At 40.8% G+C, this 144,179-nt stretch overlaps 1 protein-coding gene and 1 pseudogene across 2 annotated transcripts; one reads left to right on the forward strand and one right to left on the reverse strand.

Moving 5' to 3' along the window:
- Positions 1 to 21,983: 21,983 nt before the first annotated feature.
- PKP2 (plakophilin 2) lies at positions 21,984 to 104,330 on the reverse strand. The gene is made up of 13 exons (XM_079773416.1): positions 104,035 to 104,330; positions 89,610 to 89,722; positions 88,540 to 89,231; positions 80,316 to 80,451; positions 66,202 to 66,409; positions 58,684 to 58,861; positions 45,433 to 45,550; positions 44,411 to 44,575; positions 43,167 to 43,340; positions 37,711 to 37,864; positions 33,256 to 33,445; positions 25,171 to 25,258; positions 21,984 to 25,021 (listed from the first exon to the last, which is right to left on the reverse strand). The coding sequence occupies exons 1-13, from the start codon at positions 104,255 to 104,257 to the stop codon at positions 24,953 to 24,955; spliced, it is 2,508 nt and encodes an 835-aa protein (XP_079629542.1). The 5' UTR covers positions 104,258 to 104,330; the 3' UTR covers positions 21,984 to 24,952.
- LOC307100822 (large ribosomal subunit protein uL6-like) lies at positions 91,213 to 104,017 on the forward strand (annotated as a pseudogene). The gene has a single exon. The product of its transcript is annotated as a large ribosomal subunit protein uL6-like (transcript).
- Positions 104,331 to 144,179: the final 39,849 nt, after the last annotated feature.

The following is a 144,179-nucleotide window of genomic DNA, read 5'->3' on the forward strand; positions in this document are numbered from 1 at the left end:
AAAGAGATAATGGGGAAGCATTCCTTTTTCTGCTTTTCTTCTCTTCCAATGTGATAGGTACGTGGACTCTTCCTCTTCATGATCCTGAATAAAAAAGACGGAAGTGTTCTTAAGCCCCCTGTTGAGACAAGAGGGAGGTCTCCTATGGAAGTTCCAAGCCCAGGGCTCTTTTTAGTGCTAGGAATGGTTTTTAATGGGTGGGAAAACGCAGGCTTTCAGCATAGAGCTCACACAACCACATTCCTTACAGTTATCCTTGTATTTCATAATAGTGTAAGAGGGAAGCAGATTAGAAATTAATCTTTCACCAGGAATTTCCTTACGTTGAGAAAGCCAATAAACGTTAGTTAATATACAGACCAAGAAAACTCGAGAGGAGAAAATCAGACTGCTTTATGCAATAGGTTGGAAGGAAAATAGGTGCATTTGCAAACACCAAGCACTCAAAAGGGGAGTTTTCTTGTTCTGAAGAGAGATTCAGAATTATTTGTTACAGTTCTTTTGCAAAAACCTTTCAAGTCTGGAGGCCATTATTAAGTTTGCCTTTTGCCACTTCTTACCAAGCTAAGTGATTCTAATTTTTAAAAAGTTTTTAGATATTCTGTTTTTCAGTTATTTGATTCCACTTTGAAGTCTCCTTAAAAGCTCCATATTTTTAAGTGGAATAACCTAGAAATGATCACAGCTCTGCAGCGAGATTGAAACCACTGTTGAGTAGACCTGCAGTTATTTTGCCTGGTCCTTTATTACCTGGAAGACGAGAAATCCACATTCCTAATATACTGAAAACAATCTTGAATGTAATCTTTGATCTAGGAATACTCCTATCCAAAAGAAAGAGGTAGCGGTTTTGAGAGTTGCTGAAGGGCTCTAACTAGTTCTTGAGTATGTGTCTGTGGGGACTGGAGTTTAGAGAGGGGAGCCCTGGCCAGTGTGACAGTTGGTTGGGTGTCGTGCTGTTCACCAAAAGGTCGCGGGTTTGATTCCCAGTCAGGGCACATGTAGGCTCTATCACCAGTTGCAGGCTCTATCCCCAGTAGGGGGCGCGCAGGAGGCAGCAGATGGATGTTTCTTTCTCCTACTGATGTTTCTCTCTACCTCTCGCTCCTCTCTAGAGTCAATAAAACATATTTTTAAAAATAGAAATAAAGACAAAGTAAGTGACAGGAATGTCAATCAATGGCAAACCTAAAAGGCTGGTCATAAACAATGACAATCAGCACTTTTTCTCTTATTAATCTAAGAAAGGAACCAAGAGAAGAAATAACGGAACATGGGAGGCAACAAAATCACAGGATATTTTAGAATTTGGAGAAACTTGCTGATCTTCTGGTCTAAATGCTTTATTCCAAGGATGATGACCCAAGGCCATGATGCTAGGAATTGGAAGTACAACGCTATGACACAGGTATAATTTTAATGCCAATTTTAGGGATGATGAAACTGAAGGAGGCACCCAGTGTGAACGCCCAACATGACAGTTATCACTGATGTGATCTCAGGGATATTACTTTGAACATATAACTAAAGTTGCTGCCTTCTTCAAAACAACTCTATAGAGTAAACCCTTTGGCATAAGCTGGGCTCACCATGAACCATCTGTGTTGTATTTGGTGGGACTGTGTCTATGGACAGGTGAGGGACTGTAAATGGACTTCGGATAAATGCCTCCGTAGAAAATTAGGTTTCAGTGTTGGTTAATGCTATTGGTTGACCTAAGACCTCTACAGGTATTCATACTTCAGTTTTGTGGATGATGTTCGAGTCACCTGGAACAAGCCCTTCCAGTCCAAATGCTTCTTGCAGAGTCCTTGGGACAGTAGGATTAGCATTTTTTAATTTTGTAGCATTCTAGGTCAAAGAGAAAAGGAGTGGCTTTGCAGCTTTCTCGGGTTGGCCCATATGTGTGCATTCCGCTTCTCCAGCTCTGGTGCCAGGTTCTTCCGGTAGAAACAAGGATCAGTGCTGGGCCCATTTTAAAGGTTTAAGAGAGTTTTGCATTGAAATCATTTTAGACCAAAGAAAAGAAAATTCTACCTCTTATAATGGGTGAATCATAACTACGTGGAGCTTTTTGTCAATCAATGTTATATAGACACTGCCAATGCACAAGGAAGCCGCAGACCCTAGGGAAGTTCCACAAGGGCAGGGTCATCTTTACCTTGTTCATTATATCCTGAGTGCTAAGCACTGTATCTGACGCATAGTAGGCAGCAAGGACACATCTGTTGAATGAAGGAAGGAATGAGTGGTATTGAAAGGGGTTAGATATGCTCAAAGATGGCAGGGCCTTCACATAATCCAAGGGAAAGTTGGTAAATATTTGGGGAGACACTGACTTCATTATGTTGACATTGAGGTAACAACTGTCACACTATCCCATTAGAGATTCCTTGGTAGAATCCCTGAGCAGATGAAGTTCTTAGAAATTCCAGATGGGTAGTTTGTAGAGTTCACATCTAAATGGACATTGTTACACAACAAGACTGAAGGAAGGAATGAAAATGATAGGGTGGTTCTACATTCCTCCTCTAACATAAAACCCAGGAGCCTTCAGATCATTTCTCTCCTCTTTTCCATTTTCAGCCAAAATAAATTCCTTTTGCCTCTCTCCAAAGTCCCCATTCGTTGCATAATTTAGGAGGCCCCCTCAGGGCTTGCTTTGTTGTTCAGCAGAACTGAACAAAGTGCTGTTTTCTATTTAAGGCAGAGCTTGGATGTTACCGACTGATAATCAGACAAGACTCAAAGGCACATGCTGGTATCATGTTTTAGTCTCTGACTTTTAAATTCCTCACCACAGCCTTACACAGTAGCTCGGCGATAACTGAGGTGCGATCATTTGCATTGGAAATGCTAGTATTTATTTATATGGCAACATTTAGGCTTTTATATTTTGTTGTTATTACATTTAAGAAAGAATGCCTCACATCCACAAAAACAAAGAAAACGGGAAAGTCCATGTTATAGCACTTTTGTTACTGTACGAGGTTTCTGATGAAAAACACACCTCCACAAGGGGAAGAGATTCTGGATAGGATGCAGTTTTGATTAACATGTCATTTTAAGAGCAACATCTGTTTTCAGTGATATTTAACTGGCACTTTTTTCTCAATAACCTCAAATTTTTCTAATATTTCGCATAATTATTTAGAGCATGTTTATGTCATCACATTTAAATCCTATGAGAGGCAAAGGGCCTAACCTTTATAATCTTAATATATATATATTTTTATTGATTTCAGAGAGGAAGAGGGAAAGAGAGAGAGAGACATCAATGATGAGAGAGAGTCATTAATCCGCTGCCTCCTGCACACCCCACACTGGGGATTGAGCCTGCAACCCAGGCATGTGCCCTTGACCGGAATCGAACCCGGGACCCTTCAGTCCACAGGCTGATGCTCTATCCACTGAGCCACACCGGTGAGGGCAACCTTTATAATCTTGATTTAGTCTGTGGATATGGGCTTTCCCTGGGAAGGGGGCATGACCTTGGGTTTATCCAAATTGTCAGAGAGGAACTCAGCTGAGATGATGGTTGCCACACTCCCAGGAGCGGGGTGTGTGTGCTTCAGACCTGAGTAGAGGATCTGGGTGTGCACCATGGCCTCTACTAGAGATGGGGATGGGACAAGTGTGTGCGACTCTGCCCAGAATTCGGGCTTCTTCCGTTTTTAAGCATAGCAGTACACCTTTAATTTTGAAATTAGTTTCAAACTTTTAAATCATGACATATATCATGCTAGAGAACTCATAATATAGAGTGTCCCCAAAAATGTACACACATACTGTGAATAATTATCAAGGCAGTGTTTGTTAAAATATATTTCATTATCAAAATTGAGCTATTAGCTGTTAAAGTGTGTATACATTTTTGGGGGACAACCTGTATGTATAACAAATATACCATTTCCAAAACCTTGGAAGCCACTACATAAATCTCCCTAATTGTATTCTTCTGTTCAGAGGTAACTGCTGACCTGTTTTGGGGTTCATCATTTACTGACTATGTTTTATAGCTTTTGTTTATTTATTTATTTATTTAAAAAATATTTCTTTATTGATTTCAGAGAGTAAGGGAGAAGGAGAGAGAGAGAGAAACATCAGTGATGAGAGAGAATCATTGGTAAGCCACCTCCTGCATGCCCCCTACTGGGGATCAAGCCCACAACCCAGGCATGTGCCCTTGGCTGGAATCGAACCTGGGACCCTTCTCTCCGAAGGCTGACACTCTATCCACTGAGCCAAGCCGGCTAGGGCAGCTTTTGTTTTTTTAAATAAGGACACCAGTTGGCTTGGGTTAGGGGACACAATTCAGCCTATAAGATTTCTTTCCTCTTACAAACACTTTTCTTTCTTTCTTTTTTAAAAAAATATATTTTATTGATTTTTTACAGAGAGGAAGAGAGAGGGATAGAGAGTTAGAAACATCGATCAGCTGCCTCTTGCACACCCCCTGCTGGGGATGTGCCCGCAACCAAGGTACATGCCCTTGACCGGAATCGAACCTGGGACCCTTAAGTCCGCAGGCTGATGCTCTATCCACTGAGCCAAACCGGTTTCAGCTTACAAACACTTTTCTTACAAGTGTTCCTCAACACTTCTCTCCATGCATTACAGAATGTCTGTGACATCCATTCACTGACTTGGCCCTGTTCTCATGGCCAACAATACTCTCACAAACATCTTTTGTACATGTGTTCTTAAACACTTCTCTACATGCATTTTTATAGCTTGTCAAAGCCACATAAATATCTATTCCCAATCAATATGATTTTTAGTTTAGTTTTTGAACTTCATTTAAATGGAATCACCCCACTTTCTATTCTCTGTAGATAGTCTTTTTTTTCCTGCTTAACAAGATCTAATTGCAGTTTACTTTCATTGGTATTTGTAGCTGTAGCTCATTTGTTTTCTTTACTATTATTCCATTGTGTGATGGTTTATTAGGAAATGCTACTGCTTTGTTTTATATGGTCTCTTGTAGTTGGTTGGACTTTTGGTGTTAACTTGTCTATGAGAGTTGGTATTTAAAAGAGATTTTATATTTAACCAGAGCCTCAATCTCTAATTGTGGAATGCCAGGCACTGTGACAGGCAGATATAAATATCTTTGTCAAGTAGGAACTTTTTTTTATACAAATGTTTTTTTCTTATATCACATAATCAGACTCCACTGACCCATAAAGGGCTGTTGGTTTTTGTCAGATCATAATTAATGTTTTAAAAATTAACATTTTATAATTGGTAAACCATGACTCTACAGTTGAAAGACTAAATAAGGGAATACCGTCTTTTAAAAAATGAGGTCAAAAGGATAAGCAAGAAGAAAAGAATAACTGGTATATGGAAACAAATTATGTGTACGGGCACCTCATGAATAACCCCGACCATCATGTCTGAGCTTTACTGCTGTGATTACCAAACACGGCGTTTCAGCCCAGAACATACCTTTTCAAAATAATGAATCTTGGGCAGTGAGTCAAGAAATGTTGAACTTCAGCCCACAACTCTAAGAATGAGGAATTTGGCTACTTGCTTGGGTTTTTATATTATATGAATGTTGTGAGTAGTCTTGCAAAAAGATTAATTTGACAAGCATAGCATTGTGGGAAATGGCCTTTCTCTAATGGTTTTCCTGATGCGGAAGAAATTCCTACAAGAAACCTTGGCTTTCAGGATAATTTCCAGTGGCTTAACACAGAACAAATCAATGGTTTTAACTATCTGCTCACCGAAATTTAAACTAAAACTCCGGAAAGCAAAAGCCCCAGTAGGCACTTGCTCAAAAATGATTTTAAAACTGCTAAGTATTCTTGATCCAGGAAAGTTTCTTTGAAGTAGGATATAAATTGAAGACCTGGAAGTGTCTTTCATTTCCCATGAACTAAATCTATTAAGCTCTCAGGAACAATGGTTGTATCCCAAGAGATTAAAAACAAAAAGTTTTTTTCTTTTTCTTTTCAAAGGAATACTGCTCTCCAATTTTTAATTATTTTAGACTTTTTGTATCAGGGCCCAAAGTCAGCAATGTCCATATAATGTTTTTGTTAAAAATGATGACTGATGAGATAGGTAATAAAGCAAAGCATAAAAACATTAATTACTATGTGTACGTGGGTTTGCAGAATTCGATTAACTGCTATTAGGCAGCAAAGAGCTTAATTGCAATTTGCTTGGTGTATGTGATTGTATGTGTATGTGTATGTGTATGTGTATGTGTATGTGTATGTGTATGAGTAGGGAATTCACCTCACCTAAGTAAGATAATAAAATGTTGCTAGAGGTTGGGTAAGGGGACAAGGTAGCAAGAAAAAGCATGTACTTCAAAAGTCTTATTCTTCTAAGAAGGGTAATCAGTGAGAAAGGACAGAGGGAGGTCATCTGTGGTTCAAGTGGCTTAGGTAGAATCAAATGGAACTCAGAACCCTGGTCCAGGTCTGGAATCTGACTGTAACCAGTCTGAGTTTGGGCCTGGATTACCTGTCAAATGGACACAGCTATCCTGAGATGGTAACTCTGCTTCCCTTAGTTCCATCAGTGACTTTATAACCCGGCAGAGATGGAGAAATTACCATAGAAATGATGACATAAATAAAATAAAAAATCTTTATACTTCTGTGTACACCTAGAGGCAAGTTTTAAAATTATTACAATCTGCCTGTATTTTTTATTTAATACACTTAAGAGAATTTGACATTTTGTACTTATGATTTAATTTCAAATGTTTAATACTAGTCTTGTAATTTTTATGAGAAAGGTATTTGATTTATTTGGTTTATATGGTAAATAGTATTTGAATGTTTAAAGGAATCAGGTAATTTTAAAACCTCTCTGTTCAGGTTTCTCAGCACCATTTAACTGCTTAGGAAAGTTTAGTTTTCTAAATATCTGGGTCTACCCTGTTAGATGCATCTAAGCATTGAGATACACTGAAATTATGTGATTACAGCTTAACTGAATATAATTAATTAAGGTGTTAATTATTTGGGGTAAATTAGTCAAATTTATTAGCTCTTGGAATGTTAATCACAGGTCCAGTAAAAGTTTTATAGAAAAACAACTAGATTTATTGAAAATGGCCAGATATCTCATTTGAGCTTAATGTTTGAGAAATACATACAAGTCATTATCAAATACCAAAAATTCCTTTTAACATTAAAAATCTCAGTGAACAGCCCTAGCGGGTTTGGCTCAGTGGACAGAGTGTTGGCCTGCGGACTGGAGTCCCAGGTTTGATTTCGGTCAAGGCACATGCCTGGGTTGCGGGCTTGATCCCCAGTAGGGGGTGTGCAAGAGGCAGCTGATCAATGATTTTTTTTCCCCATCATTGAGTGTTTCTATCTCTCTCCCTCTCCCTTCCTCTCTGAAATCAATAAAAATATATTTAAAAAACATCTCAGTGAACAAAATTAAGTTCTTCTGTGAAGCTAATTTCCCCAATTACTAGAAAATAAAAGTGTTTGGAATACTGTCTGCGAGTTCAGTGCAGAAAACAGAATTCACTTTAGATCTCTGAGTAGGAAGGGCTTACTATAGGAATGTGGTGCTCACACACTGTGGAAGAGTTGGTGGGTCAGAAGTCAGGGGCAGCTGCTGCTGTTACCGCCTTCACATCTGCTACTATCATGGCTGCCAGCACTCACAGGCTGGTGACTGGACACTGGTACACTTACATCTTTTGGGATTTGCTTTCCCAGCACAACAGCAGCTGGAAAATGGCCCCCATCTTCCTACCCAACTGCGTGATACTGGCAGACCATAAGCTGCATCCAAAACCCTAGTTGGAAGAGTCTGGAAAATGTAGTTTTTTGCCTTCTAGCCCTTAGGATACAATAGGAGGGAATTCAGAAGAGGTGAGACTGTGGACACTGAGTGCCCAAAGACAAGCTCCATGATGCAAATTCCACCAATCCTTATAGGGCTATTTATTATGACTTGGTAAGGTTTCTTAAACACAGGTCAGAAATCGGATGCCTTTTGTCAAACAGAGCCCCGGTGGATACATTGTGTTAGTGCAACTGTAGATGGTTTTCCAGTAGATCTTTAAAAAATGTTTGTGACCTACATTAGCTGTCTACTTAATGACTGTTTTCATTGTATAGAAACTTTCCTCTTGACATTTGTCAGCCAGTCCATGGTAGAAAACAGGCTTTGCTGGTCACATAGTTTTATGAACTGTGTTTCAGGTATTACTCACCTCCTCCCCAAGCAATATGCCCAGAGCATGCTTCTGAGAGGAAACCTGATACCATATGGTCAAGCCTGCACCTTCCAGTTCCCTGTTGGAATGGTATTTATTTTTCCATTGAGTAGAACCAATTTCACAACATGGCCGAACACTGCTTTGTAAAGAGCTTTATCAACAGGATAAAGGGATCTGAAGTCCTAAGTTAACTGACTGAATTACCTTCTCATTCTCTGTATTCTTACTAGCAATTTAATCTTTTTAAAAAATATATATTTTATTAATTTTTTTACAGAGAGGAAGGGAGAAGGATAGAGAGCTAGAAACATTGATCAGCTGCCTCCTGCATACCTCCCACCGGGGATGTGCCTACAACCAGGGTACATGCCCTTGACTGGAACTGAACCTGGGACCCTTGAGTCCGCAGGCCGATGCTCTATCCACTGAGCCAAACCAGTTAGGGCCAATTTAATCTTATAGTTGACATTTCGGTCTAGAATAGAGGTTTGGAAATTTCTTCTTTTAACTTGATTTTGCTCCAGACAATGGTGTCAAGAAGTAACAGAATTAAGTTTGATTGTGAGTTATGAAAACCAACATAATAATAGCTTACACCTCCCAAGATTTTATTTCTCGCTCACGTGTGCAGTATCTGAGGGTGAGTGGTCCAGAGCTTGTGTGACGAGGTTCCTCTCACGTCATTGTCCTGCCACACTGGAGTGTGGCCTTCACTTTTGTGGTCCAGTATGTAGCATCAGCATTCTAGTCAGAATGGATCAAGAGTACAAAAGAGGGCAAAGGGCACTTGCCCACTGTCTCTTAAGGAAGGTTTTGAGAAGCTACAGGATTATACTTCACTTACATCCCACTGGTCAGCATTGAATCATATGCCTTCACTCAGCTGCAAGTAAGGCAGGGAAATGTAGTCTTTATTCTGGACACCTGTCCTGTTAAAAATTCTACGGGATTAGGAAAAGGTGAGAAAGGGTGTCCTTGGGGTGATGTGTAGACCATGCCACACCCAACTTCCATACAAATATAAAACATTAACTGGTTCAGAATATTCTTCCAAAAAAACCTAATCTTTTTTACTGTATAGCTGACCTGACACATTATTTACTCTTAACTTTTTAAATAGAAAAAGTATTTCCACCTGAGTTAACAAAGCACATGGTCTCCTGCTGCAACCCCGGCAGCCAGAAGGGGAGTCCGATCACGTTTGCCCTTGGGAGGGTCACCTGATTGGAGTTCTTCAGGAGGATGGAGTTTGGTGTTCAAATGCGCAGGACAAGGGCCCGTGGGTTGTGGATTACAGGTCAGCAGAAGAAAAGTGAGGGAAACCTGGAGGCACGGGGAGGGGCTCGAGGGGGCGAGGAGGTTCTGCGGGTAAGTTCTCCCTCATCTCTTATCGCCACTGTTTCCTGGAGTTTGATTTCTGCTCTAAGGTGATCCTCGGGACACAGTGAAAAGCAGGGGAATACAACTGGAGAGCCCTGGGTGGCAGCCAGATCTACAAGAGGGAGGAAGCAATCGCTACCTTTTCTTGAGTACTGAGGTGCCAGGCATTTTGAAAACATCTTATTTTATTCCCTAAAAAAATCCTATGATTTTACCAATGAGGTAAAACCTTCAGAAATTTAAAACAATGCTCCAGAGTCATAGAGCTAGCGAGAGGTGAAGTCAGAATTCAGGAAAAAACTTCTAGTCAAGATGGTGCAGCAATGGCCTGGCTGGATAGCTCAGTTGGTTAGAGTGCTGTTCCAATATGTCAAGGTTGCGGTTCAATCCCTGGTCATGGCACATGCAATAATTAACCAATGAATGCATAAATGAGTGGAACAACAAATTGATGTCTCTTTTTCTCCCTTGCGTGCTTTCTCTCTCTCTCTCTCTCTCTCTCTCTCTCTCTCTCTCTCTCAAAACAAAAAGATAAATTAAGTAAAGGCTGTGCTCACCTCCTCATGCCCACATCAAAATCACAACTAAATTAGAGAAACGTCATTGAGAACCATCTGAAGACTGCTGAACAGAAGTCCTTTAACTAATGACATAAAGAAGCCCCATTGAGACTGGTAGGAGGGCTGGAGATGAGAAATGGAGATGCAATATGGGCTGGTCCCACACCCACGTGTAGTGGTTAAGAACTTGGAGGGATATCTAGCTGCAGAGGTCCCCTCTGCGGAGCCAGGGGTCCCAGCCCACACTGGGCTCCCCAGCCGTGGGCACCAGGGCCAGGAAGAGAAGTCCCCATACCTTCTGGCTGTGAAAACCGCAGGGATTGCATCTGAGTGAGAAGGAGGGCTGCTGGAGTCCTCGATGTTCCTCCTGAGGGGCCCACTCATGGACTCGCCAGCTCACAAACTCACTCGCCCAAGCTCCAGCACAGGGGAGGCAGTTCAGTTCCAAAAGTGCCAGGGACATACAAGGAGGAACTGAATTGACTAGCTTCAGGGTGGGGGCGGGAAGGGCAGGGTTAGGGTAGCTCTCTCCAGGGATGGAGGTACTGGCAGGCACCACCGCTCCTTTGTTGAGCTCTCCCTCAACCCAGATGGCAGGCACCAAATCTGAGCTCTCCATTAACCTGGTTAACATCACTGGTGATTCCCTAGGGGAGCACACCCAACTCAAACACCTGGGCCACTTCAAGCAGCTTGCCTCGGCTCGAGTTGTGGACTTTCCTAAAACCTCTGAAAGACCCACAAACCCCAGCAGCTGGCCTTGACATGCCCTGTACCTCATGCTAAGTAGCCCCAAGCTCAACACAAGTGGCAACTGATCTCAGCCTGCATTGTAACTCCCATCAGGTCACTCCAAACCTGTCATATGCTGCGGCTTGTGTTGGCTGGGAATGTAGCTTTAATTAAGCAACCACAAACCTTGCACAAGTGGTAGCTGGCCTCAGCCTGCACTATAGTGCCCATGCTCTTAGAGTCCCAGGCTGGTACCAGTGGAAGCCAGCCTTGCTTGCAGCTTAGCTTCTCCCAGGTGCCTCCAAGCCCAGCACAGGTAGTTGCCAAATGCAGATTATTTTGTAGCTCCTACCAGGAAGCCCCAATCCAGGCACAAATGGCAGCTGACTGTGGCCTGCATCAGAGCCCCTCCCAAGAGGCTATAGAACCAACACACCCAGTGGCCAAGTTCAGGCCACACCAGAGCATCACCCAACCAGCTCTACAAACGAACCACCTAAAGGACAAAGGTAGATGGCACCAGAGCCCTGCTAAAGCAACCCTGCTCTGTAGGGTAAGCTCCCATACAAAAGCATATCCACTGTAGTCATGACCAGTCCTCAAAGCCTCTCAGCCTGAGGGTCAATCCTACTCAAGGCTCAATACAACAGGAGGGCACATACGACTCACTCAGGGCACACCTGGAACACCTGGCTCAGATGAACAGGCAGACGGTGCCAATGGGCCTCACAGGACACCTACTACATAAAGCCACTCTGCCACAGAAAATATAGAAGATCTGCTCAATACATAGAAATAAACACAGGAATCAAACAAAATGGGAAGACAAAAATCAAAACAAAAAACAAGTCCCAAATGAAAGGACAGAACAAAATTCCAAAAGAAGAAGTAAATGAAATGGAGACAAGCTGATACAGAGTTCAAAACACTGGTTATAAAGATGCTCAATGAACTTAGGGGAAGAACAGATGAGAACTGCAACAAAGACATAGAAACCATAAAATAGAATCAGTCAAAACTGAAGAATACAATAACTAAAATGAAGAATACATTAGAGGGAACCACCAGAACATTAGATGAAGCAGAGGATCAAATCAGCGATCTGGAAGAAAAGGTAGTGGAAAACACCCAAAGAGACAGCAAAAAGAAAAAAGAATTAAAAAAAATTGAGGGTAGTTTAAGCATCAAGCATACCACATTTGCATCATAGGGGTACCAGAAGGAGGAGAGAACAAGAGATTTAAAACTTATTTGAGGAAATAATGACTGAAAACTTCCCTAATCAGGCAAAGAAATAGATATACATACAAGTCCAGGAAGTGCAGAGAATACCAAACAAGATGAACCCAAAGAGGTCCATATCAAGACACATCACACGAAAATGCCAAAGGTTAAAGATAAAGAATCTTAAAAGTAGAAAGAAAAAAGCAGTTAGTTATGTACAAGTTGAGTTCCCATAAGGTATCTGATTTTTCAACAGAAACTTTGCAGGCCAGAAGGGAATAGCATGAAATCTTCAAAGTGATGAAGATGAAAGACCTACAACCAAGATTTCTCTAACCAGCAAGGCTACCACATAGAATCAAAGGAGAGATAAAGAGTTTCCCAGATAAGAATAACCTAAAGGAGTTTATCACCACTAAGTCAGTATAGAAAGTAATGTTAAAGGGACTTCTTAAAGTAGAAAAGAAAAGACTAAGAATAAATATGATTAAGAAAATACAGGAAAGAAAAAAAATTCTCACTAACAAAGGCAAACATTTAGTAAAAGCAGTGGTTCAACCAACTATACAGCTAGTGCAAAGGTTAAAATGCAAAAGTAGGCAGATCATGTGTAATTACAGTAAAATTAAGGGAGATAACCAAACACACACACAAAAGCAAAAAATAATGACAAAAACATAAACATGGAAGTGTGAATAAAAATTGTAGTTACTTTAGAATGTGTTCAAACTTAAGCAACCATCAACTTAAAATAGACTGCTATAAATGTAGCTTGGTATATAGAAAGGACATGGTAACCACAAAACAAAAATTTGTAAGAGATATAAAAAGAAATAAAAAGAAAGGAATCCAAACACAACACTATAGAAAGTCACCAACATACAGAGAAGAGAGCAACTCCAAAAACAATCAGAAAGCAATTAATAAAATGACAATAACTACATACCTAGCAATAACTACTTTAAATGTAAATGGACTAAATGCTCCAATCAAAAGACACAGGGTTGCTGAGTGGATAAAAAAACAAGACCTGTACATATGCTGCATACAAGAGACCAATGTCAAATTGAAAGACACACACAGACTGAAAGCAAAGGGATAGAAAAAGGTATTTCATGTAAATGGAAATGAAAAAAAAATCTGGTTAGCAATATTTATATGACTAAATAGAATTTAAAACAAGGCTGTAACAAGAGACAAAAAAGGACATTTTAAAATGATTAAGGAATCAATCCAACAAGAGGATACAACTCTCATAAACATGTACACACCAAATGTAGGAACACCTAATTATATAAAGCAAATATTGATAGACATAAAGGGAAAAGATAAACAAAATTTACAAACCTTTAGCCATAAAAGAAGAGAGAGGACCCAAATAAATAAAATCAGATATGAAAGAGGAGAAGTGACAACTGACACCACAGAAATACAATCAGGAAACACTACAAATAACTATATGACAACGAGATACCCTAGAAGAAATGGATACGTTTCTAGAAGCATACACTCTTCCAAGGCCGAGTCAGGAAGAAACAGAAAATCTGAACAGATCAATAACTACTAATGAAATTGAATCGGTAAAATAACAACAACAAAATAAAACTCCTAACAAACAAAAGCTCTGGACCAGATGACTTTACAGGTGAATTTCTCCAAACATTCAAAAAACAAAAACCAAAAAACCCCAAAAAACCTATCTTTCTTAAACTATTCCAAAAATTTGAAGAGGAAGGAAGCTCCCAAACTCGTTTTACAAAGCCAGCATCACCCTGACCAAAATCAAAGATATTATAAAAAAATTATAGGACATATTCCTAATGAACACAGATGCAAAAATTCTCAACAAAATACTAGTAAACCAAATTCAACAATACATGAAAATGATCATATACCATAATCAACTGGGATTTATTCCTAGGATGCAAATCTTATTTAATATCTAGAAATCAATTAAAATGATACAACTAATAAACAAAATGAAGGATAAAAATCATAAGATCATATCAATAGATTCAATAAAAGCATTTGACAAAATTTCAGCATCCATTCCTGATAAAAACTTTCAGCAAAGTGGAGATAGAGGGAACCTATCTCAACATAATAAAGGCCATATATGACAAACCCACAGCTAAAATCATACTCAATGGTGAAAAGCTGAAAGTTCTTTATATATTTTAAATTTTATTTTTAATTGAATTTAATGGGATGACATTGGTTAAAATTATATAGGTTTTAGGTATACAATTATACAATACATCATATATATATATATTGTGTTGTGTGTTTACCGCTCCAAGTCAAGTCTCCTTCCATCACCATTTATTCTCCCTTTACCCTCTTCTACCTCCCCCTACTCCCCTTCCCTCTGGCAATCACTATTCTGTTGTGTGTCCAAGGTCTTTCTTTTTTTCTTTACTTAATCCCTTCACCCTTCTCACAAAACCCCCAACCCCCTCCCCTCTGACATGTCAGTCTGTTTTCTGTATCCATGTGTCTGCCTCCACTTAGTTTATTTTGTTCATTACATTCCACATGTAAGATCAGCAACAGACAAGGAAGTCCACTTTCATCACTTTGTTCAACATAGTATTAAGAGTCCTAGCCACAAAAATCAGAGACAAAAAAAATTAGATGGCATCTAAATAGAAAAAAAGTAAAACTGTCATTATTTGCAGATAACACGATATTATATATATATAAAGATAAAGAATTTACAAAGAAACTATTAGAATAAATGAATTCATTGAAATAGGTGGATATATTAAAAATATATTGTATTTTTATAAACCAATAATGAGCTGCCAGAAAGAGAAATTAAGAAAACAATCCTATTCACAATTGCATTAAAAAGAATAAAATACCTAGATAAATAAATTTAAATAAGGAGGTAAAATACCTGCACTTGGAAATCTATTAAGACACCAAAGAAAAAAATTAAAAAAGATACAAATAAATGGAAGGATATACCATTCTCAAGGATAGATAGGAAGAATTAACTTTGTTAAAATGTCCATACTACCCAAAGCAATTGACAGATTCAATGCAATCCCTATCAAATACCAACAATATTTTTCACAGATCTAGAACAATCCAAAACGGTATATGGAACCACAAATGACCCTGAATAGCCAAAGCAATCTTGAGAAAGAAGAACAAAGTTGGAGGTATCATGCCACCTGATATCAAACTAGTACTATAAGGCTATAGTAATCAAAACAGCATGGTACCGACATAAAAACATACATATAGTTCAACGGAACAGAAGAGAGAACCCCAAATAAACCCACACCTATATGATAAATTAATATATGGCAAAGGAGGCAATGTGATAAAGACAGTTTCTTCAATAAATGGTGTTAGGAAAACTGGACAGATACATGCAAATGAATGAAACTGGATTACTTTCTTACACCATATACAAGAATAAACTTTAAGTGGGTTAAAGACTGAAATGTAAGAGCTGAAATCATAAATTTCCTAGAAGAATACATAGGCAGTAAACTCTTTGATATTGCTTAGTAATATTTTTTGGAACTGTCTTCTCAGGCAAGGGCAACAAAAGAAAATAAACAAATGGGACTATATCAAAATAAAGAGTTTTCGTACAGCAAAGGAAACAATCAACAAAACAAAAAAACCGACCGCATAGGAGAAGATATTTGCTAGTGATACATCTGATAAGGGGGTAATATCCAAAATATATAAGAAACTCATAATACAATTTAACATAAAAAACCCACCCCCAAACAATCCAATTAAAAAATGGGCCGAGGATTCTCCAAAATGGACATACAGATGTCCTGAATAGACAATTCTCCAAAATGGACATACAGATGGCCAACAGATATATGAAAAGATGCTCAATATCACTAATCTTTAGGGAAATGCAAATCAAAATCATAATGAGATATCACCTCACACCTGTCAGAATGGCTGTCATCAATACATCAACAAACAAGTTTTGGTGAGGATGTGGAGAAAAGGGAACCCTCATGCACAGTGGGTGGATTGTGAATTGGTGTAATCACTATGGAAAAGAGTATGGAGGTTCCACAAAAAATTAAAAATAGAACCATATGATCCAGCAATCCTACGTCTGGGTATTTATCCGAAGAAATACAAAACACCAATTTGAAGAGACATACACCCTATGTTCACTGCAGCATTATTTACAATAGCCAAGCTATGAAGCAACCTAAGTGTCCATCAATAGACGAATGGACAAGGAAAATGTACATATATACAATAGAGTATTAGCAATAAAAAAGAATGAAATCTTGCCATTTGTGACACCATGGATGTACCTAGAGGGTATTATGCTAAATGAAATAAGTCAGACAAAGACAAATCTTATATAATAAAAGGCTAATATGAAAATTGACCAAAAGGCGAAACAACCAGTCGCTATGATGTGCACTGAGCACTAAGGATGTCTGACTGATGGCTTAGGCCCACTCCCCTCGGGGCTCCCAGACTGCAGGTCGGGCTGAGGGGACCCCTCCCCGTGCATGAATTCCGTGCACCGGGCCTCTAGTACTATATAATTTCACTTATATGTGGAATCTAAAAAAAAAATAAGATAAATTAACAAACAAAACAGAAACAAACTTGGAGATGAACAAAGTGATGGTTGCCAGATGGGAGGGAGGTTCCATAATTCGTGGTTGGATTCCGTAATTCATAGTTAAAGGTAAGGAATGGTAGATATCAAGAAAAGGAGAGAATGAACAAGAGGCACAAAAGCTTCTAAAATTATTTTATTCCATTCTTGTCATTCGGAAGACACCAGTTTTACCATCTTCTTTCATTATTCTCCTTGAAATCATGAGTATTAGGTTTATTTATCTGCAGTTCTTTGCTCTCCCATTGTTCTTTATCCACAAACTTTCACGGACTTTGTCCTAAATGCAATGCAACAACAGCCATAGCAGAAAACCTGCACCCTTTTAAAGAACCCAGTTATCTTATAGGCCAGAATTCAGTTTGCTAGAAAATATTAAATTCTTTCTTTGAGTATCTCTACTCAGGGCAGGCGACGTTGGTTGACTCCTCTGCAGCCCTTTTCCCTTGCTCAGTAAAAACCTGACTTTAAGTACGCACCATCAATGAGGCCCAGCCTTGAGGGAAATAGAATTGGTTTAAGAAAGGAACACTAGTTTCATTTTTCTCATCAGAAATTGATTTAGGAAGGGATGTATGATGTAATTCCAGGCAATATGAAATGAGAGATGTCTGATAAAGGCTTTTGGGAAAAATTTCTCTACTTATTAAAAAAACAGATGCAAGAAAGGACTGTATTACTTTCTAGTCTGTGGAAATGGAATGTTTGGAGCTGTTACAACCATTCTGTCAATAGGAAAATACAACAAGTACACAAAAGGTACAGGTTGACAACGACAGAGCAGAAAGGTGGAAGGAATCTGGGTTCTTGATGACTTTAATGAGCTGCTGAAATAACCCAGCCTGTGCCCAAAGCTGGTCTTCCTCTTACACAAACCTTTATGTCTTTGTGACAATGAAAATATTTATCACTTAAGCCATTTTGAGTTGAACATTTTTGATATTCAAATGCAAATAAAGCATCTTAAGTGATAAACTAGAGCAGAAGAAAGAGAACACGAGATGATGTACTACCTAGTATGTTCAGGCATCCTACCTAATAAAAGGATAACATGCTAATTGACTGTACCTTCGCTATGCCCACAGCCAATCAGGGCTCTATGCAAATTAACCAAGATGGCGGCCCCCACGCGCTGCCCCGTCCCCCATCGCTGAGCGGCTGACGGAACCAGGCCAGCGGGTGGTGCCAAGCCCCGACCCTGAAAGAAGGCGGAAGACGGTGGCCAGAGCCAAGGCCTGGGTCCGCCCCCCCCACCCCCCCCCCTCGCCCCCGCCCCGGTGCCGGCGGAAAACTGGTGCAGGCAGCCAGGTGAATGAATGTCTTGCACGAATCTTCATGCAAACAGGCTTCTAGTAATTCTTATAAAGAGATACTTAGGCAATACACAAAAATCGATACGTCTTTTTTTTTTTTTTAATTAGGAACTGAGAAAATATCCAATTACGGCAAGGGGTAAAAGAAATAAATTCTTAAGAAAAATTTTTTTGATCACTTTTTTAAATATTAAAATTTTCATGCACTCTTATTACAAGTTGTCAATTCTGACAACTCATGGTTAAAAAAATGAAGATACCTTCTTAATGATTCTCCACCTCTTACTCTAACCATTTCTTGTTTTATGAGAGAGACACATTCCAGCAGATCCTTATGTGCCCAGAGCTCCTTAACCCTCACCATACAGTTGGTGATTTTTCATTTCCCAGGTGAAGCAAAGTATACTGTAAATTGTGACACCGTGCATCATAATAAAGCCAGTTTCACTGAGATCCACCAGCAGTTTCTCAGAAACGTGCCTCTCACTGGTCCTCTGCTCCAGCAATGAATTACCACCACAGGTATGTTGAAAGGATTAAAAACGTAAAACCTTTTTTTCTAAAACAAACACCCAAAGGATTAGTTGTTCTTGGGAGGAATATCCTATTACCGCTGTAAGAAAATCTGCAACATTTTGGACTTGTTTCCCATTGGTTGCCAGGTGTATTGTGCGTTAGCGGCGCCCAGGTGAAAATCCGGCTTCTTAGGGATTGAACTGCTTCTTGATGTGAGATTTATGAGGGGGTCTGATCAGCCAGATGTAGGGATGTCTGTTATGCCTCCACCTGCTTCTCTGGGCTAATGACTAGGAGGCATCATCCTGTCTGCAGATTAGGAGCACTCCAGGTGGGAATGAAAACCACATGCTCAGGAACTAGACCTCAATCTACTGAAATCACTGATTTTCCTAATAGACGGTCCATGATTAACTCCAGGCTATCTTAAGAGGAACTGGGGTACTGTGAACCACATAAATAGATTCTGTCCTCCTGTTTATGGTTCTGATCACTGTTGAGTCAAAGTGTTTACTACAGAAGAAGCACAGCCTCTTCAAGAGTCATCTAAGAAAAAAAAGACTATTGATTCAAACAAAAGGTTTGTGACATGCAGCACACCACTCTCTCTCTTCCTTGAGATTTCACAGTGCACATGGCATGTCAGGGACTCTGAGACGTTTTATAATCAAGATTTATAATCCAGGTCTCTCTCTCTCTCTCTCTCTCTCTCTCTCTCTCTCTCTCTCTCTCCTCTCTCTCTCTTTTAAATTAAGTTCTTTATTGTTTAATGTATTACATAAGTCTCCCTTTCCCCCCATTGACCTCTCCCCAGCCGGCCCCAACCCCCAGCACATGCCCTCAACCCCCTACCCCTCGTCTGTGTCCATATGCATGCATACAAGTCCTTTGGTTGATCTCTTACCCCCCACCCCCACCCCCTTCCCTCATAGGTTGGACAGTCTGTTCGATGCTTCTATGACTCTGGGTCTGTTTCTCTTCATCAGTTTATGTTGTTCATTATAGTCCACAAATAAGTGAGATCATGTGATACTTATCTTTCTCTGACTGGCTTATTTCACTTAGCATAATGCTCTCCAGTTCCATCCATGCTGTTGCAAATGGTAAGAATTCCTTCGTTTTTACAGCAGCATAGTATTCCATTGTGTAGATGTACCATAGTTTTCCAATCCACTCATCTGCTGATTAATCCAGGTCTTTTTGATCTTTGTGTAACTTGACCCTTTGCAATTTATTGAAGTATGTGGTATTTCTTTTCACATTAACATTCATAAATACCCCGAAAGAATTTGTGTTCTGAGGAATCAACATTCAGAATCACTTGTCTGAGCCATATTTGCTTTCCTCATTTCTGCCTGGCTTTCTAAGGGGTGTGTGTGTGTGTGTGTGTGTGTGTGTGTGTATGTGTAAAATGGGTAGATGAGGGAAAGGTTGGGACTTTTAACTGAACTGAAAAAAAGAAATTCAAAAGAGATGGACTAAAAAATAAAAGCAAAGACCTCCCAAACCAGGAATGCCACAAAATTTAGTTAGCATTTACTGAGGACATAGTATCAGGTACTGTTTTAAGTGCTTTACAATTATGAAAACATTTAATCCTCAAAACAACCCCATGAGGTAACTACTACTTTCATTCACATGTAATAGATAAGGAAAGCTGAGGCTCGGAGAGAGTAAGTGGAGAAGGCAGTGGAGAACTCACAATTTGAGCTCAGGCTAGCTGGTTTTAGAATCAGTCCTCAATCAATCAACATTCTGTCCTCTGAACTCTCAAAAGAGAGACAAGCCAGAGACCCCAAATTTCCCCAGCATGGAGACATGAGTCTGTCATTATTGGTTCCCACAGGAGCCCTGGTCAGCCCTAGCCCTGTTCATATAACCCCTCTGCACTCTCCAGCTATGTGACTTTGGAATGTGACTTAACCTCTCTCTCTTCAGGTTATTTTCATATCCTACATAATAAAAAGGTAATATGCAAATTGCATCACTCCACTATGCCCACGATTGGGCCGGCTGGAGGCAGGGGGGGCGGGACTCAGGGTGGCTGATTGGCTGGCGGTAGGAGAGGGGGGCGGGGACTCGCGAGTCCCCGCCCTCCGCTCCTCCCACTGGCCTAAACGGCTGGCGCTGCGGGAGGACCCATGGGGCCAGCGGAAGACGCCGGTGGCGGAACTCGGGGTGGCCGATTGCGTGGCTGCCAGCACCAGTTTTCCGCCAGCACCAGTTTTCCTCTGGCCACAACGCCCCCCCCCCCCCCCATCAGAGCGCCTCCCGAGTCCCACCCTCAGCCTTCGGGAGGCGCTCCGATCGGCGGGTGGCCAGAGGAAAACTGGTGCTGGCGGAAAACTGGTGCTGGCAGCCAGGTGAAGGAAAGTCTATTGCATGAAACTTCGTGCAATGGGCTTCTAGTATAAACATGAAAGAAAAAGAAAAAAAATATATACACACTTCAGAGGATGCTATAGGGCATACACAATATGTCTACTATTGTTGAGGGTGTCTCACAAGTCTCTACTCTGTCAGACTAACATAGCACTGCTCTCCAGCTAAATATTGCAGATTCTTTAACTGTATTTCCCAAACTATGGCCTTCAGAATGCTTTCTCTTCTATTTTAAACAGCTCTTATGCCAATAGGTGGCATTTTGAATGCTCTTTCTTGAATAAATCACAAAAAGAGCTTTTTTCCCCCTTATAGTCCTAAAAAGGCTACATTTAATTTCAGAAGAGATTAAATGGTCAATACCAGTATAAACTAAAATGTTAGACCTATTAGTAAAAAAGAACTTTATTTTGAAAAGTTTGTTTCTCGCCATCTGACAGGCTCAGTGGTTGAGTGTCTACCTATGAACCAGGAAATCACGGTTTGATTCTGGTCAGGGCACATGTCAGGGTTGCAGGCTTGATCTCCAGTAGGGGGCATGCAGGAGGCAGCCAATCAATGATTCTCTCTCATCATTGATGTTTCTATCTTCCTCTCCTTCCCTCTCTCTGAAATCAATTTAAAAAAAGTAAAGTGTTTGTTGTGGGAAGGAATCCTACATAATAAAAGACTAATAGGCAAATGGATGGAACAATGGAATGACCGGGTGGGCCGGTGGGCAGCGCCAAGCCAGTCAAGGCAGGTGCCAGCAGGCAGAGGGAGGTGATGGCGATGGGCCTGAAGGGGCAGTGGCAGTAGGGCGATGGGGGGTGGGGCTGGACACTCGATGGCTAGCGCCATCCCCCGATAGGCCCGTGGGTCGCCTTCCACAGAGAGAGGCCAGACTGCGGCTTAGGCCCGCTCCCTCTGGGAGTTGGACATCCCCCTAGGGCTCCTGGTCTGCGAGAGGGCGCAGGCTGGGCTGAGGGACCCCCCTCCCCCAAGTGCACAAATTTTCCTGCCCCAGGCCTCTAGTAAGTATAGATAAAAAAGGAAACAAATTTAAAAAAAAATATTTTTATTGATTTTAGAGAGGAAGGGAGAGTTAGAAACATCAATGATGATAGAGAATCATCGATCAGCTGCCTCCTGCATGCCTTCTACTGGGGATGGAGCCTGCAACCTGAGCATGTGCCCTGACTGGAAATGAAGGCACGACTTCCTGGTTCATGGGTCGATGCTCATCCTCTGAGCCACACAACAAACACTTTAATGCAACAGTTAGTGAGTCTTAAGTTGGGCTAGTTACAGGATCATGTTGGGCATTAGTTGAATGAATGCTGGCATATTTTTCTTCTGTCACTTCAATTAGAACGGAGTCTTTTCTGAAGAAGATACTTTAAGGAGGACATGACCAGATGCCCTCTAAATTCTCTCTTAATCCTCAGATTCTGTGACTGAGGCTTCTTCAATTTTGCATAAAGTACACATATATTGAAGTCCTTGTCATTCCAATGCAGTAAGTTCATCACACATGTTATTTAAAGGAAATTTCATTTATAACTATAATACGCGCGCACACACACACACACACACACACACACACACACAAATATTTCCCATTTCCCTTTTCTTCTAGGAAATTGCTTCTTCAGAGGGTGATTATATTGGTTTTAAAGTGGTTTATCTACTCATGCTGTTTATTTTCCCATCTGACATGTTAATCCCCTCTCTATTTTGTCAGATAATCCTTTAGTTATTCCCATCGGTATAAACAAATGTTTCCAGTTATAGAAATGGTAGCAATATCCCATATTCCCGAAGACCACTCAGAATTCCTGACAAGGCACAGCCCTTTGGAACTCTTAGCACGAATAAATGCAAAGGCCCGCTCAGCTGGTCAGTTCCTTTGGTGACATGGGCACAGTCTGGGTACCTGGGAAATAAAAGAGCTTTGTGTGTGGACCAGTGATCAAAACTGATAATCAAACAATGACCTCCCTCAGAGATGCCCACAGATACAAAGTATGAAGTTTTTGTAAGCAGAGTGACAAAGCAAAACACAGGGATCAAACATAGTCTATCTTTCGTGGTCACAGACTCACTTCTTACTAAAATTTAACAATAGCTAATGCACTTGTATGTCTCTCCATTCTAACATGTTTTAGTCACTAGCTGGTCCTATTTTTCTTACAGGAAGAGTTAGTTGGTAAAGGATTTAGGACTTTAGTTATGGAAGAATTACAAAGTATTAAACTCTTAGTAATTAGATTAAAGTTTATAAGGTCAAATCCTCAAATGTCACATCAATCATATCACATATACTAAGATACACATAAATTAGATGCCCAGATACTAATGCAGGCAACGTTATTTTTGCCTAACTTTGTGCTGAACTTTACTAAACGCTGCACTAGTGCCTTAAAAAATACAGAAACTTCTTGAACAGAAATCAGTTACCTGGAGAAATAAAGATACTCCAAATGCTTATTGTCAAAACTCTGGAAAAAGAGAATTTCTATCTTCAGTATTTTAAAAATGGGTATCAAATAATTTCAGATTAAACTAGGTTAGTAACTTCAATCTTCTCCATTGAGCTATTAAAATGGAAAAAAAATGCAAGTTCTAAATATAATAAAGACTTACGCACACATTCAAATAGAAAATGGCAATTTATTTTCTATTACGCTTTTCTGGACAAAAGGAGATGCATTTTTTCCTTCTTATTTTCTTATAACAAACACTGTCAGATTTCTTTTAAAAAGCATAATAAAACAGAACTGTAGTTGAGAAGACTACTTCTTTATGAATGGCATAAACCATAGTCCAGTTAAAATAACCCTTAATACAGATTCGCCCTAATAGACGATGTTGTCAACTTTTACATATCAGTACTTCTCATATCACTTCTGGGTGGCCTAGACCCCTGTATCCTCAACATAACGTCTTCATTTTTCTTCTCTAGAGGTTTCCTTTACTTAAAATAATGGCTTGAGGAATATTATGAGACTTAGTGGCTTTGTGCTCTTTTCTAAATGTTGGGCAAAGTTGGGCTGGCTGATAAAGTAACTCATTAAAATGAACTGTGTTTTCAGAGCCTTGGGCTGGCCCTGCAGTTTGAGAGACTTTGGTTCCTTTTGTAGCTAAATATAGAGTCCATGCTTCCACCGGCCACTGCAGAGGCTGAGAAAGTCCGGGAAATAGATTACATTGAGTGCTACTGTTCAGAAGAGATTTGCATTTAATGCTGTTGTTATAGGTAAAGTATTTGCTTAAGCAAAAATCTCATTTACTCAATGGTTAGAGGAAACACTGAATTTCATAGCCCAAGTTACTTTTTCTGTAGAAAAGATTTTAAATCTGCTTGATCACTACCTTTCAATTCTTTTTCTTATAGTCATGCATGCTCCATGATTTAAATTTCTTAAGTTCATTTAAAGTCAGAGAAAAAATTCAAGAGGATAAGAACAAGCACAAAGTAATAAAAAACAAACAAAAAACAGTTTTGCCATTAAATTTTTTCCTGGATAACTTAGCAAATATTTGTCCTTTCCATTCTGTTTCAACACTGCAGAGACAATATACTCATGGCCCTCTGGTGAAGCAATGTGCATATAAGTGACAAAACATGGAAACCAGAACATGAAAATGTAGATAAAACTTTTAAAATCCTAGTAATACTACAACAGCTTCTTTCCTTATTTATTCTGTCAACGTCCATTCCACATGAATTCACATTTTGGTTCCAGGAGGCCATGAACTGTAAGCCCTGATCCCAAAGCCCAATAGAGCCTGATGCCAGTATCTTCTGGTGGCAAACTTGTGAAAATCTTCTGGAAGACTAATAAAATCACATTCTGATTATTTGTCTTCTGGATTCGGGGGACCATGGAAATAGAAAAGGATAAAAACAAGGCATGCTTTATTTTTGAGGTTTCTTGGACTGGGAAGTAGAAAAATAGGTGTTTTCCTTTGGGGTTTTCTTGTGGCCGAGAATGGTGAGGTTGGTATTTCTGAGAGCACTTTTTCACTTTCCTCAGTCTTTAAGGGAGTGGTAGGCTTTGGCAGTCCGGCTGTTGACAAAATCTGTCTTCTTAAACTGAGCCTTCGGAATAAGCAAACAAAAATATGAACGGTAACAACATTTTCACACACAAAGTTGCAGTTCTTAGTGATTTCCCACCAGAGACAGACAAGTGGGCCATTAGGACCTGGCTCTGCTAACTAGGACACATGCCTTTTGAGTGCTCTTACCTTCTTGTAGGCATTGTGGAGCTCCGTGTGTGTCCACAGGGCATATAAGAGAACAGAAGCGGCTTTGGTTGCTTTGTTGGAGGCACAGCTGAAAGAAGAAAAGGACATTCCGAGATCAGTGAGAATGAGTCCGAGGCTCCTGGAGGTGGCCGTTGGACGGTCTGTAAATCTTCTTTAACTGCCATTGCTCAGTAGCCATCCATTAAGTCAGGTTATTCACAATGACAAGAAAATCAAGTGGTAAGCTTCAGGCCAGGAGCCACTTTTTAGAAAGTATCATTATTTTTTAAATTTTTATTGATTTCAGAGGGGAAGGAAGAGGAGAGAGAGATAGAAACATCAATGATGAGAGAGAATCATTGATCGCCTGCATCCTGCACGTCCCCCACTAGGGATCTTGACCACAACCCGGGCATGTACCCTAACCAGGAATCAAACCATGACCTCCTGGTTCAAAGGTTGATGCTTAACCACTGAAGCATGCTGGCCAGGCTAGAAATTATTTTGAAAAAAATCTTTTAAATATGTTTTGTATTGATTTTCAGGGAGAGGAAGGGAGAGAGAGAGAAACATTGATGAGAGAGAGCAACATCGTTGATTGGCTGCCTCCTACATGCCCCCTATTGGGGATCGAGCCCGCAACCTGGGCATGTGCCCAGACTGGGAATCAAACTGTGACCTCCTGATTCATAGATTGACACTCAATCACTGTGCCACACCAGCCAGGCAAAAAAATCTTTTAAAACCACTAACAGTGCTAACAAATAAATAGTTTATAGAGCAAATTTTTGCTATTTATAAGCAATATGTTATAAATCCTTAAAATTATTTATAGAAAACAATTTATATTTGTATATTTATATTGTTATTTATAGAACAAATATATTTGTATGTTTATAATGTGTGTGCATGTATTTTTTTTATCATATACGTATATCCTATATAATAAAAGTGTAGTATGCAAACTGTCCCCTTGATCGGGAGTTCATCCAGGAGTTCGACCAGGGGGCAGGGCCGGCTGGGGGAAGGGAGTACCCAGCTGGTAGCCACTAGGGACCCTACCAGTGCACGAATTTCATGCACTGGGCCTCTAGCATATATTTATCTATATCTGATATATATAATGCAAATGCAGGAAAGTGTGACTGAAAAATATATATCCTTCTCTTAGACTGAGTGACCCTATAGGTAGGAATAATTTTTTCAAGTTAATCAAATAAATTCTTGTTGGAGCATTTGTTAAAATAGGTTCAAAATGTCTTTGTTCTTGTGTAGAGCAAATGTCAAATGTGTTCCTGTTTTAAATCCAAGTCACTACTGCATTTGACATTGTATTTAGTTTTTGATGTTCTGCTTTTAAATTTGTCCTAAATTTCCTGTTTCTGGCTGAGGAAAAAATGCTTTCTTTGATCTTTTCCTCTTCTATCACCTGAACTTTCTTTTAACAAAGAAACATATCTTTTATCTTTCCTATCATAGGAGTTTGTAAACATGCAACCGAGAATAGAGAATGCAAAGCTGTACGGAGAAGCGCATGCTGGGCTCCTTCTTCAGCGAAAAGCCTTTCTCTTCCACACCAAACTGGCAGAGGGTAAGGCAGATCGGCACCCTACAGAATTTAGTGACCTCATGGGTTTCTCAGACTAGCTTGTTTATAACCGAGACACTAAATAATCCATGAAAGCTATGCGTCTCTAATATTTAAAACTGGAAAGAGTTCAACAGCAAGTGAAGGGGAACTGAATTTACCACCCCAAAATATGCCTCTCTGGCACGGGATTATTTTAGGCTGATTACCTTTAAGAAACAGCAGACATAGAGAAAGCTCTGAAAACTGAGTGAAGTTACCCTTGAAAGAGACATTTATAAGGAAAATCTCCATTTGTAAGGAGTATCTGTACCAGAAAGTGAGGGATGACAAAATCTTTAGAAAGTTTGATCAATGGAGAAGGCAAGGACTTAAATCTGCCTAACAACCCTTGTTTACTGTGCTTTTCCTGGGAATCCCCCTAAACTGGCCTCCCCTCTTCCCCAGCATCTTTTGTTGGAGGCTTGGGCCATTTCTAGGAGTTACTCAGTTTTCCTGGGTCTCTCCCAAGGATACAGAAGGTCTACACGTTATCAAACTTCTTTTGTTTTTCTCTTGTTAACCTGTCTTTTTTATTGCAGGGGTGTCTCAGCCAAGAACCTAGTGATACCGTTGTAATTAACCTAGTTATTACTAACAGGAAAGGAGCAAAGGGAAGGCCAAATATTATAGACATGTCACTTAGGCAGTTTCACCAGGAAGTGAAAGCTTTACACTCCCCAGGGAGCTGCCAGTCTATTCCCTACAGATTGCTGGAGGAAGGCACTGAACAGGGGGCGACAGATACATGATCCGTGAAGTTTGGGTGACATTGGAAAGGTACTTGTTTGTCAGTCACACCTGGGAAAGAGTCATTGGCCAGAATGGGCGTGGCCACTGAGAGCACAGGAAAATTTAATCCCCTAAACAAAAGAGTTAGCTCTCTTGTTTTTTCTTGGTTCCTCTTATGCTCTTAGTGTGCTGTGCTCTTGGTTGACTCCTGGTTTCGGGGCTCTCACACTCCTGCTTCCTGCATTTACTCACATGACCACCCCTACACACAATGGACTAATGGACTGTATAACTAGCCTGCTGCTGAACTGGACCGAGCTGCAATGTGGGATGGAAACTGTGGACGCTGACTCTGCTTTTAGCTCTACTGAAGCCCCAGCTGCACTTCTTCAAGAACAGGATTCAGGGAAATGGGACTTTGGAAACCTAGGGATATAATTCATCGCAAATAAAAATCACTCATCCTCTCATGTGAGTCTCAAAAAATTCTTTTTCTTGAGATATCATAAGGACTCCACCCCCAATACCTCAATTCCCCCGATAACACTAGAAGGGTAGAGAAAATAGTATTTTTCCTACCCTTCACAAGGGTGTTATATGTATAAAATTTGTTTATAAGTTGGCTGTTGACACTTGGGAACTCATTTATTCAAAGATAAAATGATATAAATGATAATTGGTCCCCAGGCTAGCCCACGTGAAAGGATTTCAACCTAGAATGAAACCAGAGGATATGAAATAGAGAACGTCATGCATGCCCCCTCAGAAGAAGAGAACTTATGAACTGAGAGACTGACTGCCTGTAAATGTCTGATTAAAGAAGACTGAGACTCCCCGGTAGCTTGCTGCAGCATGGGTTACCAGCATTGTTATTTCTCTGCTATTCCTGAATGAACTCAAAATTCTGGCTTGCCTCAGTTAATATCTTCATTTAAGTTGATGCCATAAATTACAGGTCAGTTGTACAACACTTTAGCAAGCAAGGAGCATCAGGCACAGACAGTAGAAATTCTTTGCTGACTTTTTCTCTTTTCTTTTTTTAGACAGGGCATGTGAGGACTGGCTCACAAATGGACACTTGGGGCAACAAAGAAATAACAGATTAGCTCATCCATATGTTGCTAAGCTACAAGAGGTTCCCAAAAGTGATGGTGCTAAGCAGAGGTAGTTAGCTAGTTATTAAGAAAGAGAGGGAGACCAAAGGGATTCAGACATCGAGCTTAATAAACTAGGGAGCTGGATCAAATATTAAGCTTAATAAACTGGGAAGCTAATCACACACTGGGTCTGCTTCACTAGGAAGTTACAGCATCCCATTAAGCTGGATTTACTAGGAGGCTATAGCATTAAACTCATGTACACACTCCAGGTGACCGTGGAGGAGACTTAACCCTCCAAGCAACCAGGAAAATCTTCTTGGGGGGTGCTGCCTGATTATACCAGATTATGGGATGGAAGAGGAAAGAAAATTCCTCTGCTCAGCACATGCACAGTAGAAACAAGATGATGCAACAGAATTCTTAGAAGTCAAATGGCACAGGGAGGAGCGTCTACTTTGAAGCATCCTATCTAATAAAAGAGTAATATGCAAATTAACCATCACTCCATGACAAAATGGCGGCGCCCATAGACACAAGATGGTGGCGCCCAGTCCTCTCAGGCCCGCAAGAGTCCCCCAGTCCCAGGGAAGGCTGCCGCTGTGAGCAGGCAGCGAGCAACCCAGCCTGATGGCCTGGGAGGTGGCTTTGCCCCCCGGTACAATCCTCTCCTAGCCCTGACCCTGGCCGTGGGTCTGGGAGGCGCCCGCGCATGGCCACTGGAATCTGCTGCCTGCCCAGGCCCAGGCCGGCCGTGGGTCTGGGAGGCGCCCGCACAGGGCCGCCGTGATCAGCTGCCTGCCGCGGCCTGGGCTGTGGGCATTCGAGGCACGTGCATGCCCGGCGCGATCCTCTCCCAGCCCCAGCCCGGGCCTTGGGCCTGCGAGGTGTCCATGCACAGCCGGTGCCATCTGCTGCCTGTCTCTGCCTGGGCTGTGGGCCTGCGAGACCCAGGGGCTGCCTATACACCTCTCCCCACCCCTCAGCGATCAGCTCCCATCTGCAGCTGGGGGGTGTAGGCCTGGGAGGCAGCCGTGCCCCCCAGAGCTATTCCCTTCCAGAGGCAGCCTGGGGTGTCAGGCTGCACCCCCATGGAGTGATCCCCCCCACACACTATAGCCTTGGAACTTTCTTTGCCGCCAGCCGAGTGATGGGAGATGGGCGGTGATATCTGGGCGATGCTGCCCAGGAAACCTCTCCCATTGGGTAGAAACTTCTGACCAGGTTAGGGAGGTAAATGGGTTTTGTTTAAAATCTTTAGAAACCACAATGGAAATGTCTGAGGTAGGGTTTCACATCGGAAGTAACTTACAACTAATTTCTGAAGGCAAACCTGGACATTGCAGTTATATTACTGGAGAGTACCCCGAGGTCCGGAGGTTGGCTCTGCAGCGGCGGTGGCAGGTGCTCCCCACCCTGGTTCCTCAGCACCTTGGGCAGGGCTTGAGCCCACCCAGGAAGGCCTTTTCCCCTACAGTTTTCACCAAGGCAGGGAGGTTTTGTAGACATGAATAAGAAGTGCCCACGCACAAGTCCTGAAGATGCCGGGGCCGGCAAAAATTACAATCAAACTGGGAAAAGAGCAAAACCAGAAACACCACCGATCCCAACATAGATCATCTTTTTCTTCAGATGACTGTGTGTTACCCTCTTCTTTGTCTTCTGGAAGCAAGACAGATTCAAGTACTGACGATTCTACCAACGGAAAAGTTAAGAGAAAGAGAGGACAGAAAAGGAATAAAAGGAAAAAAGAAAGAAAAGACAAAAGTTGAAACATCAAGAAAAAGAAAGAAGGAAAAAAGGAAGAAACAACCACATCATATCACCTTTCTAAGGTCTCATGAAATTCCTGTTTAAGTTTATTTTATGACACTTTTAGTTTGGGTTTACATTTTTACTGGTTTGTGAAGACCACGGCAGGTACACTGTCCAATATGTTAAAGAAAAAAACCCTATCTAATAAAGAGAAAATATGGAGGGGAGAGCATTTGGGGGTGACCGGGCTGTCAGGGGAAGGCAGTTGGGGACGACTGGGCCGGCAGGGGAACAGTTAGGCATTGATCAGGCTGGAAGGGGAGTGGTTAGGGGGTGTTCAGGCTGGCAGGCAGAAGCGGTTAGGGGAAATCAGGAAGGCAGGCAGGCGAGCAGTTTGGAGCCAGCAATCCTGGATTGTGAGAGGTATGTCCGACTGCCCATTTAGGCCCGATCCTACTGGTAAGATCGGGCCTAAACGGGCAGTCGGACATCCCTTGAGGGGTCCCAGATTGGAGAGGGTGCAGGCTGGGCTGAGGGACACCCCATCCCTGTGCACGAATTTCATGCACCGGGCCTCTAGTGTGAAATAAAAGCCAAAAGGTGACATAAAAAGGCAGAGCCTAGCCTGGAAAACTCTGGGAAGAGAATCAGATTGGATAGGGGGCATGAAAACCTGGTAGGTCCAGGAAAGGGATTGGTTAAGGGCAGGGCCCAATGAGAGCCCAGGAGAAGTCAGGAAGTGTGTTGGATGGTTTGAGGGACACCTTGCTTATTATGGAGAACCAAGAAAATACATGGAGGATTATCAGAAGTTTCAAGGAAGTTGCTGCTAGAGCCTGCCCGCCCTCTACATCCCCGAGGGTGTATTATTTCCCTTCACCCCAATAAAAATCTTACCACTACATTTAAACTTCTCCATGCATGAGCCCTTTGAAATTTCTTTCTTGAGACACTACAAAAGAGCCCACTTTCACCAGCAACAATAGTGTGTACTCCAGTGTGCCTTTTACGTCTGAGTACTCAAATAAGTAAAATCATATAGTCTTTTGGAAATTTGCTTAGAAGTTTGGATGACTACTGCAAATAGTCATTTCTGTTTTGCAGCAATAATCCCCTTTTTCCCACAAAGACAGACCAACTGCTGTTTGCCAGGCTCTGGGAACAGGTGAATATTCCCTGCTCCTAGGGAACTGACCTTCTAACCAGGGCTCCTTTTAATCGGGGGACTCTGAATGGGGTCTTCCCTCCCATGAGCTTTGCCAGAGGGGCGCTCAGAGCACAAGGGTTTACACTGGGTGGGGCTGTCGTAGAGGGCACAGGTGATCATCCAGGATGCCACAGACCCCTCTGCTCACCCTTGTGTGGCCAAGCACATGCTTGTCCATTACAGGTGAAGTCCATTTGCTTTGCAACTCATTAGAACTGGGCTATAACACTTCTGTTTTAGATATTTATAAAAGTAAGTTGTCTTTAACAAGTCACACAATTCAGAATTGTATAAAGAGAAAAAGATAATGATCTTCATGCTCTCTTTAAATCCTATCACTCTAAATTAAGTAATACTAATAATTTGATTATACAAGGTTTTTCATTCTCTTTGTTTCTTTTTATTTTATTACTAGAGGCCTGGTGCATGAAATTTGTGCTCGGGGTGTGGTGGGGGGGGGCGTCCCTCAGCCCAGCCTGTGCCCTCTCACAGTCTGGGAGCCCTCAGGGGATGTCTGACTGATAGCCACTGCACTCGGCAGCTATGAGCCCTGTGGGTGTGCACTGACCACCAGGGGGCAGCTCCTGAATTGAGTGTCTGCCCCCTGGTGGTCAGTGCACGTCATAGTGACCGGTTGTTCTGCCGTTTGGTCTATTTGCATATTAGCCTTTTATTATATAGGAATAGAGGCCCGGTGTACGAATTCGTGCACAGGTGGGGTTCCTTGGCCTGGCAGGCAATCGGAGCTGATTGAGACTGTCTCTCCCAGTCTTGATCAGGCTGGTCGGGGTTGGCCGGCTGGGAGGAAGGACTGTGGGAGGTTGGCCGGCCGTGGGAAGTTAGCTGTGGGATTGCACTGACCACCAGGGGGCAGCTCCTGCGTTGAGAGTCTGCCCCCTGATGGCCAGTGCATTGTCATAGTGACCAGCCAGTCAACTGGTTGTCCGGTGGTCCAGTCGTAATGGTGACTTAGGCTGTTATATATATAAATTATTTTAAATCCTCATCCGAGGATATGTTCTTAATGATTTTTTAGAGACAGAGAAAGGGAAAGAGAAACATCGATATGAGAGAGAAACATCGACTGGCTGCCTCCTGTACTTGCCCCAACAGGAGATTGAATCCACAATCCAGTTATGTGCCCTGGCTGAGAATCAAACTCGCAACCTTTTGGTGTATGCTCCAACCAACTGAGCCACGTGGCCAGGGCTCTTCCTTCCTTTTTAAATGGGGAAAATTCAAAGATAGAAACGGGGATGTGGGATGATGTATATGCATTAGACCTTCTCTTTTCAAAAGGAAACAAGAAGTGGAAAGAGATGTGACAGAGAAAACTGAGAGAGGAAGAACTTATTATGCTGCCTCCCACTTGTGTTATCACTACTTCTTAGCCACCTGGGCCAACACGGGCTCCACAGATTTCAGTGAAGGTTATTCCCTGTCCATAGTCCTCCCACTCTGCCTACATTCTGCTGTTCTGAAATCACAGCTGTAGTTCTGGGAAACAAATGAATTCATCAGGTCAGTGAAATGCTGGAAGCTCTGGAGTTTGACCACTTCTGAATGTTGCCCATGGTCCACAGTGACAATGTTTACAGCTAGATTGACACACGGGAGTGGTGGTGGGAAAGGGGAGACAGCCGCTGGGCAGATGCTAAAGGACTTACGTATCGCCTGCGCTGATAGTCATGATTTTCTGCAGGCCCCCGGTGTTTAGAAGGTCCCGGGCATTCTGGTAACTATTCTGGATTAAGTTGTTCAATGTGTAACAGGCAGAGGCTGTGGTTTCAATGAGAAGCTCAGTACTTGGAACTGTGTCAGGAATTATGGAAACCAAATCAGGTAGAGTTTCTTTGGCTACAAAATGAAAGAAAAAGAACACTTGATTAAAAAGACTGTTTTTTAATCTCAATATCCAAGGAAGTTTTGGGTAAAGAACATTTTAAAGAGGAAATACAGCATATGGAGAGATGTAACCTCTCTAATACTGGAGTTTTGAAAGGATTTTTAAAAAGATGGTGCTGTTTGCTCAATACACTGGAAATCTTTTCAGAAATAAATTTGATAGAAATATCAAGAAATTAAAAAATTTTCACACTCTTTGTTTGACTCAATAATTCTACTTCTGGGAATTCATACTAAAGATATCACTTTAAAAATAGAAAAAGCTTTATGTAGAAATCTTTATTATAGCATTATGTATAAATGAAAAGTTATAATAAGCCTAACAGAATATAATTAAAATACATCTGCAAAGAATTTTATGCAAAATATATCCATGAAGCACACAAATAATAAGAAAATACTTATATTAATATTCTACATAAAAATTTTATATTTATTTACATAAAGAACACATACTATTATAACATTAGGAAACAAAATACACATAAGAAACCTTAGAAGCAATACATTAAAATATTAATAGTTGTTTTTCTATAACAGTATTTTTTTTTAAAATATATTTTATTGATTTTTTACAGAGAGGAAGGGAGAGGGATAGAGAGCTAGAAACATCGATGATAGAGAAACATCGACCAGCTGCCTCCTGCACACCCCCTACCGGGGATGTGCCCGCAACCGATGTACATGCCCTTGACCGGAATCGAACCTGGGACCTTTCAGTCCGCAGACCAACGCTCTATCCACTGAGCCAAACCGGTTTCGGCTCTATAACAGTATTAATGGTGACCTAAATATATTTTTAAAAAATTATCTGTACTGCGCAAAGTTTCTTTAACACACAAATAATACTATCATTTAAAAAAGAGATTATTTTAAATTTATTTTTCACTAACTATGTAAGTTCTTGGTAGCAGGGTTTTAGTTTGGCTTCTTTTGTAGAAATAAGAGAGAGAGTAATGGTTGATGATTTCATTATAACTTGCCCTATGGTATATATTTTGGACAGTATGAATTTGTACTTGATTTTTTGCAATAATTCTTTTCACATATGCTTTCTCTTTTTCTCTATCTAGACTGGACTCTTCTTAAAAGATATGTAACAGCGGGGGAAGAGATCAACCAGTGAACTCATATGCATATATGCATAACCCATAGTCACAGACAATAGGGTGGTGAAGGATTGGGGGTGTTAATGGGGTAGAAGGCAATGGGGGAAAAAAGGACATATGTAATACTTTCAACAATAAAGATTTATTTTTAAAAAAAGATATGGAACATATTTCTCTTGCTGTTGTTGCTCCTCAGAGCTCTTTAATACAGTGTTGTGTTTATTGTAGTTTACAATAAACTACATATTTCTGCTTAATTTTATTATTTTTTCATCTGAGTTTATGTGGCACCTTGAACTGTACTTCCCTCTCTACGAGTCTACATTGTGATCAGTTACATGACTATCTGAATTCCAGATGTGGCTACGGGTCCCTTGACGACAGTCATAGTATCTGTTTCTGGATGTCTATCTTCGACTGCCATGCCTATAACAGAGACCTTCGATAAAAGGAACTGAACAGTATGTCATCCTTTGGTGACACCTGGGCCCCACTGACAGGAAAGGCATACCTTCTCCTCAAAGGCCGGAACACTTCCTCTTGGACTGTGTTTAAGCATCGCAGCCGAGTGTGAAGGGCTTAGATCTCATTCTCTGAGGCCACCCCTCTTCAGTTTCAGTCCTGTCTCTGCCACTTAATGGCTGTGTGGTCTGGGCAAGCTACTTAACCTTTCTATGCTTGGTTTTCCCTAATTTGTAAAGTGGGGTAATAATAGTATTCACTTCACAGGGTTGTTTTGAGGGATTAAATAGGTTAATATGTGTTACTGCATCATAATACCCTGTGCCTCGTAAGCTCTCAACAGAGATGAATTACTATCAGAAGGCTTCCTCTTTTTAATAAGTTAAACCACAGAACTAAAGGCCTTGAGAACATGACATTTCCTTCCACTCAATTTAGGTTGAAAACATAAAAGTCAGTCTGTGACAATCACAACAAAAAATGCTCAATCTCTCTGTAAGGTGCAGTGGTGGCTGCTGAGACCGGGGCTGCCCACAGTGAGAACAATCACTGATGAGTGAGCCCCACCTTCCCGCCTCACCACCACCAGCAAGTCCACTTCTGTAGCTCAATTTTAAGGCTGAAAGGTAGGGTCATGTCTAAGGAGTGAGGATTATAGAAGACAGAGTCTTTTAACATTTTGTGTCATGTTTGTTTTTCTTAGAAAATATAACTGTTTACATCGACAAAGCTTAACACTACAATATAGAAAGGGAGGGTCTCTGTATTTCTCTTCCTCTCTTATGATAATACAAGAATAAATTCTTTTGCGTACTCACAACTGTAAACCTACTTTGCCCCACCCTGTGTACACACACACACACACACACACACACACACACACACACAGTAGGCCTCCATAAATACATTCACTTATTCACTTTGGGACAATTAAAATTGGATCTTTAATAGTGAAATCTAAAATTAAAGGCCTTATCATGATATAGGAAGGTTATAGCTCAATGTCATATTGTTGAGGGAGATTTTATGTAACGGCTAAAAACCCAAGCCAAGACATGGATGTTTGAAAATTTCGGAAACAATGAATGAATGTGAATTGAGATGCTAGAGAAGTGTCCAAATACTTCCTGTTGCTTGCACACACTGTACACTGTTACCTGATCCCGGGAAAACACTGCTAGGTAGCGATTACTAATCTCTCCCTGTTTGGAGCAGTTAAATGGCCAGTCACGGTGACCTTGGTGGCACTGGCGGATGCAGGTCCACGTCCTCTGCAGGAGCCTATTACTCCATCACCACAGAAAGCTGCCCATCTTCACATTTAAAATATATATATATATATATATATATATATATATATATATATATATATATATAAGTGTTACATTTATTTCTTTAAATTGAAGTAAAATGTGATGCTTGCATTCCGGGCCAGACATGGAAAGTTTTACCTGGCCATGAAGTCCCTCAAGAGAAACACAAAACATGCATTTCAAACGGATTTTCATTTATTCCTGGCTCTTAATACGCTGAACCAAGACAGGTCCTTTTACTCAAATTATATATTTGACATAAAGCCAATTTAAAATTTAACAACTGTATTCATCTTGCTGAAGCCTCATCTAACTATTGCCCTTACAATGAGGGGCGGTTTGTTAGTGAAATCATCTTCCATGAACTGCAGAGCTACAGCTTCATCTTCCCAGTTAGAGGACCTGAGCCGAGGCCTGCAACACTTCTGCCTGGAAGGCACCTGCCCAATGTGTAGAGTGCAGTCATTTTCATTGGCAAAGTTTTAAAGATGGAGTCAACATCTTATTTGGGAAAAGAAAAAAGCCAAAGGATTATACGCCCAACTGAAGCGGAGCACAAAAGCCCACATGAGACAATGGGAACACTCCCATAATGCTGAGAGTGCCGATGGCAAAGTTTCTTTTAGATCCACTGAAAAATTTCCAGGCTTGTTACATTTATAATGGGCATGAAACCACCTGTCCAGGGTTGGGCTGCCTGCTGCCTTTGGAAATGACATTATTAAAACATAACCACAGACTTCAATATCTCTCATGCTGGGTATGTGTGTGTTTGTATGTATGTGTGTGTGTGTGTGTGTGTGTGTGTGTGTGTGTGTGAGATTTTAGAATAATCCACTCCATTAAATAAACCCACAAAAATTTGTTTATAATTTCAGTGAAATGACTACTTTATAGAGCATTAGGAAGCATACTTAATTTGTTTTTTTACTTGATTCACAGTTATCAGATATTTCTAAGTATTAAGCAAGTAAATAAAACACTGTTATGTGATAGTGTAACATAGTTATCATCCTTGTCACTACAGACTTTCATAAAAAGGAGCAAATATGTTCCATTGTATTTATCCTAAAACCATCCATGCTGAATCTTCTGCAGTAATTAAAATGAACAAACAAAAACGCTCGATACGAAGAAAAATCCTGTTGGAGACCCAGTTAGAAAGCCTACCCTTGATGCCTGGGTGCACAAAAGTCAGGTCTAGGTATCACATTTTGCTCTTTATTCACATTTTCAGCCCATCATTGTAAAAAGAATGTGATCAGGACCATGTTTTATTGCATTTGTATTTCCAACATGGCCACACTACATGTAGCCATTCTTACTGACTCACCAATTTCATTGCACAGGGAAAGGTTCCTGGACAGATTCCTCAGCAGGGAGACGGCGGTCTTTTTCACGCTCGGGTCACCAACGTGCAGCATCTTCCGGGCGTGCTGCAGGCCGTTTTCCTTCTGGACCACGGTCTGCGCTACTGACATCGGCATCTGTTTCGTGGGACACATCCTATCAATACTATTGCGTTTGGCTTCACGATAACACTGTTTCTGTCGATGGCTAGAGATTGAGCAAGACGTTTTCAAAACTAGAACTGTGACTAACTCAGCCTAAAGATACTGTCTTTAAATTCTTATTAGCGTTTCAAGTGAATTCCTGGGTAAAACCAGTTTATGCAGTGGTTTTTAATGTAGCATTGGATTTGGTTAGCTACTATGTTTTTTTTGCATCTGTTTATAAATAAAATGGGCCTGTCTTTGTCTTTCCTGTCTGTTGATCAGTCCACCTTTCATTCACAGTTTCAGTTCATCACTGTGAAATGAACATGATAAAGACAATGTTTTGGTATCACAGTTGTAGAATCAAAGTTACATTTATTGGTTGTTGGCTTAGTCATCTTTTCTGTTTCGTCTTGTTCAAATTTTGGCATTTTACATATTTTAATCAAGTTATTTGTTTCAAAAAAACCCCAGTTTATTATGAAAGAGACACTGGGCTTTTTAAAAAAGAAATGCATTGCTAGTCAGACTATCTGTAAGGCTATGCTCTGTGTCAGAGGCTCATGTGCTAGTTGCAGGTCCAGGTCCTCTAGAGGCAAATCTCTAGAATTAGGCTGGTCGCCTACTTTCACAGGGCATCTGAGTTCTGACTAGGCTCTTCCTAGCATCAGCAACTTCCAACAATATCAAGGCCTTAGCTTGTGTGTTGGCAACTTTATAGAGTTCTATTTGAAGCTAATTTGAGGTCACCATGCCAGAAATTTCTGCAATTCATGACCATTCTTCAGGGTGTATCTTCTCTGTTTATCTTATTCAAACACAGCTTGTTCCTTCTTCCTCGCCCCCCCCCCCCCCGCCCCCGCCCCGCTCCCTATAGATTGCTGTCCTTCTTACATTCTCCACTGTACCTTTTAGAACAGGGGCTCTTAATACAGGGTTCAATATAGATTTCAGGGAGGGGACAGGTGGCCCTTAAAACTACTCTTGTGTTTATCTTTCTCAGGGAAAGGGTCCATAACTTTTATTACTCAGTCTCCTTGATTCAAAAAAGTTCAATAACCACTATTTTAGAATGTTTGTTTTATTGTAAACACTTTATCTTTCACTAATTCACAAAACTTTCCATTAGACTATTTGCTCTCCTCTGAGAAGAATCCTCCCCTGTAGCTGTCTAGACAGGAGGCAATTTATTCTGTACAATCCCCATGTCTTGGGCATGTAGTTGGGTTTAGGATTCCTCTCTCTTCCCAATGACTCGTCTAGATATTTGTCTTCCCTCATATGCAAAACTCTGCTCTCCTGAGTTACTGCCATCCAGCTCTGTCACCCACATAGCATTTTCTTTGTCATCCCAAGCCCTATTGGTCCTTTCCCAACGTCCACTGGGGCTTTAGAGGGCTCAGAGCCTCCTCCTCCTCCTATCCATCTATCCATGACCACTTCAATGACCTCACAGTTCCTAGGCTTCCTAAAGGTCAGTTATGAACATAGGTTTATGGAGTGGGTTTTTTTCTGGAATTATGTATAATGGCTTGCTTCTCATGTTTTTGTATTCAGTGATTCTTTTTAGAAATTACAAAACCAAGTATTTTTTTTTAAATCACACCATCTAAGCATAACAAAGTTAGGAAAATAATTAGAAAAGATATTCATAAAAGTAAATATTTTAATAAAAAGCATCTCCTAACTTGCAAGAACAAAGAGTCCTTGTAACATTGTTACATGTTGCTAATAATCCTATATAATAAAGAGGTAATATGCAAATTGACCATCACACCTTAGCACAAGATGGCCGCCCCCATGTGGTCAAAGATGACTGCATCCATGTGGTCACAAAGATGGCTGCCACAAGATGGCTGGCAGGGGAGGGCAGTTGGGGGCGACCAGGCCTGCAGGAGAGGGCAGTTGGGGAGGACCAGGCCTGCAGGGGAGGGCAGTTAGGGGCAACCAGGCCGGCAGGGGAAGGCAGTTGGGGGCGACCAGGCCTGCAGGGGAGGGCAGTTAGGGGCGACTGGGCCAGCAGGGGAAGGCAGTTGGGGACGATCGGACCGGCAGGGGAGGGCAGTTAGGGGTGATTGGGCCAGGAGGTGAGGGCATTTAAGGGTGACCAGGCTGGCAGGAGAGGGCAGTTGGGGGCTATCGGGCCAGCAGGGGAGCAGTTAGGTGTCAATCAGGCTGGCAGGGGAGTGGTTAGGGGGTGATCAGGTTGGCAGGCATAAGCAGTTAGGGGCAATCAGGCAGGCAGACAGGCGGGCGGTTGGGAGCCAGCAGTCCAGGATTGTGAGAGGGATGTCCGACTGCCGGTTTAGGCCTGACGGATCAGACCTAAACCGGCAGTTGGACATCCCCTAAGGGGTCCCAGGTTGGAGAGGGTGCAGGCTGGGCTGAGGGACACCCCGCCCCCCCCCCCCCCCCCTCCCGGCCAGTGCATGAATTTTGTATATCGGGCCTCTAGTTTCTCCTATAAATGTCCAAGCAAGTTCGATTGTCATAACCTTGATTCTGGATTAATACCAGTTCACTGTAGGCCTCCTCCCAGGGGACTGGACTGGTCAGGGGTTACACACAATAAGGGCAGTTATGAAGATATCTCTGTTGCTTGGATTCCATGAGATCTTGGATTGCAAGAGGCTAAAATCCAAGCTTAAAGGGTTTGTACAGTTAGTCATCCTTAGAGAATAACAAGCTTAAACACACACACACATACACACACACACAGTGCAATTTAATTTCTGACATTTTCTTTAAAAAAAAAATCTTTTTTGTTGAAAGTATTACATATGTCCCTCTTCCCCCCTCCCCCCCCCCCCCAATTGAGCTCTTTTAGCCCACCCCACCCTCTGCCCGAGGCCTTTACCACCCTATTGTCAGTGACCATGGGTTATGCATATATGCATACAAGTTCTTTGGTTGATCTCTTCCCACCTACCAACCCTCCTCTGCCTTCCCCCTGAGGTTCCACAGTCTGTTCCATGCTTCTTTATCTCTGGATCTATTTTGTTCATCAGTTTATTTTATTCATTAGATTCCACAAATGCGTGAGATCATGTGATACTTATCTTTCTCTGACTTGCTTATTTTGCTTAGCATAAAACTCTCCATTGACATTTTCTTGTAAGCTGGCTAGTGGTTAATAAGAGGGCTTCTGTGGTTTGGGAAAGTGATAGTAGTTTTGGGAAACTCAGCATGGGAAAACGAGAAGGTAAGATAATAAATTAATGTCCCTGTGTCATTCAGGTCTCTTTGGTAGTTTCCCATTTCTGTTTGAGCACAAGTACATTTTACAGAAAATAAAAAAGATCGAAAGTTGTTCATACATATTCTTAACCACAGTGCTAAGATAAATGCTGGTTTTAGTACTGAACAATTTGATTCAGAGCAGAGCAAGCTTCTGTGTAAACTCATTAAAGAATGAATATGATTTATCAAATAAAGAATAAATAATATTTTTGTTATCTATAAGATGCTTTTCCCTATAAGGATGGATACTTGGCACCTGGCCATACCATGAATTATTTTGAGGGAGTTTATTCTAATCATTTTATGATCAAGGCAAATAATTTTAGTTCAAATAGTTACATATTTATAGAATCCCTAACTATGTGTAGCAAGGTGCAAAATATATGGAGGTGGGAATAAGCTTTTACTGTTTTATATATTTTGACTTTGCTCATATAAAGTAAGTGAGAAGCAGTTCTTATTGTGTAGTTGAAGTTCTTGGACACAAAGCACTGATGTCCTTTCCAACTCCACACTGCAGTGGACATCTGCTGTGTTTGCCTGCCCAGCATTTATTATTCCTTTTGGTAACAACACTCTGATTTTCCATTGAGGTGCTATTCCTTCCTCCTTTACCATTTCAGTGGTAGAAGTGTTAGTGACCCTCCCCTGCTCAAATCCATGCCTCTGAAATTCACATGTGGGCACATTACCCAGACCTGGCCAATCAGAACATCACAGGCTCCTGGCCCTGGTACTGATTCAGAAATGGGTAAGGAAGACTAATTCTCTGAGTCCTTAAAAAAAAAATAAAAAAAAAAAAAATATATATATATATATATATATATATATATATATATATATATATATTAATTTCAGAGAGGAAGGGAGAAAGGGATAGGAACATCAATGATGAGAATCATTGATCGGCTGCCTCCTGCATGCCCCACACTGAGGATTGAGCCTGCAACCCAGGTATATGCCCTGACCAGGAACCGAACAGTGACATTCTAGTTCATAGGTTGATGCGCAACCAACTGAGCCACGCTGTTCTGAGTTCTTAACACATTGTGGACGGACCACGAGAATTCTTGTGTTTTTCTGTTCTAGGCTTATGGCCAATCACAAGAATTCTTTAAAAAGATATTAGCTTGTTAGAATGTGTAATAAATAATTTCAAAATGCAATGGGTATTTAATTTTAAAGTGTGCCTTTAACATTTATGTAAAACATTTATTTTTTGTGTTCGTTCAATAGAAACTTATCTGGCCACTGGGTAAAGCTAGCAATAAAACTACTGGTCTGCAATTTGTGAATAGAGCTACTGGGCAAAAGTAATTTCTTTTCCTATGGGGACATAGGGCTGGATAAAATGTAAGCCTGAAATCATTAGTGCTATCTTTGCTACAACATGAAGCGAGCCGTTAAGAATGAAACCAACAGCTGTGGCTAGTGTGGCTCAGTTGGTTGCTGGATTGATTCCAGGTCACATACCTGGGTTGTGGGCTCTATCCCTGGTGGAGGGTGTCCAGGAGGCAGTTGACTGATGTTTCTCTCTTTCTCTCCCTCTCCCTTCTTCTCTCTCTAAAAAATCAATTTAAAAATCTTTAAAAAAAAATGAAACCAACAGAGGAAAATGGAGCCTAGATATAGTCATAACTCCAGTTTCTGGGGCACCTACATTCCACTATGACAGAAGGAAGACCCACCTGGACTTTTCAGTTATATAAACCAAGAAATTAAGTCTTCAAAAAAATTTATTAAACTGAAGTCAGTTTAGGCGGGATTCTGAGACTTGTAACTGAAAGAGCTTTGACTAGTATCAGTATTTATGAGTCCTTCACTCCCAGTGACCTGGCTTGGCAGAAGCTGAACGTTCTGGAACCCTGCAACTCTCTGGCAATTCCTGATAGGCCTTGAACTTGTATTCATCCAGAATCAACAGGACAGAGAACTGTCTTAACCGAAGGGAGAACGTTTTTGTTCTTATTTCACCGTCTCATCTTTAAACCTAATGTAGGTACGTCTATAAGGTCATTACTTTACAAAGTAGGAAAAGAAGCATGGTACTCACTGGGCCACTTCCTGCCGTGAGATTCTGGAGAGCTCCCAAAGATGCTTCCTGGGTGTAGCTTCGGCCACTTTTGGCGATCAAGGACAAATACATCCGGATCACGATGGAGTGCCACAGCCACTCCACACCCTTGGGGTTGCTCTTTTCCTCGGGCAGAGGCATGTCCTGGTATTGCTAACCACACACACGATGAAATCTAGAATTAATGCTTTCAAGGGATTTCTACAATTCCACACCCAAACCAAGAGACTGGGAACACTGAGACTAGTCTAGAGAGACTCATAATTTGTATAGTAAGAAGCCCCTGAAATGGAAATGAAAACGCAAATATGTATGATTCCCAATCACTTCACTTTTAGCCCATGATGGCCATTTCTGCCTAGCAACATCCCATACCCTCAACTTTCCATTTCACTGTGAGAAAGAACTCAGGGCATAAAGCATAGGCTGCCCTAGGACAGTTTCCAGGCTGCTGGTAAATGGAAAGCTAAATTAGGCACAAACTCTCTGAAGATAAGAAACACAGGCCTCTTCCCTCCGAGTCCAGTGAAGTGGTCCGGGATCACATCAGGATTCTAAATTTACCAGTTGTTCTCCAAGTTCGCAAACACCACGACACCCCGAGGAGTGGGAGAGGTCACATTCTTTCAGTTTTCATAAAATGCCAGTGTGAACAGTATTTCTTCCTACGGATTTGCATTTGGGATGTCCGAAGTTCATTTTTAGAATGTCCAAATCTGAATATCTGGGCTATTTTCAAATGTTGAAACAATTTATATACCATTGGTCATGGTGCCTTAAGCCTATTTCCTAAGCAATAGGGCATAAAGGAGTATGGTTTTAATGGCTAACAATGCAAATCTAGAGCTGGATTGCCTGGAACTGAATCTCATCCCCTCTATTAATTTGCTGAATAATTCTGGGAAAACTGATTAACCTTTTTATACCTCTGTTTCCTCTTCAATATATGAGGGTATTAATCATACACACATTGTAGGGTTGATGTAAGGATAAAAATAACTCAAAATGACGCCTGACATAAGGGGTGAGCAAAAGTAGGTCTATAATTGTTCATGTGAAAATTAATTCAATAATTAATAAATAATAATAGAAGAATAAACTCTGTGCTTTTTGTGTACTCACAACTGGAAACCTACTTTTGCCAACCCTAGTATACTAAGCACATGGAAATGTACATATATAACCACTTTTTCTTTCAAAGCACCCCTCCTCCCCCAACATACCTCTTTTACTTTCCTGCTTCGATTGCCAAAACACCCAATGCTTTTGTTGTTGTCCATCTGGATATTCCGGTTTTGAATATAGTTACTTTGGGAATATTTCTCAGGGAGCTCTGCCTCCAGCTGGTAGGAGAGGTTATGAAGAATGCACACACAGTTCTCTGTGGCCTGAGAAAATACACAGATATTAATCAGATACATATAGACATCCCTTTGCAAGTGTGATAACACAGGACTTATTAGGCTTTAGATCTTACAAGGTTTACTGGATGCTTGGACTATAGGGAGCCTGGGGGAATAGAATGAGTATGGCCAGAAAGGCTAAGGCTAGACCATGAATGATCACAAGCATAGTGCTAAGGCGTTGAGGCTAAAATTCTTGAAACATTGGCGAGCCCTTCTAGTTTACTTTTTAGAGTGGGTTCAGAATGATTCTGTATTTTATGTATATAACTTAGTAGCCATGTGAAATTGGAAAACAAGAGGAGAGGTTGTTTGTAGGAGCCAATCAGGAGCCGACTGCAATAATCAATATGAAAGTTGCACAAACTAGGACCGCAGAGGTAGGCAGCATTAGGGAGGAATGATAAACCAAAGGACATTTCACAGGTAGAATGGACATGATTTATTGCTGTGGGATGTGAGGAGAGGCAGTGTGAGATTACCCATATTTCTATTTTTATTTGGTGGATGATGTGATTATAAAGAAAAATTACACAGAGAAGGAGCAAGTTTGGGAGGAGGGAAAAGATGAATTTAAGTTCATTGCTGAACATGGAGCATTTGGGCTCCTTTTGAATATCTACACAGAGTTGTTAAAGAAATAGTTGGAAATTTAAGTCTGGAAAATAGAAAAAAATGGGGCTTGATATATTTTAATATTTCTAAGTGTGTATGAGAAATCCTCAGCTCAGTAAATGAGTTAAGGAATAAAGTTAAACCCAAACTACTACTTCAAGAATACTCTGAAGAGTCTTAGTAAGACAAAATAATTCAACATGTAAGATATTTAACTCTTGCATCACCTTGTCGTCTGGCTGGTAATCTGCAATGGTTCCTCTGACATAATGGACCAGCGAATCAATCAGTCCATCACACCGTCTCATCACTTTCCTCCCATCAGGGCCAGCTGAACTCATGTTTCTATCAGAAAAAACAAACAAACAAAAAACCATCAAGCATAGGCCATGTATCCAATAGGCCTCTGTTTCAAAGCTTTACTTGATGCTTCTTTGAAGGGTTTGGAAAACTAGCAAATTTGTCAAAGAGTGACAGTCTTGCCCTGTGGTCTCTATCAATTGTTCAGTGGTCATTAAATCTGTACAAAGCTTCTAAATATATTCATACTAGAGGCCCAGTGTACGAAATTCGTGCATGGGATTGGGGAGGGGGGTCCCTCAGCCCGGTCTGCACCCTCTCCAATACGGGAACCCTCGGGGGATGTCCGACATCCCTCTCGCAATCCGAGACCGCTGGCTCCTAACCACTCACCTTCCTGCCTGCCTGATCGCCCCTAACCACTCTGACTGCCTGCCTGATCGCTCCTAACTGCCTCTGCCTTGGCCCCCGCCATCGTGGCTTTGTCTGGAAGGACATCCAGAAGACGTCCGGTCTAATTAGCATATTTCCCTTTTATTAGTATAGATAACATGTCATCATCAACAAAAGGCTCTGCTTCATTCCAAGCAACAAGGTCATAGCATTATTTACTTAATCTTCACCCATATTTGAGAGGGTGCTCATATGAGGCAAAGATTTTGCAATTAAAAGAACAAATGACACAATAGACATTGTGTAGTAGGATAGCCACGTCCCAACTTGCTCTGTGACTTAACTCCAAGGTACAAAAAGTTACTTAAATTCATTGGGCCTCAGTTTCCTGATTTATAAAGATAGAGTGTTGGACTCTATTAGTTGGGGTTTTTTGTAGGTTTCAGTGTAAACTGTTACTGACAAATATTAAACCAAATGCACTAAAATGTGATTATTCTATAATTAAAGTGGCAGAAAGTCACGAAAAATTCAGGGTTCCACAGTGTGTTCGACCTAAGTAAAAAAACATGACCTATAAATATCTTTGCACTTAGTCTATTTCTAATTTTGCTAAGCTATGACACCTTTCTATAAACAGTAACTAAATCCACAAGCAGAGATTGTTTCCTTATAGAGAAATGAAGTTTATGAAATATAGTAAAGTAATGCATTTGGGGATCATGTTTCAGATTCAGATCATGCTGATATTCAGGTATTATTGTTACCATGTTCCTTTGGATTACGTTTTTCTTGTTAGCATTAACCATTAAAAAATACCCCCTCTCCCCAAAATGTTAACCTCCTTGTTAACAAAAATGGCAAAAGATCAATGCCCTTTGCCAACTTCAATTGCTAAGAACTATTACTAAAAAATGTATCAGACTAGTTCCTTTTACTGGTAGGTAGAATATTCAAAGCACATTAAAGACTTGTTTATAATGTCTCAATGTCATTCTGAACAGCAAAAGAACTACAATTCTAAGAACTTTTGGGGTCTTATTTTCTTCATTTAAAAAAATAATATACTGCTCTAAGTGATTTCAAAAAGACTTTCTGCTCCCCAATACTTCTTTTAATTCATAACGTCAAAGAACAAATGTGCCTAGCATTATAGCAAGAACCAAAGGAAATAACACATAGCACTGTGTGTTCTCTGCTCCCATGGAGATGACATCTATAGGGTGAAACTGATGATACCTGACTGTTTTTAACCAACAAAAATGCAATTTCATGATTCAACCTAATAGTTGAGGAGATAAGACGAATACACCTAAAACTAAGGATACTAACAACTTAATGGTTGCAGAATTGATACAACCAATTTTTTATTTTAACAAAATCTCTTCTGTGACCTTACTTCTTTTTTTACATTTCTAATTAAAGATTAACTTCCTTACTTAATTTTCGCTGTACCTGAAAACCTTTGACACTTAAAAAAAAATCCTCACCTGAAGAGAGAGGAAGGGAGGGAGAGGTTTGGGGGGAGAGGAGAGAAACTGGGGATCAAACCCACAATCCAGGTATGTGCCCTGACCAGGAATCAAACCGGCCACCTTTCGGTGCACTGGATGATGTTCACTCCAGCCAGGCAAAACTTTGATATTTGGTACATTAAAAAAGATAATGACTAGGTTCATAACCTGTTAATAAAACCATTTTACTAGGTTTTTTCCCCTCAAGAAATGATCATTTGAATCAAAATCCTCTATCTACTCTCTGAGCCTGTCTCCTTCTTTTGCACATGGAAACACTGAGGTCCATAGAGTGTAGGTTACTTTTCCAGGGAACAGCAATAGTGGTCAAGTCAGGATCGGAGAGCTGGTCTTTATTCTGTGCTCTGGGCTGCTCCGGAGTGGAGCAAAGCTCATCTGACATTCATTCAGTCTGCCATTTGCTTAGCAAATACCATACATCCCCAATTCCAAGACAATGTTATCACGTTTTAAAGCTCCTCCTTGACCTTTTCAACTTCTGGCTTGGAAAAATGGCAGTATTTTAAGACTGCTTTGACAAATCAAAGATCTGTCTTTCTCACTAGCTAAATCCACTACATACCTTACAGAAGGGTGGCTTAGCTTTGTTCAACTTCAGGGTATTTATTTTGGGTGGGAATGGTAATTCAGTTTGGCAGCACTGACAGTTCACACGCACTAACTGTTGTCTTGTAGTTTGGTATTATCCAGACTCTCCTTGCTTGAAACGGGACTTATCAGGGATTCCTGGCAGTTAGCTGATACTTTTGCTGACAGAAAGCACATGGAACCCCGCTGCTTCAGTATTTGGTCCTGCATATCAAAAATAGTTCCCACCTTACTCAACCACCCAGAAATATGAATGATAAAGGTGTATTACTTTATAGCACTACTCCATGAATAGAAGTCACTAGTTAGAAAGGAACTTGCTATTGTACCACCCAATAATTATTAGAAATTAATATATCCACCATAAAGTATTATTCTCAGTAGCTAATACTTCAGTTTGTGGGAATCAGAGAATTAACATGGCTAATCTTAGGAAGAATTGATCCTTTTACAGTGTATCTCCTGAATCCTGAGAAATATTTACCTACAACTGTTTCCTATGTGTAGCCCAATAGAGGTTTAATATGGAAAAATATCTCAGAACTATAAATAAAATATATCAAAACAATTATCTTGTTGAAAAGTAAAAGAGAATGAGCATACAGAGTATTTACTCACTAAAAATTGATTATTAGATTTACCAATGAATATACTGGAGATGTCTAATTCAGTGTCTATTGTTTGAATTTGCTTAAACAATGAGTTTATTTTCGGCAGGTATAATCCAACAGAAGTCTGGGTAAATACTAGTAGATGAGTACCTTGTAGGAAACTAAAACTGTATACTATTGTACACTAAAGTTTAAATTTAAAAACCAGGTCCTTAGACTGCGGGTAGGAGGCTGCCCACCCCCTCAGAAGGGGGAAGTGGAGAAGACGATAAAGCAACTCTTCACATAAAGGCAGGATTACTTTGGAGGTCTGGCCTGAATGAGAGGATGCAGCTGGAACTGTAAGTTGTGCTTGAATTAGGAATTTTTCCTGGTAATATGACTTGTAAGGGGTGAGAAGAATAGGATCTGAACTCTGTAGGTCTCTGAATAAAACTTCACATATTTAGGAAGGTTCAGGTGTTTTCATCTGAAAGCAAATCGGTGATTCATGACTCATCCCTGGACCACTTATCTCACATGTTCCTGAGTGTCACAATGAAAAAGAGAGAGAAAAAAAAAAATCAAACACTCTGCATCTTACTGGAATTAAGAGGAAGAATGGTATGTCTTTGTTAAGACGAATGACAGTGTGACTGTCACAATGAAAAAGAGAGAGAGAGAAAAAAAATCAAACACTCTGCATCTTACTGGAATGAAGAGGAAGAATGGTATGTCTTTGTTAAGACGAATGACAGTGTGACTGAACCTTAAATTTACATGGTACACCAAAGAGTGGACAACGCCAGGTGATAAAAACAGCTGCCATGTAGTGTGTGTGCTAGACATTATCCTAGGTACATTACAAATATCATGACCCGTAACTTTCACAAAATTCCTGAAATTAAGGTTCGTAAAACTCTCCTTCAGAATCCTGACTTGTGACTCTTGTTTAAAATCAGAATTGCCTGCTCCTAACAGGATTGTTACTGGGCCTGCCACAGAAGGGCTGTGTGCGTGGCTACGGGCAGGTGTGCTGTCAATTTGCCAGCACTGAAAGTTCAAGCTCAGGGAATGGTCAACTGGCCTGGGCAGACGATGTGCTGATATGAAATGCTTTAAAGTAAAAGGGTATAATTATTTCCATGACAGGAAAATGGCAGACAATAATAGTGTTGGAGTAAACCTTTTCAAGACACTTTGCCAACAAAATAAGTAATTCTAAGAGGCAGATATATTTTTTTAATGGGGCCATTTCTACGGATAATAGGTGCAGTTGCATACTAATGCACAATTTACATCACCTTATATGCAAGACCTGCTGCCTATGGGACCAGCGTTAAAGTCCTAACCAGCACACTGAGACAGTGATCTCCTCAAGGGTTTTAAAAAAACTGTGGGCGCATCTTCCTGTTCACCAACAATTATAGGCTTCCTAACACCGTGTGTTGTAAATTGTGCGGTTAAGGCCCCCCAGTAGTGCCAGTCAATTAAGTACTTCCTCAGAGTCCATTCTAAGACCCAATAGGCACTTGATAAGACACTGGTTGATAAGGAGGCATCCTTCTTCCTCCTGTTATTTGAGATTCAGGTCTGGGCTTTTGTTGAACTCTCAGCTGATACATATCAAACAGTTGGGCCTTGTCCGTGATTAACCCGGAGAGAGCCGCAGAGGCAGCCTGTGGTGGCACAGAACAAAAGGGGAGCCTCAGTTGAACTGGCAGCGCAACAGAAGTCTCCGCCCAAAGAAGGGCTTGCCTGTTATTCTGAAGTCAACATCAGATCCTGACGTATCCGCAGCATCAGCCAAAGTCAACTGTTATATCTGCAAACAGAAGCAACATTGGGAGGTAGAACAAAGCTCTACAACCTACACGTTTTGTTCCTTCCAGGACAAGGAACATTAACTGAACAAGGATATGGCAGCATCTATTACACATCAAGAAACCAGAATGCGGAGGAGAAAAGCTATCCTTGAAATCCTTCAGCTCTGCTTTCCTGCGTTTTTTGGGTCTCCCAAAAGAATTCTGAATAGCCGACGCACCCAGTAATCATCTGGTTGGTAGGCAACAGTCATTTCCTCTTGATGTAGCAGGCTGTTCAAGACAGAGTGCCAAGTTCCACTTAAAATCAATTATAAACAGCAAATGAATTTCTAAAACATGCCCAGAAGCCACTGGAACTTGAGTAGACATTCTTGATACCTAAAGGGAAGGTCTAGGGTGCCAGACTAGAATTGATAAAGATGCTCAAGACCTAGAGTAGAACATATTCTGCTTCAATAGCCTGCACCTCCAAGACAGGGGCAGATTCTAAGCACAAGAAAGACATCAGCGGATTTATCCAAATATGTCAACTCACTCATTTTTTTTATAATGATTAATTAAAAAAATTTTAATAATAGTTCTGACTATGATGATAGTTTTCAGGTGTTTTTTTTTTTTTAAAGACTCTCTGCCAAAAGATATAGTTAGTAAAACACTACTTTAAATTGTAAGGTATTCGCAGATTTTGTTTTTTTTAAACATGGAGAAGCTTTTAAAAATCTCTGACAAAGACATTTTTGGAAAATTTTTTTTCTGTTCAAGACTCAACTCATAAACTAACTGATGAAGAAAGACAAGCAAATACAGTCTTCTTGATGTAATAAAAATGATTCTTCTGTTTGCTTTATGGATTCTTCTTCCATATTTTCTCTGTTTTCTTTAATAATTATCACAGTTTGGCGCTCATACTAGGCAGTCACTATTTATGGACCGGTAGGTAACAATAAAGAGAGTTTTTTTGGCAAACGGAAATGTCATATATTTTCTGTGAAGTACAACTTTTTAATCTGGGCTCACCTCCTAAGGCCATGAATAGGATAGTGAAAATTTAGTCCGAGGTGTGCGGACCTTTGCAAGGGGGGTGGTTGTTAGTTGTGCTGCTTGACAATTCCAATAAGACACATACTTGTAGAAACACTGGATTCAGGGAGAACCAGAAAGGGGTTACCAGATAAGCATGGCCATGTTTGTTTTGTTCATGTTATTTTTTTGCTTCACTAATTTAATTATCATTGAGAAATTTCAATATAATGGCCTATACTCTATCCACATTTTGTTGTTAAAGTAATCAACTAATGGATACTCAGCACCTGTAGTTTGCTGAAGGTTTCTGAAGGCAGGGGAGCAGGGAGAGCTCTGATTTGTAGCATTTGCCAATTTCTGTGGTATAAATACTCCACCATGGCTGATTTCAACCTACAAACATGAGGCCACATATGTGAAGCTATGAAGATGTTGACAATTGCTCTTGCTGGCTGTAGCACAAATAGGAGTGTACCAATTTATTTCTCCTCTCCTAACTTGGATTTTACTATGCATTATGCCACTATAATATTTAAGAAAAAAGTTTATATTTGCATGAACACATTGTTTTCCCTATTGCAAAATCTGTATCCCTTTTCGGTGAGTAAGTTCAGCCATGAAAAGTATATAATTCCAAAAGGACCTAAAGAAAGCACCATGGCCCATGGTACATGCTGCTGTGGGCAGATGCTAATCCTATAAATAAATAATTCGATACTTGACAAAAATGGTATATCTGACCGTGTTAGTCTTTTTGAAGGATAAACTGTGCATATTCTCCTATGTGAACACAATTTCGATGTAGCAGCTCCAAGGTGGGCAGAACCAGAGTTGTTGCCTCAAGTTCATTACCAAAGAAACATTTTGACTACAGGGCAGATTCACTCTGCACCACTGCTATATACAGACCAGGGGAACTGAAGTATGCAGAAGTTTTTCTCCAAAGTAGATTGAAAGAATTTAGTGACAATAACCTAAGTCAACCGCAATGCCAGAAATACTACGCATGTTGCTAATTCATTTGTTGGCTCTATACCCATTGGGGGAGAGTGAACTTGTAGCAATTAAGATATCTGCTAATATTTATGACCTTTTTATGCAGCTAAGGTTCACTCTTCTTAGAACCATACAGCACCTGTCTCAAAATCTTTTTAGAGTAAGCTGGGGTCATAAATAAACAACTCCTCAGCAGACATCTCTTATTGTCAGAAACTGAGAGTATTTGATTACAGGTTCCCTGCAGGTCTTTCTTACATTCTGATTCCTATCTCCTGGTGGCTTTTACATGCACTCTGATAACCTCTACTCTCATATGCTTCATCCTTTGTACCTTTTCTTTATATGAAGTGCAGTGCAGAGGTCCACTGGCATAGAATTTCTAAAATGCACGTACAATGTTCATAATGAGATGTGAACATGTCTGTAATTGGCCTACCTGACCTTGTGAGGTTGCCAGACTGTGAAGGAAGAGGTTTTATCCACATCAGCACAGTCTGTAGACATGTGACTAACATTAATGTATCCTATATACTAATTAAGAGCTTTGGCTTTGGAGACATGCTTCTTGTATTAAATTTCAGCTTTGTCTCTTACTAGCTTGTATGACGATGGGAAAATCAATCTCTCTGAGCCCCTGTTTTCTCATCTATAAAATGGGGGAAATATACTTTACAAGGACTGCTGTGAGGATAAATTGAGAAAATCCTCCTAAAGCATTTAGAACAATTTCTAGAACATAATCAATAAATATTAGCCATTATTATAATAAAGTAGATATACAGATGAAATAAGAACAGATATATATATATATTTTAAATATATTTTATTGATTTTTTACAGAGAGGAAGAGAGAGGGATAGAAAGTCAGAAACATCGATGAGAGAGAAACATCGATCAGCTGCCTCTTGCACAACCCCTACCAGGGATGTGCCCGCAACCAAGGTACATGCCCTTGACCGGAATCGAACCCGGGACCTTTCAGTCCGCAGGCCGACGCTCTATCCACTGAGCCAAACCGGTTTCAGCAAGAACAGATATTTTAGTAAGTATATGCTATGGTGCTTAATGTCCCAGATTTTTTTTATATTCTCCTCGAAAAGTAGTTCAAGTTGGTAGTTTGGATTGACTATGTAATGGGAGTGTATTCAGCTATTACGTCTTCCCAAACCACATAGGCATTTAATTCCTCGTTCACAGGAAAGACTATAGGAAAATAATTTTTTTCCTTTTTCTTGAATTTATTGGGGTGACACTAGAAGATATTTCTAAGCAACATCTTTCTCTTTAGATTTTTACCATCTCAATATATCTTTCCTGTTGATAAAATTATTCTTCTTTACCTAGAATTTATCATATTCCTATCCTCCCCACACTAGATAATATTGCTTACAGAAGACACTGAACTCCTTTTATAAAATTATTAATATATTTCTATTGATTTTGGAGAGGAAGGGAGGGGGAGAGAGAGAGATAGAAACATCAATGATGAGAGAGAATCATTGATCGGCTGCCTTTTGTATGCTCCCTACTGGGAATCGAGGCCACAACCTGGGCATGTGCCCTTGACTGGAATCAAACCTGGGACCCTTCAGTATACAGGCTAATGCTCTATCCACTGACCCAAACCTGCTAGGGCCATACTGAACTCCTTAACATGGCCTTCAGGGCCTCCAGAGCCAGGCCTTAGTTATGTTTCCAACTTCTGTTTGATTACTTTCCATCACAAATTTGATACTTTTGCCCTGGCTGGTTTGGTTCAGTGGTTCGAGCACCAGCCTGCGAACCAAAGGGTCTCAGGTTAGATTCCAAGTCAAGGGCATGTACCTGGGTTGCATGTTCGACCCTTGGGCTCTGGTCAGGGTGCGTACAGGAAGCACCTAATCGATGTGTTTCTCTCACATCAATGTCTCTCTCACCCCCTTCCCTCCTCTTACCCTCCACTCTATCTAAAAATCAATGGAAAAAATCTCCTTGGGTAAGGATCAACAACAGCAACAACAACAACAACAACAAAATTTGACATTCTTGACAGACTCGATTATTCACCTAATTCACCATGTATCTTCACTTGCTCACTCATTCATTTATTCTTTTCATTCATATACTTTACATTTGCTTACTATATGCCAGAAACTATGCTAGGCGTTAGGGATTAAAGATTTTTAAAATGTGTATGCTTGTCTGCATTTGTCAAGAATGAGCCCAACATGCAAAAGGAGAGGAAACATGAGATTTTTTAAAAAAAGAGTGAGTCCCAGGTATGCTGAATGTCTGTCCCAGTTCTTGAGGCCATGGTTCCTGGTGTAATTCCTTCAATTCCATAGTGACTGTCAACATTCAGCCACCTGAGTCCAGGAATCCCAACTTGGCACCTGCCATTTTTAACAGAAAATAATCCTGACTGACACACTTGCCACATTAAGAACTCAGCTGCACGTGGTAAGGCAAATGGAGCTACAGAGAAATCTGAAAATGCAAAATGTTTTAAAATGGATCAAAAAGTTTTAAAGGCTCAAAAATGCATTTAAAAAGCAGTTCCAGTGGACTGTATATAGGAGATGGATTCAAGAGAGACCATTTAAGCACCTCTTATACTGTTCAAGAATTTTGTCCTCAGAGAATTTCTGACAATTGAAATAGTCCAGCAAGGCCCAGCTCACCTGGCGCCTCTGCCTCTTCTTTAGTGTCGTTCTGATCTCACTCAGCTGGCATGAACGGCCCTTGGTTCTGCATTCCTGCAGCACTGTGCCTGGACCTCTGGTGACACCACAACGCACCAGAAGCACCTGGAGGGCCTGTTACAAGTGGATTGCTGGGCCCCACCCTGAGAGCGTCTGATTCCAAGAATTCCAAGTTCCAGATGCTACTGCTCTGGGGGCCCCACTAGAGAACCACTGCTCTAACACATTTCACTGTGGCAGTGTTCTACACCGTTTGCTTATCAGAATCCCCTGCTAGATTAAAAGCTCCCGAAGGACTTTCTAATTTTTATTTGCAAAACTCTCAGAAGCTAACATACTGTATTACACAAAAGTAGTATCTGATACGCATTACTAACTGTGGAGGTAAGATGTTTCACTCTAACATCTTACCATAATAAATTCCCTCATTTAACACCCAGATTCCCTAAAAGCTACAACAACAAAATGAACTCTGTAACTAGAGAAAAGATTCAAAGGCAGAATACATCTTGACTTCTTTGGGGCTGCCTAATTTTTATTACATCCTCCATCTGATTTCTTTTAATCCTTGAACATAAAGGACAATGAATATTTTCAAATATGAGAAAGCTTGATATACATGAATCTAGAGAAGTTAAGACTAGCATTTTTCTTCCTCTTGCATGTGCTTCTATTCTCCTCCTCCTCCTCCTTTTTAAGCCTCACCCAAGGAAAATTTTCCCATTGATTTTTAGAGCGAGTGGAAGGGAGAGGGAGACAGAGAGAGAAACATCTATGTGAAAGAGATACATGGGTTGGTTGCCTCTCGCATGCAGCTGGACCAGGTCCAGGGATCCAGCCTGCAATCGAGGTATGTGCCCGTGACTGAAATTGAACCAGAGACCCTTCAGTCCTCGGGCTGACACTCTAACCACTGAATCAAACTGGCGAGGGCTCTATTTCTTCTTGATTTAGTTGTCATCTGACAACACAAGGGAAAATAACATTTCAAGCATTTCTCATCCCAATATTAGGAAATGCTGATCAAACTAGCTTCTTTGTAGGTTCTTATGGCAAGACATTCTGTCCCTTTAGGCAATGTTGCCTTATAGCTATTTAAAAACACCCAGGAAAAAATTTAAACAAGAAGGGGAAATCTGTAAGACATTGAATAAGACATACATCGATGGAACGATATACCACACTCTTGTGGATTGGAACAGCTGATATTGTTAAGTCCACACTACCTAAAGCAATCTACAGGCTCAATACAACCCATATCAAAATTCAGTGGGGCTCAGTTGGTTGGGCATCACATTCTATGCACCAAAGGGGTGTGAATTCAATTCCTGGTTGGGGCATAGGCCTGGTTGTGGGCTTGGTCCCTGATGGGGATTGTGCAGGAGGCGGTGATCGATATTTCACTCTAACATCAATGTTTCTCTATCTCTCCCTCTGCCTTTCTCTCTCTCTAGAATCAATGAAAAAAAATCATATCATTAGGTGAGGATTAAAAAATTCCAATGGCATTTTTCACAGAAATAAAATAAACTCTGTAATATGTATGGAATCACAGAAGACCCCAATTAGCCAAAGCAGTCTTGAGAAAGAATAACAAAGTTGGAGGTAACACACTTCCTGATTTCAAACTAAATGATAAAGCTAAATTAATTAAAACAGTATGGCATTTTTAAAAAAAACCAGTATGGGAATTGACATAAAAACAGACAAATAGATCAATGGAACAGAATAGAGAGCTCAGAAATAAACCTACCCATATATGGTCAATTAATTTACAATAAAGAGTCAAGAATATACAATGGGGAAAGCAAAGTCTCTTCAATCGATGTTGCTGGGAAAACTAACAGCCACATACAAAGGAACAAAACTGGACCAGACACAAAAATTAATTCAAGGTGAATTAAAGACTTGAAACCATAAAACTCCTAGAAGAAAATATAGGCTACCTCTCTCACATTGGCCTTGGCAATGATTTTTGGGACTTTACACCAAAAGAAAAGTCAACAACAACAAAAGATGCTCAACATCCTGATCATCAGGGAAATACAAATAAAAATCACAATGAGCTATCACCTCACACCTGTAAGAATGGCTATCATCAAAATGTGAACAGATAAGTGTTGGGAGGATGAGGAGAAAAGGGAGCCCTTGTGCACTGTTAGTAGAAATGTTAAGTTGGTGCAGTCACTATAGAAGGCAGTATGGAGGTTCCTCAGAAAATTAATATGATCCAGTAATTCCACTTCTGGGTATTTATCTGAAGAAAACTAAAACACTTACTCAAAAAGATATATGAAACCCCATATTCACTGCAGCATTATTCATAACAGCCAAGATGTATAAACAATCTAAGTGTCCATAGATGGATGAATGGATAAAGAAAATGTGGCATGTACACACACACACACACACACACACACACACACACACACACACACAATGGAATATTGTTCAGCCATAAAAAAAGAAGGAAATTCTGCCTTTTGTGATGACATGGATGGACCCTGAGGTCACTCTGCTAACTGAAAAAAGTCAAGCAGAGGAAGGCAAATATTGTCTGATCTCACTTATATGTGGAATCTAAAAACAAAACAAAACCGAAATCATAGATATAGAGAACAGACTGTTGAAGGTGGGAGAGGAGTTGGGGAATGGAGGGTGTTAGCAAAATTTTTGAAAGTGCCAAAAGGTGCAAATACAGGCCGTGGGTTGGTTAGACCACCCTCCCAATATGCCAAGGTTGCAGGTTTGATCTCCAGTCAGGGCACATACAAGAATCAACCAATGGATGCATAAATAAGTCAAACAACAAATCAGTTTTTTTTTCTTTTTTCTCTCTCAAATCAATAAATAAGAAAAATATAAAAGAAATAAGTCCTGGGGATGTAATGTACTACATGGTGACTATAATAATAATTGTATTGCATATTTGAGAGTAAATCTTAAAAGTTCTCATCACAAGAAAAAATATTCTGCAACTATATATGGTGATGGATGCTAACTGGACTTATTGTGGTGATCATTTCACAATACATATAATAATAAATCATTATGTTATATACCTGAAAATAATATAATGTAGGTCAACTATACCTCAATAAAAAATAAAAATAATAAAACACCAGGATCAAAATTATGTCTTTTAGCCATGTCATTAAAGCAGATTTTTGTGAATTAAAAATAGCATGAAAACTGCTTTAAAACCTGTGAGACGGGGAAGGCCAGTGTGCATGGACCTCTAGGTGTTCAGATCAGATACCTGGGTTTTCTATTGAAAATGATGTCCACTCTCTTATGAGATATAGTGGGTAGCTTCTGAAATCAAATGGGTTTGGAAACAATATTCTATTGATATTTGAAACTTTCTCATTGTCTCTACCTAGTGGTTCTAGTAGTTAGAATGATCTATATTCTTACAGCTTCCCCTTACCAGTCATAGGGTAGAGTTTTAGACAGACATGGATACAGTATTTAAGGTACATAGAGAAAAGAAGTGTGTGTGTGTATGGGGAGGGGTGGAGAGGGATTGCAGAGTGGCATTACCTTAGGCATCCTGTGACATTGTAGAATATATCAAAATCGAGCAAACCATTCGCTTTGGGGTAGTCTCCTTCTGGCCACCCCGAAAAGGGGATGATGATATTCTCAGTTAGGATCACCAAGGCTTCTGTTATCATGAGATTCTTGAGTTTGTCACTAGAGGACAAATTCCACAGCAATCCTAGAATCAAAACAGTGCAGGATTGGGTCAAAAGAACTGCTGAAAAGATCAGTTAAGGCCGTCACTTCTAGGGCTATGTATGACTAGTTATAAACAAAAAGGGTGGGGCTAGGGAGACAGCCCCTTTTCCAATTGAAACAACTTATTTAGAGGTTATTAGAATTCAATAGAAGCTGATCCATAAGAACAATTGAAAACTAGATAGATAGGCAGGTAGATAGATAGAGAAGGGGGAAAGAAAGAGAGCTTATAATATAAAACTATGCAAATTTAAATTAATCAGGAATGTGAATGAAAGCCAGATGTCCTTAAACACTTATTGCCACTTCTCTTAAGCCCCTACCATAAGCTGAGCTCACTGAAATAATAAATTCTGAGCTACCAAGAGGGAGGCTTGAAATGACCCTATTATAACTGACTTCAATGTTTTCAAAGGGTCCTATTTTTCTCCCTTAGATGCAGAGAGAGAAGACGCCACTGTGCCTCCTGCTCCTCACGACCTGCAACTTCCACCTCACATTTGCCTCCCAATACTCACAGGAAGGGCCTGAGGAAAGCCTCCAACTATGCGTATGCCTGTCAACAGTAGGCTGATCAACATTACCAATCACTATTTATTGACTCCGACCCAATGATAGATTTTACGTCCTCCTGGGACTTATGCTGGCTACCTCACCTATTTCTTATATTTATAGTTTGGCAACGGAGGAGAGACAAGAGTATTTTATCTATCTGACAACTTGTATGGCCTGAGAATTGGTCTAAGACGGGTCCCATATTTGCTCATTTAACTTTCCCTTTCCTTTTAAACTCTCTCCATCCCATACCACACCCCTATTAAAGAGAGAAAGGCCAATATAAGCCAACTCAGGAAAAAATTAAGATAATAAGATAGTGTACTTTCCAGGCATTTGTGAGACAGTCTGAAGCTGGGTAGTGAGAAAGAATACAAAATGGGATATACATTTAGGATTTGTTTTTCTTATAAATTTTTTGCTCAAATACTTCCGATTCAGTGGAAGGACTACATGCCTATTGCTTGCTATTCCAGTGACTCTCAGCAGGTATAAAGTTGCCTGGCCATCTTTCATACCCTCAGCAAACTTCTTTACCTCACTAGCATCCAGGAAGGGAGGAAGAGGGGGAACAGAAAGAGAAGGGATCTTCATTTTCTTGCCCATTCACTCTCCCACTGGCCAGTCAATAACGCCCCTGGGTTAAAGGTACTGCTCTGTCTGAATGAAAGGAAAGAGGAAGCATAGGAATACACAACAGTCTACTTTATGAAAAAAAAGCAAAGATGGCAGTCTTGACTGAATTATGTGGTGATATCATCTCCTCTAACATTAAGGACTGAAATAAGTCTGTGCAGTTAAAGCTTGGTAATTATTCAACCACACTTGTAGTTGGCTCATCAATTAGAACACCAGGCTTAGTGCAATCTTCTGTGTTTAAACAATTTACGTTGGCTGTGTACAAGTGACTAATTTCTAAAACAATAACCAGATTTCCACTGCAACCTACACTTAGCTTCCATTAGATACAGCGACACTGGGTCTCGAGTCTTGTAAGGACTAGAATTCTGGCTAATGAAGAGGTCTCTTCCTGATCCAACTAGCATTGGAGTTAGTCATCCTGTGTCCCTCAGCCACAGGTTTTGCAACACAATGACTTCATTCCTCCCACTTCACCTTAAGAGGCCCTGGAAGGGCGAGAGACAGAATACAACCCGAGGTGGTTGAAAACAATTAAAGGCAGGTCTGAGGTAGAGTTTTGGTTACTAAGATACCAAAGAAAGTTAAAAAGAGAAAAGGGAGAAAAGCTTCCTGTTCTAGATAAGCAAACAAGTTAAGAGTCTGCTTGTGGTGATGGAAGGAGACTTGACTTGCAGTGGTGAACACACAAGACAATATACAGATGATGTACTATAGAATTGTACACTGAAACCCATTTAACTTTATTAACCAATATCACCCCAATAAATAAATAAAAAAGAGTTTCTTCCTGCTAGAGGCTTAAAAATGTGAAGCATAATACTTTCCTTTTTATTAAGGACCACACAGGGCACGCAAAGGAAAACTACACCTACAATAAAACCCAGGGAAGATTACTTTGAATAAAGGGAGTGGAATTTTCTTTCAATGTCCTTTGTAACTTGACATGCAATTATTATTTCTATGCTATTTCTATGGTTTAGGATGTTTTAGTACACATAATTTTTGAATTTTTAATGTAGGGTATTGTACAGAAATGTCATGCCTGCCAAATTTCTGTAAGGCACGAAGCTAGGAAAGAGCTTAAATGCTCAACAGAGATGCAAGATTATACACACTTATAACACACCCTCACACATATACACACAAAACCAACAAATGATCAATTACAAATTGGGAAAACATGTATGACAATATGAGACAAAGAGTTAATACTCTTAATATACATAGTTCTTATAAATTATTAAAATTCAATGCCTAGTAGAAAAATTAACACAAAGTTAACAGATATTAGAGTCTAATATACATAGGAATGCATGTTCTCCAGTAACTGAAGAAATGCAAATTCAACAGCGAAAAATCATTTTCTGTGATTACAGCAGGTGAAAACAGAACCAATGAGTGGACAATATTGGGAAGGAGATTTTTGGCTCACTGAAAGCATAAACTTCTAAGAGAGCACTGAAGAAAACAGAATGATCGGCTTGTAAGATCCAGCTCTATCATTGGAGCTGATAAAAATGAGCTAATCTTTTACCAAAATATTGATGAGAGGGCTATATTCTGAAACCAGTGTTTTAGACTCAACTAGCAGTTCCCAAATGAGCCCAGTGGCAAATCAGAACCACATATTTCTGGGCTACACCCCAAACTGACTGAGCCAGAATCTCAGGATGAATTCCAGGAATTCATATTTTCAAAATGATTCCCATTTCTGGTATTGGGAAACTAGTGGACTAGATGACCCTGAATAGATATCCATTTCAATGATCTGATTCTAGACTCCCTGACATAATATTTAGAGTTTAGGTTTTCATTTGTCTCACTTTGAACTTCTGGGTAATTTATTCATAGTGCCTAAATTTCAATTATTATAGTTCTTTGTTGTAGCTGGTCTGCCTATTGTTTCTATCACTAAGCTCTCATTCTAGCCAAAAAGAAAGGGAACTAGATTCTAGTAAGAGATACACTTTGAAAAGCTAGCAATAATGATAACTGCATTATCCAGAAACTTATTGTCAACTGTGATATTTGCAAAACATAGCTAACTAGTGATCTGTAAAGGGATCTTACAGATATTACCTATATTTTAATATCTTACAGATATAACTGGAAGTATAGTTATTTCACTAAGTCTGCATGACAATGAGGTAGCAAAATGTGCAAATTTTATGGTTAAATGAATGGTTCTCTTCAGTGCAGGAGAAGGGGAGTGGGAGCAGGAAAAGAACTGGGGTTTTTAACTTTGTTTTTTTTTTTTTTTGGTTAATCCTCACTTGAGAATATTTTCCCATTGTTTTTAGAGAGAGTGGAAGGGAGATGGAGTGACAGAGAGAAACATCGATCAGGGAGTGACGCATCGATTGGTTGCCTACCTCATGCGCCTTGACCAGGGCTGGGGATCAAGCCTGCAACCCAGGTGCCCTAGACTGGAATCAAACTTGGGACCCTTCAGTCCAGAGGCCAACACTCTATTCACTGAGCCAAATCTACTAGGGCTTAACTTTGTTTTTCAAAGTAATCACAGAGCATGAGAATTTTTGTTTTTAAACCATCTCCTTTGCAAGGACATACCCTTCCTTTCACCTAAATTTTATAAATTTTACCTGGGATATTACATTACCACAAAGGCCATTTATTCCAAGTTAAAAATAAACCCAAGGTATCTTGTTGCACATTACAAATGCAGAAAAAAATAATATATAATTATTTAAAGAAGGTGCACAATGAATATTTTATAGAAAAATGGTTTTGCTATCTTATGAAAATATAGCAATCCAAAAGAGTATTTCCATAAAATACACAGAGGTTAAAATAAATTTTCAATATGTTTCATTGACAGTCTTCCCCTGACTCTTCCTTGCCATATACAGAAGAGGGACAAGAATTCCCTAAATCTTATCACCTGTCTGTTTTAATCCAAGGCAGAGCCCTACAAACGACAGCCAGTGCTCATTCCTCAGTGATCTTGAAAATGAATCTCTGAGACTAGTATGTACTGTTCTCATTTCAATCAAAGTACACTACCACATTCCCTGGTAAGGAAGGGGGAACAATCTCATAGGGGGAGAGATCTTTGATCCTGAAGTCTTTTCATTGGAAGAGGGAAGAGCTTCTCTCCTAGGCACAGAAAATACCAGAAAGGTAAGTGAGATGACATTCTCTACAGGGAACAAAGCTCTGATAGAGAGAGAGAGAACATATAAATTGACGGTTCTATTAATAACTTGGTTAGAAAACTCAAGGTCTTGTCTGCAAACACACCCGATTCTCTTATTTATGTATAATCCAAATATTTCCAGGCCACAAGTCTGGTTTTGTAAAATATTTGGTCAGACATCCACAGTTGTTGGGAATCTTACATGAGCACCACAGTGTTATGGCAATAAACAGATAGGCAGGAAATAAGTGGCAACCTAACATTAAAGGATGCAAAGGTAGATCAGAGAAGCCCCTTCCTTTAAAACCAAGGGGGAGGGGCTGAAAGTAAATAGAGGGATGGCTTTTGAAAATACTTCAGAGAAGTAATGCTTGAGACAGCTATCAAAGGTTTCTAGGTGTAGAACAGGATGCCAGTCCAAGGCAACAGTGGCAAAGATCTCGAGACAGAAGGGAAACATGGAACACTGGCGGATCCTTGAGCATTGCAGAACTCGGGCTGGAGGGGTACGAGAGGAGACACTGCTGCCAAGGCCATCAGGCTCAGATAATGAAGTCTGTGTGTGGCATGTACAGAGTACAGACTTTACCTCATAGGCAACGGGGGCCATAATTAGACAACATTTTCATTTTAGAAAGAAATCACTAGCAGAGTGGTGGATAGACAGGGAATGTGTATCCCAAATCACAGAGGCCGGATCCGAGGCTACAGAATAGCAGAACAGAGAGTGGAAAAGGCTTGCACCCAGGCAGTGACAAGAGGAGAGAGGGAGGGCCAAAGAGAAGTGAGGGAGAGCTCTCTCCTCCGAGATTCTCAAAGACAAGCCCCTTCCCAAAGATGAGTAAAGATTAATCACCCCATGCCCCCACACTGTCAGTGGGAGCCACTTTGATAGAGCAAAACACCCAGATAAAACTGGACTCAAATCTGGACTTTGTTCTTTACTAACTGTGTAACCTTGGGCCATTTATTTAATCCCCCTGAACCTCACCTTGATCATATGTAAATCGTCAATAATACCTTTCGGAGCTGTCAGGAGGAACAGACATGAAAAAGGAAAAGCCCAAGCTAAGTGACTAGCACATAACAGGGACCCAATAAAAAGATGTCTATGAAATAGACAAGAAGAGATTCACATATATGGCTACTCACTTTGTGTTTCCAACAAAAGATATAAACATGTCTATTTAAGCCAACAATTTATTTCTGAGGCCAGGAAAGCACTTATTTAACTTTTCTACTAATAGAACTAAAGGAAGTTATTTAGGAGGATTTGTATCAAACATTCAAGTATCGGCTCAATTCAATGAACATATAATGAACACCCTCTGGTAGGCATGTTTGGCTTGTATTAGACGTCCTGGGACTAGCACAAGCAAACTCCATGGATCAGCTCTGTAGTTGATCTAAAGATGACTGAATGGTTCCCATGGCAGCAAGACCACAGAATGTTCTCTGACCTTAGTTTCCTATTTTCCTATACAAAAGAAGAGGAAGTCTGATTCAATGAATTACTTCCTTGATACACACCCACACATCCTCCCAAGCTTTCTAGCAACCACGGTACCCTAACCTCAATCTCGCTTATCCAAGCTTCCTCTACATGACCAGCAGCTTCTTTCTGTTTCTTTGCTTTGCTAGTGGTGATGCTCACTTTGCTGGGAATAACTTTCATTCTCCTTTAAAACATCAGCCCAAAGCCTATCCCTTTTTTAAGATCTACAATGAAACATACCTCCTTCATGAAGTCTTTTTTTTTTTTTAAATTGTAAAACAAGATAATCTGATTCTCTCTTGTGGTTCATTACTATATTTTTAATGAAGAAAATGTTAGGTTCTAAATGTGAGGCTTTTTTTTTTTTTAATGCCAACCATTACATAATTGTTTATGTTTTAATGGCTAGAAACTAAAAGCCACAACACCTCTCTGGACTGTGTTTTTCACTGCCTGGCCCTGGTAGGCTGCCCTGTAAATGTTGGCTGAATAAATGAATGGGTATCTAGATCACTCAATTTCTGTAGGTATTTTAATATGACTCATAAATATGAAAGGAACTACGCGATGGGGCATGATAGCAGGCAGGCAGAAGGGTAGCATGGTAAGACCTTCATATAGTTTTATAAAATTAAAATACATCAAGATAGAAAAAATGTGATATTTTAAGATATAAATAAGTAGAGAGGATATAATAGTTTTCTAGAAAAAAGAAAGCTGTTGTATAATAAAGTGTGGATGGCATAAGCACAATATATTCAACATAAAACCACATTTATGAAGTACCTCATTTTAAAGTAAAAACAGTCAACTATTACCATTGAAAAAATATTTATATATCAAAAGCGTTAACTTCTTTGGGTTTTAGTTTCCTCGTGTAAAACACATTGGGTAGAAAGGAGATACTCTTTTGTTCAAATCAGTATTTGAACAGATATAGGAAGTCCAGAATTGAAAAACATATCCAGACACTCTTTTCTTTTTCTCTTTTTGGGGTGGAGGGCTAGGTGGGCTAGGAAGCTGGTATTTTGAGGGGCTCAGGTAATAGAAGGATTGGGAAATACAGTTACTGGTATTTTGGTTAATTTGATTAAACTGATCCTCTACGTTAGGACAGTATTTGACTAATTTACTTTCTTTGTATAGATTTAGCAAATAGAGTATTGAGTAAATAATAAAATAAATTGAGTGTGATTCTTGTTGGGTTTCTTCAGAATGTTTTGGACACATTGGACAATATTGAAACCCCATTACAAAGTTCACTGTAATTTCTTTTTCAGAAGAAAAGGAATTCAAACTTGACTTGAACCTGGGGTCTTAGCCAGCAGGTGACAATGTTCCTTAAAAGCCATCTGTCAAATAACAATGAGCCCATCAATCATTTGTCCCAGGAAACTTAAGAAAAAGAGATGACAGAACACATCTGGCTGAGGCGCACTGTCTATACACTTTAATATTCAGTAAACACTACCTGTTATTTGTTTTTTAGTCTCCAAGTCTCTGGTTTGCTTCAGCACCTGCAGCAGCCGAGGTACCCCATTGAGTTCAGCTACCTCCAACTTGTTGTCATTGTCTTCAAAGACCAAGTTTCTCAAGGCCCCACACGCGGCTCTCTGAATATCTTCATTCTGAACTTTTAGGAGGTGCAGAAGCTTGGGGATGCCTTGAAGCTGATAGACCTGGGGGAGAAATGGATGTACATTTCAGATACTGTACATGTGTATTGATTTTGATGTGGCATTAAAGACATTCAGTGAAATTTGAATGAACAGATGAAGTTGATTATAACTCCCGTCAATCAACAACTATGTGTGGCACATGGTGTAAAAGAACACGTCAAACTCAAAGGCCAACACGGGCCAAATAAACGAGGCATGATGCCTGTGGTGTACAATATATTTGACATGCTTGGTGTACAATATAGTCCTGCTATCAGGCATCTCTCATCAAGGAGCTTACAATAAATTAGAGAAGTTAACACAAAAACCTATGAAAAAATTAAAGAGAAAATTAAGTGATAAAAGGTGAATAAGTGATAGCTAAGTGGATAGAAAGAGTTAAGTGATAAAAGCCTTGAGCATAAGAAGGGTGAAGAGAACTGGGAATTTGAGGAATAAGGAAAGTTTTATGGAAGAACATCACATTACATGAGTGTGTTTTTCTAGGACAGAACTTTATAATCAATAGAAACTGAACAGAAATCACCTTCATCAATGTAGCAATAAAAATTCGTTTACCATGGCAATCATACTAACCCTTAGTATGATTGCAATGCAAACGAACCCTTAATGTAAGCTATTTTTATGATCAACTAGAGGCCCAGTGCATGAATTGGTCCACAAGTGGGGTCTGGCTGGCCCCCCTCGATGGGGGCTGATTGGGCCGGGCCAGCAGGGAGGAATGGACATGGGAGGTTAGCTGGCCGGCCCTGCCCCCAATCGGGGTGGGGGGGCATCAGAGGTGGGGCTGGTCGGGAGGAGGGGCTAACTGAGGGGAGGGTCCACAGGAGGTTGGCCAGCCAGCTGGGCCCCCAATCTGGCTGGGGCCGGCCGGAGGGAGGGGCCCTATCGGGCAGGTTGGCCAGCCGCAGTGCACATCACAGCGACCGGTCATTCCAGTGTTCTGGTCACTTCACTTTTATATATATAGATTGCTTTGAGTATTTAAAAAGATTTATATACATTATTCAAACATTTTAATTCAAGTAAATAACATAACTTTATACTTTTTAATGTGCTATTTTAAAAAGATTTCTTCTTTACAAATACACAAGAGAGGACATGCTGTCTATTAGAAAAAGGGCCAGAGCTAGGAGTAAGAAGAAAAATAGATGGTTTAGATCCCAAAACCTATGGCTGCTTGAGAACAAGCCAAGTAACGGCAGCCTGAGCGAGGAGATTTTGTGTTTTAGGCAGCAAATATTACTTAAAGGAATCAAGAGGTGGACACAGGGTTGCTGCAGAGAAATGTTAAGTTGCAGACTAAGAGTTTTCTTTCCCATAGGCTTCCTTTAGCATGCGATTTAAAAAATGTTTAAGTTGGTGAAGAACTTTTGATAAAGATCTCAGTCATTTTCAACATCTTAATGCAGACAGTTTTAGGACATAAATTGTGAATGGGCAGGAGTTTCCCTTTCAGATGAAGTTCATCGCCTATGATGCCCTAATTACACAGCAGTTCATGTCTGGGTGAGAGCTGCACACCTGGCCCGGAGGGCACGTTTTCATATTTCCTGTGTCTCATCAAACGCCAGCCTGCCTTCCACAGACAGAGAACTATTATTAAGATCCAGTCTTCCAATGTTACATCTTCCTTTGTTAGGATTGGGAAGAAGACTAGAAAGGCAGGAATGGAAGTCAAAATAATAAAATAACCTAAGTAATCACCACAATAATAATAAAACAAAAATAACAACTCCTCCTCCCACTTCCATCATTAGGAAGTGCTAGCACAATGTTAAGTGTTATAAATATTATCCAATCAATAGCTTGCTAGAACCTTAAAAGGAAAGTACTCTTTTGGTCCCTAAGGCTCCACTGGTGGTAATGAGGAGTCATATTTCCACTTACTGGCTCCCTTCAGAGGAGACATTTGCAGAACAGGAGACAACTGGAAGATGAACCACACCAATTTTGATGGGCGATGTCTAGAGCCATTGTAATATATGTGCATGACAATGCCAAAGATAAAGATTTCATTTCCTAGCTATCAATGAAACCTGATCATCTATTGGATCACTTCATCTTTCCCCATTATTGTATTTCCTTAAAAGCAGAAAGGTAGAATTTATTTAAAAACAGCCTGTAACTCACGTTTCCCTAATTCCTTCAAATCCTATTTCATGGTTAGGTTTTGAGGCGGTTCACTCCGTAAACATCACAAATGCCAGCTATTTTAAATCTTCACAGGAGCAGCATAAACATCAGATGCAAAAGAAAATCCTATTTGTCCTGAAGGGACTTTGGCAGATTTAGAAATATTTTATTACTTAGTTTATAATTCATAAGCTGCCTTCTTCAAAATATGATCTGAGGTGGCTTACTGACCATCCCGCACTTCCAGCCGTGAGGACAGCATTCGTGAGAAGTGGCCCATGGAAACCTCTGACCGGGCTGCGGGCTCCTGTTTCACAGCCTTCTGACCTGTTCTCTGACCCGCTCTCTTAGCCTGCCACTTCTATCCCTCGGCTCTCAGCACCTGTAGACACACCATGCTCAGATAAACGCTGAAATCCGACTACAGCTCTACTTTACTGCAGAATTTGACTTACTAGTGTCTGGCATCTACCCTACATTTAAAAATAGGAAAGTTACTTTTATCCCTTTTATCAAGCAAATGGACATAAATCATATCAAATGCACGAAGCTGATGATATTCTCCTTATTGCATAGAACTGGAAGGACACTGGTCATGAACCCTATACACATCAGGTCTAATGTCACATGTGTTGTTCCTGCTCCTTTAAATTCAGGGCAGCAGCTGGAGCCAGAGAGGTTACATCTGTTTCCCAGTTATACTAAATCCTCAGGGGATTTGTTCTCCCTTTGGGGGAAGAAAAAAAGAAACAGACTAACACGAATGTCTCAGGACTTCAAAGGAGCTTTCATTTGAGATGGTTTCTAAAATATATGCAAGGGCAAAATCACATATTAGAATTTTAAGTTTCTCTTTTGACTCTATTCTGATTCTCTTCCCTGCCAACTCTAAAACCATTAACTGATTAGGATTTCTGGTGGCAAATCCGCAAAGGGAACAGACCGCCTCTCTTGGGGTGAGGGCTCCCCTCGTGCCCCGGTGCCTTTGCTCTCACTTCCTTTCCTGTTGGGGATGCCCGGCCCCCTCTGCTTCTCTTCTGGCAAAGCCCTACTCATCCTGCAGGAGCCAGCTCAAATGTCACCTCCTCTGTGAAATGTCACTCCCGTTCTCTCCTTTCTGTCCCCTTAGAATTAATCACTCCCTATAAATTGGTACTATAACTTTTCAGGAAGGCAACTGACAATTTATGTCAAAAAGTAAAAGGATTCTATTCCAGAAATCTTAGTTAGGAAACAATTTGAAATGCAGACACAGACTACCACACTATGATAGTCACTACATTATTTATAATAGTGAAAAATAAGAAACCATAATTGTCCAACAATGGGGGGAGACTGGTTAATGATTAATTGTCACATATCCACATGGTGAGGTAGGTATCCATGGGAGAGGCAGAACAATGACACAGCTCCCTCGTCCCTCAAAAGAGGACTGTGTAAGATAGCAATTGTGTGCGAGGCATGCAGTGGTTACTTAACGCGTGGTACCTACTACTATCACCGTTAATAAGCCTCCATGAAAATGCCTACAAACTATTAATATTATAAGAAAATGCTTATGATATAATGTTACTGAAAAAAAAGCTGAATAAAATACTTGAATTTCTACTAATAAAACAGACAAAGAAGGGAATGAGATGAGGAGGTTTGGGAGAAATGATGGGGTTTTAAATTATGAATGGGGCCTGTTACTTTGTATATTTTTAAACAGCAAACATATATTTGTGCATACTTTTAAAAAGCAAAATAAAAAATCCCTACAGACAAGGTAACATATTTAATTTGATTCAGGGTGGGGCAAGAGTAGGTATACAGTTGTGGGTATATGAAACCCAGTTTATTCTTGTCTTATTATTTATCAACTAGTGACCTGGTGCATGGATTTGCGCACATTGAAAGGAAATTAGAAGGTGGCCTGCGGGGTGGGACTGGGTGAAATGGGCCAGACATGCCCTGGAGCCAACCTCCTGCGGTCCCTCCCCTGGGTCTGTGGAGTGAGCGGGGTCCCTCCGGCAGGTGGGGTCCCTCAGCCTGGCCTGTGGGGATCAGGCCGAAACCGGCTCTCCGACATCCCCCAAGGGATCCTGGAGTGCGAGAGGGCACTCTGCAAAGTTGCTGTCATACAGGGTGTGGAATAAAAACGCAAGTGTGCAGTAAACCAGATTCGGGGCCAACAGTGCCCCAACAACAACATAACCCACGGCCAAAGGTGGAATCGCACAGCCCCGCGAGGAACCAGGCTCCCTCCTCTCTGGTTTCGAGGTGCATCACTCGAGAATCACAGCTGCCAAGTCACTGCAGCTTGGCAGTTCCTGCGTTGAGTGTCTGTCCCCTGGTGGTCAGTGTGCGTCATAGCGATTGGTCGGATGGTTGGACACTTAGCATATTAGCCTTTTTTATATATAGATTCTTGCATTATTTTCCATGCAAACAACTATAAGACTACTTTTGCCTCAGCCTATATATGCCTTAAAAAAATCAGTGAACAAAAATCAAAATGATAATAATAGTGGAACCATGGGTATGTTTTTTTTTTCTTTCTTATAATGAACTTGTATTAGTTTGATAATAAGATCTTACAAAACGGTTATGGCAGTCACTGCCTCTGTGATGAGATCTAAAACAAGCATAAAATCAAGCCTGTTTAAGAAGGTCTTGGGATTAAATGAAGGAATTTGTTCTTATCCTGCAGACAGACAAGCAGGGCAGCTATTGGAAGGTCTCCTGGGTGCTGTGAGGAGAATGGATTAGGCGTGGATAAGAGTGGAGGAAGAGAGATTCATTAGAGGCAGCTGGATTAACAGGGACGTTGGTGACAGGGATGATGTGTACCACTCCCTGGGTGAACTACCACTCACTCACTGAGGAAATAATCTCTGAGTTGTTATTCTGGGCAGGCACTGCACCGTTATCTGATTGCATTCTCACAACAACTCTTCGCAGTAGGACTATTATTTCTACTTTACAGGCAGCAAAGCTGAGGCTTAGAGAGGCAAAATATCTTGCTCGAGGTCACCCTGGTAATTAATTAGGGTGCTGGGATACAAACCCACCCCTGGGTGGTTCCTGAGCACCAGTACTCAAACCACCAAGTATCCCACCTCAACGCAGCAGGGAGAACAAGTATAGAGGGAGGTTTGGATAACGGGTAAGGAAAGCAAAAGATCATGTGTTCATTTTTTGATAGGTTGATGAGTTTAGTGGGAAGGCTAGGAAGTAGATGGACATGTGTTTGGAACCCAGGGGAGAGATATGGGCTGGAGATGCTCCACGCCATCAGCATTTAGATCACACAGTAATGGAAGCCTTGAATGTGGATGAGGCAGGTCAGAAGATGGCGCTGAATAAGAAAACCCCCAGGAAGACTTCTAAAGAATATTTAAGGGACAGGTCAAGCATCAGTTTTTCACAGAGGAAACCTAAAGGAGCCAGAGAGATGGAAAAAGAACCCAGAGACTCTGGATCAAAAAAGGAAAGTTTCCAAAAGGAAAGAGTGATGGACCGTGTTAAATGCTGAGAGTGCTAATCATATAAATTAAGAACTGAAAATTTGCCACTGGTTTTAAAAGTTATGACTTAAAATTCTGATCTTTATGTCCAACTCATAATTGTCTTTTATAGATAAATTTAAAAACTATAGCATCATGCTTAATATTAGCAGGACTTTGGTAATGTTTGTGGGTTCTAACATCTCCAGGTTCTAACATCTTAGATTTTCTACAAAGCATATGTTTTAGTTTTTAATATAGTTTTCATTATTCTCAAAACTAGTCTTTGTTCTAGTCTTATCAGGGAATAAGAGTTAAGAAGGTAAGCACAGCTTTTATTCTATATTTAAGCAAAAAAAAAAAAATCAAATTAGTAATTTAAGAAATAGGGGAAATTGCTCTGGCTGGTGTGGCTCAGTTGGTTGGGGGTCATCCAGTGCCCCAAAGGGTTGCTGGATTCGATTCCCAGTCAGAGTAGATGCCTGGTTTGCAGGCTCGATCCCGGGTAGGTGGAGTGCAGGAGGCAGCTGATAGATTTTGCTCTCACATAGATGTTTTTCTCTCTCTCAAAATCAATAAAATAAAATAAAAAATAATAAAAATAAAAGAGAGATAGGAGAAATCTGCCCCCAACTTGGGTAACAAAAGAAAATTCAAGTAATTCCATATTATGAAATTCCATATTATAAAAAGTACATATAATAATGTCCCGTTTTGAAAGATTAGGAATAAAAATGATTTAAACATGTAGTTCGGCTGGTGTGGCTTAGTGGCTGAGCGTTGACCTATGACCATTTGCCTGAATTAGCCATAAAAGGACTAATTTTTAGCCCAATTCTGCTGCAAATTACAACCACCAGCTTTCTGGCCATGTAAGAAGCCATTTGGGAAGGAGATCCTCCAGCCCCATTTAAGCCTTTGGACACCAGCAGCTCTAGGCCAAATCCAGACTATAATCTCATGAGTGAACTGGAGCTAGAAGTGCTTTTGTCTGACTTGACTTACCTGATTTGCAGGACTAACCACATTTTCTTTTCCCTCTGTGAAATCTACTGATTCCCTGAGTACTATCAAAGCTGGTAGGTTAACTCTTTGTTGGGCTTTGCACTCCTGTTTCTACTGGTTGAGTTACGTGTTTAGCAAGAATAACTTAGGTTTGTTTCCCAATGTATTTATCTCAACTGTAGTGGTTATTGTAATAATGCAATTTATTTACCTACTAGAGGCTTGGTGCACAAAATTCGTGCATGGGGTGGGGGAGGGGTGTCCCTCAGCCCAGCCTGCACCCTCTCCAATCTGGGACATCCCTCTCACAAGCCAGGACTGCTGGCTCCCTACCGCTCGCCTGCAAGCCTGCCTGATTGCCCCTAATCGCTTCTGCCTGTCAGCCTGATCACCCCCTAACCACTCCCTGCCAGCCTGATCAATGCCTAACTGCTCCCCTGCCGGCCTGATTGCCTCTAACTGCCCTCCCCTGCTGACCTAGTCACCCCTAACTGCCCTCTCTTGCCAGCCTGGTTGCTCCCAACTGCCCTCCCCTGTAGGCCTGGTTGCCCCTAACTGCCCTCCCCTGTAAGCCTGGTCGCCCCTAACTGTCCTGCCCTGCAGGCCTGGTCACCCCCAACTGCCTTCCCTTGCTGGTCTGGTCACCCCTAACTTCCTTCCCTTGCCAGTCTGGTCCCCCAAACTTCCCTCCCCTGCAGGCCTGGTCCCCCCAACTTCCCTCCCCTGTAGGCCTGGTCGCCCCTAACTACCCTCCCCTGCTGGCCTGGTCGCCCCTAACTGCCCTCCCCTGCCAGCCTGGTTGCTTCCAACTGCCCTCCCCTGTAGGCTTGGTCGCTCCTAACTGTCCTCCCCTGCAGGCCTGGTCGCCCCCAACTGCCCTCCCCTGCAGGCCTGGTTCCCCCCAATTGCCCTCCCCTGCCAGCCTGGTTGCCCCCAACTGCCCTCCCCTGCCAGCCTGGTCGCTCCCAAATGCCTTCCTCTGCAGGCCTGGTACCCCCCCAACTGCCTTCCCCTGCAGGCCTGGTCACCCCTAACTGCCCTCCCCTGCAAGTCTTGTCCCTCCCAACTGCCCTCCCCTGCAGGCTTGGTCACCCCCAACTGCCCTCCCCTGCCAGCCTGGTTGCTCCCAACTGCCCTCCCCTGCAGGCCTGGTCCCCTCCAACTGCCCTCCCCTGCAGGCCTGGTCCCCCCCAACTGTCCTCCCCTGCTGTCCTGATCACCTACAACTGCCCTCCCCTGCAGGTCTGGTCACCCCTAACTGCCCTTCCCTGCTGGCCATCTTGTGGCGGCCATCTTTGACCACATGGAGTGGCCATCTTGTGTGTTAGAATGATGGTCAATGAATGAAATATAAGTATGAAAAGAGTCTGTCTCTCTGAAAACTAATCTGAGTGCTTTGGAAAGGTTACATGAAGGTGAAGAACTCTAAAAAGCTCTGTAATTATTTGTAGACAACATTAACTTAAAAGAGTAGACAACATATAAAATTCTAGAAGAATTTGAACTCATAGGAATTAGTGCCATTAAGTTCTTATTTCACTTTAAAGAAACTAAAAATGGCAAATAATACATAAAGGCATCATTTATGTAAGAAAGATGATGACAAACTTTGTAAGTGTGTATGTGTATAATTTTAAAAAACATTTTCTCTGTAACTCTGTTTGATTAGCCAACTATTAGTCTTGATTTCAAAAAAAATAGTAAAATTCTACTACAAAGAGATGCTTTTTTTTTTTTTGGCTTGTCAGATTAACAAAAAATCAAACAAAAAATAATATCCTGTGGTAGTAATGGTTCACAATACTGGTGGGAGTGTAAATTTGTATAATTTGGGCGAGGAGTTATCAAAATAAAAAATGACTCAATAGTAAAAAGGACTGAATTTACCTACGGCCTGAAACAATGATAAAAAAACCAGACAAAGCATACAAGGGTTTTAATAACTGGACATGGGGGGAGCAATGATGGAAAATGACTCAATATGTGGAAAACAAGCAAGGTGAACCTCACTGCTGTCTTGGATCATTGCCTTGAGAGAGTTTCCAGGTGATGGTAGTTCACTGAGGGAAATAAGTGGAATTCCACAAGCAGAGTTGAGGAGACAGTGCAGAGTCTAAGAAAAAACAAACAGGCCAGTAGTTTGCAGGGAAGAGTACCAGAGAGAAGAGCTTCAGAGAAACACACTCTAGTATTGAACAGAGTGTTAATAAATGCATGTGTGTAAGAAAACTGTCTGAGGCCAGGGAAATAACCACCTAAAAGGATTAAGGGAACGAGAGCTCCTCTTGCTCACATGGGCCACAAACCCTCCTATTCTCACTTAGCCAGAAAACCTCCTAATTCATGCTGCATTAGGTAGAGTTCTCAGAAGTGTCTTGCCATAAGAAGGACTAGTTAGTTCTAGAATAAATGCTGCTCTGGTCCCACCAAACAAATTTCCAAAGCAGGATTTGAAAGGATCAAACTGTTTTCAAGGAACTTAACTGCAGCCTAGAACAAAGCTCAAGAATATTTACAGAAAAATAAAAATATGCTGCATCCAACAAGATAAAATCCATAATACCTGGCATTCAATAAGAAATTTCCAGGCATGCAAAGAAGGAGAAATATATGACCGATAATGAGGAGAAAAATAAATCAATTGAAACCCACCAAGGACACAGATATTAGAATTAGCAGACAAGGTCATTTAAGCAGCAATTTAGACAGTCTTCTGTATGTTCAGAAATCTTGGGGAAAGATGGAACAAGTTAGGTAGGGACACAGAAGATATAAAAAAGACTCAAATTTAACTTCTGGAGATGAAAACTATACTATAATTTATGAAATACAAAAATATCCTGAATAAGATTAATGGCATATTAAACATTGCAGAAGATTATTGAATTTAAAGTGGAGCAATTGAAATTATCCAAAAGGAAACACAGGGGGGAAAAAAAAGAAAAATGAGTATGGGTGAGCTGTGGGACAACTTCAAGCAGCCTGATATGTATGTAAATAGAGTTCCCAAAGAAGGGCCAAAAAATATTTGAGAAAATAATGGTGAAACATTTCCAACCAAAATTCCAAATGTGATGAAAGTAAAAATCCACAAATTTAAGCTCAATGAACTCCTAAGCACAAGAAAACTACACCAAAACATGTTGTGACCAAATTGCTCAACACTAGTGATAAACAGAAACTATTACAAGCAACTTGGCTTGATGGGGTGGGGGAGAGGCAGAGAAACATTATATACAGAGGCAGAATAAGAATGACAGGAGATTTCTCGTCTGAAAAAACTACAATGAAACTTTCAGAAAACTGAAGAGCAGAGAACACGTTCCAATTTATCCTGTTAGGCTAGTATCACCTTCAATCCAAAACTGGACAAAGACATTACAAGAAAAGAAAATCACAGATTAGTAACCTTTATAAATATAGCTGTATAATTTCTTAAAAAAATTTTGGAAACAACCTAAGTGTCCATTGATAGATGAATGGATAAAGAAAATACTATACTGTATATGTACATACATATGTGTACACATGCTGTATATGTATATATATAACATTTAACATATATATAATATTAAAATATATGATATATAACATTTATGTTATATATTCATATATTATATATAATATTTAATATATAGATGAATGGATAAAGAAAATATTATAAATAACATTTAACATACATAAAATATATAATACTCATATACTGTATATTATATATACCATTTTATATTATATATATAACAAACATGAATACTATTAAGCCATAAAAAGGAAGGAAATCCTGTCACTGTGTAAAAATGAATGGATTTTGAGAGCATTGTGCAAAGTGAAATAAATCACAAAAAGATAAATACCATATGATCTCATTTATATGTGGAATCTAAAAAGCAAACAAACAAAATACCCAGAAATTATAGGTACAGAGAACAGATTGGTGGTTGCCAGAGGTGGGTATTTGAGGGATGGGTAAAACGGGTGAAAATGGTCAAAAGGTACAAACTTTCAATTATAAAATAAGTCATGGGGATTAATGTGCAGCATGGTAACTACAATTAGTAATACTGTATTTTATATTTGAAAGTTGCTAAGAGAGTAAATCTTAAAAGTACCACAGAAAAAACTTTGTAACTCTGTGTGGTGATGGACCATAGACCAACTATAAAATCTAACATTTATAAAACTTCTAGAATATAGGAGATTATTTTTGTGACCTTGGAGTACAGAAAGATTTCTGATACACCATGAAAAGCATGCTTTACAAGGGAAAAGAAATTGATAAATTAGACTCCATCAAAATTAAAAACTATTAAGAGAATGAAAAGACAAAACACATCTGCGAGAAAATATTTCCAAATCATATCTAAAAGAAAACATATCCAGAATATATAGAGAACTATCAAAATTCAATAAGAAAACAAAAAAACCCCACCTAAATAAAAAGTAGGCAAAATATTTGAACACACATTTCACCAAAGAAGATATGCAAATGGCAAATAAGTGTGTCAAAAGATGTTCATTATCATTAGTCATTAGGAAATGCAAATTAAAATGACATTGAAATACCACTTTTGGCTAAAATTAAGACTCATTATTTCAAATTTTAGCATGTGGAGGAACTGGAACTCTCATACATTGCTCGTGTTATGTAAAATGGTACAGCTACTTTGTAAAACAGTTTGTTAATTTCTTAAAAAGTGAAACATACATCTAATACCATATCATCCAAGCATTTCATCCTAGGTATTTACCCAAGAAATAAAAATATATGTTTGAACAAATATGTTCAGAGCAGCTTTATTTGTAATAGCCCAAACTCAAATGTACATCTACAACTAAATGGTATATCCGTCAATGAAATGCTACTCCGCAACACACACACACACACACACACACACACACACACACCCCTATGCCTACTCCTTGATACATACATGAATGAATCTCAAAAGATTTATGCTGAGTAAAAGAATCCAGACAAAAATAGCATCTATACTAATAATCCTCTCTAATAAAATGGTAATATGCAAATTAACCATCACTCCGCTACATAAGCCACACCCACCAGCCAAGCCACACCCACCAGCCAATCAGGGAGAGTATGCAAATTAACCCCAATCCAATATGGCTACAGCCACAGAGAGCAAGGTTTCCTAGGTAACAGAGTAAGCCAAGCTTTCTGCCAGCCGTTGCAGGCCTAAGCCTCCACTCAAGCTACAAAGTTTCAATTATAGAAGGTAAACAAATTCAAACAAATGGCGGCAGAATGGAGTTTGAGAGAGCAGGCCAGGGTTGCCGGCGGCAACAGGGGAAGCAAAGCTTTCCGCACACCCTGGCCGGGCTCACCCGCTTAAGGCTACAAAGTTTCAATTGTAGAAGGTGAATTAACTGCCACAGAAATGGCTGCCGGAGCCCCAGGCTTGGCTCCGCTCCAGGCTACAAAGTTTCAATTGTAGAAGGAAAATAAATTCCAGATACCAGTGTCTCTCCTTGGGTTGCCAGGGGGCATGGCCGGCCTGCAAACCACCACAGGCCCCTAGCTCAGGCCGCCCCACACCCCAAGGGAACCCCCACCCTTATCTGTGACACCCTTCAGGGCAAACCAGCTGGCCCCCAACCGTGCACCAGGCCTCTATCCTATCTAATAAAAGAATAATATACAGATTGATCATCACTGCAACACACAATATAGCTGCCCCCATGTGGTCAAAGATCCTGCCCCCATGTGGACACAAGATGGCCACCACAAGATGGCCAGCAGGAGAGGGCAGTTGGGAGGCACCCGGCCTGCAAGGGAGGGCAGTTGAGAGGGACCAGGCTTGCAAGGGAGGGCAGTTGGAGATAATCAACCCTGCAGGAGAGGGCAGTTAGGGGTGACCAGGCTGGCAGAGGAGAGAAGTTGGGGGCAAACAGGCTGGCAGGGGAGCAGTTAAGCATCAACCAGGCTGGCAGCGGAGTGGTTAGGGGGTGATCAGGCTGGCAGGCAGAAGCGGTTAGGGGCAATCAGGAAGGCAGGCAGGCAAGCAGTTGGGAGCCAGCAGTCCTGGATTGTGAGAGGGATGTCCGACTGCCCGTTTAGGCCCGATCCTGGATCGGGCCTAAACGGGCAGTCGGACATCCCTCCAGGAGTCCCAGATTGGAGAGGGTACAGGCTGGGCTGAGGGACAACCCCCCACCGTGCATGAATTTCATGCACCGGGCTTCTAGTCTATACTAATAAAAGGGTAATATGCAAATTGGTCACAACGCGGCTGCGTGGGTGACCAGGCCGACAGGGTGTTAGCGAGGGATGACCATATGACTGACCAGCAGGCAGCGTGGGGCAACCAGGTCGGCAGGGGGGGCAGTGAGGGGCGACCAAACGACCGAGCAGCAGGCTGCGTGGGGCCACCAGGCCGGCAGGGGGGGGGGGCGGGGGCAGTTAGGGGTGATCAAGCAGGAAGGCAGGTGAGTGGTTAGGAGCCAGTGGTCCAGGATTGTTGAGAGGGATGTCCGATTGCCGGTCGGACATCCCCCAAGGGGTCCCGGATTGGAGAGGGTGCAGTCTGGGCTGAGGGACCCGCCCCCCATGCATGAATTTCATGACTCGGGCCTCTAGTACATAATAAATATCTGATTCCATTTACATAAAATTATATAAAATCTATATGACCTATAGTAACAGAAAGCAAATCATTGGTTGCTTAGGGTCTGTAAGTGGATTGGGGAGGGGTGGGATGTATGGATTACAAAGGGGCACAAGGAAACTTTGGAGGTAATGGACATACTATCTTGATTGTGATGATTTTTCACAGTGCCAAAGCATGTCAAAACTTTGTCATACTATACCTTAATAAAGGTATTTTAAAAATGAACAGTGTATTTATACAACAGAAATCTATGCAGCAGTTTAAAAAAATAAAGTAGAGCTAATATATATGAAAGATTTCCAAGATATTAAATGAAAACAAAGTACAGAGTATTGTAAATAATCTGCTACCATTTGTGATTTTGTTTCAAACAAAATCAACCCATCCAATAATTGTTTTTACATGCATAAGGTATCTCTGGAAAGATACCCAGAAACTGGTAAGAGAGAGACAGAGAGAGAGAGGGAGAGAGAGAAAGTGAAGGAGAGAGGAAGTAGCAGAGAGAATGAGTGAGTGAGAGAAAAAGAGGGAAATGGGGAGTAAGCTGGGGTTTGGAGTAGGAGAGAAACTCAGTTTTCACTGCATATCTTTTTGAACTATAATCCCCCCACGAGAAATGTAGTTTTGCAATGGACTTCAGATGCTACTCACCCTTTTCCGTGCTTCGGATTTCTGGAAGCACTCGTGCTGTATGAAGGTGGCTGCCACGGAAATCCTGGCGGGTGGTGTGTGGTCTGCATCGAGCATACTCACGGCCCGCTCCAGGGTCATCTCCAGGTCTGCATTCCTAGACAAACAGTCACAGGTTCAGCCAAATTCCCACCTGCTCCCTCCTGCCTACCAACCTGATCTTCCAGAGATGACTCGGCTAATATTGGGAAGCACCTACAACATGTGAGTCTTGGCTCTTCTTCAGCCAAGAGAAAAATCGGAATCTGAGATCAGAAGGTACAGGAAGCTAGAAGCAGAAATACTCCAGCTCTGGTCAGACTAGTCTCAGAAGACATCAGTGAATTGAGCAGAATCATAAAATAGACCAAAGAAAGAAACTGAACTCTGTTTAAGATAAATATGGATAATGTGAGCATTTCATCTTAAAGGTGACTTTAAAGGCACCATAACACTTTAGGTGAAGTTTAAAAGAAATCTGGCCACAGGAATAAAAAATTATTGCTGCCCTGGTAATGTCACACCTGTAGAGGAAACACCTTTCCTCAAAAATCATTACATTTTTCTCAAAGCTGCACAGAATCTGTCATTTCAGCTAAAAATAAGCTTCTAAAAAAGCATTCAAAAAGTGTTCTTATTCAATGAGTATAACAGTATATAAATAGTAAAAGCCAGGAAAACTGAATTTGTTCTGTTAAAATAAGTCATGCTGGTTTGACAAAATCTACCAGGAAAGGTAATGATTTAATGCAATTATAAATTTGCACTTTCCTAAAAAATTTTATACACATTATGTTTTCATTTCCTTTGCTATTGTATGACACTGAGATTATGTCTAGCTAGTAGCATACTTTTGTTCTTTACTAATTGTAGGTATTTATAGTGGTGATAAAATCTAAGGCAGTTTGACACTGAGAGGATAATTTACAGAGGACAATTAAAATGCTACTTGTAAAAAAAAGATAAGTAAACAATAACTCCCAAATGCCTCATAGAACGACACTGTTTTCTCCCCTTTTATTTCTGCCTGGAGGGACACCTGGTTAGACAGTCTATTATCAATGCACTTCCTTAAGCACTGACCCATGAAACCACTCAGGACACTAACTGTTAATCTTAGAATTGTAGCTAAAGACATGTCTTAAAGGTAACCTAGGACCCTGCTTTGGCTTCAAAGAGGGTTATGCCTGCTTCATTCCAGGTTGTAAACTCTGTGGGAGGGTGTTTTCCAGTACCTTCTAGCAAGCTCAGTAAGTAAATTCTCTCCAACATCAGACTAATGCACAATATATGCACATGTGTTCAGATGTGAGTATGTGTTGTGTTGTGACTGTTGTATTTGTGTATGCGTGGATGTGGCATAGGTGAGGGGATAAATGAGCCTCATGACTAATAACTAATACCTACTGCTTCTGAAACACATGTTCAAACACAGAAGTGTTACCTCATGGGTGTAAGAGTATTAAAAATTAGGCAGAAAACAGTTCTGGCAACTATACTGAGAATTATATAATGATCTCATATTTTAAAATTTTGTGCCTGAGGAGTTAATTTAATTGGTTAAAAAAAAAGCAGGCTATTACCATTAAAACCAGAATTTGAGAGTGTGTGTGTATTTTTTTAAAAAGAGATGGAAATATTTTACATGCATAGACGTCAATGCCTTTATAGAGACACCAAAACTCTACTAGTCTCATTTTAATGACAATTTTAAGTCTTTAGCATCTACCACTGCAGGTGTTTTAATTGATGAAAGATCACTCATAGCATTGGAATAGCCTTCTGCTTAATACAGCTTTTTTTCCCCCAAGATTCAATCATTAACCCACTTCATAAGTCATAAATGACTCAGGAGAGTTTGAATTTCCAAAAATAATTCCATTATTTGAATCGTTTATTTTCCTGAACATGATTCACAAAGAGGCTCTGCATGCACTCCTAGCCAATCTAGTGCCGTTTTACTTTATCGTCAAAAATAGTTCCCAAACTAAATGAAACTTCCTCAATAGAAGGTTTGCTACAGCTGTCAGGGCATCAATTTTCTGTTTTGTTGCTGTCTGTGATACCCAACTCTAAAATATAGCTTATGTTTTGACCCCAGTCTGGCTCCAAATCCTACCATCCTCAATCCCCTCTTCCCCCTCCTCTGATCAACCATCCCATCCTCCAATCACATGTGACTTTTAATCCTTTTCTTAACAATGCATGCCTCTTCACAAGCCACTCTCTGATTTCTCTAGAAAGCCCACCCTTCTACCTAATTCTTAGCTATTCTTCAAGATTCAACCCAAATAGCCTCACTTCTGTGAAATCTTTCTTATGTACCTATTCCCAGCTAGAGCGATTCCTTTCCTCCTCTATTCTCCTACAGCATTCCTCCCTTCCATCCCCTTCTTTCTCCTCCCTCCCTCCCTCCCTCCCTCCCTCCCTCCCTCCCTCCCTCCCTCCCTCCCTCCCTCCCTCCCTCCCTCCATCCTTCCTCACTCTCATTCAAGCACTTCCTAAAACCTGCAGAATTGGGACTTGGGAATGGGGTTGGGAATGGAAGAGGGGATCAGGAAGAGCAGTTGTTCCTGGACGCACTATCCCCTGAACATACTTTCTAGAACTGAGTCTTTTCAATATATTAGTGAATATGTTAAAATGATGTAAATATAAATGAAAAATCTAAGAGGAGGCAGTGTAAAATATCCCTGGTCAGAATATGAACTATTTATCAATAATAACAAACAATACTTTTTAAAGTGTGCAATCCCTCAGCAACCAGTGTCCCTTCCGGCTAACAGCACAGCCCTGCTGCACGCTGGTTCCTAGGTACTAGGATAGGGCTACACCTCCGAAGATGGGTGCGGGGTGGAGGGGGTCAATGGGGGAGAAAGGGGGACATCTGCAATACTTTCAACAATAAAGATTAATTAATAGGGGCTGGGTAGGTTTGAAATGCGAGGCAACACAAAGGAGAGCATCCCCAGTGGCAGGATTCGCAAGGGACAGCCTGAGACACTGACTGACATGAGCCAGGGGCACACCAAAGCAGAGAAGAGAGTCAGGCATGCACAGCACCTTGATCACCCATTTGCCTCATTATAGGCAATATCTCTGCTTTTCTGTAGAGAGCAACATTTTCAAAGAGAGTTTATTTCTATGGTTTCTGATCTCTAGGATGGCAACTTTAGGAATCATCCTATATAATAAAAGGGTAATATGCAAATTGACCCTAATGGCAGAATGACCAGAACGACCGCTCGACCAGTCACTATGAGGTGCACTGACCATCTCTTGGTCTCTTACCCCGGCCGGCAGGCTCCCATCACCTGATGGTGAACAGGGAACCTGGGGTGGGTGGCAGAGGACATGGGTGGTGCCAGGCCAAGGCCCTTGCCCCACCAGTCAGCCCACACACAGAGGGTGACCTGAGGCGGGGGTGGGGTTGGCAAGCGGGTGGGAACAGCCGACCTCTCGGTCTCTTCCCCAAGCCGGCAGGCTCTGATCGCCCAATGGTGAACCAGGCATGGGTGGCGGCAAGGGGTGGGGCCAGCTGTGGGCAGCTGGGGAAGATGGCCCTGATCGCAGGCCAGGCCTAGGGACTATACCCATGCCAGAATTTCGTGCACTGAGCCTCTAGTCAATAGATATCTTTTCCTTTATTTTATATTTCTTAATCCCAAGTGTTCCTTCTCTTCTTTGAAATATAATTATTCTAATAAAATGTACCCTATTTGTTAAAACAATGACCTGAAATACTGTGGTTAATACTTCTTCCAGAATTTGGGTAACAAAAGAACCTAGATGGAAAGAGTTTATATTTCATTTCTCCCTTCTTTAATTCCTTCATTCTCTTACCATACATTTACATAGTGACTATTATGGATCTACCTCTGTTTTAGGGTGCTGAGAATATAAAGATAAGACACACTCACAAGAAGCTCAAAGTCTAGAGGGAGGGCAGGTAAGTAAATAGATAACCATAATATATTATTCTGGTAGAGACAGCCACACAGTGCACCTAGACTAGACTGAGAGGGGAGTGGTCAGGGAAAGGTGTATCTGAGCTAAGCCAGGCAAAATCAGAGCTACTGGGGGAAAAGGGATGACAGGTAGGTAAGTAGCTAGGTAGATAAGGTAGATAGATGGAGGAAGAAAGGAAATATATGCATGAATATCTTCCATTAAGGGAAATAAAAGAGGTTCCCAGTGGTTTGAGTATTATGTGGGGGTGGTGTGGGGAGGGTAGTTACAAAGGATGAAGATTAGAAAGATGAGACTGGAGTGATAAGCAGGGGAAAACATGGGCCTTATGTGCCATGCTGAAAGGCAGGAAAACTTGGTGGGATTATGGAAAGGTTATGAACTAGAGAGAGAAATAATCAGATTTGGGAAGCTTAATTTAACAGTCCTAGAGAATGGTTCTGAGTGAGCAGGATCAGAGACAGACAGACCTATGCCACGGAGATGGAAAGAAGAGTAAACATTTAAGGCCCATTAAGGAGATAAAAATATGATCCTATATAATAAAGAGGTAATATGCAAATTGACTATCATGCCCTCACAAGATGGCTGCCTACAACCAGACTGGTAGGGGGGTTAGTGAGGGACAACCAAACAACTGAACAAGCAGGCTGCAGGGGGCGACCAGGACGGCAGGGGGGGTTAGTGAGGGACGACCAAACGACTGAATAGCAGGCTGCGTGGGGTGACCAGGCCGGCGGGGGAGAGGGGGTAGGGGCGTGAGGGGCAACCAGGCCGGCAGGGGGGGGCAGTTGGGGGCAACCAGGCCAGCAGGGGGTGGGCAGTTGGGGGCGACCAGGCCAGCAGGGGGGGGGCAGTTAGGGGCGACCAGGCTGGCAGAGGGGGGCAGTTGGGGGTGACCAGGCCAGCAGGGGGGGCAGTAAGGGGTGACCAGGCTAGTGGAGGGGGCAGTTAGGAGCGACCAGGCTAGCAGGGGGGCAGCTAGGGGTGACCAGGCTGGTGGGGGGAGGGTGCAGTTGGGGACAACCAGGCCGGCAGGGGGGGCAGTAAGGGGTGACCAGGCTAGTGGAGGGGGCAGTTAGGAGCGACCAGGCTGGCAGGGAGGAGGCAGTTGGGGGTGATCAGGCCAGCACGCAGAGGCAGTGAGGGGTGATCAGGCCAGCATTGGGGGAGCAGTTAGGGGCGACCAGGCAGGTAGGCAGGTGAGCGATTAGGAGCCAGCAGTTCAGGATTGTGAGAGGGATGTCCTGGATTGGAGAGGATGCAGGCTGGGCTGAGGGGACCCTCCCCATTTATGAGTTTCGTGCACCAGGCTTCTAGTTGGTAATAAGTGATTGTGGAGGGAGAAGATAAGAATGACTTGTAGGTTTGTAAACAGCAAGATTTACTAGTAGTATGAGGAGATGGTTAGGAGTAGAAGGTTGGGAAAAGCCGATAAATTTAGTTTGGGATATACTGACTTGGGGATGTCCAGGAGGTTACTGGAAATACAGGGTGGGGCAAAAGTAAGCTTACAGTTGTTTGTATGGAAAATAATACAATAATCCTATATAATAAAAGGGTAATATGCAAATTGACCCTAACGGTGGAACGACCAGAAAGAATGCTGGACTAGTCACTATGAGGCGCACTGACTACCTCTGGGTCCCTTTCCCCAGCCGTCAGGCTCCCATCACCCGATGGCAAATGGGGAACCAGGGGTGGGTGGCGGGGGATGCGGTGGTGCCAGGCCAAAGCCTCCGCCCCGCCGGTTACCCCACACACAGAGGGTGACCTGCGGTGAGGGTGGGGCCAGCGAGTGGGCAGGAACGGCCGACCTCTCTGTTCCCCCTCTCTGCCAGCAGGCTCCGATTGCCTGATGGTGAATGAGGAACTGGGGGTGAGTGACGGCGGGGGGGCAGGGCTGGCTGTGGGCAGCCGGAGAAGATGGCCCTGATCGAAGGCCAGGCCTAGGGACCGTACCCGGGCACGAATTTTGTGCACCGGGCCTCTAGTTAATAAATAAGAATATGAGAATAAACTCTGTGTTTCGTGTACTCGCAACTGAAAGCCTACTTTTGCCACACCCTGCATATACAAATCTAGAGTTCAGGATAGAGAACAGAGGTAAAAATAAAACTTTGGGAATCACAGGATATAAGTGTAGTACTCAGGGCCTCTCTGGAAGAGCATCAAAACTTGGAAGAGAAAGATTACCAAAGATGACTTCTTTGGGCATGCAGAAAAGTCTTTTCTTAGAAAACTAAGAAGAAATGTCTGCAATGAAAAACCAGGAGAGGCTGGTGCCTGAAAACCTGGGGAAGAGAGAATTTCCCAGGCAGTGGTCAGATGCTGCCCAGAAGCTGAGGACTGTAAAGGACTGATATGTGTGTACTTCTCGTGTAGCAATAAGGCAGTCAAAGGGCAGGAGCAACACCATATTGCAGTGGGTTGATGAGAGACTGGGAAGTGACAGGGTGCCTTAAGGAGCATGGGGCACAGGGGTGAAGGAAGAGAATGCCAGGTGCTGGAGGATATGGCATGATAGCTCTGTTATTGGTAAAATCATTTCATTAAAATTGTGCCTAGCACAAATCTTGGAATGCTAGTAGCCCTGCGCATGAATCCATGCACCAGTAGCTTGACAGTAGCTCGCTGCCACCCTCCAGTAACTCTCCGCCCGCTGTTCCGCCCTCCTGTAGCTCCCCCTGCCCTCCTCATAGCTTGCTACCCTGCCCCCTCCTGTAGCTCTCCCCCGCCTGCTTGTAGTCAGTAGCTCGCTGCCACCCTCCTGTAGCTCTCCGCCCGCTGTCCCACGCTCCTGTAGCTCCCTCCACCCCACCCTGTTCCCCCCATAGCTTGCTGCCCTGCCCCCTCCTGTAGCTCTCCACTGCTGCCTGCTTGTAGCTCGCTGCCCCACCTTCCTGCTGATTGTGATCCGGTCATTACGTGGTCGGTCGTTATGCTTCACAGCGTAACGACCATTTGCATATTACATCTTTATTATATAGGATAGTAGGCATTCAATACATTTTGAATTAGCCATTTGAAAGTCTTAATCAGCTTTTTCTTTCCATAATTATCTCATGCATTTTTCTTCTCTTTAAGTATCTATATTGACAAAGATCTGCTTTCTACAAGAAATGTTTGAAGTCTCGTGCAGAATTTTGCTTTATAAAAACTATTTCCTGCTTTAAGTTTAGACTAGCCCTATCATCTTCTATCAGCAGTACCTGCATAGTCAACGATTTTACTGTACAATGTCACTTAAAGTGATAATTAAAGGTGACAACTTCCACTAAGCAACATTAGAACTCAAACAAAAATCATATATTTAATGTTTTACCATAATGATACATCATTATTTCAGGACCTAGTAACTTAATCATCCATCCATTTCTTAAAGCTTTCTCTTTGTAACTTTCTCCTCAGTTTATAAAAATTGTGCCCCAGCATTAAACTTGAATAGGATTTAGTTCCAAAGTAAGGTTAGTCAAGCCAAAGTAAGACAGGCAGAGGAATAACTTTGAAAATTCAATTTTTAAAATTATTTGGTATTGCCAAAAAAATACCCTCCAAATCACTGACTAAAAAAGTATCCCTTGCTGGGTAGCTCAGTTGGTTAGAGCACCGAATGCCAAGGTTGTGGGTTCTTTCCCTGGTCAGGGCACATACAAGAATCAATCAATGAATGCATCAATAAGTGGAACAGCAAATCAATGTTTCCCTCTTTCTCTCTCGCTAAAATCAATCAATCAATCAATAATTTTTTAAATTAAAAACATTCTTTAGAACAAAAACGTATTGGGTACTAAAGGAAGGAGACATCTAAAAATTAGCTGCCTTGCTTAGCAATCAGTCTTTCTGTGGTAGTAGTTATCAAAATAGCATTTGAGGTTCACTCAGCACCTGGAACAGCCTTTTCCCTTCCTTTATTTCAAGAACATGCATGCAATTATCCATTTCCTGGTCTACTGGAGTTAGCGCTCAATGGGCTGAGAGGTAGCCATAACCCTTCCGCCAGCATCTAATTTGGAACTGTAACAGATGGACTCATTATCACATTTCCCTCCAAAGCTGCCTTGTGAGCAGGCAGCCTGGCCTCTGTCCCTGAGGTGAAGAGGCTAATCTGTCAATTGGCAGCTGCCTGCAAAATCGTTCCGGGAATCACTGATCTCTGGACACCTTTCTCTGCGGCCTCGGAGGCGCCAGCTCAGCCTGAGGGCGGTGGGAACCGCAGCCTGAGAAGGGGCCTCACCTGAGCTGGGCGTCGGCGAAAACGGCTCTCTCCGCCAGCACGGCCCCACCGCCTGCAGCCACCTGGCCCGCGGTCATGGTCATGTGCGTCCTCCTCCCGCCCGAATCCACGGCGACGCTGGGCGCGGCGTCCCTCAGGGTGCGCGCGCTGTGGAAGGAGCTCTGGTGCCAGGAGGCCCGGGCGGCCCGGCTCTGCGTGGCGGGCTGCAGGGGCAGCAGCGGCCGGACCGGACCCAGGGCCGTCAGGTAGTTCTCTTTCTCCAGGAGGTTGCTCATGCTGTGGCTGGTCCCCGGCCTGGGGTACGCCCGCACCACGGGGTTGGGAGGGGCGCCGTCGAACACAGAGTCGTTCACCGAGCCGTACTGGACCTGCCGGTGGTGGTACGTGTCGTAGTAGCGCTGCCTGCTCACGGGCCCCGCGGTGAAGCCCAGGATTTCGGAGCGGGCGTACCGGGGCGGCGGCAGGAGGGTGGAGCGCAGGCTGTCGCGGTGCCGCAGCGTGTGCCCGGCCTGGCTCCGCTGGCTGTACTGGTACTCGCTGTGCGAGTAACGCAGCCTCTCGGGGCTGCTGTCTGGGGAGATCTCCAGCCTCCGCAGAGGCTGCCTCAGGGACCTGTCTTCCACGGACTTCTGTGAGCTGTACTGCGCCGTGCCTCTCCCCCAGCGACCTTCGTACGCAGTGGGTACGCCGGACTGCACGAGGGAGAGAGAGAGAGAGAGAGAGAAAGATGACATGAGGCTTAAGCCAGTGTCCATCTCTGTGGAAGACCGACTCTTCCGGGGGCTCTTACACAAGGTGTCCCTGTCTCTGAATCACCTGGAGAAGTTGGGCCCTTTCTGGGTAAAATCTGCTTTTAAACCAGACTTGGTTAACCGGGTTTGACGAGTCCTTTTGCACCGGGATTTGATGCCGTTTAAATTTCCAGTGTTCTACAGTGTCCACGCAGAAATCAATCTGCTCATAATTCATTTAGGAAATAGCAGTGTGTCGGAAAGGGCAACATTAAAAACTAATCTATGGGAGATGAACAATGTCTCTGACAACTAGTGTCACATTCTTTGGCATCCTACCTTGAGCCTGTCGTAGGTTTTAGGAGCAGGGGAATGCCCGCCAGCAAAGTCATTTTCCACCAAGTGCAGGTTGTAGACATACTCAGGAACACTGCTAGCTCGGTGAAGATTCCCTGCAATCAAGCACGTACATTAAGATAAAATAGTTAAACACTGTATAACAGGAGCATATTTTAAGTGTAAGTATTAAGGCCCAAAACAAGTATTAGATTTATATTAGTGTTTTTCCGTGCTGGTTTAACATTATCCTTGGATGTAGCAAATGATGAAAGGTTATCACAGCATTATCTACAAGCTTTTCAAAATAAAAGCTGAATTAAAAGTAAAGTATATAATTAAATATTTTAAAGAAAAGCAAAGAAAGGGGAGAAGAAATTTTCACAACTATAAAAGAAGTGTCTGTTTGTTACAATACTGAGAAATCTGGGAATCATTTATTGGCTTAGGTGGGTCTATACCAGTGGTCGGCAAACTCATTAGTCAACAGAGCCGAATATCAACAGTACAACGATTGAAATTTCTTTTGAGAGCCGAAAACCGACTTCTGTGCATGGGCCACGAAGTTTCAATCGCACTGTAAGTGCGCACCCGCACGTGGTATTTTGTGGAAGAGCCACACTCAAGGGGCCAAAGAGCCGCATGTGGCTCGCGAGCCGCAGTGTGCCGACCACTGGTCTATATTACAAAAATTCAGCTTCTGGGCCTGGCTGGTGTGGCTCTGTGGTTGAGCCTGGATCTATGAACCAGGAGGTCACAGTTCCATTCCCAGTCTGGGCACATGCCCGGGTTGTGTACTTCATCCCCAGTAGCGGGTGTGCAGGAGGCAGCTAATCAATGATTCTCATCATTGATGTTTCTCTCTTTCCCTCTCCCTTCCTCTCTGAAATCAATAAAAATATACTTGAAAAAATAAAAAAAAAGTTCAGCTTCTTAAGTCAGAGAACTCTATTCCCAGGGCAGGACCCCAGAAGCTACCTGAGAAGGCAGTAGGTGTAGGCAATAAATATAAGGGTGACTCAACAATACTAGATAAGATAGCTTGTTTAAACAACAAGGTGGCTCAGTGTGGTCAAAGAAAACAAGGACCCGCTTCAAAAGACCAAGCCTGAGCCCAGCTAGCATGGCTCAGTGGTTGAGCATTGACCTATGAACCAAAAGACCAAGCCTGGGGGGTTGGGGGAGAGGTATTTGGCCATGTGAGAGTGAGGCAGGAGAGGAAATCAGCCTCTGCCCTACAAATGAGTACATTTTTGGAATGAGCTGGGTTGGTTCATTCTTCGTTTGGTGATCTAACAGCCAGGCCACTCTGCTGTGAGCACAGCCTTTCCTGCTCAGTCCTGGGGGCCTACAGGGACTCTCAGCTGATGTGTGTGTCTCTGAAAGCACTCCCCTGAGGAGCGGGTGGTGGGAGACAGTGTTGTCACCCTCTTCTACAACTTGATCCTTCTCCCATCTTGTTATCTGTTTCTTTATAATCTCCCGCTGCTTTATCACTCTCTCTCTCTCTCTCTCTCTCTCTCTCTCTCTCTCTCTCTCTCTCTCTCACACACACACACACACACACACACACACACACACACACACACACAGGCTGGTCAAAATAATCAAAGATCTCTAAAACCTAGAAAATTTCTGATTCCCTAATTTTAGCCCAGATTTTTCTTTCTAATACAATTGGAACACACCAACATACTTTTCCAATACATTGTTATAAAGTCAGCATTTCAAAGGTAGATTCACAAGTTATTTTGAGGGAGGAGGGAATGGAGATTGTTGTGGTATGAGAGCACCAAGAAGAATGAATCCATCCCAAAACGTGCGTGTACATGTGTCTTATTTCCTGGAGCTAAACAATCTGGCTGGTAAACAAGTTTTAGGCCTCAAGGGGTCCTGGGGGAGGCAGTGCAGGTTTGTAAATGTCACTCTAAAGACCAGAGAAGTGGAGGTAAGCCAGGCCTGATTTCTAGGGAGCGGATTTCTCCACAAGGGATAGTAAAAGGTCAAGTAGCCCCTTAACTTTTAACCTCGATGACAGAAAATGCCTGAAACTGGGACAGTGAATGGGGGAAAGGAATCTTTTCTAAGACCCCAGAGCAAAGGTTGTGAGTGGCCTTAGGACGGAGCTCTCAATGCCTACCTCTGGCTCCTGCTCAGGCTGCCCCGAGTTACTAACTCTGCCCCCCCCCCCCCTCACCGTTCCTTCTGTCCTCCACCCCCACCCCAAATCCATCCCAGACTTTCAGGGAGGCAGGGCTGCAAGGGTCCTGCTGGTGTGTGAAAGGAGGCTAACTGAGCAGGTGCAGGGAATATGCTGGCTCTAATTCTGAAGGACCTGGGAACCAGGGAGTCCTCAGCAGTGGGGTGTGGTGAGGGGGTGGGGGGAGCGGGAGCGGGGGCGTGCTTAAACTGTGCCCTCTCCAATAACACAGAAGCCTTTTCTACAGAGGTTATGGCGAGGAAGAAAATGATTGGTCAGTTGATATATAAGAAACTAAATTTATTACTTTAATAAAAGAGTAGTTTAGGGTTATCCATGTTCAGAATTTTACACTGTATGAAAACTAAAGATATGAAAGGCAGGGACAAGTCAGAATGGGAAAATCCTAATGGCATATATGGATGGCTGCCAGAACAATTAATTCCTGTTACTCTATGCTAAAATGGCAGATGATGAAAGGGATTTAGGAATTCAACATTTCTTCAATGGGTCCCTCTAGCCTGGGGTCCCTGCAGTGTCCAGGAACAAGTAGGAATTCATAAACAGTTACTGGGGGGTTAGAGGGCTATTTGCATCTTCAAGCTAAGATTCCTGCAAAGATTTTTAAAATGTGTAAGAATCTTTGAGCAGGACCCAGGGAAACAGTATAGCCTGTCAAAATAGCTAATCATTGAGCTTTACAAGCCGGCCTGTTGAAGTAAGAAGTTTAACTCACATTGTTGTTGGGGGGTGTAAGGCGTTTAAAAGCAATTTATATGAACTCCTTACATTTCAATATTACGTTTCTTTCAGGAGCTCAAATTATTTTATGTATTTCTTTTCAATATTCTGTGATGCAGAGCCAGCTATTATCATTTCCCTTGATAAATAGGGAAACAAATCACCTGCTTTAAATTGCAAAGAGATTTAATATCAGGTTTGAACTCTGGGTTCCTCCTTTTCACTGATCTCTGTTGTTTAAGTGCATGTCGGCTTTTCTAGAATTGTGAAATATGAAAGCCTTGAAGGGATTATCATCCTCGTTTTTGATATAAAAACCAAAAACGATCATTCTCCTTCCTCTAGATCAGAGGTGGGGAACCTTTTTTCTGCCAAGGGCCATTTGGGTATTTATAACATAATTCAGAGGTCATACAAAATTATCAACTTAAAAATTACCCTGCTATATTTGGTCAAACATTTAATTAACTACCCCCTAATGCCTTGGTAGGGCAGATCTTATAAGGCCCTCGGGCCAGACGTTCCCCACTCCTGCTCTAGAACTTTTGCCTGAGCAACTCAAAATACTCTGTAAATCTTAGTTCTTTACTTGCGGACACAAGTCCTTATAAGGAAGCTTCTCCTTGAGTTTTCAGATGAATGAACTGAAACCAGTTTACTGGTTCCCAACGTATCTACAACGGGGTTGGTAACAGGAATAAAATAAGATTGGATCTTTAAACCACAAACTCTCTTCCTTTTCCAGAGAAGTTGTGATTCCTGATATTCAAGCTGCAGGCTGGCACAAAGGATGGTTTCTCTGGTTAAAAGGCCAATCTCAAACGACAAATAATGCAGATTAATTTGCCTAGGTAGTCATGCGTTTGAGATCAGTATAGCGGATTAAAGGTGAATTCGCAGCTGTGTTCTAAGATTTTAAAGAAATTTTGAACAAGGTGGAATTTTTTCTTAAAAGATAAATATTAATCAGGATGGAAACTAATCTCTTTAAGGCAAGTCATTATTTTCTGTTCAATCAGAGGATAAAATATTATATACCATAATAATGACTATGGGACAGATAAAATAATTCAGCCAGGAATTAGTCTCCAAAAATAGAAACGAGAGCAAACAAAAACATACTATACATAAAGGCACACCCTGCTTTAAATATATCCAACATGAAAACCCACATTTTCTAACATGGAAAATGAGCGTGTGGCTATATTTCAAAGGATTCATTTACTTCACAAAAGGAGGTAGGTATCTTCCCTCAACCAAAGAAATCTGTGGACTTGGTCTGGAGCCTCCACTCTACTGCTTTCTGTGTGTCTGGTCAAATCACTGAGCTGCCTCAGTTTCCCTCAATTCCAGCTACTAACAGAGTTGCTGAGAAAGAGGTTTACCTGAGAAAGCATTCATTCAAATGCTTTGAAAATATAAAGCAACATGTAAAAATGAGGCATGGTTTTTAAAACAGAATTTGGATCACAAAAATTTATTTTTCACACTTTTTCTTCAACTAATTTGTCCTAGAAGGAGAAATAAGCTAGTATGCAAGCTTTATATTGTGTTGTACCTCAGAGCTTTTATTCTGGTAACTAAACCAGTGATAATGAATTTGATTATTTTCTGGTTATTTTTTTCTTTTTTCTCATTAAATTTATTGGGTGACACTGGTTAATGGGATCATATAGGTTTCAATTGTATATCTCTATGATACATGATTTGTATATTGCATTGTGTGTCCACCACACACAGTCAAATAGGCTATTTTTGATTAACCCGGCCACTGAGGATCAGAACAACATTATAGTGGGGTTTTTTTGTCATTCATTTCACTTGCACCATGCATTATGTATTTTTGGTGTTTCCAAAAAGGAGGTAATGATTTATAGGGGATATTTCAAATTAATATTAACTCAGGCAATATTATCCAAACCTTTTCTTCTAAGAACACCATGGACATTTTATGGAACCCACTTTAAGGGAAATAAAGGAAGCAGTTACAGAACAACTTTAAACTCCACCCTCCTCAAATAGGAAGCAATTCTGGCCAAAGCAATATTAGGGGTGGGGCGGGAGAGGGCTGGGGCTGGAGGAGTAGGCTAAGTGGGGGCTGGTTTTGATGGAAGGATTCCAAATTGCTCAGAAGATGGCAGAGGTGTAGTAGATCTTACAGGACAATGTAATTCTCTGTCTTTCCTAGTCTGAATGTTAATCTGAGGGATATACTATACCCAAACAGCTGGTGGGAAAATATCTTGATTTCTGGTCACCTATGCATTATCCAAAATAATGGATTATTTTAGGGTTAAAAAATAAGTTGATTTCCATAATCATTTTTTTCTTTGTGGGTTTTGTGAGCAGTTTTATTACCTAATTGGTTAAATCAAATACATTTATGAAACCACATTGAGAAGCCTCTATTTTGATACCATTACTTATATCTGGGAAGATTTAAAAAATCAACTACAGCTTCCCTTAAGGTAAGTAGATGACAGGGAATTGCTAAACAAACAAGGAAACAAACCCTTTAGATAACCTTCTATTAGAGAAGAGAATAGCATTCATAGTCAGCACAGCATCTTTTCTTTCAAGCGTCTAGCACCCTCTGAGCCTGGTTAAAAACTAATTTGCTTGATTCACACTGAGCTCTAAAAGGAGAAGGTACAGAGATGGGGCGGACAAGAAATTCTTAGGAAAACAGGTATCGGTAAGTTATGCCACATCTTTTGCCACATCTATTGAGAAGATGAAGACCATTCTCAGCAATCAGACTGTTGACATTCCAGAAAATGTCAACATCACTAGGAAGGGACGCACAGGTATTGTGAAGGAACCCAAAGGCACCCCGTGGAGGGACTTCAGTCACATAAATGTAGAACTCAGTTCCCTTGGGGGGAAAAATAGGTTCTGGGTTGACAAATGATGGCTACCATTTGCACTATCTGCTGTCCTGTACAGAACGTGAATAAGAGTGTTACACCAGGCTTCCGTTACAAGATGAGGTCTGTGTACGCTCAATTCCCCACCAACATTGTTATTCAGAGAATGGTTCTCTTGTTGAAACCCACAATTTCTTGGGTGAAAAATACATCTGCAGGGTTCGGATGAGGTCAGGCATTGCTTGTTCAGCATCTCAAGCCCAGAAAGATGGATTTATTTTTTAAGGAGCTGACACTAAACTTGTATAAAATTCAGCTGATTTGATTCAACAAGCCACAACATTTAAAAAAAAAAAAAGGATATCAGAAATATTTGGATGGTATCTATGTTTCTGAAAAAGGAACAGGCCAGCAGGCTGATAAATGAGATCTACGTTGTCCAACTATAGAAACAACAAGATGTCAGGTGATTCTTCAGACTTATCTTGATTTTTAAAGATGCAATAAAGGCCGTGTATTGATTTGGGGGAAAACATGTATTCATAGAAATCAGTCAGCATTCACTGCTGGCATTAATTTAAATGCTACACTTAGCCTGGCTGGCATGGCTCAGTGGTTGAGCATTGACCTATCAACCAGAAGGTCAAGGTTTGATTCCTGGTCAGGGGACATGCCCGGGTTGTGGGCTCGATCCCCAGTGTGGTGCCTGCAGGAGGCAGCTGATTAATGATTCTCTTTCATCATTGATGTTTCTGTCTCTCTCTCCCACTTTCTTCCTCTCTGAAATCAATAAAAATGTATTTAAAAAAATAAGAAATAAATAAATACTACATTTAATTGTGCTCACAAGCAGTTGCCTTCACAGTGTGGATTCACAATGGAAAGAGAACTTGGAAGTCTGAACGCTATCACCTCTGGCACTTGGTCTTTCTACAGGAACCTCTGGGTAACAACAGCGCTCTTTCTCTGCCTACCTTACAAATATTTCCCTTCTTCCATTAGAGGAAAATTGGGGGCATGCCATTACAGGTAAGGCGTGGCATCTTGAAACTTACTAGAAGAAATCTGTATAGCAATTCATATTTCTGTGGTTCCTTAAAGTTATTTACCAGTAACTTAAAAGAGAATAATGAAATACGTTAGGACCCATCAAGAACCATATTATCAGGACTCTCCGAGTTGGTGACACATTTTCGTTTGTCTGTGAGGGCATATACCACAGGATTCTTTTCCCCAGACTTACATTAAAAAAGCAAACTAACTTCCTTTATCTACTTTTCTTGCTTGATAAGAAAAATGACCAGATATGCAACAATTTCACACATTGCATATAACTCAGGTAGGCACTTGCTCGGGCTGGAAAACAAGTAGAAGTTGTTGGTTTCAAAAACAATGGTGAAAAGATGTTTTAAAGCACATCAAAGTCTAATAATGTTTCACGTTATTGAGAAATTAACAAAATGTGTGCAGTCTGGCATGATTATTGTGTCATTCTTATTAGAGTTAACACCGCTCACATAATCAACCCTAAGAAACAATTCAGTGTAGCGGGGGTACACCTGGATAGTACTGCCTATGATTTCTTACTAAGGTGAGTATACCAGGCGTTGGCATTGGTGGCATAGTGGTGAGCATAGCTGCCTCCCAGCAAAGTTGACTATGCCAGGGACAGACCAGCTCTCTGGGAGAATGGGCCACATGCTCCAGGTGCCACTCTGTGACTTGTCAATGGATATACCAACCAGCCACTCAAAGTCCTTACTTTTCAGGAGTCCCCTATGCAGTTGGAGGTTATCCTCTGGTGTATCAGTTTACGGCATTTTGGGGCCAATTTCAAATTACTGCTATAGATAACTACAAAAAAATACATATTAAAAAGGCCCTTTATCGTGCTGGTGGCTATAAATGTATTTTGTTTGAGTAGCCAGAATATGTGATTATAGAATTTGTCATTATAAACTGGTAACTTAGCACTGGCGAAGTACTAAATTGCTACAGCCTGCAAATGTCTAAATCTCTTAATTCCTGTAATTTGTCTCCTTTGGCGTTCCTACCAATTCACTTGCTGAGATATCCCCATAATGATTACTTTAGAACGGCAATGACAAGTATCACATTATACTCTCACAATGATGCAACCGTCAAAAAGATGAATTTTTGGAACTCACAAATGAAAAAAATTTTTTTCTTTATATAACTCACTACAGGTTTTGTAATGGGTCTTAAGTCATCATATTTCTATAGCTTCTCAATTGCCAGGGCTAACCTTTACCCTTCCAACTGATTTTCATAATTTCTATCCCTTCTCCTTTAAATCCACTAAATCTGCCAAGTGTGGTTACAGAAAACCCTTGCATTTCCCATGTTTCTCCCCTGCTGAAACATCTTCTGTGACTCATAATGACCAAATCTTTAACTTGTAGTTAAAAATCTCCTTCTATACTGTGAGGTGGAGGAGGGGTGAGGGAAGGCTGCCCGTGGAGGACATGACGGAACCACGTTTTGAGGGGCTTGCAAGAGTTAACCAGGCCCAGAAAAGGGAGGGAGGAGTGGGGTAGGGGTAGGAGTAAGAACACCATTTAAGATAAATGCACATGTTTGTTTGGTGGGCCGTGGGAGTAGTGGTGATAGGATGACAGTTGAGGAGTTGCAGGCATTAGATCATGAAGACTTTGGAATGCCATGTTGAATGAGGATTTTACTCCTGCAGATAACAGCAAGAAAATGAATCAGAAGGATAATAAATCAGAAGATGACTCGATGAGACTTTAGAAAATTTACTCTAGTAGCTATAGGCAGAATGGATTGGAGTGAGGCCAGACTAAAACAGGAAGAGGTTACCTTATCTTTCCAGTAATTTTTTACCTCCTCAACATGAAGACTCATGTCCTTTACTTCCATGTCTAGTACAGTCCTGCATTAGCACTTGACAAGTTAATTGTTGATGAGTCATATTTCCTGTCCATTCAAAATTTGCTAGTCACACAATTTAGTTTACACTTAATGCTTTAGGCTAACATCTATCCTGTGGCTTGCCACCAGGGAACCAAAATGTGAGGAAAGTGGTTGCTTGTGTGTTTTTGCCTTGGAGTACATGTAAGATACTCAAATATTTTCTACTGTTTCTCTGTCATTCTGGAAACATATATGCAAGAAAAATTTCTCCCAAATGTAGGCAGACTTTCTTCCTGAGTGACTAGGAAAGCTGACTATGCTCATTTTGGCAAGGTTAGTTAGACATCTGGACTATATATATTTACTTTCATGCTCTTCTCTGTGTGGCTTGTTTACTTATCTGTAATATTTTGGTCGTCTACAATAACTTCCTATTATCTCTCAAGAAAAGTTCCTGTTTGTTTCCTTCAAAGAAAAAAAGGTAATCAAGATACAATGATTCTGATGTGATCCTTCTCAACCCCATCCCATGGATGTATTACTGAGATTTAAGATTTAGTGGGAGTAATTTACTAAACTTCTAATGAGCAATATTTACTTCTGAAAATAAAGGAATGGCTGAAATCTGGTTATCATGCTTTGGCCAATTAATGTTGTTAAAGCCTAAAGCTGATTATTCCAAGAATATAAATATGTGAATTATTTTAATGGTAGTGGCGATTGTGTTTTCTTTTTTTTTTTTTGTAAATATGCATTTTTCTCTAAGGCTATATATTGGGTTCCCTAGCTCATCTTTAAGAATTTAAGAACATAACAACTGTTTTTATGTCCAATATCCAATCATCCAATCATCATTAACTGCATTACACAGAGATATATAATAGATTTCTTAATATTTCCATTGGAAGAGGTCCTGAAATTCTATTACTGTTCTTACCCTAATAAGGCAGGGGAGTGAGATGGCTCATTCTAATACAAAGATTAAGTTTTTTCCTAATTTTGTCTATCCCACTTGCACTGTCTTTGACTGTTTACTTCCCCAGGAGAAGTATGGTGCTTCTGTCTTCACATATTTGTGTACATGCAAAATAGCTGGAAAACATTAATCTCAGATCTGTATAACTTAAAATTCCTGAATGTTATCTGAGATAGAACCAAATTATATTATTATTAGTCACATTAATCAAGTCTGATTTTTAAATACCAGAGGTCTTAGCAACATTTTTGTTATTATATTTCATTATTATCACTGCTAAGTTGCCAATAATTTTTGTTGACCAGACCAGAAATTCAATTTGAGTGTAAAATCAATGTTAACTATTTGGAGAGAAAAATAATATAAATATGTGTAGCCTTAATTTATTATATGGGAAAACCATTTACAGCTGATATCCAAAACAACACTTCAGGAGAATGAGCTAATGTGAACAACACATACCTAGAATATCTAATTCAAGTGAGCTACCCTGTGTTCCTATGATTGGAACCAGTAGCACAGGGCATAGATAACATTAATGGAGCCTTTTAAAACGCCAGAGTGAACAGTCTTCTTCTCTTTAAGGTAATTTCCTGTATCTTATCTGTGACACATAGGCAAGGAACTTTTATAATCACACACTGTTCCATTGATTCTGAAACCTCTCTACCAGACCCTGCCTTACCCACAAAAGATGTGTTCTCACCATTTCTAGGGGTGAAGAGCTCATTTTTTGTAATCAGCATTGTCTTAGCATTCTATCTTCTTCGACTAATTATAATCAGAAGAATTAAAAAAAAAAAGACTTTAAAAAAATTCTCTGCAAGCAATTTGTTAGACACTGGACAAAAGGTCACCCATGGGTGATATTAGGCAGACATGGAGGTACATTAAATCAGGTGGCACTACCAACACTTTTCATTCAGAGCAGCATGGCCATGACCTTACCACCCCATCGCTGAACTCTTTTTTTTTCTTTCTCCCCTCTCCTAATCTCTCCTACCTTCAGAATGACTAGTTATTTCCCTTCCTGAATTGCTTCATTCCTGGAATTCCTTTTTGGCAATAAAAGAATTCGTACAGGATTTGAACAGTGTCTAACTCCCCCTCCCCCCCAGTAACACCTATCCATTGCCTTTTTGCTGCCTTAGCCAGTTTTCAGTCCTTTCTCCAGAATTCCCCCTGATGCCAGATATGCAAAAGATATTGGTTAGGGAAACCATCTAAGTAAATGGCATGCCTCAAGTTTTTATGGTAAAATTTGAAAGAAGTTGCAAATTTTATTAAGATACTGTTGTTCACTGTGTTTTATAAGTATTACAGACAGCACTTTAAAACATGACTTTCTTCCTACATTGGCACCCAGGGGGGACAATGTAATAGTAAAGTGGTAGTATTTCCAAAGTGTAATAACTAGGGCATGGACATTTAAAAATTTCCCCTTTGCTAATACTTGCAATCCTTAAATGTCTTCTCTGTGACTTTTATAAAAGAATTTAAAAAACTCCCTACAATAGACTCATTTCACAATGCTGCTGTACACCTCTGCCCCTCTGCCTCCACCCCCATGAGTTACAGCTAACTTTAAAAGCCTTCAGCACCGTTTTAAATAACAACACAAGTTAGAGTGATTTACAGCGAAAACCACCCACCAATATTAAGGGACCAGAGAGAAACTGACTGGGTTAACAATCCTTGCAGGGTGTTTATCAACAGATCAGCCCCACATAGCTCATGTTTTTCAGCAGATTATCTGCTGCCTCAATCTTACAGGTATGTCAACAATTCAGAATTCTCCAGGGCCCGTGGAACTAACAACAGTCAACACCAGGGTCATTTCTTCCCAGAATTTCTTGTGTTGATACAGGATTCTTTCCAGACCAGCACTGTTTCAACAATTGCTTGTCTGTTTCAACCACAGGGACATGACAGTAATAGGGAAATAATAAATCCAATACTCACACCCATCAAGAGCCCCCAGACCTTTTCAAGGAACGTGGATTAAACAACATACTTGAACCACCTCTGGTAATCGTTCACGGCACGTTCATGTTAAATTCCTCTCAAGTGGATTACTTATTTTGAGTTTCGGAAAGCTGAGGCTTTCAAGTCAGTAGGTGTTTGCTGCCTTATCGCTCTGCCTGACTTGCACTTCTGTGTAGGTTGCTGAGTGCATTTCAGCTTGCTGGGAAGCTCCCATGGCAAACAAAATATTTCAAACACTTTGTTCCTTAGTTTGAAGAGCCACTCAGCCAGTTGCCCTTAGCATTAGAGCAGGAGTAACATGACAGTGCACTTTGCTCTACCGTATCAACTATGTGAACTATGACACATTCCTGCTATTCCCGCCTAAAATGTTCTCTCCAGCAACCTGTGTCAAATCCCACTGAATTTTGGGGGACCTAAAAATCCCAATTCTTCCAAGCAGCTCCTCAAAATTCCCTTCAGTCAGTGGTCTAATTCATCCTTCCAAACTCCATAATGCACTAGCTGCTCTTTTTTAGCGTCACTTACCATGTTTTATTTGATACATTTTTTTTCAGAGGTAGGTTTCCTTCTTCAGACCTTAAACTCCTTGCTTTAAAGCAAGCAGAGCCTATGTTTAATTCAGTGCCCTTCATGAAGAACAGACTCATTTGATAGTTCTTGAATTCACGAAACAACATGAATTCATCACGTTGTAGAGAGGAGAGACAGATCATGTGTGGGTTTGAGACTAAGCGTCCAATAAATGTGGAGAGACCAACACATTCTACATATGTGAAATGACTCCTCATGTCTATCTTACATAATTGTTTTATGGATATAATAAAATGGAAACGTATTTTTAAATAGGGATAGGCACATACTAGATGCTCAGCAATGCTCCCTTTCCTTCTCCATTTATTCCTCAGATTTATTGAATAGTTGACGTCCTGTTACTTCTGGCTAGCCACTCTCAGAGGGTACGGAAGATGATCTAATGCGCATTCCTGTGTCTCCGAGCAGAAGCTAGAGCGGTTCTAGTGCAGCACTGGACCTGCACAGACTACAGGGGTGCAGTGACTCCACTGGTCAACAACTGACCTCAGCTATCCTGAAGCCATTAGTCAGCCTCCTAAACATAAAATTAGGTTTTTTTCCATGCACTGTGGCAATTCTGTGTTATCTACATCGCCCACTCTCTCAGAACCACCTCAATTTTATTTAAGGAAAAATGGGAGGGAACTTAGTGTCTGATAGAGATCCTACTCTGTATTAATAACCAAAAAGCTTAACAATATAACTGATGAGTAGTTTAAAAATTCGGGCTTGTTAGCTTAAATATCAGTTCTGCTACTTACTATCTGTGGGAACTTAAGTCTTACCTAACTGCTTAGTGCCTTCATTTGTACAATGGGGATTAAAGGGCTTACCTAACAAGATTTTCTTTTTTGGGGGGGTGGGGGACATACATAACACAATGAACATAAACCATATAGTCCAATTCTTGACACATAGTAGGCACTCAGTTACATTAACTATAATCATCAAACATCTGTTTACCTTTAAAATATGTAAATATTGACTGCCTGATCCTTTAGGATCCTTTTACACGAATTGAAAACTATATGGCCTCCCAGGGTCTGCTATTTTAAATTTCTAGTCCGACCTGCAAGCGTTTTTCTTTTTCCTCATGTGTTCTCCATTTGCCATTGCCGAATTATTTACTGGAGAAACAGTTCAACATTGCAGGAAACAAACTGATATCCCAACTTAATTAATTGTTCCATTCCTTTCCTGTTCTCTTTTCTATAATAACCCTTTAATACTTTTACAATGAAAAAAAACAACAACAACTGATAAAAATGGGACTGTGTCGCTTCGATCACTTGATTTTAGCAGGGGAGAAAATATTTCATGTTTTCTAATTTGTAAAACTAGTTTGCCATCTTCTTCACCTTCCATCTCCCCTGACTATCAATTACTGATACAGTGTTTCACTTTTTAAAAAACCCCTTTCGCCTCTGAGAGGCTGAGGGGGTGTGGGTGTGGGTGCTGCTGCTGGCCCGGCCAAAGTCCCTTTCCTCCCCCCATCTCCCCCCCGCGGGGTGCTGGCTGTTCCTGGCCCAAAGCCTCCTTCCCAATTTTTTCACTTCCCAGATCAACCGCTGGCGCAGTACCCTGGGCGGGGCGCCCCGAAGTACCTGGGCGAGGCACCGCCCTCCCACTGTACAGTTTGTAGGAGCGCCAGTACTTTCAGGTTTTCTTTTTCACAATATTCATTGCGGCCTTAGACTCTTTTAGAAAACTAATAAAACCGAGGGGGCGCTTTCCCCTAGAAAAATGATCCTCTGGACTTGCTGCATAGCATAGCATTTCAGAGTGTTTACAGACTCCCGGAGCCTCCCCATTAAGACCCCTGGGGGCGGGGAGGGAGGAGGGCAGGAGGAGGACGGCGAGGGGAGCCGGTTAAGGAAGGAGTAAAAACCTTAGACTGAATTCTTTCACAGAGATATATTTGTGCATTTAATACACGTTGATCCATATAGGACAACGCCGAGTGGGAGGTTATTTTAGAAAAGACTGCTTTTCCCCAAGTGAGCCGGTCTGAGTCGTGAGGCGCGCCGCCTCGTACAAAGGGACCGGGAGCAACAGGTGGGCAGGATACCGGGTCCCGCACCCTCAGGAGGCAGGGAGTCGAAGCAACGGGGTGAGGGTGGAGGGGGTTCAGAAGGAGGAGGGTCGGAGCGATGCAGGGGGGGGGGGGGGGTGGCGGGCTCCACTCACCGTTGCCCACGAAGCTGCGGCCCTTCCGGGCCAGGGTCTGCTGCACCTGCTCCTGGATCCGCAGGCTCTTGGCCGCCTGGCCGCCGCGGCCGCTGCCCCCCGCCAGCTTCAGCTTGGCCTCGGAGGGCAGAGCCAGGCTGGAGCTGTCCAGCTGCCCCAGGATCTGCTGGCCCAGGACCGTCCGGATGTAGCCGCATTCCGCGGGGGAGCCGGGGGCTGCCATGGGACCGAAGGACGGGACCGAGCCGCTCGCCTGCTGCGCGATCTGCGGGTGAAGCAGCAGCTGCCCACGAGCCGGGGGCATGGGTGCGAGCCCCGCCCCGCCCCGCCGCCCCGGCCCCGCCCCGCCGCCCGGCCCCGCCCCCAGCGCCGGTGGGAGGCCGGAGGGGAGCCAGGCCGAGGGAGCCCTGGAGCCCAACCTCCCAGGGGGAGGGGGCGCGGCTCCCGCCAGGCAGGCGCACTGGGCCCGCGAGCGGGGGCGGGGCCGGCGGCCGGCAGGGACACCTGGCGAGTGGGACACCTGGTGGTCGCGCTCACTCCAGATCACCTAGGTTGCTACCTGCCAGGGCCGCGCCCAACTTTAGTTTCCTTGCTGGGCCTCTGCCCAGCCCTCAAAGGATGATCTCAGCTCCACTGCGGAGCGCCCCGGGCAGGTGATCCCTGAAGAGTCACGTCTCTTCTAGGGCTAAGGTTTGCCGCTGGGATCCCCACGTGAGTGCTAACCTGGGTAGTCAGGCTATGCCAGACGGTTCAAAACATTTCGTGGTTTTCCTGGACCTGAGGGTGAGAAAGAATCGTTTGGTCAGGCAGAAAAAGCAGGAGGGGATTGTGCCAAGAGGACATGCGTGAAATAAAAGATTTTGTGTTGTTTTTTTTTTTTTAATACGGTAGTTGTTTTTTTCTTAGTACAACTTTAAGGACTATGTACTTTTTTGCACAGATGCAGTCTCAGAAGCATATGTTCTTCCTCATTGAGATCTTCTGTTTCCTCTCACAAATAAATACACATTGTACCCAGTACACTCTATGCACACGACTCCTCTCCTAGGAACACACCCACACAGAGAAACTCCAGTTAGAGGCGCTAGGGGAAGAGCACACTTTAATAGGTGATACTTTTTAATAGCCCTGCTAATGTTGATTATGTCCTTTTTATGACAGGCTCTGTAGGGGGCCCATGGAAAGGACCTCTGGCTTTCAATCTCATCTTCCACAACTTATATTTATCGCGCTATTAAATACGTTTCACACGTACTTGACTACTGAGAACTTGAAAGCTAAGCTCAACAGAAAGGGTCCTTGACCTTAAAGTTTACAACCTAAGCCACTCATCCTGATTTTCCTCTTTGGACTTGAGAGGCAGAAAGAAAAAAACATCTATCCCAGGTATTAAGTAAGATAATCTTCCTTTGATTGCTTGGGTTCCTATGTTCACTTTTCCTCAAGCCACTCGATTACTGTAAAACTCCACTTATTCAGATCTGGAGTGGCTAGAGAACACAGCTTTCCCCTTCCCCATTGTCCTATGCATGCCCTTTTATCTTTACATAAACCCTTAATGCAAAGCTACCTGAGCTGTCAGGGAGTCAGGGGACATCAAGGGGCTGCAGTCCTGAATAAGGAAATGGTGATAGTTCTGCCACCCTTTCTCAGCCAGCCACATGGCTAAGTCCTTGTGGAACTAGTGCTTAAGTGAAGTCATGGGGATGGTAGGTCCTGGAAGCAATTCCTTCCATCCCAGCAGGACTAGTCTTGAGGTAGATGGCACCTTAAGAAAAGTTCAGTGATGTAGCCAAATGAAAATATCCAACCCTGATGCTGAGACTCAGTTGAACAGAGAGGGGTGAACAGAAGGGGAAGTGATGATAGAGATTTCCCACAACAAACGCTTTCCTATCCTCTTCTTTCTCTCTCCCTCTCCTTACTCATGGCCTCTTTTGGCAGCTCTGAGAGTGCTGCTTTGGAAGACGATTTCAGTACATGCCTCTACAGGGCCAGCTAGGGAATCCTTGTGTGTTGTGTGTATGCCTGGAGAGCCATAAGTTAACAAGGTCTGCTCTGCCTCCATCTAGATCCCTCAAGAGGGGAATGGAGAGCATTTTTTCCCCCCATTTATTTATTTGATTGAGCCAAACCTCATTTACTCCCCCCCCCCGCCTCAAATTTATTTTTTTCTCTTTAAGTGTGATGTTATCATTGACTATCCTATTAAATAGGCACCAATATTGAGCATGTAAAAATCTTGATTTGGGGTAGTTGGGTGATTTGACAGGAGGAAGATGGTCAAAAGCACAGCTTGTGACTGAGGCAGATACGGGTTAAATCTTAGCTTGTCCTTTATAAGTGGTGTGGCTTTAAGAAAGTTTCCTTACATTTTTAAGCCTCAGTTCTCTTACCTGCAAAATGGGAGCAATAAGACACCTACCATGAAGTGCTGCTGTAAGGACTGAATGGTAAGTGGTTACAAGAAATCCTCAATAAATAATTGTTCAATGATCTTTAACAGATATCCCCCTGAGATCCAATTTTGGATTTTTAAAAAATATATATATTTTATTGATTTTTTTACAAAGAGGAAGGGAGAGGGATAGAGAGTTAGAAACATCGATCAGCTGCCTCCTGCACACCCCCTACTGGGTATGTATCCGCAACCAAGGTACATGCCCTTGACTGGAATCAAACCTGGGACCCTTGAGTCTGCAGGCCGATGCTCTATCCACTGAGCCAAACCAGTTAGGGCCAATTTTGGATTTTTTTACTTCCTTTGGTCTCTGCTCATGTCAACTTATCATTTTAATGAGACACTTATTCAAATACACATTTTCCATAGCACTTATTTTCATTACATGTCCTTTATGCTTTGGTTATTTAATTCTTGTTTCCTTACTGTAGAATAAGCTTCATGAAAGCAAAAAATTTGTTTTGTTCACTGTTGATCTCCAGGTCCTGGAATAGTGCACATAGTAGATAATAGGTATATGTTGAATGAATGAATGATGCATAAAAGCACTTAGTTTATTACATGGTACATAATAATTACTACAATTATTATTAATTTATTTTTTGGTAATTTATTGATTTTAGAGAAAATGCACGCGAGAGAGAAACATAAACTTGTTGTTCCACTTATTTATGAATGGTTGATTCTTGTATGTGCCCTGACTGGGGATGGAACCCAAAACCTTGACGTATGTGATGACACTCTAACCAACTGAGCTACCCAGCCAGGGCATGTAACTTATTTTTTCAAAAGTCAGATAGATATCCTATGTACTCTAGGTATTCAATTAATTAGTTATGTAATAATCCCTATAAATAAAAAATTAAACTGACATAAATTTTAAATAGTTTCAGAATTCAATAATTCAAGAAAACAATCCTTTTGAGAATAATATAAACTCATTAAATGGCTCCCTTTGGAGATAAGAATCCTGTTGTAATAGCAACTGTTAATTACCGGGTGAGGAAGTATGCAGACTGGCATTGTGCCCCCAAACGTAGTCTAGCTATGCTTCTATTCCAACCAAATGCAGGCCCTGCCCTGTTTCCTGGGAAAACTGCCTAGCCAGCTTCCTAAATTGTGAGCAAGCCCTGAGATGACAGCAGACAGTAGCTGACAGACAACATACTGAAGTGTGGAAATAAAATGCTCTGCGTACCTTTGCGGTGTTTGGCTGCTCTACAATCTGCTACTTTTTAATATTTAGGCCCAGTTTTGAAAACTCTTTTATTTTTCATTTACCAACTGAATTTGATAAAAAAATAAAATAAAAAGTTTGAACCACAGGAATGTAGAAGTGGAACGTAAATAACAGATAACTTAATTATGAGGCTACAGTTCCTTCTGCTGGGAACTTAAAATAATGATTCAGATTCTTGAACTTTACACTTGCATTTTTCTTTGATTTACACACTCCATCTTTAAAGCACTAATCTTTTATTGTTTTCAAATCTACAGTTAGGGCTTCCTCGAAGTAATTTGATTTCCTTTAGCCATATATAAATTCCATTATGGGAAATTTCAATATGCAAAACATACAGGAAGTTTCTAAAAGACTAAATATAGTGTAAATTATAGAATGGAAATATTATTTTAATGGAGAACTTTAAATAACATGAACAGCATCAAAACTCTTTGATTCATATTTAAAAGATAAACTCTCATACATTTTCATGAATGTCTTCTCTCAGGAACTATTTTCCTGTTACTATTTGTAGGCTATTATTTTCTATTGCTTTTTAAAAGTATTTCTTAAATTAGTATTTCTGGCAGATAGGAAATTTAAAATAAACCTCAGGTTTTATTTCCTTTTTTAGCACATGGACGTGTTGCCAAGGCAATGGGTAGCAGTTTTACATTAGCCACATGTAACGAAAGTGGATCAGGCCTGGAAAAGGAAGCTCTGAACGAGGAGGCACTGGACACATCTCCCCATTGGACACATCTCCTCAATAGCAGTGAGGGTTAAGGTGTTTCTCTTTAATGCAGATGTTCATGTTGTCTGCTATTTGGGCTATATTGTGAGTATAGATCTGAAAATTATTCTTTTTAAAAGACCCCTAAATGGTGTGGGAGGTGGAAACCACGTGGGCAACCACTAGGGCTGGCAATGCACAATTTGTTCCTAGTTACTGAAGCTTTCAAGACAGTTCCTTTAATCATGACTCATGGCACGTATGAGTTCGGTAGATCAGTTAAAAGGATTACCTTCTGGGTGGGTGACTACAGCTGCTACATTAATGGTTGTCTGATCTCTCATCTGAAGGCCAGAGAGGGTGAAGGGAGGGGACAATTTGGTTGATTTCTATCACATATTCTTGCCCACATTAGAGACCATGATCCTCACCTCTTTGTCTCCGCCATGAATCTTGCAGTGAGATAACTATCAGGTGCTTAATAAATAATGATTGTAACCTCTCACCTATAGGCATTTTGATGCAGCTGAAAGAAAGGATTCTGAAGAGGTGGCCTGGCCTGAAACAAAACATCAAAGTGACTTGAGTACCCAGAGGAGAACAATGTTTAGTGGTTTTTAACCTTATGAAAGTAGCAGAGAAATTCAGTAGAACTGATTATTTTTATATAACTTTATAGAGGATCTAACATGTCAGTGTCATATGTTGTTTAAATTATTAAAATTATTGCACTATATACTTTTTTATTTGTTTGGAAGTTACTTGAACATAAGATATTGATTGATATATATGTTATCAATTGATATATATTATTTCTTCATAAATATATTTTCTGCATTTTAATATTTGTCTTCTTTTTTCATACACATTACTATTTTCTTGAAATTCCCCAAACAGAATTATTATATTCCATATAGAAAAATAATACTAATAATCTGAGTCAAATTTTAAAAGCCTCACCAACCCCCCTGTTCCTTCACAAACATCATATAGAATGGTTGGTTGATATAAATGTGTGCTTGAAGCCAGAGCCGTGTTTGATTTGTTTCTTTACTGTGTGACTTGGACACATTACTTAAATTCACGGAGCTTTAAATTCTTTATTAGTAATGTGGTGTCATTAATAGTATTGACCTCACAGGATTAAGAAGATTCATATAGATACTAAATATAAAGCCCTTAGCTCTCTAGTCAATATTTAGCATATCAATTATCTATAATTACAAAAAACCCATCCCAATATTTAAGAGCTTAAAACAAGAATGATTTCCTTCTCATGGTTTTGTGGTTGGCTCCACAATACTTCTATGGGTCTGGCCTGGGCTCACTCATGTGGCTGAGGTTAGCTGGTGACTGGGCTCGGGCTGGATGGTCTGAGACAGCGATTCTCACAAGTCCCGGGCCTCAACTGGGATGGCTGGAACAGCTGGGATGGTTGAGCCTTTCTGTTCATGTGGCCTTCCATCCTCCAGTAGGCTAGTTGGGGCTTCTTTACAGGGTGGGCTGCAGCAGCGTTCTAAGAGCAAGAGCAGAAGCAATAGGTCTTTTTAGGCCCAGGCCCTGGTACTTGCTTAATGTCATTAGGACCATATACAAGGGGTCCCCCCCCCAAAATGTATCCACACTTTAACAGCTGATAGCTCAATTTTGAAAATAAAATGTATTTTATTATTATTTTAAAATTTTATCTTTATTGTTGAAAGTATTACGATGTCCCCTTTTCCCCTCATTGACCCCTTCTAGCTTGCCCCCCCTCCCCTCCCCAGGCCTCACCACACCATTGTCCATGTCCATGGAAAATGGACTGTATTTTAATAAACACTGCCTTTATCATAATTTAAAGTGTGTGTATACATTTTGGGGGGACACCATATATCCTTTTGGCTAAAGCAAGTCACAAGACGAGCCCAGATTCAAGGAGTAGAGAAAAAGATGCCAATTCTTGAAGGAGAGGCCACAAAGTTTTATTCCAAGGGATGTGCACACAGGGATGGGAGGAGATATTGTGACCATCTTTACAAACCATATAACACCCTTACTGCTCCAAAAATGGTAGTTGCTATTATTATTATCATAATCATCATTATTATTATTTAGGATTGGCATATCTCTCAGAATTTGGCAGAATTGCTATTACCTTTTGATGGCTGGAGGAACAAAGCCGAAGGAAAGCAATCTGGATTTACCCAAGATTAGCGATACAAATAGCTCTCTGCCTGTCCTATCAGTGGAGTGTAACTTGGGTATCTTTACAAATCAAGTGCAGTTAATCCAGATGTGTTTCACTGGATGTGAAGGATTCACTGTCTGTCCTCTATTGGTTTAAAAGGGAATGGAGTTCCAGTTTGTTCACCATCTCAGTGAGGTCACTGATGCTTGAACAATCATAATCTTGGATTTTATTCAGAGTATACTCATTAATAAATTTAAAAAATGAATAAAAATGAAAAAATTGAACCTCAAAAGTGATCAATGTCATAACAATTTTATTGTGGCATCCCTACTTATAATAAGGGAAAGATACATGACACCTTTATAACAGTAAGAAGGAAAGTGTACTATTCACTTGGAATATAGTTGCTGTAGTTCAAAAGAATAACAATGGCAAAGAGTGATGTGAATGAGAGAGGACAGACCAATTGTCAGTCCAACCCCATTATTTTACTTTGCTATTCCATTATTGTCTTAGTTTGTTCAGGCTGCTATATAAAATACCATAAACTGGCTGTCTTAATAACAATAAACATTTATTTCTTAAGTTCTGGAGGCTAGGAAGTCCAAGATCAAGACACTAGCAGATTCGGTGTCTGGTAAGGACCCTTCCTGGATCGCAGAAGGCACCTTTTTGCTGTGTCCATATATAGCAGACGGGGAAGGGACCTTTCTGTTGTCTCTTTTATGAAGCACTACTTCCATTCATGAGGGCTCTGTCTTCTCCCCCAAATCCCCCAACCCCATCCCTGACCTAAGTACCTCCCAAAGGCCCCACCTCTCTAATACTATCACAGTGGGCATTGGGTTTCAATATATGAATTTTTGGGACACAAGCATTCAGACCATAGCAACTATGTTTTGTTCTCTTTTATTAGGTCTGCAGCATAAACCCCAATTTAAAAATTGTTCAAGTGAGGATGGGTGTGTGTGTATATGGAGGGGTAGTATTCTTTTTTATTTCTTTATGAAATATACCTGTGCATTATTCTTTCCTCTTCCTGGAAGATGCTTTCCTGCATTTTCAAGGGATTGGCCTTTTTTCTGACATTCAGATTTGTTTAAGATCTCCTCCTCAGAAAGAATTTCCCTGATCAACTAGTCTTAACTAGCTTTCCTGTCACTCACCACAAAGCACTTACCATGGCCCGATAGTTTTCTTATTTACAGAGGTATATATGTTCATATGTATTATTTCCCAACTAGAATGTAAGACCCATGCAAGCAGAAAACTTTTCTTGTTCACCAATTCATCTGTAGTTCTTAGAATCTATACATTTAGTAAGCTCACAGAACTTTTAAAATAAATGCATAATAGAAACACACCTTAATTTTAGCCCTTCTCTCTTTTTAAGTAGAGTTTCAATGTGGGGACAAATCTTTTAGTGTTTTTCTTTAATATGGTTTATAATTGAAGATGGGATTCTGAGGTTTATTTACTTATTTTATTTCATTATTTTTATTTTGAAACTTAATGCTCTGAGTAACAATGTGTTAAATGAGAGTAAGGTTGAGCAATTGCCTGTTCTCACAATTTGTAGTAGATCCTGGAACCTGAAACCCAGAGCTTACTGCTGACTTCTGGCAAATCTCCCAGAGTCGTGACCCAAATCCTCTAAAGGGCAAAGACCTTTTGAGAAGCTCTGGATTTTCATGGTTTCAGGGATAGGTCTAAACAGGACACATAACTCTGCATTCCTGAGCCTTCTTGTGTTATCTTTACAGCCCAAGTTTTCTGAAATTCTTCAATATCACTATTGCAGTGAAACAAACAAGTTCCAATTAGAGCCTGTTCAGGTCTGCTCTTTTAAAGCTTAAAATCGTGTATCTCAGAAAGCAGGAGATCTTTTGAAGAAAAAATCCTGGCCATAGAACCAAAGTCAAATAGGAGTCCTAGTGGTTTCTCTAGGTGACAAAGAAAAAAAGGTAAGAAAGAAGGTCCCTCTGAAGTTGTGACTGTGGCAACAGCTTCTAAAGAAAAGATTCAGAATGATGTGCTGGGTATTTTGATGGACCCTGTTCATATTTCGATGTTCTAGATTTCAGCAGAAATATCAAGCTTTGGGGCCAGGAATAACAACATACTATAGTATATTGACTCAATAAATCAAATTTCAAAGATATTATCTGGAAAGTATTTAAGTGAGGAAGTGACCCTGGTAACAGTCAGTTGCCTAAGGGATCAAGACCGTATTAGTTATCCGGGCATTCTAGGATCTTGCCCATCAGCCTCACCTAGCAAGATGACCTTATTTTACAATATGAAACTCTCTAGCACAAAGATTCTGAAGTGGCCAGGCTAAAATTCTTGTCAGCCCCTAGATTACTGGTGCTCATTTCCTCTTACTTTCAGTGGCTGCCTAGTTTATTTCTACCCATCTCCTAAGGTCCAGTTTATGCTTCCTCTCCTTAGCAAGGCCGACTTCATCTGTCCTCATGTTTTTCTCTTTGCCCCACCCCCAGGCCCCTTAGAATCATTTGGTTGTGTTCCTGAGAATTAAATGAGATGACATTTTTTTTAGGAGCTTAGCCTAGTGTCCTGAATAAAGAGGCTCATTTTATGTTTGCTTGTTTATAAGATACTTAAAATGAAGAATTAGAGGATAAAAACATGAATAATAAGGTATAATATATAAAGAAATATAATATGAATTAGATGAACCTGAATTATTTTCCTTACTCTGCTGCTTAATAGTTATTTAACCTTGGTCAGGTTGTTAGACTTCCCTAAGCCTTAGTTCTGCCTTAATAATGGGGGCAGTAAATACTACCGCATTTAATAGAGATAACATCACAAGTAAAATAATAGGTAGAAACATTTTTCGTAAATCATAAAGTGCTACGTGAATGTTAAGTGTTACCTTGCATATTTTAGAATTTTTAGATATGTGTCATCCAAGTAACAGATTGTTTTAAAAGCCAGCAATATGCAAGACAGTAGTTAGGAGCTTGGTATCCAAAAGGGTAAGGCACATTCTTGTCCTGGAGGCATTTCCATTGTAGATTGTAGATAGGGAGATAAAACAAAAATATGTAAAGGTTAAATAACAATAACATATTATTATTCAACAGTGGAGTGGTCTGGGGTGATGTGCTGAATAAACTGAAAAGATCAACAGTATTCCTAAAGTCCCAGGATTAAGAGATAGCTTTCCTCTTGGTGCAACCACAGAGGATATTTGTAGGGACTGTGGTTGGGTATTGATTGAGGTAAATCTTTAGAGTGGGAATTGGTTAAGTGGCAAGTGGGTAGAGGGTATAAGAAAGTGGGCAGCAGAAGTGTGGATGTAGAAGAAATGTGTGAGAGTTGGAAGGTTGATAAGAACCTAGTCTGACTAGAATACTTCTGACTGTTATTCCCAGACCCAGGTGAACATTACACTCAAAGAAGAAACATTAAAAATCATACAGATTTTTGGGCTCCATTGCTCCATAAGTCAGAATCTCAGAGAGAGTATTGGGAATCTGTAGCTTGAAACCACTTTCAATGTGATTCTGATGAACAGGCAGGTTTGGGAACCACAGGTAAAAAGGATTAATGGGCCATAATGCAAGAAATTTAGTTGAGGTCCAAACTCCAAGGCCTTGAATGTTAAGAGTAGGTTTTGTACTTTATACAAAAGTACTTCCCAAACTTTAGTAATGCATGGATACTTTTTAATGGGGAAAATGTCTCTGGCAACCCTATGAAAAACCTGCAATAGGTCAATGGAGAGCCAGAGAAAGTTTTGGTGGAGTGACAGTGCTTTGAGGTATGGATCTAAGATACTCATCTACTTACTTATAGTCTCTGGAATGGCCTGGAAGAGAAAGAAAAGTAGAGATGAGTTGATCTCCGTTTAGGAGATCCCATAGAGTTAATGTAGTGGTTATTGGGGTGATAAGGGGGAAATAGGGCTCTGTAGTATGTATTTTTCTCAGCCAGAGGAAGGAATAGTAGCAGAAACATTGTTAATGTGGAAAGGATGTTCAGCACAATTCAAAAGATCCCGAAGAAGGTTGGTTGTTTAGGAGGTTAAGACTGCTTCTTTTCTTTCCTCTGTCTCATCTGGCTCTTAACACACGCAACTCTTGGGACACATTTTCTACTGATTTGCTTAGGAATCCCAAATTTCTAGTTCTGCCTTAAAAAAAAAATATTCCTGTATAACTGCTCTGGTTGGCTTCTAAGTTTAAAGCAATAGTTTTTAAAGCATAGTGTCCATACCCTTAGAGTTCCCTGAGATCCTTTCATAGAGTTCTGCATAGTAAAGCTGTTTTCATAATAATACCAGTAAAACTTTATCTGTCTTTTCCACCATGTTGACATTTGCAGATTCCCAACACTATCTCTGAGGTTTTGATTTATGGAGCAATAGAGCCCAAGAATCTGTATGATTTTTAACGTTTCTTCTTTGAGTCTAATGTTTACCTAGGTCTGGGAATAGCAGCCGGAAGTGCTCTAGTCAGGTGGAAAACAGTGGTGGGTAAAACTGCTGCCCGGACAGTGGCCCTGCACTGCACGAGGAGTCATGGTAGACTTCACTGCCACACACTTGCTAAAGAAGACAATCTGCTTTCACTCAGGAGGATCCTTGATGGAGTGGTAATAATTATTCATTTTATTAAATCTTGATCTTTGAGTGTGTGGCTTTTAAAAATCCTGAATGACAAATTTGGAAACACATGTAAAGAACTTCTGCTGTTACAGAAGTGTGAGGATTGTTTTGAGGAAAAGCATTTGTGCAACTGTTTGAGATGTGAGTGAAACTAGTCCCCTTTTGTCATGAGATATTTTTTGCTTGTAAAGACTGACAAAATATTTTTATTCAGACGAGTAATGGGCTTGCTTCATTTATTTTTTTTTTTAAAAATACCTGAATTTCTTTTTCAATTTTACTCAGACAAAATGAACGGTGTTTGTTTTCTTTCTGTTGGCAGTGTTTCAAGTATCTGGTGCTCGCATAATCATTATTTTGGCTATTATAAGACTTCAGTATGCAATTTTTGCTTTGATATTCTTCCCAGTTGTTGTGTTAGGAAGAAGGCAGAATTAGGCAGTATGCTAAAATTAAATCAGTCTTTCTTACATAAATGATTGGTTGGGTGAGTGTGTTTCTGGTCATAAATCCCCTTTAAAAGCAAGTCTAAAAGCAAGCAAGAAACTTGAGATTGTTGATATTTTCTACAAAAGAGCTGAAATGCACTGAGTGTTGTTGAAAAACAAAACAAAAACCAAGAAGACATTATAACCTTCAATTTATCAGCCAAAGGTGGGGCTACTCGTTAGATTCTTTTTCCAAGGCATAGATTCTTCTGCCCCTTACCTAGCAAAAGTTTGGGAAGTGTTCTAAGTGTGTTGGATTCTGATAGAGCAGTGGACTCACAGCTCTGGGGTTTGCCCGGTAACCAGAAACAATACACTGAGTGGCCAGATTATTATGATCTCTTTCTTGTCATAAAAGAAAAGATTAAGCAGCAAAGAGGGGTGGAATATATATATTAATTTGTGCATGAATGGTGTCTGGCCAGCCTGGCCAGGGGGAGAGGACATGGACAACTGGTCGAACTCCTGGTCGAGGGGACAATGTGCATATTAGCCTTTTATTATATAGGATATACACTGAGTGGCCAGATTATTATGTGTTCAGAGATCGTAATAATCTGGCCACTCAGTGTACAACACATCAAGAAGATTGCATGCTATGTTTTTATGTAAGGCTCTTCCTATCTAGCTTGCAATCTAATTTTCCTTGAAGTCTGCACAGTGGACACTTAATAAATTGGTCAGTAGCAAGGTGATCATATTTCCGATAAGACAAAGCAACATCTGAAACCTGCAAAGGTATTTGTGTTAGAATTTCTGACTCTAATATTAGAGTGTGGGGGTGGAGGAGGCAATATTCTGGCTTCAGTTTCATTTGTAAAGATACATTAATGGTATACTTCCCGTAGGATTTTGTGAGAGAATGTAGGCACTTAAACGAAATAGGATGAGGCATGTAATTGGCCAGTAAAGGGAATTATTTTAAAACACATATATATTTTACCTATAACATTGTATAAATTTAATATATAATTTAATAATATTTGTCTTTATTATTAGGAAAATGCTGAAACTAAAATTGTGCTTGTCATAAAAGAAAAGACCAAGCAGCAAAGAGGGGTGGAATTAGCTCAGCTTTCCTTCAATTGAAAAATAGATATATAAGTAAAGCAAAATATGTTTTATTACTATTAGAGATATGTATACTGTGTAATATTTAAAGGAGAGAAAAATGAAGAAGTTCTATGAAAGAAAGGAGATGAAAGAAAACAGGGCCAAATGAGGGATAAAAGTTCATTTTGAGTGGCATATGAAGATATAAAAATGTGAAATTATTCAGTTATATAGAATATCAAGTCAGCTTACATTCTCTAACATTACAAATTAGGACAAAGTGAAACAGAGGTTTTCAAACCTTACTGATAGTCAGAATCACTCTGAAAAACCTGTAAAAACATAAATGTCCATGCCCCACCCCAGAGATTTTGCTTCTGTAGTTCTAGGGTAGAGTCCAGTGATCTGTGTTTTTAAAAACATCTCCAGATAAATTTGGACACATGGCTACATTTGAGAACTGCAAACAAGGGAATGAAATATTTGCCTTTGTCCAGTAGTATCTGCTCAGTCCCTTCACACAATTCCCTTCTCTTTGCAGAGCAAGTAAAAGATACATGGTGGAATAACCCAGTTTAAAACAGAAGCAATTATTACTTTTTTTAAAATGTCCATGAGAAAATATTAAAACTTTATTTGTCTTCTCTTTTCTGGTGACTTAAGAAGTAGCTAACTTCCCTTCTTCTCCAAAGCTGGAGAGGAGCTACAGCAGTGACATCAAGTGGTTGTTATAGGGTATTTTCCTTTTTATTTGGGACTTTGATATTTAGATGAATTAACTTAAATAGGGTATTGTTCTCCCCTCCCCCATCGGTTTCAGGATGTATTCTTTAGTTTCTGCACACCTTACCTGCCAAAAAATGCTAAAAGAGTAGAAAAACAACAACAAAAATTTGACCCTGAGATGGGATCCTTTGAGTGCTCTCCAATATAAACACCTTTGTTAGTTGTTTCTAGAACCAGGTGGTTTCAGTGAAGTGAAAGAAAGCCCAAGCTAAACTGTACATGCAAAAACCATGATAATGTTGATGAAACTGTCAGTGGTTTTAAAACAATATGACTCATCAAGGAGAGAGCACTGTGAACTTAACTAAAGTGAGAATACTTTGGGTTGATGCCAAGAAAATTCAATGAGTTTATGACAAAGGTCAAAGCTCCTTTCGTAACCATGCCTAGTGAGCTAAAATTCAGGTACCCAAAATATAACAATGCTAAAGAAATCACAAAAAAATTCCTGACTTTATAGGAGAGAAATTAAGAGGTGGTTCTCTATTTTTACCTATAATAGCATTCATCAAAGATTTCCTTTCAACGGTGATCTCACAGTATATTTATATTATGACTAAGTTTATAAATATTTGATATAACAGTTTAAAGAAATACAATTGCTGAACAGAATAAGACACACCCAACTTACAAATAAAAGAAAGAAGAGGAAGTTGGTCAATTAATTGGCATGTAGATGTTTAGTTACTCTGGACTGTGGCACTTCAAAACACTGGCAGAGGAAGAACCCTGAAATATTAAAAAAAAGAAAAACATAAAAGGAAGTGGGATTACTCTTGATCCCAGGGACCACCATTTTGTATGTGGAACCAAAGATTTGTGTAAGATCCTGCAAGTGCAACTAGATGAGCCACTAGTCCCAGGCTGCCTCTGCTAGTGCAAGAACTGTAGAGCCAAGTCACCAATTCCGAGAAAGCACTCTTTACTTTTGCTCCTGTGTTTCTCAAATCTCATTTTCTTATTTTTTTTCAACATGTCTATCTTATGCTTCTAAAATCTGAAACTAAAATGAAATAGGATTAATTTTAAAATAGACTTAGCCACCTTCTAAGTGGGGGAAAGAATAGGCCCTCCATTTAGCTCTTTGATGCTTACTCATTTTAAATCTCAAGCAGAAGACTTATCCTATATAATAAAGAGGTAATATGCAAATTGACAGTCATGCCCTCACACAAGATGGCTGCACCCAAGTGGTCACAAGATGGCCACCCCCATGTGGTCACAAGATGGCTGCTCCCATGTGGTTATAAGATGGCCACCCCATGTCATCACAAGATGGCTGCCACAAGATGGCCAGCAAAGGAGGGCAGTTGGGGGCGAACAGGCCAGCAGGGGAGAGCAGTTGGGGGGACCAGGCTTGCAGGGGAGGGCAGTTAGGGGCAACCAGGTCGGTAGGGGAGGGTAGTTGGGGGTGACTGGGCCTGCAGGGGAGGGCAGTTGGGGGGGACCAGGCCTGCTGGGAGGTCAGTTAGGGATGACCAGGTCAGGAGGGGAGTGGTTAGGAGGCGATCAGGCTGGAGGTCAGAAGCGGTTAAGGGCAATTAGGCAGGCAGGCAGGAGAGCAGTTGGGAGCCAGCAGTCCAGGATTGTGAGAGGGATGTCCAACTGCTGGCAGTGGGACATCCCCAGAGGGGTGCCATATTGGAGAGGGTGCAGGTTGGTCTGAGGGACAACCCCCCCCTCCCCAAGTGCACGAATTTTGTGCACTGGGCCTCTAGTCCATTTAGAAAATTCACAGGAGGAACATTTATATAAAAACTAAAAACAGCAGTCAGCTGATAATGGTATGTCATGGACTTGCTGCCGTAGACAATGTAATGACCAGAAACAATAAACGGGAGAGAACTTTTATGAGTTATCATCTATTTTTGAGCTAAATGTCCTAAAACTTGTGAATGACTAAGTGATGAGACATCCCTCTGCATGTCACATTCATATGTGAATAATAGAGAGGGATTAATGAGTACTTTTCTTTAGCTTCTGAGTAATAAATCATTCCAAGATGAGAAAGAATGCTTTGCTTTACCTTAAATGGAAAGTGTCCCTGGATTGAAATACTGGGCACTTTATAAATCCCTATGAAATTATCTCAAGGCACCAAATAAGAGGATAGAATTTTCAATTTTATTTTACCCAATCAGACGTTAAAACGGATTGAAAACAACTGTGTCTACTTGGACACAGACATAGTATAAGCACTTATATTGTAGCCAATAATAACTGTTCTTTTGCCAACTCATTCTATTACCCCTCCCCCACCCATGAGTATGTAATACTTAGTAATCAGGAGATAAGCCAGAAGAGTAGACTGGGGCCAGAACATGGATGACTCATATTTTCTTCAGCAATAAATGGATGTTGTCAAGAAAACAAAAAAGATGATCATGCCTGTATATTGGGAAGACGTAACTGGTAGTGATGTGTAGGACATATTGGTGGAGGATGAGACCAAAGGTAGGGAGACTGGCAGATACTGTGGCTGGAAAATGGAAAGGAGCGTAGAATTAATGGAGTCTGTTTATATGAACTTCTCTTTTTCTCTCTCTCATTTAAAAAGAGTAAATGTTAAAAAATAACTTTGTTTGAATACATGCTGGTCATTGTTGAGGAAATACACAAGCATGATGTATTTGATGGAAATACTGCCCTTTGGATGTGGTGTGTTGGACAATGCCCATCATACACAACCATACACGGTGGTCTTAAGTGTTATCTCTCCTAAGGAAATCACAACTTTTCATTTAAATCAAGGAAAAGAAGAAAATGTAGTTAAGAGTGAAAAATGCGGCAGAGGCAAAGGAAAATGAGAAAAGACGAACAAATACTGTGTGTAACAATTAAAACGGTCTTTGTTGATTTTTTTGAGAAAGAAGTTTCATAAAATTATAAACCATTTGGGCTAAAAAAAAAAAAAAAGTCCTACAGAGATCTTTTAACTCTCCCTTTTTTTCCAAGTGGAAAAATTAAGAACCAAGAATTTGAGGGCTTTGCCCAGTATTGAGGAGCACTATCTAATACTCTACATTTCTTTTGGTCCTAGGCTCGTGTCTTGTATTCTTCTTTCCTTATTATTGGTTTCCATAGAGAATGTTCTGAGCTAATATGCTTTCCTCATCACTTCAAGTTAGGGAATGTGAAAGCCTAATGGGCTGAATTCTGATAAGCAAAATTGACCCTGGGGAATGAAGAACATTATTGACAGCATGGGATATACCAAAATCAGCTACAGTTTTTTTTTTTTTTTAGAGGAAAACTCAGAATATCTTCTAGTATCTCTTTTATCCAGAGGAAGGGTCTCTGAGTATCATATCACGTGAATAAGGTTCCATGTCTTGGGGTAGATAAACAGGAGAAGAGATGGGTTTTAGATTATGTAACTTCCAAAAGCATTTACTTTTCTATTCTTGTCAAGCAAGAAATAGGTCAGGAATGGGAGAAGATAAGGGGCTGATATAAAAAATATATATATAAAGAAATAATACAATTCAATGACAAAAAAACAAACAAAAGCCAAAAAACCCCAAGTAATCTAATTCAAATTGGCAAAGGACCCAAACAGACACATTTCCCAAGAAGACATACAGATGGCCAACAGACATATGAAAAGATGGTCAACTTCACTAGCTGTAATGGATATGCAAATCAAAACCACAATGAGATACCACCTTATACCTATTAGAAAGACTATTACCAATAAGACAAGAAATAAGTGTTAGAGAGGAAGTGGAGGAAAGGGAATCCTTGCACACTGCTGGTGGGAATGTAAATTGCTGCAGACACTATGGAAAACAGTATGGAGGTTCCTAAAACAATTAAGAATAAAGCTACCATATATCCAGTAATCCCCCTTATGGGTATTTACCTAAAACTTTTGTAAAGATATATGTACCCCTCCCTGGCTGTATAGCTCAATTTGGTTAGAGTGTCCTCCCGATATGTCAAGGTTGTGGGTTCGATCCCTAGTCAGGACTGATACAAGATTCAACCAATGAATGCATAAATAAGTGTAACAACAAAAATTGATGTTTCTCTCTGAATCTCTCTCTCTCTCCCCACCCCATCCCTAAAATAGAAAAAGAGATACATGTACCTCTATGTTCACTGCAGCATTATTCATAACTAGGGGCCCCATGCACGAATTCGTGCACCTTGAAAGGAACTGTGGGCCACGAGGCTGCGGTGGGCACAGGGGCAGGTCAGGAAACAACTGAAGTGTCCTTTGACAGATGATTGAATAAAGAAAATGTGATACATATATACAATGGAATGCTACTCAGCCATAAAAAAGATGAAATACTGCCATTTGTGACAGCATGGATGGATCTTAAGAATATTATGCTAAGTGAAATAAGTCAGATGGAAAAGGAGAAGATCCATATGATTTTACTCATCTGTGGGATATAAAACAAACAGCAACAAAAAAAGAAACTCACAGACACAGACAACAGTATGGTGATTAGCAGAGAGGAAAGGGGCTGGAGGAAGGATGAATAGGATAAAGTGGGTCAAATACATGGTGACAGAAGGAGACTAGACTTTGGATGGTGAACATAGAATGGAATATACAGATGCTGTATTATAAAGTTGTACACCTAAAATGTATATAATATTATTAACCAATGTTATACCAATAGATTTAAATAAAAAAAGGAAAAAAGGAAATAGGGCAGGATAAATAGCTGAGGATTAGGTTTATGTAAACTGTGGTTTGAAGTTTGGGGAAGGGAGAGGACATTAAAATAACCATTTAGAGTGTTAGACACTCAAAGAATCCCCAATCTTTTAGGGGAGATAAAACATGCCTATAAGTAAAATGCATTGTAGAAGCTCAATAAAGGACTGCAGAAATTCAAAGGTGGAAAGATATTTATTTGGATGAATCAATAAAGTAAGAGGTGGTGACATTTGAGCTGGATTTTGAAAGACAGGATTGGAATTATGGATGGAGGGGGAGGGTCAGCTAAAGTAACAAGAGGAGCAAGACCTGGAGTCAGGTTTGGTGAAGATGGGGGACGGGTGATAGGGCGCCATTTCTCTATTTTCCTTTTTGTCCATTCACTCAAAATAACGTCTTTTCCTTAAAAAAAAAAAAAAAAAGTTTAGGTTATTTGTTTTAATTTAGTTTTTTATTTTTTAATTGTGATAAAATACAAAACACATTAAACTTATCATCTTAACCTTTTTTAAGTGTACAGTTTAGTGGCACTAAGTACATTCACATTGTGTATAACAATCTCCAGACTCTTTTCATCTTGTAAAACTAAAACTCTATACCCATTAAACAACCACTTCCCACTATCCCTCCCTCCCCCAACCCTAACGCTGAGGAATCACCTGCCTTTGACTACTTTCCGTCTTTGACTACTCTAGGTACTTCATATAAGTGAAATCACATAATATTTGTCCTTTTTGTGACTGGTTTATTTCATTTAGCATAACGTCCTCAAGGTTCATCCATGTTGTATTACTGTGTCAGAATTTCCTTTCTTTTTCTTTTTTTTTTTTATCCTCACCCGAGGATATTTTTCCATTGATTTTTTAGAGAGTGGAAGAGAGAGGGAAAGACAGAGAGAAATATTGATGTGAGAGAAACACATCGATTGGTTGCCTCCTGCACGCACCCTGACCAGGGCCTGGGCGGGAAAGGAGCCGGCAACTGACGTTCTTGCCCTTGACCTGAATCGAACCCTGGAACCTTTGGTCTGCAGGCCGATGCTTTATTCACTGAGCCAAACCCACTAGGGCAGAATTTTTTTTTTTAAGGCTGGATTATATATACACACACCACATTCTGTTTATTCATTTACCTACTGATGGACACTTGGATTGCTTTCACCTTTTGGCTTTTGTGAATAATGCTCCTATGAATATGGATGTTCAAATATTTCTTCAAGACTCTGCTTTCAATTCTTCTGTATTTATATCCTGAAGTAGAATTGCTCAATAATATAATTATTCTATTTTTAATTTTTTAAAGAACTGCTGTACTGTTTTCTATAGAGGCTGTAACATTTTCTGTTTTCACCAACAGTACACCAGGGTTCCAATTTTTCTACATCCTTGACAGGGTTCTGATTTTTCTACATCCTGTTATTTTCTATTTTATTTTTTTACAATAGCCTTCCCAGTGGCTGCGAAGTGGAATCTCACCATAGTCTTGATTTTCATTTCCGTAATGATTAGTGATGTTGAGGACCTTTCCATGTGCTTTGTTGACCATTTATATATCTACTTTGGAAAAATGTCTGTTGAAGTCCTTTGCCCATTTTTAATGTTGTTTGTTTGTTTGTTTGTTGAGTTGTGTCTTGTCCTTTTTTAAAAATGCCTACTGTTAATGCTTAAACTTTGTTGAGAGAATTGGTATAGACCACTTATAAAACTAGCCCAGTGGTCAGTATCATGTCACATGTAACAGAATAAGTGAATACAGCAGATGAAGCAGTCTAAACTCTGTTTCCTTAAGTATCTACACTAATAAAAGAGCAACATGCTAATGGACCCTACCTTCACAATGCCCACCAGCCAATCAGGAGTGAGTATGCAAATTAACCCAACAAGTATGGCGACTTAATTTGCATACACAGGTGCCGAGTGGCCGGGGGCGGGGTGGGACACAGGCTTTCCACACCACCCCAGCCGCTCCAGGCCTCTGGGCAGCATGGGAAGGCAGAAAGGCAGCTCCGGGCCTGAGTGAAAAGGCGGCTCCGGCCAGAGGGAAGGCGGTGTCGGCAGCCAGGGGAAGGAAGGCCCATTCTTACACGAATCTTCATGTATCCGGCCTCTAGGGATAAATAATTGGGTCAAAAATAATTAAAATCACTTCTGAATAAATATTCAACATATATTTATTGAGTGTTTACTGTGTGTTAGGCATGATTTTGTTGGGTATGGGTATCTTGAAATCCTCTCTAATAAAATGGTAATATGCAAATTAACCATCACTCTGCTACATAAGCCACGCCCACCAGCCAAGCCACACCTACCAGCCAATCAGGGTGAGTATGCAAATTAACCCCAATCCAAGATGGCTACAGCCACAGAGAGCAAGGTTTCCCAGGTAACAGAGTAAGCCAAGCTTTCCATAGCCGTTGCAGGCCTAAGCCTCCACTCAAGCTACAAAGTTTCAATTATGGAAGGTAAACAAATTCAAACAAATGGCGGCAGAATGGAGCTTGAGAGAGCAGGCCAGGGTTGCTGGCGGCAACAGGGGAAGCAAAGCTTTCCGCACACCCTGGCCGGGCTCACCCGCTTAAGGCTACAAAGTTTCAATTGTAGAAGGTGAATTAACTGCCACAGAAATGGCTGCCGGAGCCCCAGGCTTGGCTCCGCTCCAGGCTACAAAGTTTCAATTGTAGAAGGAAAATAAATTCCAGATACCAGGGCCTCCCCTTGGGTTGCCAGGGGGCGTGGCCGGCCTGCAAACCACCACAGGCCCCTCGCTCAGGCCGCCCCACACCCCAAGGGAACCCCCACCCTTATCTGTGACACCCTTCAGGGCAAACCAGCTGGCCCCCAACCGTGCACTAGGCCTCTATCCTATCTAATAAAAGAATAATATACAGATTGATCATCACTGCAACACACAATATAGCTGCCCCCATGTGGTCAAAGATCCTGCCCCCATGTGGACACAAGATGGCCACCACAAGATGGCCAGCAGGAGAGGGCAGTTGGGAGGCACCCGGCCTGCAAGGGAGGGCAGTTGTGAGGGACCAGGCCTGCAAGGGAGGGCAGTTGAGAGGGACCAGGCTTGCAAGGGAGGGCAGTTGGAGGTAATCAACCCTGTAGGAGAGGGCAGTTAGGGGTGACCAGGCTGGCAGAGGAGGGAAGTTGGGGGCAAACAGGCTGGCAGGGGAGCAGTTCAGCATCAACCAGGCTGGAAGCGGAGTGTTTAGGGGGTGATCAGGCTGGCAGGCAGAAGCGCTTAGGGGCAATCAGGAAGGCAGGCAGGCAAGCAGTTGGGAGTCAGCAGTCCTGGATTGTGAGAGGGATGTCCGACTGCCCGTTTAGGCCCGATCCTGGTGGGATCGGGCCTAAACGGGCAGTCGGACATCCCTCTAGGTGTCCCAGATTGGAGAGGGTACAGGCTGGGCTGAGGGACAACCCCCCGCCGTGCACGAATTTCGTGCACCGGGCTTCTAGTATGTACATAAAAGTAAGAGAAATTTCTTGCTGTTATAAAGTTCATCTTTTAAGGGTGTGAAAGAAATAGCAATCCAATAACTACAAAAATAAATAAAATTTGATTTTAAGCAGAAAATACAGCATGGTAAGGGATAGGATGAGTTTCAGGGTTCTTTTTAAAAAAAATTGAATGCATCAATTGTTAATATTTTTTTAAAAAAGTGTTTTTATTGATTTCAGAGAGAGAAGAAGAGAGAGGGAGAGAGAAATAGAAACATCTTGTTGAGAGAGAATCATGGATCGGCTGCCTCCTGTACACCCCCTACTGGGGATCAAGCCAGCAACCTGGGCATGTGCCCTTGACCAGAATCGAATCTGGGACCCTTTGGTCCACAGGCCAATACTCTATCCATTGAGCCAAACTGGCTAGGGCTCCAGAGTTGCTTTTTAAATGTCAAGCATTATGTGGTGCTTTGGTATAATTTTCTTCATGTTTCTTTATTCTTGGGATTTGCTGAGCTTCTTGGATGTATGGGCTTAAAGATTTCACCAGATTTGGAAAAATCTTAGCCATTATTTAAATAATTTTTCTGGCCATCCCTTACTTTGAAAACTTCAATTATATGTATATTAGGCCCTTTTGAAGTTGTCCTGCAGCCCATTGATGTGCTGTTCCAATGTTTTTCAGTCTTTTCTATTCTCATGGCTTTTTGGATAGTTTCTATTGTTATGCCTCAAGTTTACTAATGTTGTTTTTGGCAAGGTCTAATCTGTTCTTAAGACACTGCATTTCTCTACCTAATGTGCTCAATCTTTCTCTACATCCCTGAATATAAGGAGTACATAATATATAGCATATACATGTTTTAATGTCCTTGTCAACTAATTGTAACACTTGTATCTTTCTGAGCCTTTCTATCTTATTATTGGAGCCATTTTCCTGCTTCTTTGCATGTCTGCTAATTTTTATTGGGTGCTAGATATTATGGATTTTACCTGTTCAGTGCTGGGTATTTTGCATTTTCTAATAATATTCCTGAGCATTATTCTGGTATACAGTTATTTGGAACATTTTAATTTTGAGCCTTGTTTTTAGCCTTTGTTGCAGGACCAGAGCAGTCTAGGGCTCGTTTGGCCCTATACTGAAGCCTTTTGAGCACTCTGTTGGGTGGGAACAGGAACATTTTCCAGCCCAGTGTGAGCTCTGAAGACTGTTCCCTCTGCTTTTTTCTGGTTGTTGGTTTTTTCCCTGAGCTCACGAGTTTCCTTATATGCAAATGCTGATCAGAACTCAGATGAAGACTTAAGGGAGTCCTTCTACAGATCTCTGGAGTTCTAATTCTATGTGGATCTAGTAGGAGAGGAAAAAGTTTTCCTTCACCCTCTTAGGGTCCCTGGCTGGGTCTGAAAAGTAAACTGAGAAATTAACTGAAGAAAAGCATACAAGGTGAGCCAGGACCACCTAGCAAGCATTTCCAGTTTCCTGACCTGTAGAAATTGTAGGGGATAATAATTGTTGGTTGTTATTTTAAGTTGCTAAGTTTTGAAATAATTTTTTTTTTATGCAGCAGTAGATAACTATTACATATTTTGGTATCTAAGTGTAGAGTGCTGTCATAACAAAACTTAAAAAATGTGGGAGTGGCTTTGGGACCTGGCAGGGGGCAGAAACTGGAAGGATTTTGAGGAGAGTGTAAGTGAAAACCTATGGTGTCCTGAGAAGACTGTTAGTAGAAGCCTGCTGGCCTTTCAGAAGGTCGCCAGTAAGAGCTTAAAGAAAATTTGAGGAAAATTCTTTTGAAAACTGGATGCAGGGGATCCTTGAGTAGTTGCAGAAAGTTTAGCAACATTGTCATCTGAGGTAATATAGAAAGTATAAAATATACCTAACAAATTAGGCCATCTAGTTAAGAAGATGTCCAAGCTAAGTGTGAAGATATATATATATCTTCACACTTAAAAAAAATATATATATATTTATATTTATATTTATATTTATATTTATATTTATATTTATATTAGAGGCCTGGTGCATGAAATTTGTGCAGGGGGTGGGCCTCAGCCCAGCCTGCACCCTCTCCAATCCGGGACCCCTCAGGGAATGTCTGACTGCTGGTTTTCGGACATCCCTCTCACAACCTAACCGCTCACCTGCCTGCTGCCTGATTGCCCCCAATGGCCTCTGCCTGCCTGCCTGATCGCCCCTAACTGCTCCCGCCAGCCTGATTGCCCCTAACCTCCTCTGCCTTTCAGCCTGATCGCCCATAACTGCCCACCCCTGCCAGCCTGTTTGCCCCTAACTGCCCCCCGCTGCTGGTCTGGTCGCCCCTCACTGCCCCCCCCACCGGCCTGGTCACCCCCAACTTTCCACCCCCACCAGCCTGATCACCCCTAACTTCCCTCCCCACCAACCTGGTTGCCCCTCCCTGCCCCCCACCCCCACCAGCCTGAAGTCCCCCAACATCCCCCCACCTGCCTGGTTGCCCCAACTGCCCCCCCTGCTGGCCTGGTCGCCCCTCACTGCCCCCCATGTCAGCCTGGTTGCCGCACACAGACTGCTGTTCATTTGTTGCATGAGGGCGTCCCTACCAATTTGCATATTACCCTTTTATTAGTATACTAGAGGCCCAGTGCATGAAATTCGTGCATGGGGGGGGTGTCCCTCATCCCAGCCTGCACCCTCTCCAATCTGGGACCCCTTGGGGGATGTCCGACTGCTGGCTTAGGCCTGATCCCGTTCGGGCCTAAACCGGCAGTCGGACATCCCTTTCACATCCTGGCTCCTAATCACTTGCCTGCCTGCCTGCCTGCCTGATTGCCCCTAACCACTCTGCATGCCTGCCTGATCATCCCCTAACTGCTCCCCTGCTGGACTGATTGACGCCTAACTGCTCCTCTGCCGGCATGATTGTCCCCAACTGCCCTCCCCTGCTGGCCCGATCACCCCCAACTGCCCTCCCCTGCTGGCCTGATCACCCCCAACTGCCTTCCCCTGTGGGGCTGAGGGGACTGGGGGACTCTGGCTGGATGAGGTGTGGCTGAGGGTACTGGGGGACTGATGCTGGATGAGGCTGGTTGCTGCGGGGACTGGGTGAGGCAGGGCTGAGGGGACTGGGGGACTGAGGCTGGATGAGGCGGGGCTGAGGGGATGGGGGACTGAGGCTGGATGAAGTGGGGCTGAGGAGACTGGAGGACTCTGGCTGGATGAGGCGGGGCTGAGGGGACTGGGTGCTGCCATCTTGTGGCTGTGGTGGCTGCCATCTTGTGAGGGCATGGGAGTCAATTAGCATATTCCCTATTTATTGGCTGTGGGCATCACCATCTTGTGAGGGTGTGATGGTCAATTAGCATGTTCCCTCTTCATTTGAGAGAGAGAGAGAGAGAGAGAGAGAGAGAGAGAGAGAGAGAGAAAGAGAGAGAGGTGAAACATGACCTATTGTGATCCATGGATCTTGGATGGGGGCTGGGCTAAAAGACATAAGCTTGGCTCTCCTGGGTTAGAGGGAGAGAGAAGTAGGAGAACTTCCTATCTACTAGGTGCTTCCTTGTCTATTTAGGAGTGGAGGAGAGGGGAGGTGGTAAGTCTGTCATCATTTAGTCAATGAGATTCAGCTCTCCCTAGAAACTTTGTGAATATCAAGACAGAGATATGTAAACAGGAAGTGTGTGTGTGTGTGTGTGTGTGTGTGCTCTGAATAGAGGCCAGTTCTCAGTGATCTAATTCAAGCTGTGGTTTTTCAGGTTTTAATACAAGTTTTGGGTTTATGTAATTTTGAAAAGAGAAATGTGGTTCTATCCTTCCCCACCCACCTTTATGCCCATTGACAAAATTTTTTTTCCTGGGTATAGCAGAGTTTTGCTTATGGATAAACTAATTCTTGGAATATTTATGATGTTGCATTTCATTGTGTTCTTTATGTTCTGGAAAATACTACATTTTCAGAGTGAAGTGTGTCCTGGAAACTGTCTATATGCACTGGCTATTTATAGTGGCAAAGTTCAGAGGAGGTTTAATCTTTTAATACCCAGCAGGTACTTTCTGGTTATTTATACAAGATGAAGGTATTTAAAATAATCTCTTTCTCACCTGCCAATATAACTGAGGTACTGAAATCACCTGATAGTTTATAATTGTTCCCCTTTATGTTAACTGAGGCTTCAATTTAATGTGATCTTGGGACCACTGATTTTCACAGGAGATGTTAGAGTGCAAAACATCAACATAAGGCTCTTAGTTTCTTTTTCTCTGTAGGCCACTGGTTCTGATATTGAAGTTTTCTCAAACTTTTTCTCCCATAGAGTCCATATTCTAAGCCTAAGGTATGTTTATCACAGGAAATACGAAAACAACAATCATAGACCAGCTTGTTGTATCTCGCTGATAAACTTCCCAATAAAAGGCTGAAACAAATGGGTCACTGAACCCATTTTGACAATTAAGTGAGTGAGGTTCCTGCCTCTGAGCTCTGTCTCTGTAACTGCCTTTTGTAGGCTAGGTGTTGAAAATTGTTCATACCAAGGTTAATACATGAAAATAATTCTTGAATAAAAATATTGAGTGGGAAGGAAATTAATATGCACCTTGATTTTTATTCAGGCCCTTGGTGTCTTGGAAATTAATGTGGACATTAAGCAAGAAGAAACTATTCCCCAGCAGGTACTTTGTGAAAAGGTTGTGCCGTATCAAATGGCATAGGTAATAGATACTGCGTAAATTTAAGATGCAATTGAGGGTTGGATCTCACTGGGAAATGAAAATGCCTGGATGACAAAGTGATAAGGGACTACATTAAGCATTTTAAACACTTGATTTTTACCAACTGCAGCATGCCAGATGTTCATGTCTCCTCAACTGCTATTGGCTGCCACTACTTTCTGATGGTGATTTCACATAGAAGATTAGTGTGTTTTCCAGTAAGCATCCATTCTGATAAATAAAAGCATGGATGAGCAGCAAATCCAAATGGAAAAAGTAATACAAATAAATTAAGTAGCAAAACCATCTCTATCCCTGCCAATAACTGGAACTTCTAGTCAAAGTTGTAGTTACCTTATCTGGACTACTTAATCTAGAGTTTTGATAAAGTACAGTAGTGCCAAAATTTTTACTGGTAAACTTAATGTTTGAATGTATATGTTATGGAAACATAAATATAGGTCTGTTATGGGCTTAACTGTATCCATCAAATTCATATGTTGAAGTCCTAACCCCAGTTACCTCTGAATGTGACTATATGTGAAGATAGGGTCTTTAAAGAGGTAAAATGAGATCATTAGGTGAGCTCTAATACAATATGACTGGTTTCCTAATAAGAAGAGGAGATTAAGACATAGACATACACAGAGGGAAGATCACATGAGGTAATAGGGAGAAGACAGCTATCTGCAAACTAAGGAGTGAGGTGACAGAAGAAACAATACTGTCAACACCTTGACCGTGAACATCTAGCCGCCAGAACTGTGTGGGAATAAATTTCTATTGTTTAAGCCAGACACTTTGTGGTACTTAGTTATGATAGCCTACCAAACTAATACAAGGTCTCAAATGGCTGTTTTGAGAGAGAATGGGAGAATCTAGGAAAAATAATGTTTATTATCTCTGGAGAAGTATACCTTTTCCTTTTGGAGGGGGTGGTTGGACATGAGGGAGAGGGTAGTTGAGAGCAGAGTTCTCAAATTTTAGTCAACAGTGTCATGATCTATGATCTGTCATTCCCCTTATTCTGAAGATAGCTTATTGTAAATAAGATAAGAAAGAGCTACACTAATAAAAGAGAAAGATGCAAATTGACTGTACCTTCGCAACGCCCACCAGCCAATCAGGAGTGAGTATGCAAATTAACCCAACAAATATGGCGGGTTAATTTGCATACACAGGCGCCAAGTGGCCGGGAGCATTCCGCACCACCCCAGCTGCTCCAGGCGTCTGGGCAGCGTGGGAAGGTATAAAGGTGGCTCCGGGCCAGAGCAAAGGCTGAAAGACGGCTCCGGCCAAAGCGAAGGCGGTGCTGGCAGCCAGGGGAAGGAAGGCCCATTCTTGCACGAATCTTCATGCATTGGGCCTCTAGTTAACATATAAAGAAATATATAAGTATAAAGAAAATAATTACAAAGCAATAGTATATGATAATTCCATTAATATGTAAATCCAGATTCCTGCTGGTGCTTATGTCTAGACACTGGAAAAGTGTCCCCAAGGGGTAATATTAAGGAAGAAGATCTTATCTGTTGAATAAAGTCAAACATGTACTTGTTAAAATTATTTTGAAAAGAAAATGTTTGGATTTTGCTTACTTTTAACTTGTCTTTAGAAAATTTAAAGCACTAAGTTTTAAAATGGTGTATTAAAAGGAGAAATTCCTGGTAAGACCTGGCAGACACTTTGCTATCACCTTTTTTAAAAAATATGTTTTTATTGATTTTTGAGAGAGATAAAGGGATAAGGGAGAAAGAGAGAGAAAGAGAGAGATTGATATGAGAGAGAAACTTTGATCAGTTGCCTCCTATATGCACCCGACTGGGGATCAGACCTTCAACCTGAGTATGTGCCCTGACTGGGAATCAAACTGGTGACTATTTGGTGCATGGGGCGATGCTCAATCAACTAAGCTACACCAGCCAGGGCATTGCTGTATCTTCTTTTAATTGAATAATTATTATGGGTTAGGCACCATTATAGACACTATAACACAGTAGAGAATAAGACAGATAAGGCCCATGACTTACAGCTTATATTCTAGTGGTAGTGTTGATAGTGAGATATATAATAATCAATCAGTACATAAAGATGATCTGCCACGATTTCTATGCACAGAATCCCCGGTGTAAGAATCACCAGAAGAAAATGATATTTTTAAAGACATAAGCACTAGCAGAATGCTGAACTTATGATCGTTTCCAATGTGATATTAGGCAAATTATTTTCCTGTAACTCAAAATCCCTTTCTGGGAACAATTCATTTTCCATTCATTTTAATCTTAAGATGAGCAATCATTGGGGCCTTTAATTCTTTAATTTGTATCTTGGCAGTGGAGACCAGTTAGAGCCTATATTAAGTGATTGTCGATAGACTACAGAGTACTTAATTTTTCTATTTATTTTATCTTTAATAATCACATCTGGAGATTTTCTTAAAAGAATGTTCATGCACAGTGGAAAGTGTTGGACAGCTAAGTGTCAAATAATTAAAATTATATTGTGTGTATATTTTTAGAACAAAACCTATAGAATTCGTTGCAGTTGCTCATTACATTTTCACAAGGCACACATTCATGAGTGCCTCATAAAATAATAGCAAGCATAATTATGATAGGAACTGGAATCTATTGAGTAACCTGCCATGTGCCAGGCACTGTTTCTAAGCACTTCTGTGTATTGGTTGTTGAATCTTCACCACCACGGGAGTAGGCATCATTCTGAACTCTATTTCACAGACAAGCGAAGTGAGGCCCAGAGAAATTAAGTAAGATTTTTTACATATTAGAAAATTTACATAATGACATTTCTCATGTTACTTCCTCAAGCTGACCAACCATCCTGGTTTGCCTGGGTCAGTTCTGGTTTTAGCACTGAAAACCCTCAGTCTCAGGTAAACCAAGACCGCTGGCCACTTGAAAATTTTCACTAAATATTTAAATCCTGCATCAGTTAGACTATTGTCAGAGGATGTTGTTTCATTTCACTTGTTTTAACAAACTGCTGCTCGTTTGTCTTTCAGGGAAGAAGTCCCTAGTCCAAGTTCTACTTCCCTCTCTGAGGTATTGTTTTAAAATACTCTGAAGGTTTTCTAAAAATCTGATAGTTATTTTGCTATACATCTAACCTCACTTCATCTATTTTCCAGTTTATTTACAGTGACTGTTTACAACTCATGCTCACTTTGGCATACAATGTTTAAGCAGGAACCTCTGAAAGACACTCCTCTGGGGCATGAGGGTGTGAGGTGAGCCAGGCCAGGTGAGTCAGTGTTGGAGAGTGGGGCAAAGGAGATGGCCTGAGGGCCAGAGTGGATGGAAAGTCAGGACCTGACATACATGTTATTGTTTTCACACAAGTCTGCTGACGACCACAGGTTCATTTCTGGAAACCTGGCGAGGAATGCTTCTAAGATTCTAATCTGGAAATTCCAGACGGTGTCTCAGACATGGCAGAACTGTATTGAAGCTACAAGTCAAAACCTGAAATGTGGAATACATTGATTTTTAGACCATGTATCAGTAATGGAGTTCTAGGTTCGGTGCCCGGCCCCTAAGTTCTATTTTGTGCTCCTTCCTTGCGGTGTTTTAAGTACCTGTAAGTTTCCTGCAGTGCCATATTGGCACACAACTTCAGACTGAAAAAACTTATAGTGAGTCCCTATCTCCTCACCGTTCTCCTATGGTCCTGCTAAAATTTAGTATTTTTAGCCAGATTTACTTTTTCCAGCTGTGCTAATTGTTGAGCTTTAAGCCATTGAGTAGATCACAAAGGTGAATGTGATTGCGGGGGAAGAGGGCCAAGACAGTGCATGATCAAACAGTTTTTCATGATAATCATTCCAATACAATTAGATCAACATTTTTTATTTGCTCTATCATAGAAATGTATTATGAGGGACATAATCTATGAGATGTTCCAAGAAAAAGAGACTAATATTCAAGTAAAGGTTGTGAAATCTGCATCCTACTATATTTATCCTCAATAAAAGAGTAGACATAATTGTAAGTATTGCCATTGATTCAGTAACTTTGGATAAAAATTTATACAAATTTATACATTATATATTCACATCAATTATAAGTCAAATTCTTGATTCTAAAAACATTACAAGGTGAGTAAAAGTATACTGTAGCATTGAGAATATATTAAAAATTCTTTTTCTCAGAGAGCCAAAATCAAATTAGCATATTAAATGCCTTAAGAAGCCTCACAATAATTAATAAAAGCTTGTTATTTTTGTTTTACTCTGGGTTATCCAAAATTACTTGACCACAAATGTCGTTTTTTTCATGTATCATTTACTCATGTATTGTGACTCCAGTGATCACACTACAAGGAATGCTGCCTTATCATTTTGCTGTTGTTTAATAATGAACCCCAAATATTTCATACAGACGTGTTTCAAAGAACCTTTTTAGGAATATCTTGAATTTTTTCTGACCAGACTTCCCACTAGGTGGTAGTGTTACAACAGCAAAATCCTTCACACCAATGGCCTAGCAGCTCCAAATCAATTCCACGGGCATTGCCTGCTTTTAGTGAGATAATTGTCTAATGCTACGTAGTCTAGTGACTTTGCTGAAACAAAGGTTCAGATTCTTTACTCCCAGGCTAATGCTCTTTCCATTTACACAGCATATGCCCTTAAGAAAGCAAGTGCCTCTCTTCTTAACCAAGAGTCTTTGAAATGCTATCTAATTACAAATTTGTAAAATTTTCTAAGGAGTTATGCAAGAAAGCAAATCTCTTCAGGAGAAGGCAAAACGGACAGCACAAATGATACATGAAATGTTACGAGAATTTTTCATGAGTTCCCAGACCCCAGAGAGGTGAGAGATAGAGACAGTCGATTCTGGAAACAGTTCAGCTCAGGAAAAACTTGCAAGGCAAAACCACAGCAGTCCTAGCACATATGATTCATATGAGTGTACATTGTCCTGGAGATCTGTCTTATGTCACTGAAGCTGCTTGAAAGGCTGGTATATGTTGTAATAAAAAGTGACCTTAAGGATGAGCTTAAGACATTTATTTTATAAATGAGGCTGCTGAGGTTAAGGGAAAAAAAGTCATTGGTCAGGAATATTTCTAGCACACACATGAGCAGAGTAAAATCTAAGGAGACCTGTTTTGAGGACATTACTCTGGCTCTCATCATTTCCAGGACCTCTGATATATATCTTTCTCCCAGTTTTAGGATTGGTAACTCTGAGCCTCCTTGCCTGTCCAAAACTTGTTGCTACCATGACTTCTTATTATGAGCAAAAATCTGATTCTTCTATCATACAATGGAATCATCTCAGCATCCCCATAGCCTAGCATGCTGCTTAGCACACGGTAATCTCCGATGTATGCATGCATCTATTCTGACCCATCCACTCATCACCACTCAGTCAAACAGTAGGGGAATAACGTGATAAAGTCTTCAGAGCCCTCCTTCATTTTTGGTAACATCTATTTTTAATAACTTTTTGGAAACAACATTGCCTCTCTTTTTGCCTTTCTCATATAATTTCTGTATTATGATCTTATATTACAAACTCTTTCCCCACCCTGATATTTATAGACATTTTTCTGTATTTTCACCTAGTACTCCTTACTATTCATATTTAAATCTTTAATCATTCTAGAATATATTTTTGCATAAGATTAGATAATTTTCTGATACGACTTATTAACTTATGTATGCTTTCCCCACTGATTTGAGGTATCATATTTGTCATCATTTTTATATAAATTATATATGTAACAAAATAATATAATTCATCATTGTATAAAATAGTAAAATATGTAATTTTTATATGCTATACATAATAAAAATATATAAAGTGTATATTTTCATACATAATAAAATATATCATCTGTTGCTATAATTTTATCCATTTATCTATTTATATGACTTTATTATGGAAAGGATTGTATACTAGTATATTACTTTTTTCTTTGGATCAAATGAGTAACATATTTAATAAATATTGTTAATATTGAATATAGAGATGTTTAGCTAAGTGAACAATATAATCAGTCCCAATAATATATGAATTGACATAAATATAGGGAGGAGGTTTTTATTATTATAAGAGCTAGAGGATTATGGGAGATGAGCAAGGAGCATAGGTTATAAAATCCCTGACTTTAGCAGAGGTGTGCACATTTTCCTCATCTACTCTTACAGAAATCTCAGGTGGGTCTTGCTTGTGTTTGAGAAACAGTCATTGAGAATGATTGCATAGAACACATTATCTTCTTTACTGGAGACATAATCATTAAATATTTAAGGACAGTTAAAGGCAGGATCAGATAATCCTGAGGAGCAAGATCACAATGTCCTCATTCTCAAGTTTCTGAAAATGAGGATAATAGTAAATTGCGCGAGTTTATTATGAGGATTAAATGAAATACCAAAATGTTTTCCAGCCCAAATTAGATGATTAATGATATTATCTTCCCTAAAAGACATTCTATGAGATCCTTGTGAGCAATAGAGACTTTAATAAGAATATAAAAAAGAAAAAAATTGCTCAAATATGGAGCTGATCAGTCTCTTTTACTGATTTGATGAAATAACTAGATGGACCAAAAGTGAATATGAGAGTTAAGTGTTTTGAAATATGAAATGTTATTTTTTCTCTGTAATGCTAACAAGGAATATCTGTCTAATGCTGCACAGTTCACATGGAAGTTCATGTGCTTTGACAATCTGGGTAGAAAAACCTCTTTTTGTTTTTGTTTTTTTGAGGAGGGATGGTCTCATATACCTTTGTTAATTACTTCTGTAGGTTAGGTCAAATGTAAAGTTCTTTAATTTGGAGGTATCCTGTAGGGCTTTAGCAATTAATGAGAAAATTATTAATAGGTTAAGCTAGGACATACTTGATCTGTGTCATTGAGAAGGAACTGTCAAAGGTTCTATCTCTGTATGTCTGAAACTTATAGGTTAGAACGTTTTTACTGGGCCAAACAATTTTAGTATCAAGTCAAGAGTTTACAAATTTCAGAGGGAGGGGGGCGGGCGGGAAGAGTAACCAAAGAACTTATATGCATGTATACATAACTCATGGGCAGACAGTAGTGTGGTGAAGGCCTGGGAGGGGGCAGGAGTGGGTGAAGAGGATCAATGGGGGAAATATAGAGGACATCTGTAATACTTTCAACAATAAAGATAAAATTTTTCAAAAAGCTACACCTTAGCCAGTTAAGAGGTAAGCTTGAGGAACTGTTTGTCAAGGACATTTCTAGGAACTGAGGTGGAATTATAGGTCTGGAACATGAAATCAGACCTTTAAATTGTTTTATTGGAAACCCAAGAATAGAACACTTACATAGCCAAGAAAATAAAAATCTTCTGTGGTAGTCTGATTGCATTAACGATTTGATTCTATCCTTGCTCTTTGCCATGTAGCTTTATAGTGCCTTCCCACTCTGACTCTGGTCTGGGCCATGTTACCTGCTTTGCTCAAAGGGACACTGTAGGGTAACCAAATGCCCTGGTTTGCCTGGAGTTGAGGGGGTTTTCTGAGGGATGTGGGATGTGGGATGTGGGATGGGGATAGACCAGGCAAACCAGGACTAGTTGGTCACTCTAAGACTTGGCAAATTGACCAAGCAGAGGCTGGAAAGGAGCCTTCACTTGCCTGTATTGCCTCATCTTGAGGGGGATGCTCAGGCTGGCCTGCTGGATGCTGTGGACACTTGGAGAAAAGCTGTGCCCTCCCAGTCCTCCCAGCTGAGGAATCCTACATTTGCTGATTCTTAGTCCTACCATGCACTCGTGCATGAGCTCAGCCAGATCAGCTGAAATCCACAGACTCGTGCGTTATGTAAATGTCTGATGTATGCCACTGAAATTTTTGTGGTTGTTTGCTATGCAGTATTATTGTGCCATAGATAAATGAGACAGCTACTTGCATTTATTTAACATCTACATTATTTAGGTTTATTGGCAAATTAGGAAATAGCAGAATAGCCCTTTATCTGTAAAATTTGAACACTGTAAATTTTGGTATTTAAAATAGTTTTATAATTTAGATATCATTATAGTCAAATGCCCAAAGGATTGAATTGATGACTTTTCAGGATATGGCTGGAATTAGCTGCACTCAGTGCACAGGGATTTGGTGATCATTTCCCAGGAAAGGCTGTGCCCTTTGTGAGGCTGTTGGTTGTTTAGGGTGAATTTCTCCATAATGTTCTAGACCAGTGGTCGGCAAACTCATTAGTCAACAGAGCCAAATATCAACAGTACAACGATGGAAATTTCTTTTGAGAGCCAAATTTTTTAAACGTAAACTTCTTCTAACGCCACTTCTTCAAAATAGACTCGCCCAGGCCGAAAACCGACTTCTGCGCATGGGCCACGAAGTTTCAATCGCACTGTACGTGCGCGCCCGCACGTGGTATTTTGTGGAAGAGCCACACTTAAGGGGCCAAAGAGCCGCATGTGGCTTGTGAGCCGTGGTTTGCCGACCACTGTTCTAGGTGCGGAGTCCTGGTCCTTCTGCTTCTCTACCTTCTCAGTGGCTTCCCGACATTGTTGGAAGTTATGTTTCAATTTTCTGAAAATTCATCTGTTTCAGCTGTTACTAGGGCATCTGTTTGGATAAGTGCATTACCATTTGTTTTCTGTGTACATGCAGTGCATGAAAAACAGAATTTTGTAGTCGGAAGGAGCTACATAAATAACCATCCTCTCAGTTTTTTTGATGAGGAAACTGAGATTGGCAAATGTTAAATTACTTTGCTTCCAGAGCACTCTCAGCAAGTAAGTTGCAGGAGTAGGGTTGGAACTTGTAAACACAGACTGCTAGTCTAGACTAGAGGTGTTTTAATCACCTCTGGGACTTTTCCTCAGGGACAGTAAAACATTGCCCCTCCCCTCACTCTCTCACAACTGAGGACTTTGGCCTAATCTTCCTGGTACTTAGTAGAAAGGTTTGGTGTCGCCAGGCCCAGTGAGGAAAAACCTATTTGCATATGTCAAGGGTAACTACAAAACAAAAAAGGAAAAATTACGTGTTTTATTTTCCCTGGTGCAAAAAGGAATAACACCCCTCTTACTGGAGGACTAGTTCCTAGTTCGCTTGAGGACTTGTATGCCATGCTGAATCTGCCTGGCCATATAGGAGCGTGAGATCTCTTTCTGTCTGCGATTTCTTAGTTGATTGCCTGTGATAACAGTCACATGCTTATTTGATACTAAAACTGTTTTCTTTCTCTTCTACCTTTGTGGAGAGGTTATCTGAGTTGGCAGGAGATTTTGTTTTTAATTATATTTTTCCAACACATAATAAATAGTAGTGAGAGAGAGGGATGGAAGAGGAGAACAAATTGGTCTGGACTGGGACAGGAGTTTTTAGATGGTCTTGAAGAGAGCAATAAGCTCAAAAGGCACTAAAGTGAGAGCAAGGCAGGGAGAAGAAAAAGAGAATTTTCAACAAATAAGGCACTATGTTCATTTTCCTTCAGAGTGTTCAAAAACTAGACATAAAGGACTTGGGTTAAAATTGAAATTACCTTTGGCTACTTGGATCATAATCAATTACACTGGGTTAAAAATTGAAATTACTTTGGCTATCTTGTTCTCTTGGCTACAATATCACTCTGGGCCTAAACAAACAGGCAATAGGTTTATAGTAGTACAAAGAAATAAAGATTTATGGTTTTGAAATCTTATCTTCCTTCAGTTGCATTCAGGCAACACTCATGCCTCAATCAATTTAGCATACCCCAAATAGATTTATCTTTCAAAAAACACTTGAACAAACATATCAATAGAAAAATGGGTAAAGGATAAATAAGCAATTTCAAAATTTATGTTGAGAGTACATGTATACAGTTGTTGAAATGGCCTAAAAATTAAGAAAATGCAATTTAAGATGACTGTGATACACCAATTTTCACTTGACAAAGGTATAAAATGATAATTTTCAATTTATATAAAGGTGTGGGAAAAGGGAAATTCTCAGAATTTAAATTGTTCTAACTTTTTTAGTAATGTGTACTCTTAAATGTTTATATATATTTTTATCCATAATTTTTCTTCTGGAATTGTATCAATTAGAAATAATCTGACAGTATTCTTACAACACTGCTTTTAACATCAAGAACTTGAAAACACTGTAATAGCCAAGCAATAGATATAATAAATTATAGTATATTCATATAAGAAATACTATTTAACCATTAATATGATTTTAATGCTTATTGACCTGAAAAAATAGTCTAAAATCAAGTCAAACAAATAAACAAACAAAAACAACAACAACACACCAACAGATTACATAATCGTTCATATTATAATTCGATTTTATTTAAAAGCATTTTGAAAGGCACATTAAAATGCCATACTAATTATTTCTAGAGCTATGTATTTTCTGTGTTACTGTTTTTTTGGGTAAGAGCTTTATTGGGGTAGAATATATTTGCAAATTATATCTCTAATAAAGGGCTAATATTCAAAATATATAAAGAACTCATATAACTCAGCAACAATAAAACAATCTGATTAAAAAATGGGCAGGAAAACTGAATAGATAATTTTCCAAGGAAGACATACAGAAATCCAACAGATATATGAAAAGATGCTCAACATAACTAGTTATAAGGGAAATCCAAATGAAACCCACAACAAGATACCACCTCATACCTATTAGAATGGCTATTATCAATAAGACAAGAAATAATAGGTGTTGGAGAGGTTATGGATAGAAGAGAACCTTTGCACACTGTTGATAGGATTGTAAACTAGTGCCGCAACTATGAAAAACATTATGGAGGTTCCTCAAAAAATTAAAAATAGAGCTACTATATGACCCAGCAATCCCTCTTCTGGGTGTCTACCTGAAAAATTGAAAACACTTATTTGTAAAGGTATGTGTGCCCCTATATTAATTGCAGCATTATTTACAATAGTCAAAGCATGGAAACAACCCAAGTGTCCTTCAACGAATGATTGGATAAAGAAGAAGTGGTACATAAATACAATGAAATACTACTCAGCCACAAAAAAGAGATTGCCACTTTGACAACATGGATGGACATTAAGAGTATTATGCTAAGTGAAATAAGTCAGACAAAAAAGGACAAGAACTATATGATACCATTTATATGGGTGATATAAAACAAAAACAACAACAAATAAACAGACAAAACAAACCGAAAAACAGACTCATAGATGCAGACAACAGTATGGTAATTACCAGAGGGGAAAGCGGTGGAGGGAGGGTAAAGGGGGTTAAATAAATGGTGACAGAAGGAGACTGGACTTCAGGTAGTGAGCACATAACAGAGTATACAGATGTCATTCTATAAAGTTGTTTATTTATATAATATTATTAACCAATGTTATCCCAATACATTTAATTAAGAAAGGTCTTATTGGGATATAATTCACATACACATGTCAATTTTATATATCTTTTATTATGTTTAATCAGACTTATTGCATAGCTATTATTATATACTAGTAACCCAGCGCGCGAAATCGCGCGAGACCCAGACCTGCGGAAAATTGCGCAAGACCTGGGATCCCTGAGTCCTGCCAGTGCCATGGGACTCCCCCAAGTGACTGCATCCCAAGTCCTGCCGGCACCGTGGGACCCAGAGTCAAATCCCTGCCCACCTGCACGTGCCTTGCCACGCACACACACAGGCTCCTGGTGACCAGTCTTTGGTCGTTACAGCGTTACGACCACTGGGTTTTTATTATATAGATTATTTACTATTATGAATGGTACCTTTTTTAAAATTATATTTTCTAAATTTAAAATAGAAAATGCTGTTGTACATTTATAATAAAAACTATTTTCATTCAAAACATTTTAGCATTGTTTAAATAAAGGATTCATTAAATTAAAAAAAGCCCCAAAACAATTGTTTCTCAGTACTTTTACCAACATTTAGCACTTTAGGGAACATAAAAAAATTGCTATGTGAGTGTAATAAACACAAATAAATGAATTAAAATATATTACTCTGTTTAAAAAGCCTCTGGTGCCTCCCCATACCCGTGGGACAACTTCTTCAGCTTCTAAACCCATCTACTATCTGATTCTAATTCCAACATATTCACTTATTGATTGAATATTTGGCTGATTTTTTTCACAACACATATTTGCCAGGTACTTTGCTATTTTCTCTTCTGGTCTTATCTTTCATACTAGAGGCCCAGTGCATGAAATTCATGCACTCGGTGGGGGAGGTCCCTCAGCCCGGCCTGCACCCTCTTGCAGTTCGGGACCCCTCGGGGGATGTCCACCTACCTGCTTAGGCCGCTCCCCAGGGGATCAAGCCTAAGCTGGCAGTCAGACATCCCTCTGGCAGCCCAGGAGCCCTAAGCCGCAGTCGGACATCCTTAGCGCTGCTGCAGAGGCTGGAGAGGCTCCCACCACCACTGCTGCGCATTTGCAGCCATCAGCCTGGCTTGTGGCTGAGCAGAGCTCCCCCTGTGGGAGTGCACTGACCATCAGGGGACAGCTCCTGCGTGGAGCATCTGCCATCTGGTGGTCAGTGCATGTCACAGTGACTGGTAGTTCCCGGTTGTTTCACTGTTAGGGTCAATTTGTATATTACCCTTTTATTATATAGGATTCTTTGCTGCAGTTGAAACATGCTCTACACATTGCTGCCTCCTTGCCTATGAAGTTTCTCATAACTTGAAGTCCATTTATTCAAAACCTCCTTACTATCCATTAAGTCACACTTATAAACCTTTTTTTCTTCAAATATTCTAGCTCATCTTTCTTCCATTTCAAATAATCCAGTCTCCTACTATTTACTCTGAATAGACTATACATTGTGAGATTTCAACTTCAAGATTAGGGTTAATGGAAAGGGAGCTTTGAGGGTGATGCATGCCCCCACTTGAGGATGTGGATATTCATTGGACCTTGCTGTCTGTATTGTAATTCTTTTCTATCTTGTTGGCCTATGATCATGTACCTTGAAATGTACTTTACTGAAGAATATAAAAATCAAATTTAAGATGTGATGGAATGATGAATTCCAATCCTTAGGTAAAACGTGGTGATCTAGTAGGATCTAAATTTAGATTGTAAACTTATTGTAAAAATAAGCTTACAATCATCCTAAAGCTGATAAGAATTTTATGGTTTACCCCTAAATTTTAAAATTAGTTGCATATGAAAACAACCAAAAGAAGATGAACTTATTACCTCTTTTTCACTATTTTCTATAAGAATCCTTGGCTACACCTACCTTCTTATAGTTTCCTTCCTGTCCATGCTTGCTTGTTCAGTGCCTTTAGCCTCTATTACTATCCCCATTCTTTGTGTTCATTAAAATACCATGAAATGTAAATTAACTCAATGCATCTATACAACTATTACTAATTATGTTTAGTCTAAATCAAACTTTTTTCGTATTTGTATTTCTGCAAAGATTTTTTTCACATCATCTGCATATACATCACATACTTGTTTTGTCTTGAAATTACTGTTCCATCTTTTAAAAAATTTAATCTGACTAGAATTTAACTCGCTCAAGAGCAGGCTGCATGGGTGGTAGAAGGAGCATGGATTCAGAACTTGGTTTCATTTATGGTTCTTTCCAGCTGTTCAATCTTGGGCGAGTTACTTCATCCCTCTGATACACAATTTCCTTCTCGGTTAAAATAAGGTAAAGATACCTTGGTCATATAATTGTGATGAGGGCTAAATGTGATGTATATAATGTGCTGTGTCCACAGTAAGTGTTCTAAAAGCTATCATTTTTTTTTCTTACTAGATAGGAAAGGTTAGCTTATACTGTGGTAAC

The sequence above is a fragment of the Cnephaeus nilssonii genome, assembly GCF_951640355.1.
Source record: "Cnephaeus nilssonii genome assembly, chromosome: 6".
In the NCBI taxonomy this organism is placed as follows: Eukaryota; Metazoa; Chordata; class Mammalia; order Chiroptera; family Vespertilionidae; genus Cnephaeus; species Cnephaeus nilssonii.

What these genes read in the sequence shown, in the direction of transcription:
- PKP2 (XM_079773416.1), bottom strand. Translation starts at nt 104,257, where the DNA reads ATGGCAGCCCCCGGCTCCCCCGCGGAATGCGGCTACATCCGGACGGTC. An exon ending in GACTAAAAAACAAATAACAG is followed by an intron (nt 58,862 to 66,201) that starts GTAGTGTTTACT and finishes TTTTGATTCTAG; the next exon opens with GATTGCTGTGGAATTTGTCC. An exon ending in AATGTCACAGGATGCCTAAG is followed by an intron (nt 45,551 to 58,683) that starts GTAATGCCACTC and finishes TTTTTCTGATAG; the next exon opens with AAACATGAGTTCAGCTGGCC.